This window comes from Scyliorhinus torazame, chromosome 29 (genome assembly GCF_047496885.1).
Source record: "Scyliorhinus torazame isolate Kashiwa2021f chromosome 29, sScyTor2.1, whole genome shotgun sequence".
In the NCBI taxonomy this organism is placed as follows: Eukaryota; Metazoa; Chordata; class Chondrichthyes; order Carcharhiniformes; family Scyliorhinidae; genus Scyliorhinus; species Scyliorhinus torazame.
Window position 1 is genome coordinate 35,084,316 of NC_092735.1, and position 144,179 is coordinate 35,228,494.

The 144,179-nt window shown below is 50.4% G+C and overlaps 1 protein-coding gene across 1 annotated transcript; it reads right to left on the reverse strand.

Annotated features, from left to right (window-relative positions):
* Nucleotides 1-18,067: 18,067 nt before the first annotated feature.
* On the reverse strand, nucleotides 18,068-90,807 carry LOC140404055 (arf-GAP with dual PH domain-containing protein 1). The gene is made up of 11 exons (XM_072492411.1): nucleotides 90,574-90,807; nucleotides 77,605-77,735; nucleotides 59,202-59,293; nucleotides 56,262-56,344; nucleotides 43,292-43,404; nucleotides 41,592-41,738; nucleotides 33,729-33,812; nucleotides 31,048-31,110; nucleotides 26,644-26,715; nucleotides 24,186-24,417; nucleotides 18,068-21,441 (listed from the first exon to the last, which is right to left on the reverse strand). The coding sequence occupies exons 1-11, from the start codon at nucleotides 90,662-90,664 to the stop codon at nucleotides 21,413-21,415; spliced, it is 1,137 nt and encodes a 378-aa protein (XP_072348512.1). The 5' UTR covers nucleotides 90,665-90,807; the 3' UTR covers nucleotides 18,068-21,412.
* Nucleotides 90,808-144,179: the final 53,372 nt, after the last annotated feature.

Below are 144,179 nucleotides of genomic sequence, written 5' to 3' on the forward strand. Positions count from 1 at the left end.
CCTCTCACAGTTCTTGGGTGTCTCAAAGTCTTCACATCCAGTGCCGTCACCGTTTGTGAAGTGTGCTTACGGTGGTAATGCCGGGGAACGTGACCAGTGATGTGTCATGTACTCGGGGATAACACGGGCTGCAACTGGATGCAGCTTTGACCAAAAGATACTCCAGACCTTGAAGTTAGTTCAATCTGATTTATTGAACCAGTAGCACAGTTAGCACAGTTCTCTATGAGTTCGACTCTCTGCTAACCTAAGTGTGGTTACTCTGTCTGACTGAACCAGACCAGCTCTTAGCCACATGCTGGAGGTGTGATACTGTACATACACCCTGACTCACTCTGTAGATGTTCATCAGTGGAAAGAGGCGGAGTGTGACTGCCTCGTGCCTTTTATAGTGAGATACCACCCCTGAGTGTTCTGCCTGCTCATTGGTCATGTCCTGTTCTCTGTGTTCATTAGCTGCCTGTCTGTATATCATCATCTGCATGTTTGCATGTCATGACAACCAGCACCTCCCACAATCAAATAAATCACCAGGACACCTGCTTGGGTGATGTTGGTTGAGGTGCTGGGACTCTAGGCAGAATACCAGTCTCGTCCTCATGTTCAAATCCCTCCATGGCCTTCCTCTGTCCCTATCTTCGACATTCCACCATTTCTGCATTCCTCCAGTTCTGGCCTCTTGTTCATCCATGATTTTCAAGGCCCCACCTGTGGTGATATGCATCACTGTAAATACACACGGGGTTAATGCAAATACACTACGACTAAGTAAACACTAGAGGGAGCACCAGAGACGTCATGACATGCAGACATACAGCTAATGAACACATAGAATAGGACGTGACCAATGGGCAGTCAAGGCACCCAGAGGTGACACTACCACAAGGGGGCATTACACAACCCATATCTAAGGACAGGGCACACATGCTCTGTCTCTTTCCACAGGCGACACTTAGAGAGTAGGACAGGGGCAGATCGGATGCATCACACCCACCACGTGGCTTAGAGCAGACTGGTTAGTTAGACTGAGTTACTATAGCAAGATTAGCAGGAGAGTCGAACTCATAGAGAACTGTGCTAATGGTTCAATAAATCACACTGAACTTACTTCAAAGTCTGGAGTATCTTTTGGTCAAAGCTGCATCGAGTTGCAGCCCGTGTTATCCCAGAGTACAATACACATCACCCACCCATTGTCAAGCCAGCCTTCAGCTGCCAGGGCCCAAGCTCTGGGATTGCCCTCGCTCCTTGGGATCTCTCTCCTCCTTGAAGACGCTCCTTCAAACCTGAATCTTTCAGTCGTCTGTTCCAACATTCCCTTGCATGGCTCAGAGTCAGATTTTGTCTGATAACATTCCGGTGAAGCACCTCGGGATGTTTAAGAGCTGTACAGGAACATAGGAACGGGGGTATGCCATTCAGCCCCTCGAACCTGTCCCGCCATTCAATGAGATCATGACTTCTGTGACCTAACTCCACAGACCTGCCTTGGCCCACATCCCTCAATATCTTTGCTTAACAAAAATCTATCTCAGATTTAAAATTAACAACTGATCTCACACCAATTGCCGAAGAGAAGTTCCACATTTTGCCAGCCATTGTGTGTAGAAGTTCTTTCTAACATCTCTCCTGAACGGTCGAGGCCTAGTTTTTAGTTCCAGAATCTCCACCCAGTTCCAATTGAAACTGGGCGGCACAGTGGTTAGCACTGCTGCCTCACAGCACCAGGGACCCGGTTCAAATCAGGCTTTGGCTGACTGTCTGTGTGGAGTTTGCACGTTCTCCCCGTGTCTGCGTGGGTTTCCTCCGGGTGCTCCGGTTTCCTTCCAAGGATGTGCAGGTTAGGTGGATTGGCCGTGCTAAACTGTCCCTAGGTGGGATAATAGGGATAGGGTAGGTGATTGGGCCTAGTTAGGGTGCTCTTTTGGAAGGCCGGTGCATACTCAATGGGCCGAATGGCCTCCTTCTGCACTGTAGGGATTCTGTGATTCTTCTACTCTACCCTGTCTTTTCCTGTTAATATTTTGAAGACTTTGATCAGATCGCCCCTTAACCTTATAAATTCCAGAGAAAACAGGCTGATTGAACGAACATCACGGCCGACTTGGACGTGACGAGGGCGACGAATCTCACGAGATGTTATGATCTGGATCTCGCCCCCACTGGGCCCGATCTGCGCCAGATCCTCCCAACGCCCGATCAAACCGATTGAAGGGATCGAACGCCCGTGTCTGGGAGACATCGCCTTGACGCCATTTCGCACTGGTCCACAAACGGCACTTGGGGGGGGGGTCTCCCAGGCCATCGGAGGTGCCGCGAATGCCTATGGATGTTGTTTGCATGCACTTCCAGAAGGCATTTGATAAAGTTCCACATAAGAGACTTTAACTAAGGTAGAAGCCCACCGAATTGTGGGTTAATTACTGACATGACTGGGAAATTGGTTGAGTGGCTCTGGCACTTCTGCTGCCACCAGGGCACCTTGGCACTGCCTGTCTGGCATCTTGGCACTGCCCTGGTGTCTGGCTGGCACTTCCAGCTGGCAGGGGCACCAGCAAGGTGCCAGGCTAGCAGTGGCAAAGGATTGGGCCCAGGGGTGCCCTGCCCTTATGAGGTAGGATGAGGGGTGGGCTCGAGAACCCCTAACAGATATGTTGAGACATTGGGAGGATCTGGAGGATGCGGTGTGGGGTCCAGAGATCAGGGAGATTGGGGCGGCAATTATAAAGCTCAACTCGTCAGGAACTGAAGGTACGTGCCACCTCGGTGGGCATTCCTCGTCGTGGTTAAAAACACAGAGTCCCATTTGATAGCAGGGTTGTCTCGGTGCTACAGGTGCTGGGAAACACCCTGCTAAATGCGCCCAAAGAGGACTCTTTTATTCCCCCGTTAAATTTTGTCCATGATCTCTCCTCATAACTTAACCCCTGTAGTCCAGCCATCATTCTTGTAAACCTATGTTACTGCCTGCTATGATAGCGGAGTCAGACACTTTAGGAACTTTCAAGCGGTTATTGGATAGGCACATGGAGCGCACCAGAACGACAGGGAGTGGGATAGCTTGATCTTGGTTTCGGACAATGTTCGGCACAACATCGAGGGCCGAAGGGCCTGTTCTGTGCTGTACTGAATGGACTATGCTGCACTTTCTCCAAGGCCAAAGTATTCTTCCTAAGGTGCGGTGCCCAGAACTGTTCCCAGTGACTTCAAGTGGGGCCTAACCAGGGTTTTGTAAAGCTGCAGCATAACCCCTGTGTCTTTATATTCCAATACTCTAGGTATAAAGGCTAGCATTCCATTAGACATCTTGATTCTTTCTGCACTTGTTCGTGGCATTGTAAAGATCTATACACCTGAACCCCCAGGTCGCTTTGGACACCCCCTGAATTTAGTTTCATACCATCTAGAAAGTACCCTGCTCTATCCATTTTTGTTCCACATTGGACACTTGCTTACATTGAAATCCATCAGCCACAGTTTTCCCTATCCACCTCGTCTATCAATATCCCTTTGTAATTTTATGCTGTCGCCTGCACTATTTAGCTCAGTTGGTCCGTGATGCAGAGCGCGGCCAGCAGCGCAGGTTCAATTCCTGTACCGGCTGAGGTTATTCATGAAGGCCCCGCCATCTCAACCTCGCTCCTTGCCTGAGGTGTGGTGACCCTCAGGTTGAATCACCACCAGCCAGCTCTCCCCCCTCAATGGGGAAAGCAGCCTAAGGTCAGCTGGGGCTATGGTGACTTTACTTTACACTGTCTACAATGCCACCAACTTTGTGCCACCAGCAAACTTGGATGTATGACTTTCCATTCCATTATCCAAGTAATTGATGGATAACGTGAACAATTGAGGCCCTAACACAGATCCCTAGTCACATCCAGCCAATTTGACCCATTGTCCTACTTTCTATCGCCTGCCACTCAACCAATTTCCCAGTCATGTCAGTAATTAACCCCCAATTTGGTGGACTTCTACCTTAGTTAAAGTCTCTTATGTGGAACTTTATCAAATGCCTTCTGGAAGTCCATGCAAACAACATCCATAGACATTCCCCTGTCCACTACCAGAGACACAAGTTGACGTCGTTATGGTGTGAGACACAAACTCTCCAGGAAGGAAGCTGGATAGATACGGTTGCCAACCCTTCAGGATTGTCTGTGATTCTCCAGGAATTGTTGGTTAATCTCCGGCACACCTCCGTAAGTGACACCCAGAAGAAGCAAAAACCGTAGATCCATCGTAAAAGATTGGCTTTGAGAAAAAATGTCTTTCTCTTTATTGTAAGAAAAACTTTTGGAGATGGAGATTTATTTGGAAATGGAATATCCAGGGATATGGCCAAGAGTTGGCCATGGGCAGCACGGTAGCGCAGTGGTTAGCACTATTGCTTCACAGCGCCAGGGTCCCGGGTTCGATTCCCAGTTTGGGTCATTGTCTGTGCGGAGTCTGCACTTCTCCCTGTGTCTGTTAGGTAAATTGGACATTCTGAATTCTCCCTCTTTGTGCCATCAGCAAATTTGGATATATGGCTTTCTATACCATTATCCAAGCTGTTGATGGATAATTTGAACAATTGAGGCCCTAACGTGCTATTAGATAATTTGAACATTCTGAATTCTCCCCCTGTGTACCCGAACAGGCGCGGGAGTGTGGCGACCAGGGGCTTTTCACAGTAACTTCATTGCAGTGCTAATGTAAGCCTACCGTTGAAAATAAAGGTTATTATTCTTCAGGTCTGCAGTTGCAACAGGGCTAGCGGCGTGTTTGAGAGGAGCTAATCAAGTTGACAGTGACATGAGTTAGAGGATACATCAAAACGGTTTTAGAAATAGCATTTCCCCTGTGTATCTATTTGTGTTCTGGACTGACTTTGCTTCCTTGTGGTTTGCCTGAGCTGAACAACAGAAGCTGGTGAGTTAAATAGGAAACCAACACGACAGACACCTCACAACCTCTTGTGTTTGCTTGTACAGTGGCCTTTACTGTTCAGGCCACATTTTTCTTTTAACAATGAAGACAGAGAAAAGAAAGAACTTGCATTTCTGTGGCACCTTCCACCACCTCAGGATGTCTCACAGTGATACACAGCCAATGAGATACTTTGTGAAGTGTGCGTGCAAAATGATTCATTTTGAAACGAAGAAATAGGAAAGACAATATAAATTGAAGGATGCGATTCGAAAGAGGTTTTAATAATAATAATAATAATAATAATAATAATAATAATCTTTATTAGTGCCACAAGTAGACTTACATTAACACTGCAATGACGTTACTGTGAAAAGTCTCTAATCGGCACATTCCGGCGCCTGTTCGGGTACACGGAGGGTTTTGTGAGGGCCACGAAGAATCCAGCAGCTCCTAATCACCCCAAACGTATGCAGGCTGCAGGCGGTGAGCAATATGACCACTTGGCGCTCGTTTTCGGTGATGTTGTTTGCCCGGAAATAGTAACGCATCCGTTGCGTGTACTGGTTCCAGCTTTCCAGCGCAGCATCAAAAACATCCAAACGTCCGTACATAGGCATGGTGTAATAGAAAACAACTTCCAACAAAAATCCAGGGAGGTGGCTTCAGCAGTGTAGACAGCTATTCAATTTAACCCTCGTCGCCAGTTTTGTGAGGGCCACGAAGAATCCAGCACGAGTTTTAAGGATACAAAGTAATAACATTTATTTACAATAACATATATATACACAACAGCAGTAGCAACTTTGCTTGCTGCTCACTCCTTCCTGGCTGGTTCCAAACTGGCCAGCTTTATTTATGCAGGGAATCTGCTAATGATTTCTCCGCCCCCCTCATTGGGGAAGCTCATACTCTCACAGGATTATGGGATTGTCATTAGTCTCCAGCCAATCGTAAGCAGGCAAGTTATAACAGAGGGAGAATTCAGAATGTCGCTGTGAAGCAACAGTGTTAAGCAGTGTGCTACTGTGCCGTCCTGGGTGCAGCTGTTCACAAATCATTGAAGATGAGAGGGAAGGCTGAGAAAGCGACTAATGAAACATTCAGGATCCTGGATGGAATGAATCAGGATCTAGTACTGAACTCCAAATGTAAGGTGAGAGTGACTGTCCTCGACATCAAGGCAATGTTTGATGGAATGTTGCCTCCAGGAGCCCTAGCTAAACTGGAGTAAATAGGAATCGGGGAAAACTTTACACTGGTTGGAGTCATACCCGGCACAAAGGAAGATTGTTGTGGTGGTTGGAGGTCAATCATCTCAACTCCAGGACATCACTGCAAGAGTGCCATCTTCTCCATCACTCCTAGGCCCAACCATCTTCAGCTGCTTCATCAATGACCTTCCGTCCATCATAAGGTCAGAGGTTTTCAACACCATTCATGACTCCTCAGATAATGAAGCAGTCCATGTCCAAATGCAGCAAGACCTGGATGATATCCAAGCTTAGACTGTCAAGTGGCAAGTTACATTCGTGCCACACAAGTGCCAGACAATTGCCATTCCCAACAAGAGAGGCACTAACCATCACCCCTTGACATTCAATGGCATCAACATCGCTGAATCCCCCACTATCAACGTTCTGGGCAATACCATTGACCAGAAACTGAACTGGACCCAGCCATATAAATATTCCTGCTACGAGGACAGAGGCTAGGAACCCTGTGGCAAGTAACTCACCTCCTGACCCCTCCAAATCCTGTTCCCTATCTACAAGGCACAAGCCAGGAGTGTAATGGAATACTCTCCACTTGCCTGGATGAGTGCAGCTCCAATACTCAAGAAACCCAACACCATCCAGGAGAAAGCAGCCCTGCTTGCTTGGCTCCCCTTCCACATTCACTTCCTCCACCACCGACACACAGTGGCAGCCGTGTGTACCATCTACACGATGCACTGCAGTAACTCACCAAGATTCCTTAGCACCTTCCAAACACACGGCCTCTACCACCTAGGACAAGAGCAGCAGATACCTGGGAACCCCACCACCTGGAGGGCCTGTGTTTGGAAGGTGCTAAGGAACCTTGGTGAGTTACTGACTTGGAAATATCACCATCCCGACTTGGAAATATATCGGCCGTTCCTTCACTGTCGCTAGGTCAAAATCCTGGAACTCCCTCCCTATCAGCACGGTGGGTGTACCTACACCTCAAGGACTGCAGCAGTTCAAGAAGGCGGCTCACCACCACCTTCTGAAGGGCAACTAGGGATGTGTGACCCCCACATGCCGTAAATGAATTAAAAAAGACTATTGAAGCAGGAAGTTTTGTTGAGCATGTTTGAAGCATTGGCTGGTCCTCAACTGGAACCTCAAAGTCCAGTTGTGGGCACCGCATTTCATAGAACATAGAACATAGAAAATACAGCACAGAACAGGCCCTTCGGCCCACGATGTTGTGCCGAACCTTTGTCTTAGATTAATCATAGATTATCATTGAATTTACAGTGCAGAAGGAGGCCATTCGGCCCTTTGAGTCTGCACCAGCTCTTGGAAAGAGCACCCTACCCAAACTCAACACCTCCACCCAACACCAAGGGCAATTTGGACATTAAGGGCAATTTATCATTGGCCAATTCACCTAACCCGCACATCTTTGGACTGTGGGAGGAAACCGGAGCACCCGGAGGAAACCCACGCAGACACCGGGAGGACGTGCAGACTCCGCACAGACAATGACCCAAGCCGGAATTGAACCTGGGACCATGGATCTGTGAAGCAATTGTGCTATCCACAATGCTACCGTGCTGCCCTTAAGAACAAATAAATCTACACTATATCATTTTCCCGTAATACATGTACCTATCCAACAGCTGCTTGAAGGTCCCTAATGTTTCCGACTCAACTACTTCCACAGGCAGTGCATTCCATGCCCCCACTACTCTCTGGGTAAAGAACCTACCTCTGATATCCCTCCTATATCTTCCACCTTTCAGCTTAAATTTATGTCCCCTTGTAATGGTGTGTTCCACCTGGGGAAAAAGTCTCTGACTGTCTACTCTATCTATTCCCCTGATCATCTTATAAACCTCTATCAAGTCGCCCCTCATCCTTCTCCGCTCTAATGAGAAAAGGCCTAGCACCCTCAACCTTTCCTCGTAAGACTTACTCTCCATTCCAGGCAACATCCTGGTAAATCTTCTTTGCACCTTTTCCAGAGCTTCCACATCCTTCCTAAAATGAGGCGACCAGAACTGTACACAGTACTCCAAATGTGGCCTTACCAAAGTTTTGTACAGCTGCATCATCACCTCACGGCTCTTAAATTCAATCCCTCTGTTAATGAACGCGAGCACACCATAGGCCTTCTTCACAGCTCTATCCACTTGAGTGGCAACTTTCAAAGATGTATGAACATAGACCCCAAGGTCTCTCTGCTCCTCCACAATGCCAAGAACTCTACCGTTAACCCTGTATTCCGCATTCATATTTGTCCTTCCAAAATGGACAACCTCACACTTTTCAGGGTTAAACTCCATCTGCCACTTCTCAGCCCAGCTCTGCATCCTATCTATGTCTCTTTGCAGCCGACAACAGCCCTCCTTACTATCCACAACTCCACCAATCTTCGTATCGTCTGCAAATTTACTGACCCACCCTTCAACTCCCTCATCCAAGTCATTAATGAAAATCACAAACAGCAGAGGACCCAGAACTGATCCCTGCGGTACACCACTGGTAACTGGGATCCAGGCTGAATATTTGCCATCCACCACCACTCTCTGACTTCTATCGGTTAGCCAGTTCGTTATCCAACTGGCCAAATTTCCCACTATCCCATGCCTCCTTACTTTGTGCAGAAGCCTACCATGGGGAACTTTATCAAATGCCTTACTAAAATCCATATACACTACATCCACTGCTTTACCTTCATCCACATGCTTGGTCACCTCCTCAAAGAATTCAATAAGATTTGTAAGGCAAGACCTACCCCTCACAAATCCGTGCTGACTATCCCTAATCAAGCAGTGTCTTTCCAGATGCTCAGAAATCCTATCCTTCAGTACCCTTTCCATTACTTTGCCTACCACCGAAGTAAGACTAACTGGCCTGTAATTCCCAGGGTTATCCCTAGTTCCTTTTTTGAACAGGGGCACGACATTCGCCACTCTCCAATCCCCTGGTACCACCCCTGTTGACAGTGAGGACGAAAAGATAATTGCCAACGGCTCTGCAATTTCATCTCTTGCTTCCCATAGAATCCTTGGATATATCCCGTCAGGCCCGGGGGACTTGGCTATCCTCAAGTTTTTCAAAATGCCCAACACATCTTCCTTCCTAACAAGTATTTCCTCGAGCTTACCAATCTGTTTCATACTGTCCTCTCCAACAATATCGCCCCTCTCATTTGTAAATACAGAAGAAAAGTACTCATTCAAGACCTCTCCTATCTCTTCAGACTCAATACACAATCTCCCGCTACTGTCCTTGATCGGACCTACCTTCGCTCTAGTCATTCTCATATTTCTCACATATGTGTAAAAGGCCTTGGGGTTTTCCTTGATCCTACCCGCCAAAGATTGTTCATGCCCTCTCTTAGCTCTCCTAATCCCTTTCTTCAGTTCCCTCCTGGCTATCTTGTATCCCTCCAATGCCCTGTCTGAACCTTGTTTCCTCAGCCTTACATAAGTCACCTTTTTCCTCTTAACAAGACATTCAACCTCTCTTGTCAACCATGGTTCCCTCACTCGACCATCTCTTCCCTGCCTGACAGGGACATACATATCAAGGACACGTAGCACCTGTTCCTTGAACAAGTTCCACATTTCACTTGTGTCCTTCCCTGCCAGCCTATGTTCCCAACTTATGCACTTCAATTCTTGTCTGACAACATCATATTTACCCTTCCCCCAATTGTAAACCTTGCCCTGTTGCACGTACCTATCCCTCTCCATTACTAAAGTGAAAGTCACAGAATTGTGGTCACTATCTCCAAAATGCTCCCCCACTAACAAATCTATCACTTGCCCTGGTTCATTACCCAGTACTAAATCCAATATTGCCCCTCCTCTGGTTGGACAATCTACATACTGTGTTAGAAAAGCTTCCTGGACACACTGCACAAACACCACCCCATCCAAACTATTTGATCTAAAGAGTTTCCACTCAATATTTGGGAAGTTAAAGTCGCCCATGACTACTACCCTATGACTTCTGCACCTTTCCAAAATCTGTTTCCCAATCTGTTCCTCCACATCTCTGCTACTATTGGGAGGCCTATAGAAAACTCCTAACAAGGTGACTGCTCCTTTCCTATTTCTGACTTCAACCCATACTACCTCAATAGGGTGATACTCCTCGAACTGCCTTTCTGCAGCTGTTATACTATCTCTAATTAATAATGCCACCCCCCCACCTCTTTTACCACCCTCCCTAATCTTATTGAAACATCTATAACCAGGGACCTCCAACAACCATTTCTGCCCCTCTTCTATCCAAGTTTCCGTGATGGCCACCACATCGTAGTCCCAAGTACCGATCCATGCCTTAAGTTCACCCACCTTATTCCTGATGCTTCTTACGTTGAAGTATACACACTTCAACCCATCTCCGTGCCTGCAAATACTCTCCTTTGTCAGTGTTCCCTTCCCCACTGCCTCATTACATGCTTTGGCGTCCTGAATATCGGCTACCTTAGTTGCTGGACTACAAATCCGGTTCCCATTCCCCTGCCAAATTAGTTTAAACCCTCCCGAAGAGTACTAGCAAACCTCCCTCCCAGGATATTGGTGCCCCTCTGGTTCAGATGCAACCCATCCTGCTTGTACAGGTCCCACCTTCCCCAGAATGCGCTCCAATTATCCAAATACCTGAAGCCCTCCCTCCTACACCATTCCTGCAGCCACGTGTTCAACTGCACTCTCTCCCTATTCCTAGCCTCGCTATCACTTGGCACCGGCAACAAACCAGAGATGACAACTCTGTCTGTCCTGGCTTTCAACTTCCAGCCTAACTCCCTAAACTTGTTTATTACCTCCACACCCCTTTTCCTACCTATGTCGTTGGTACCAATGTGCACCACGACTTCTGGCTGCTCCCCCTCCCCCTTAAGGATCCTGAAGACACGATCCGAGACATCCCTGGCCCTGGCACCCGGGAGGCAACATACCTTCCGGGAGTCTCGCTCGCGACCACAGAATCTCCTATCTATTCCCCTAACCATTGAATCTCCTACAACTATTGCTTTTCTATTCTCCCCCCTTCCCTTCTGAGCTCCAGAGCCAGACTCAGTGCCAGAGACCTGGCCACTAGGGCCTTCCCCCGGTAGGTCATCCCCCCCAACAGCATCCAAAACGGTATACGTACACCTGACCCCCGATTCACCCCTAAATCAGCAGCACTGAGGCAAACGACTTGGCCACTGTCAAGTGCCTGTTTGTGGGATCATACTCTGTGCGACTTGGGTGTCCTATTTCATGTGACGGTATTGGAGAGAGTGTGGAAAAGATTTGGAGGGATGGTGCCAGGGATGAGGAACTTCAGTGGATGGATCGGAGGAGCTGGGAACGGTCTCCTTGGAGAAGAGAGAGAGGTTGAGAGTTGTAATGAAGGGGGTGAACAGAGTAATGGGTAAACCTGTCCCAATTGGTGGAAGGATTCAGACCCAGAGGACATTAATTGACAAAAGAAGCAAGGGACACCAGGAAAAAGCATATTGCGTCGCGAGGGGTTAGGATTTGAACAGAAACAAGGTGCAGGGGTTTGGGGGAACAGCACCAAGTGCTTGTTTGGAGAGACGGTGCGGGGACGATGGGCTGAATGGTGTCCTTCAGCACCGGTATCAATTCTGTGGTCTCATCAGACCTCATCAAAGTTCAGAGGCTGCGTTCCCATCATCCCTCCCACATGGAAACCAGTCGAGGGCGGAGGAGGCCTCGCCTGATGGCTCATCTGTAAGGGAGCACTTGCGATAGGGCAGCACTCCTTCAGCACTGCGCTGAGAGTGTCAGCCTTGGCCACGTGTTCATGCCTCGGGAGTGGCCCAACATTCACAAGCACATGGAGACACAGAATAGGGGCAGAGGCAGGCCATTTGGCCCCTCGAGCCTGCTGTGCCGTTCGACAAAGTCACGTTTGTGTTTGTGTTTCGAGTCCTTCTTTCCCACCTGACCCCCGATTCACACCTAAATCAGCAGCACTGAGGCAAACGACTTGGCCACTGTCAAGTTGCTGTTTGTGGGATCATACTCTGCGCGACTTGGGTGTCCTATTTCCTACGCTCAAAAAAGTTAAGTCATTGGTGTAAGGTGCTTTGAAACCTCCTGCAGTCATGAGAGATGTTTTGTATGTGGGCTGGTTTAGCTCAGTGGGCTAGGCAGTTGGTTTGTAATGCAGATAAGGCCAGCAGCACGGGTTCAATTCCCGTATCAGCTTACCTAAAACAGGCGCCGGAATGTGGCGACTAGGGGCTTTTCACAGTAACTTCATTGAAGCCTACTTGTGACAATAAGCGATTTTCATTTCATTTTCAAGTGTAAGTTCTTTCAATCCGAAATTTTTTCCCCATCTCTTGCATGTGAGAAATTTCAGTAATAGTATTCAGATCTTTGATTTGTTTTGGCTAACGCTGACTGATCTGGAACATGTCATGTGGTGTCATCACCCCCCCCCCCCCCCCCCCCCCCCCCCGCAACACCGCCACCACATTTTTCTCTGCTTGAGCTTAATCGATTAACCTGAATCTCGTCACTTTGCGATTTCTGATTCATTCCTTCTCGGTTTGACTCCCCCCTGTCAATAACCACACTCCCTCCGACCTCAAGCCCCCGCGTCATGTTCCACAGCGAGGGCAGCTATCGAACGCATTAGATTGCTGCTGAGCCTCTTCGAAATGATTTTTTTCCCCCCTTTATCGCTTATAATTTTTTTTTTTGTGCTCAGCGGGGAAGGGGAAACCGAAAGGTTTCCACCTCCGGACAATCAGGTTCTGGTATTGATCACACCCCCGGTCACCATTTGGAGTATTGTGAGCAGTTTTGGGCCCCGTATCTAAGGAAGGATGTGCCGGCCTTGGAAAGGGTCCAGAGGAGGTTCACAAGAATGATCCCTGGAATGAAGAGCTTGTCGGATGAGGAGCGGTGGACTCTGGGTCTGTACTCGTTGGAGTTGAGAAGGATGAGGGGGGATCTTATTGAAACTTCCAGGATACTGCGAGGCCTGGATAGAGTGGGCGTGGAGAGGATGTTTCCACTTGTAGGAAAAACTAGAACCAGAGGACACCATCTCAGACTAAAGGGACGAGCCTTTAAAACAGAAATGAGGAGAAATGTCTTCAGCCAGAGGGTGGTGAATCTGTGGAACTCTTTGCCGCAGAAGACTGTGGAGGCCAAATCACTGAGTGTCTTTAAGACAGAGATAGATAGGTTCTTGATTAATAAGGGGGTCAGGGGTTATGGGGAGAAGGTAGGAGAATGGGGATGAGAAAAAATATCAGCCATGATTGAATGGCGGAGCAGACTCGATGGGCCGAGTGGCCTAATTCTGCTCCTATCTCTTATGGTCTTATGGCCACGTACAACATGCGCGCCTCCAATTCTGGCTTTCAATTGCTCAGCTATTGGCGACTGTGCCACCTGCTGCCTGGGGCCTGAGCTCTGAAATTCTTTCCCGAAACCTCCTCGCCTCTCTCTCTCCTCATCTGTGTGACTCCCTGAATCCTACCTCTTTGACCGAGGATTTGGTCATCTGCCCCTCGTGTCTCTCCTTCAGTGCTCCCATATGAAAGTTTATTTGATAAAGCTCCTGTTAAGAGCCTTGAGACGTTCTACTAAATGAGTGCTGCACAAATGCGAGTTGAGCGACAGACCGGACCGTTTTTAAGCCCGCCTGAGCTCGGGAAGGTTATTTGATCACGGGAAATTGATCCAGGCTTCCTGCACTTGACGTCCAGCCGGAAAGAACAAAGAACAAAGAAAGGTACAGCACAGGAACAGGCCCTTCGGCCCTCCAAGCCTGTGCCGACCATGCTGCCTGACTAAACTACAATCTTCTACACTTCCTGGGTCCGTATCCCTCTATTCCCATCCTATTCATGTATTTGTCAAGATGCCCCTTAAATGTCACTATCGTCCCTGCTTCCACCACCACCTCCGGTAGCGAGTTCCAGGCACCCACTACCCTCTGTGTAAAAAACTTGACTCGTACATCTCCTCTAAACCTTGCCCCTCGCACCCTAAACCTATGCCCCCTAGTAATTGACCCCTCTACCCTGGGAAAACGTCCCTGACTATTCACTCTGTCTATGTCCCTCATAAAGATGGCAGAGTTTGGTACAGGAATGCCTGGGTTGCATTAATTTAAGGTAACCAAATTATCGATTGACTTATTCAGGAAGATCATCTCAGACCCGTTTCTTCTCTGATCTCAATCGTTCCTCAATCATGGCCCCTGAGCCATTCAGCTATTAGGTACTGGAGGCGATGGGGAAAAGGCAGACAAACCGAGGCCTACTTTACAGGTCCTGATCCCACAGAGAAAAAGTTAGGAACAACCTACGTTTATATAGCGCCTTCATGACCTCAGGATGTCCCAAAGCACCTCATATCAATGCACTTATTGTGTAGTCCACTTGGCGCAGGGGGTTCCCAGGAACAGCAATGTGACAGCACAAACACAGGAACCAGGAGCAGGAGGAAGCCACTTGGCCCCTCGAGCCTCCTCCGCCATTCAATAAGGTCACGACCCATGATCCTGCCAACCCTTGATCTTTCGTGCCCGGGTTAATCAAGAATCTATCTGGGCAGCACGGCGGTGCAGTGGTTAGCACTGCTGCCTCAGGGCGGCGAGGCCTCGGGTTCGATCCTGGCCCCGGGTCACTGTCCACGTGGAGTTTGCACATTGTCCTGGAGTCTGTGTGGGTCTCACCCCCACAACCCAAAGAAGTGCAGTGTAGGATTGGCCACGCTAAATTGCCCCTTAATTGGAGAAATTTAAAAAATAAGATTTCCTACTTACCCGCTGCACCTGCATTCTAGCCTTTTGTGATTCATGCAATGGTACACCCAGATCCCTCTGCACCACAGAGTTCTGCCATCTCCCACCATTTAGATATTCGTACTCCAAAATTGGACAATTCACATTTTCCCACATTATCCTCCATTTGCCAGATCTTTGTCCATTCACGTAACCTAACTATGTCCCCTTGGAGCCTTCTTGCATCCACTTCACAACTTACTTTCCTACTGATATTTGTGTCCTCAGCAAATTTAGCTGCCATACCTTCGGCGCGTAATCCCTGAGGCACACCAGTCGTTGCAAGCCGCCAACCCGAAAAAGACGCATTTGTGGCTACTCTCTATTTCCTGATAGCGTGTCAACCTTCCACCTGTGCCAATATATTAGCTGCTACACCATGAGCTTTTATTTTCTGCAATAACCTTTAACGGGGCACCTTATCCAACCCCTTCTGGAAATCTAAGTACAGAACATCCACCGGTTCCCCTTTATCCGCAGCACATGTGACTCCTTCAAAGAACCCCAATAAATTGGTTAAACATGATTTCCCCTTTCACAAAACCATGTTCACTCTGCCTGATTGCCTTAAAGTTTTCTAAGTGCCCTCCGCAACTTCTTTGATAATAGCTTCCAACATTTCCCTTTAACAGATGTCAGGTTAACTGGCCTGTAGCTGTCTCTCTGTCTCCCTCTCTTTTTGAATAAACGAGATGCAGTTGCTGTTTTCCAATCTAATGGCATCCTCCCCAAGGTCATCAGTGTTCTTGTCATGGGGGTCAAGTAAGCAAGGCAGCACGGTGGTGCAATGGTGAGCACTGGGACTGCGGCGCTGAGGACCCGGGTTCGAATCCGGGCCCTGGGTTGCTGTCCGTGTGGAGTTTGCACGTTCTCCCCGTGTCTGTGTGAGTCTCACCCCCAGAACCCAAACATGTGCAGGGTAGGTGGATGGGCCATGCCCCTTAATTGGAAAAAAAATAATTGGATACTCTAAATTTGTTTTAAAAAAGTGGGTCGAATAATAAATATTGGCTCGAGATCACCTGCGAGGACATCCCTGCTTGAGATATCTGAGGGTTTCAAACCTGATAATACGTCAGTCATTGATGCACAGTTTAGAACCACAGGCATTTGTGCTCCTGCGCAGGAAATGCAAGAGAAACAGAGTTGTGCACGATACAATGGGAGGTTACATGTGCAATGGGCCTAGCAAACAGCAGAGAGTGTGGGAAAATTCAAGGGAAAATTATAAGATCATAAGGTTTAGAAGCGGAAGTAGGCCATTCGGCCCATCGAGTCTGCTCCACCATTCAATGAGATCATGACTGCTCTGATATGATGTCATGAATCATAGAATGGAGATAGCAGGGAAGGAGGCTATTCAGCCTGCTCTGTCCATGCTGGCCCAGTGCAAGAGCAATTCACTTAGTGCCCCTCCGCTGCCTTAACCCCACCCTTCAGGTGGCCCAATATTCTTTTTGAAAGCTGCGATCATCGTTGCCTCCAGCGCACTCTAGGGCAGTGCATCCCAGATCCTCACCACTCCATGGAAACCCTACAAAATAGATGGAGGCCATTCAGCCCATCGCGCTGGCACCGGCCCTCCGAGAGAGCGCCCTCACCTCGGCCCACTCCCCCGTCCTATCCCCAGTTAACCAGCACACCATTGGGCTGACTGCGTAAGGGCTCTTTTTTAACCAATCACCTTAAAACCAGGAGAGATGTTTAGTGAGTGGGTGATTGAGAGAGCTTTCGTTCTTGCTTTGTGACTGGACAGCCTTACCCAGCTTTGCTTGTTGTTAACAACTTGAATCTGTGATGTGCTTCACTATTGTAAAGGCTCCCAACACAGGAACAATATCAAACATAAAACCCATTTTACTATGTTAACCACGCTATGGTGTTGGTTCAGGTTGCTGACCTCAGTGACACTTCACATTGGATGGTTTTGTTTTGTTGCATTGACGACCTCCCTGAATCACACAGTTGTTACGATGCAGAAGGAGGCCATTCGGCCCATCGTGTCTGCACCGTCTCTCCAAACGAGCATCGTGACTCAGTGCCATTCCCTGCCTCTTCTCCGTACCCCAATGCCCCCTCGAACGCTTCGATTGAACCTGCCTCCACCACATGTCCAGGCAGCTCACTCCAGACCCCAACCACTCGCTGTGTGAACAAGCTTTTTCCTCGCATCAACATTTGCTTCTTTTGCAAATCGCTTGCTACCTGTGCCTTGTTGGTCTCTCACGGGCGGAAACAGTTTCTCTCTGTCTACTCTGTCCAGTCCCCTCATGATTTTGAACAGCTCTATCAAATCCCCTCGCAGCCTTCTTCTCTCCAAGAACAGTCACATCCTGTCCAATATATCCTCACCACTGAAGATTCTCATCTCCGGAACCATTCTTCTAAACCTCTTCTGCGATCTCTCCAATGTGTTCGCATCTTTCCGAAGGTGTGGTGCCCAGAACTGTGCAGAATACTCCAGCTGAGGTCTAACTAGTGTCTTGTCTAAGTTCAGCACAACCTCCTTGCTCTCGTACTCCATGCCCCTATTAATAAAGCCCAGAATATTGTCTGCATTATTAACTGCTGTCTCCCCTGCCATCTTCAATGATCTATTGGTGGCACGGTGGCACAGTGGTTAGCACTGCTGCCCCATAGCTCCAGGGTCCCAGGTTCAATTCCGGTCTCGGATCACTGTCTGTGCGGAGTTTGCACTTTCTCCCCGTGTGTGCGTGGCTTTCCTCCGGGCGCTCCGGTTTCCTCCCACTGTCCAAAGAAGTGCAGGTTAGGTGGACTGGCCATGATAAATTGCCCCTTAGTGCCCAAATGATTGGGTGGAGTTGGGGTTGCGGGGATAAGGTGGAGGTGTAGGCTTGAGTAGGGTGCTCTTTCCAAGGGCCAGTGCAGACTCGGTGGGCTGAATGGCCTCCTTCTGCACTGTAAATTCTATGACCTATAAGTTCTTTTACCCCTTACTGTATATTGTTTCTTCATATTCCTCCTACCAAAATGTATCACCTCACACTCCGCAATGAACTTCATTTGCCCCCTCCACCAACTTGTCCCTGTCTTTTAAAGTTCTATTCTGTCCTCCTCACAGTTTAAAAATACTTCCATTTGTTGTGCCGATCATATTGAAACAAACAGTCTTTCCACTTTTTTTGGCCTTTATTTTCAGTTGAACATATTCTGATCAAGCGGTTAACATTTTAACGAAGAGTGTTGAGCAATTCACAGAGCAGCATTTCCCCTGAGAGTGGACTACGGACCATGGCAGGGTCAACTGTGAGCTGCCAATATATCTGCCTGAAGGACCTAAGAGATACAATAAGCAAGGTAGATCAGGAATCAGGAATGATCAAATACAGGGTTTTACTTTTGTCAGGATGTTGTTGTTGATAAACGTGAGGAATGTCATTACCGGGGAATCGAACACAGTCCTGGTTCAGTCCAGTCAGATCACACAAAGCTGGATTGACCAGTTCCAGATGGAATAAAGCACCCTTTCCACTGTCCCCATCAAACACTCCCAGGACAGGTACAGCACGGGATTAGATACAGAGTAAAGCTCCCTCTACACTGTCCCCATCAAACACTCCCAGGACAGGTACAGCACGGGGTTAGATACAGGGTAAAGCTCCCTCTACACTGTCCCCATCAAACACTCCCAGGACAGGTACAGCACGTATTAGATATATGGTAAAGCTCCCTCTACACTGTCCCCATCAAACACTCCCAGGACAGGTACAGCATGGGATTAGATTCAGAGTAAAGCTCCCTCTACACTGTCCCCATCAAACACTCCCAGGACAGGAACAGCATGGGGTTAGATACAGAGTAAAGCTCCCTCTACACTGTCCCCATCAAACACTCCCAGGACAGGTACAGCATGGGATTAGATACAGAGTAAAGCTCCCTCTACACTGTCCCCATCAAACACTCCCAGGACAGGTACAGCACGGGGTTAGATACAGAGTAAAGCCCCCTCTGCACTGCTCCCATCAAACACTCCCAGGACAGGTACAGCACGCGGTTAGGTACAGAGTAAAGCTCCCTCTACACTGTCCTCATCAAACACTCCCAGGACAGGTACAGCACGGGGTTGGGTACAGAGTAAAGCTCCCTCTACACTGTCCCCATCAAACACTCCCAGGACAGGTACAGCACGGGGTTAGGTACAGAGTAAAGCTCCCTCTACACTGTCCCCATCAAACACTCCCAGGACAGGTCCAGCACGGGGTTAGATACAGAGTAAAGCTCCCTCTACACTGTCCCCATCAAACACTCCCAGGACAGGTACAGCACTGGGTTAGATACAGAGTAAAGCTCCCTCTACACTGTCCTCATCAAACACTCCCAGGACAGGTACAGCACGGGGTTAGGTACAGAGTAAAGCTCCCTCTACACTGTCCCCATCAAACACTCCCAGGACAGGTACAGCACGGGGTTAGGTACAGAGTAAAGCTCCCTCTACACTGTCCCCATCAAACACTCCCAGACCAAGTACAGCACGGGGTTAGATACAGAGTAAAGCTCCCTCTACACTGTTCCATCAATCTTTGAAGATGTGACTAGTAGAGTTCACCAGGGAAAACTCATGGCTGTCGTATATTTAGATTTTCGACAAGGTCCCACATAATGGATTAATATGTAAATTTAAAGTGCATCGGGTCACGGGTAGTGTCTTGAGATGGACAGAAAGCTGGTTAGCAAACAGGAAGTAAAGAGTTGGAAGAAGTGGGTCGTTTTCCGATAGGCAGACAGTGACTAGTGGGTACCGCAGCGGTCTGTGCAAGGACCCCAACTGTTCAAATTATATATTAATGATTCGGACGAGGGAACTAAATGTATTGGATGGCACGGTGGTTAGCACTGGTGCTTCACAGCGCCATGGATCCGGGTTCGATTCCCGGCTTTGGTCACTGTCTACGGGCAATCTGCACGTTCTCCCCGTGTCTGCGTGGGCTTCCTCCGGGTGCTCCAGTTTCTTCCCACAAGTCCCGAAAAACATGTGCTTGTTAGGTGAATTGGACATTCTGTATTCTCCCTCAGTGTATCCGAACAGGCGCCGGAATGTGGCGACTAGGAGATTTTCACAGTAACTTCATTACAGTGTTAATGTAAGCCTATTTGTGACATTAATAAAGATTATTATAAGATTATTAGTATAATCTCTAAATTTGCAAATGATACAAAGTTGGATGGGTGAGCTGTGAGGAGGATGCAGAGATGCTTCAGCGGGATTTGTTCAGGTTGAGTGAGTGGGCACATGCATGGCAGATGCAGTATAATGTGATAAATGTGAGGTTATCCGCTTCAGTAGCAAAATTTGGAAGGCAGATTATTATTTGAATGGGTGTAAATTGAGAGAGGTGGATACTCAGCGAGACCTTGGTGTCCTCGTGCATCAGTCGCTGTAAGTAAGCGCACAGGTACTGCGGGCAAAGAAGGCAACTGGTGCGTTGACCTTCATAGGGAGAGGATTTGAGTATAGGAATAGGGATATTTTTCTGCTATTGTACAGGGCATTGGTGAGGCCACACCTGGAGTATTGTGGGCAGTTTTGGTGTCCTTATCTGAGGAAGGATGTTCTTGCTCTCGAGGGAGCGCAGCGAAGGTTTACCAGGCTGATTCAGTTAGGATTATATTCAATGGAGTTTAGAAGAGTGAGAGGGGCTCTCATAGAAACTCATAGAATTCTAACAGGATTAGACAGGGTAGATTCAGAAAGAATGTTCCCGATGGTGGGGGAGTCCAGCACTAGGGGGGGCGTAGTTTGAGGATGAGGGGGTAAACCTTTTAGGACTGAGGTGAGGAGAAATTTCTTCACCCAGAGAGCAGTGAATCTGTGGAATTCACTCCCACAGAAAGTAGTTGAGGCCAAAATGTTGTGTAATTTCAAGAAGTTAGATATAGCTCTTGGGGCTAAAGGGATCCAGGGATACGGGGGGGAGGCGGGATCAGGGTATTGAACTTGATGATCAGCCATGATCATAATGAATGGTGGAGCAGGCTCGAGGGGCCGAATGGCCTCCTCCTGCTTCGATTTTCTATGTTTCGATGTATGTAAAATATTCTGCGGAGTATTTTGGACTCTGCACTGGGGTTTGAACAGTGCGTTCCCAGCTGCTCAGCAGGAAGGTGGAGCTGTCGATTCTCAGGACAATCTACACCCTCATGTCTGTATTTGCAACAAGCTGATTCCTGAATTGTTGCTTCCAATTCTGACGGTGAAGGTCAGCTTCGATTAGTCGGAGCTCCGAAAAACTCTCGCCGCCCGCCTGGTTTATGTCCCGGGACATTCTCAGAGCTGAGCCAGCAGTTTCTGAAGCCATGGCCACACGGGAAATGCCTCTCTCGCCTCCATCGGTTATGGTCGGTGCCGATGGTAACCGCGGGGTTGATCTGCCAGCAGCATCGTCACCAAATTGTGTTGTGTTTATCTGTAAAGCTGAGGTCAGAGGTAACAGGTTGGAGGTCAGCTTGTTGGTCATTTATCGTTTGTGCTTGAAATAGGCTTCCACTGAAAGAGAAAAAGAAACCGATTAACTAGATTGAGGAACAAACACACTCAGGGCAGCCAGGAGCTCAGCAATCACGGGCAAAATTCTCCGGAAACGGCGTGATGTCCGCCGACTGGCGCCCAAAACAACGCCAATCAGACGGGCATCGCGCCGCCCCAAAGGTGCGGAATGCTCCGCATCTTTGGGGGCCGAGCCCCAACATTGAGGGGCTAGGTCGACGCCGGAGGGATTTCCGCCCCGCCAGCTGGCGGAAACGGCTTTTGGTGCCCCGCCAGCTGGCGCGGAAATGACATCTCCGAGCGGCGCATGCGCGGGAGCGTCAGCGGCCGCCGACGGCATTCCCGTGCATGCGCAGTGGAGGGAGTCTCTTCCGTCTCCGCCATGGTGGAGACCGTGGCAAAGGCGGAAGGAAAAGTGTGCCCCCACGGCACAGGCCCGCCCGCGGATCGGTGGGCCCCGATTGCTGGCCAGGCCTCCGTGGGGGCACCCCCCCGGGGCCAGATCGCCCCGCGCACCCCCCCCAGGACCCCGGAGCCCGCCCACGCCGCCTTGTCCCGCCGGTAAGGTAGGTGGTTTAATCTACGCCGGCGGGACAGGCATTTTAGCGGTGGGACTTCGGCCCATCCGGGCCGGAGAATCACGTGGGGGGGCCCGCCAACCGGCGCGGCGCGATTCCCGCCCCCGCCGAATATCCGGTGGTGGAGAATTCGGCAACCGGCGGGGGCGGGATTCACGCCAGCCCCCGGCGATTCTCCGACCCGCGGGGGGTTGGAGAATCTCACCCATGGGGCGAAATTCTCCCCCAACGGCGGGATGTCCGCCGACTGGCGCCAAAGACGGCGCCAATCAGACGGGCATCGCGCCGGCCCAAAGGTGCGGAATGCTCCGCATCTTTGGCGGCCTAGCCCCAACATTGAGGGGCTAGGCCGACGCCGGAGGGATTTCCGCCCCGCCAGCTGGCGGAAATGGCGTTTGTTGCCCCGCCAGCTGGCACGGAAATGCGGCGCATGCGCGGGAGCGTCAGCGGCCGCTGTCAGTTTCCCGGCGCATGCGCGGGAGCATCAGCGGCCGCTGTCATTTCCCGCGCATGCGCAATGGGGAGAGTCTCTTCCGCCTCCGCCATGGTGGAGGCCGTGGCGGAGGCGGAAGGGAAAGAGTGCCCCCACGGCACAGGCCCGCCCGCGGCTCGGTGGGCCCCGATCACGGGCCAGGCCACCGTGGGGGCACCCCCCGGGGTCAGATCGCCCCGCGCCCCCCCCCAGGACCCCGGAGCCCGCCCACGCCGCCTGGTCCCGCCGGTAAATACCAGGTTTGATTTACGCCGGCCGGACAGGCAATTTCTGGGCGGGACTTCGGCCCATCCGGGCCGGAGAATTGAGCGGGGGGTCCCGCCAACCGGCGCGGCCCGATTACCGCCCCCGCCCAATCTCCGGTATCGGAGAATTCGGCGGGGGCGGGATTCACGGCGGCCAACGGCCATTCTCCGACCCGGCAGGGGGTCAGAGAATGACGCCCCTGGTCTTTGCACCTAAACATCTTCTCTCCCCTCCATCATCTCCAACCTCCTTGAGGAAGTGACAACCCAAGTGGACCAGTGTTCGTGTGAGACAAAGACGTGGGTTAGCAACTCCCCAGTGTGGCTCCTCCCCCAGCATGGCCCCTCCCCCAGCGTGGCCCCTTCCCAGCAGGGCTCCTCCCCCAGCACAACCCCTCCCCCAGCGCAAACCCTCCCCAGCGCAACCCCTCCCCCAGCGCAACCCCTCCCCAGTGCAACTCCTCCCCCAGCGCAACTCCTACCCCAGCGCAACTCCTACCCCAGCGCAAACCCTCCCCAGTGCAACTCCTCCCCCAGCGCAACTCCTACCCCAGCGCAACTCCTACCCCAGCGCAAACCCTCCCCAGCGCAACCCCTCCCCCAGCGCAACTCCTCCCCCAGCGCATCTCCTACCCCAGCGCAACTCCTACCCCAGCGCAACTCCTACCCCAGCGCAACTCCTACCCCAGCGCAACTCCTACCCCAGCGCAACTCCTACCCCAGCGCAAACCCTCCCCAGCGCAACCCCTCCCCCAGCGCAACTCCTTCCCCAGCGCATCTCCTACCCCAGCGCAACTCCTACCCCAGCGCAACTCCTACCCCAGCGCAACTCCTACCCCAGCGCATCTCTTCCCCCAGCGCAACTCCTCCCCCAGCGCAACTCCTCCCGCAGCGCAACTCCTCCCCCAGCTTAGACCCTGCCCCAGCTTAGACCCTCCCCCAGCTTAGACCCTCCCCCAGTTTAGACCCTCCCCCAGCTTAGACCCTCCCCCAGCTTAGACCCTGCCCCAGCTTAGACCCTCCCCCAGTTTAGGCCCTCCCCCATCTTAGACCCTGCCCCAGCTTAGACCCTCCCTCAGCGTAGACCCTATCCCAGCACAGCCCTTTCCAATACCCAGGGGTCAGACATTGATTACAAACAAGAACCCTGGCTGATTTCTGACGGCCACCCCACACCCTCTCCTTGTCCATGATTGTGAGGCTGCGGCTAATGCCCCAATAACAGGCCTGGATCTGAGATGTGTAAATTGATCACACTTGGTTGTAAGGTTCTTGGGATCTTCCTGTTCTTCTGCCATTGACAGAACACCACCAGTGTTGCGAAGATACAGTGTGGATCTTCAAAGGCACCGAAAACTTTCATGGCCAACCCAAGCTGGATGGAGTGCGGGGAAAGGGAATGCGGGGGAAAGTGTGTGAGGAACCTACTTGTAAATTCCTGGGGTGACATCTGTTGATTCATCACCCCGTTGAACACGCTCATCCATTCCTTCCGATCGCTTTCAGTTTCGCATGTGAACAGGAACTCCCTGTCCGGTGTTACTATGGTGATGCCATATTGCCAGTTTGCGTTGCCTTGGACACCAGGAGGAAGCCCCTCCCTGACCAGGTATTTGTTGTCACTGCTGCCAATGAAAACTTCGCCTTTGGCAAAAGCATCCTGCGAAAATATCGCACACAGCGGGCATTAAACGCTTTGCCAAGAAGGTGGGCAGGGTATTTCACCATCCCCTGTTTCCATGTACACTCACCCCCTATCCCCATCACTCTTTTCCCTTCAAGTATTTATCCAATTCTCTTTTTGAAGTTACCACTGATCCTTCCTTTCAGGCATCGCATTCCAGATCTTAACAAAGTGTCATTTTTCTCAGCTCCCCAATCTTTTGTCAATAATCTTAAATTTCTGCCCAACCGTCCAGTCACGGCGAACCATTTCTCCTTCTCCCCCAACTCAAAACTCCCCGTAGCTGCCTCTGCTTCCCAGGGGAACGCCCTCAGCTTCCCCAAATCTCCGCAGAACTGAAGACCCGCCCTCCCTGACACCGTTCCTGATAAATCGCCTGTGCGCCCTCTCCAAGGCCTTGACATCCTTCCCGAGTCAACCGGGTGCTCAGTGCGATTGCTGGGCTATGTGAAGGCTTCGGCAGCCCGATGTGACACTAAACTGAACCCAAACAGACAACCCAGGAAATCAGACATCATCCTCTTTCATACAGGAAACCAGGTTAAAGTCCAACAGGTTTGTTTGGAATCACTGGCTTTCGGAGCACTGCTCCTTCCTCAGGTGAGTGAAGAGGTGGGTATCACAAACACAGCATATACAGACAAAGTCAATGATGCCAGATGATACTTTGAATGGGAGTCTTTGCTGATGTTTCGAAGTATTAGCAAAGTATCAGCAAAGTGTGAGAGTGATACAGTGTGCAAGGGCAAGTGAGAGAAAGTGTGAGAATGATACAGTGGGGCAAGCGAAAGCGTGAGTGTGAGAATGATTACATTGTGCGAGAGCGAGTGAGAAAGTGTGGAGAATAATAAAATGTACAAAACCTTCGTTAGGCCGCATTTGCAGTATTGCGTGCATTTCTCATAGATTATCATAGAATTTACAGTGCAGAAGGAGGCCATTCGGCCCATCGAGTCTGCACCGGCTCTTGGAAAGAGCACCCTACCCAAGGTCAACACCTCCACCCTATCCCCATAACCCAGTAACCCCACCCAACACTAAGGGCAATTTTGGACACCAAGGGCAATTTATCATGGCCAATCCACCTAACCTGCACATCTTTGGACTGTGGGAGGAAACCGGAGCCCCCGGAGGAAACCCACGCAGACACGGGGAGGATGTGCAGACTCCGCACAGACAGTGACCCAAGCCGGAATCGAACCTGGGACCCTGGAGCGGTGAAGGAATTGTGCTAACCACTATGCTACCGTGCTGGTTACCACATTATCAGAAGGACGTGGAAGCTTTGGAGAGAGTGCAAAGAAGGTTCACCAGGATGTTGCCTGGTCTCGAGAGTGTTGGCTATGAGGAGAGGTTGAATAAACTAGGATTGTTTTCACTGGAAAGATGGAGGCTGAGGGGAGACCTGATGGAGGTCTACAAAATTATGAGAGGCATAAACAGGGCAGATAGTCAAAGGCTTTTTCCAAGGGTGGAAGTGTCAATTACAAGGGGGCACAGGTTCAAGGCGAGAGGGGGAAAGTTTAAGGGAGATGTGCAGGGTAAGTTTTTCACGCAGAGAGTGGTGGCTGCCAGAGGGTGTGGTGGAAACAGGCACATTAGCAACATTTAAGAGGCATCTGGATGGGCCATGAATAGGAAGGAAATAGAGGGATACAGACAAAGTAAGGGCAGAGGTTTTGTTTATAGTTCGGGCATCATGGTCGGCACAGGCTTGGAGGCCGAAGGGCCTTTTCCTGTGCTGTACTTTTCTTTGTTCTTTGTTATGCGAGAGTAGGTGAGAGAATGATACTGTGCGAGAGCGAATGGGAGAATGAAACAGAGTGTGAGAGTGAGTGAGAGAAAGTGTGAGAATGTGATAATGATACAGTGTGGGAGAATGATACAGTGCACTAGAGCGAGTGAGAGAAAGTGCGAGTGTGTGGGAGAATGATACAGTGTGTGATAGCGAGTGAAAGTACGTGAGAGTGAGTGAGAGACAATGTGAGAAAGATACAGTGTGCGAGACAGTGAGAGAAAGTAAGTATGTGAGAGCGAGTGAGAGAAAGTGTGAGAACGAGAGTGATAGAATGAGAATGTGAGAGCAAGAGTGTGAGAGGGTGATCCAGAGAGACTGAGTGAGAAAGTGAGTATGAGAGCGAGAGTGTGAGAGAGGGCACTCTCGCCCTGGACTGCACAAAGCCTAGTTTTGAATGTACGCACCAAAGGATCCTTGTAGTACATCAGGCGCCGGTGATCCAGTGTAAACCATCGTTTCTTGAAACCTTCCGTTTGCTGTGAGCAAGAAAATTTGAGTGCTTCAGTTCAGCAGGTACTTTATAGAATCAATGTTTGCCATATGCTGGTGGAGCTGTGGGTGACTCACATAACACAATCCCAGAGACTGATGGGAGGAACTCTGCTGGGCTTTCGGTCAGTGGTTTGAGTCCCACCCCAAAGACTTGAGACTGTAACCTCGGCTGGCATTCCCAATGCAGTAATGAGGGAATGCAGCACTATTCAAGGAGCTGTTAAACTAAACTGTCTGCTTCTCAGCTAGACACAGGGCCACTATTTCAAAGAAGAGCGTGGGAGTTTTCCCTGGTGTCATGGACCAATATTTATACCTAAATCAACATTAACCTCCTGCTGATTACCAACTAGCGCATTGCTCAGCTGGCTAATCAGCGCTCCTCCATGTTGAACACCAAATGGAAGAATCATTTAGAGTGCCAGGTATGATGTGTGTAGGAAATTGTTACATCTTATATTTTATATTTGTTGCAGTAATGTTATAAGAAAACCCTGGTTTAAGATACAAATAGGCAGTATATCAGCTAAAGCTGTGATTAAGGGGTCGTAAAAGTGATGGACTCATTGATTCTAACCACTTACTTCCTAGATAGATGGCTACTGGAACATTGTTTTGATTTTGGAGGATCCCTGGGGTGTAGGCAATTTATGAGGGGTGCTTAGTCCTGCATGAACAGGTCATGGGGCATCTTAGTGAGAGGAGGCCGAAGATAGTCTTATGATGTAAATAAGGATGGAGCCAGGTCTATCTGTAGTTTGCAGTTTTCCATTGGAATTTAGTCTGACAAAACAGGACTTCAACTGACTCCTGGAAGGTTCTCTCCGCGGACTTTGCACAGAGAAAATCAAGTAAACCTGATTGTTAACTTTATTTATAAGTGGTCTTTGAACTATATTGGTTTGCTTAATTGGAATATATATAGTTGCAGATGTATACAGTAAGTTAAAGTTTTTCTTTTTATTTAAGAAATGTCGAACTTTTAAGTGTAAAGCAGTTACTTTGTTGCTAATGTGACTGATTCTGTGTTTAAATTAAAGTTTGATTTTCCATAAAAGATACCTATTGGTCAGAGTCATCATTGCAAACTTCTCATTGGGATCCTAACACAAGGGCACAGAATGTAGTCTAGGTGGGAGACGTCAATGTCCATCACCAAGAGTTGCTTCGTAGCATCACGTCTGACAGAGCTGGCTGACTCCTAAAGGATATAGCTGCTATTGGTTTGCGGCAGGGGGTGAGGTAACCAACAAGAGGGAAGAACCTACCCGACCTCGTCCTCACGAATCTAACTGTCGCGGATGTATCTGTCCATAACGGTATTGGTCAGAGTGACCACCGCACAGTCCTTGTGGAGACAAAGCCCCATCTTCACACTGAGGATATCCTCCATCGCTGTGACATTGCCACCCTGCTAAACGGGATAGACTTCGAACGGATCTAGCAACTCGAGACTGGGCATCCATGAGGCGCTGTGGGCCATCAGCAACAGTAGAATTGTACTCGACCGTAATCTGCAACCTCCTGGCCTGCCATATCCCCCACTCTACCATTACCACCCAGCCAGGGGGTCAACCCTGGTTCAGTGAAGAGTGCAGGAGAGCATGCCGGGAGCAGTACCAGGCAGACCGAAAAATGACGTGTCAACCTGGTGAAGCTACTACATTGGACTAATTGTGCGTCTAACAGCAGAAGTTGAATACTGTAGCTACGAGATTCCACAGCCAAGTCCTGCCACACTTCTGAACGTTGTTAGACACTTGGGATGGTCCGGAAACACAAATGGAGCAATATATCCAACATAATATATACAATAATGTTTAACCCGGAATTCTCCGGAAGTTGGGATTCTCTCTCCCCGCCAGGACCGCACGGCCACCCTCGAGTTTCCCGGCAGCTTGGTAAATCCCATTGACAAGCGGCGGGAGTAGAGGGTCCCGCCATCAGCGAACGCTCGCCTCCGCGGCTGGGAGACTGGAGAATCCAGCCCATAATCTTCTTTCCATCTCTTACTCGTGACATTTTTGTAACTTGTCTAAAATCCATGGCAGCTGCAAGTTAAGTAATTGCCTATATGCGTTTCTAAAAATGTTATTCTTCCCTGGCTGTGGTCCCTTGAAGGAAGGGAGGAGTCACCCACATGGCTGTGTGGACCTGGAGTCACGTGTAGGCCAGGCCAGGGTGAGGGAGGCAGATTTTCCTCCCGAACGGACATGAGTCAACCAGATGGGTTTTTACGACAATCGAAGATAGTTTTATAGTTGCTATTACCGGCCAAATTCCAGACTTTAATCCTTTGGATTCATTAACTGGATTTGTTAATTGAATCTGAGTTCCCCCGGCTGCCTTGGTGGGATTGGGGCATCCCCGTGTCCTCAGAGCGTTTGCCTGGCCTCTGGGTTACCAGGCGAGCCACATTGTCTCTATTCTAACATCATCCTGATAGAGGGAGCTATTCACTGGAGTGATACCAATATTCATCGATTAAGGTGCCGGTGAGTAAGTCAAAAATACATTGAAGATAAAGGAATTGAAAAGGAATTTCCTTCAGAACGTAGTTCCTCATTGCACACTCTGTGTTTGTTTGTGCGTGTTTGTGCTGTGTATGTGTGTGCTGTTGTGTGTGCGTGTTTGTGCTGTGTGCGTGCATGTGTATTTGCTTGCATTCGTGTGTATTTGTGCTGTGTGTGTTTGTTTGCATGTGTGAGTGTGCATATGTCCTGTGCGTGTGTGAGAGAGAGAGAGAGAGAGAGGGGGGGGATCTCCTAATTTCATCAGACAACACTGAGGCCCTGAAAATCTACTGCGTGCCCGAGTCCAGCTCATTGGCTGTAGAACTCCAGCGACAACATAACACTCCAGCCTCTGACCTGGAGCCCGCCTAACCCTGGTCTCGGAGACAGGGCTATTGTTTGAAATATTAACTCTAAAGAAAAGAGTTGAAAATTTACAACTCCTCGGCACGTCTCTTAATCACCTTGGAACATAAGAACTAGGAGCAGGAGTAGGCCATCTGGCCCCTCGAGCCTGCTCCGCCATTCAATGAGATCATGGCTGATCTTTGTGGACTCAGCTCCACTCTCCGGCCCGTACACCATATCCCCAAATTCCTTTATTCTTTAGAAAGGTATCTATCTTTTTCTTAAAAACGTTTAAAGAAGGAGCCTCAACTACTTCACTGGGCAAGGAATTCCAGAGATTCACAACCCTTTGGGTGAAGAAGTTCCTCCTACACTCCGTCCTAAATCTACCTCCCCTTATTTTGAGGCTATGCCCCCTAGTTCTGCTTTCACCCGCCAGTGGAAACAACCTGCCCGCATCTATGCTATCTATTCCCTTCATAATCTTATATGTTTCAATAAGATCCCCCGCATCCTTCTAAACTCCAATGAGTACAGTCCCAGTCTACTCAACCTCTTGTCATAATCTAATCCCCTCAACTCTGGGATCAACCTACTGAATCTCCTCTGCACTCCCTCCAGTGCCAATATGTCCTTTCTCAGGTAAGGTTGTTGTTGTAGAAAGTGGCCGCCATTTTGCCCACCGCTAGATCTCAGAAAGAGCCAAGTGGCCAATGGGTGGTTGACCGGTTCTTTTTGTGGTGGTGTTGACAGTGGAAGGAAGGGTCGTCAGAGTTGTGACATTATGTGTGATGTCTGGCACATTAAGAGGTAATGTAATACTATATTCGACCACCAGATGGAGCTGGGGAGCAGACCTCTAAAAGGAATGCCTCTCAGACTTCTGGGAGAAGGTGTAAGAATGAGTATGTAGAAGCATGGAGTAGGTATGAGTTAAGATAGATCAGTAGTATAGAGTTCTGTAGCATAGAGAGAGTACACTCTTATTTATCAGCTAATACCTTGTAACGTGTTTGAATCATAGTTTGTGTAGTGTAAATAAACTGGCTTTGTTTAATAACATAGCTTGATGTTCTTTGGCTACACTACAACTTTAATCCATCCTGAGAAACTCAACAAAGAACATCACAAGAGTCCTCGGCCAACGCCTCGCTCTTTCAAATCGTGCCATTGGAGCCGTAGGTCTTATTCAATGGGCAGAAAGGGATTGTGAGTGGTGACAGGATGTGTTCCCAGTTTTCCAGAAGAACTGTGAATTTCCTAAGGAAAAGTGCTGCTCCCCAGCGAAACGGTAAACGTGAGTTAAAGCCGATTAGGATAATTATTGTGCCTGTTGCTTACATTAATATCTTACACTCCTGTTGCTAGGCGGTGTGTGTGTGTGTGTGTGGGTGATAGCTTGGAGCCATGTTGCAGCTTTGACTTTGAAATGACGATGAGATGTTAGACTCTTACCTTGGGACCTGTTTTCTCCATATAACCCTCCTTCAGGAAATTCCTTGTCAGTTTGTGCTTTAGCTGTGAATGGAATTAAGAGCCGCTCAGTAAATTAATCAAACGTTAAGAGGCACTCGACACGCAGAGACAGCAAACGTTCCGAAAAATACATACGGAAAAGTACACGGCAACGTGTGTGACGTGTTCCGTTCCCTGGCCCAGAGCCTTGCGGTGAATCAGGAACTCAGCTCAACGCAACACACAAGCTTGCCATCCTCCCATTGATTCTGTATATACCTCCCGCTGCCTCAGGGAGGCAGACAGCATTGTCAGAGACCCCTCCCACCCAGGCTTTGCCTTCTTCCAGACCCTTCCATCAGGCAGAAGATACAGAAGTCTGAAGACTCGCACATCCAGACACAGGAACAGCTTCTTCCCCACAGCTACAGGACTCCTCAACGACTCCCCCTCGGACTGATCTGTTCCCTGTAAGAACACTATTCACAACGCCTTATGCTGCTCCTGTTTGGCCTTGTTCTGCACTGTAACCAATCACTATTTGTTGATGTACCATTTGTCAATGTACTCTGTCGATTATTCTTTTGTCTACTATGCACGTACTGTGTTCGTACCCTTGGCCGCAGAAAAATACTTTTCACTGTACTTCGATAAATGTGACAATAAATATCAATCAATCAATCAATCAATCGACTCTACAACACAGTGACAGACCATTCAACCCCACCGGTCTATACTATTCCCTGCAATTAATCCACATGATCCTCCTCCCACTCTAGATACCTGTCCCCGTCCTGCCCACAATCCCTCGATTATGTCTTCATTATTCATGGTGGGTCCATGAATTGCCTAGCCCCCCCCCCCCCCCCCACTTCCCCTTCTCACACCAGCTCCATTTTAACTCAGCACCTTTCTCTCATGCTTATGTGTCTGTCCTTGGCCTTCTGCAATGCTCCAGATGAAAGAGCAACTTCTCACCTTCTGATCAGGCACATCGGGACTCAATGTTGAGTTCAGCAACTTTATATTGTGACCTTTCTCCTCCATCTTAAACCCCCCTTTTAAAAATATTGCATTCATGTATTTGGCAACCAGACTGGAAACGTTAGCTCCGTTTCTCTCTCCATAGACGCTGTCAGACCTGCTGAGACTGACGAGCATTTTCTGTTTTGTTTCAGATTCCAGCATCCGCAGTAATTTGCTTTCATGACCAACATTGAATCATCTGTGACGGACGGAGGATTTTAGGAAAATTGGACTAGAAATGTATCAGGCAATTTAAGGGTTAAAAGTTTCGGGGGTTAGAGTGTGACTGACTGCAGTGGTCCTGTTTGGCAGGTCCTGGGAGCTTTTAGCAGCCAGAAAGTGAAATTGATCAGAGGAATGTGGTTTTCAGTCTGGGCTAACGCACTATGGTTTGACTGGGGACAGTCCCTGGGGAGTTAATGTGCTTTCAATCCCTGGAAAGGTAATCTGTTTTTCAGCTCAGAGAGATGATGTCAGCGCTAGGTGGAGCTAAGCAAGAGAGAAGCATTGTTGAAAAAAGCTTTTGGAGAGAAGGGTTGAAGTGTGATCTGGTAACCCTTTTTTTTTTAAAGACAAGTAAAGATAGTTTGCCTTTCCAGTAGGATAATTTTTTTAAAAGAGTAATATTTTAAAGAAGAGTGGTCTTGTCTGGAGACAAGGGCGAGGCTGTAACAACCCGGTTGAAGCAGCTATTTGAAGACATTCAGCCAGAGTCTGAAGGGGTTCTAACCGGGGCCCAAATCTGTTCTGCAAAGCAAGTATTACTCTATGCCCCGCTGATTTTTAAGCTGGATTGGGAGCTGTATGTTCCATTTCTTGTTGTTTAATGGGGAATTGAATGTTAGGTGTTAAGGGGTATTGGTAAGTTGATATTTTTGCTGTGAAGTTAAAGAGTTTAATATTGTATTCATAATAACATTTTATTTTAAAATAGCAAAAGCCCTATTTCTTCATGCAATCACTCCTGGGGTGAATCATACTTTCTGTACAGTCTTAAAATAAACTAAGATACAGGGATTTTGGTCAGTATGCTAGCCACAGCTGGGAATCGTAATACAATCCAGACTTTCCCTCCCTGTCTCACTCCCATCTTTTGCTCTTCATGTTGCTACGTTTTGTTGCAATCGCCCACAGCTCTAGCACATTCTCCCACCCTTCAGTTCTGATGAAGGGTTCAAAGGACTCTGTTTTTCTCCAAACGGATGGTGGCAGATCAACTGAGTTCTTCTGGCATTGCTACGTGATTGGAAAACTATTCTTCAAAGCCCATCTGGTTCACTAATGTCCTTTAGGGAAGGAAATCTGCCGTCCTTACCCGGTCTGGCCTACATGTGACTCCAGACCCATGGCCATGTGGTGGACGCTCGACTAGCCCTCTGGCAACACTGTCAGTTCTATCCAACTGCCACAGAAAAGGTGGCAGCCCACCACCTTCACAGCGGGCAATTAGGGATGGTTAACAAATGCTGGCCTAACCAGCGACGCCTACACCCCCCCCATCAATGCAGCAAAAATAAAAGGAGCTGGCCTCCAGAGACGCCGAGAGAGGAGAGTGAGTGAATGTTTCTCGGTGATGAGATCATCAAATCCAGAGCTGTCTTGTGGAGGTGTGCGTCCATATTGCAGTCCACGGACGCTATACCAGCGGAGCTTACCTCATCGTCACTCGCTCCTGGGAAAGCCACTTGTAAATAATGGAACTGGACCGCACGAATGGCATTGAACCAATCCACAATTTCCTGTGGAGAGAGACAAAAAAGTATTAGACTGGTCTTCGGCCTGTGAACAACGAACGCTCTGAATGACTGACCCTCCAGGGTTGCCGAGGAGAGCTCAGGAAATGAAGACAAACACTCCACTTCGCAGATGTGGAGAAAAGTCACGGGCATGGTGTTCCTCCTCTTTCCTTCGAAGACTTTTGAGTACTCGCTATAAAGGGATGGAGGATAGAACAGCTACTTGCAACATTCCTTCATTGGGATGTGGGCGTGTTGTTGCCCATCCCCAATTCCTCAATTCTCTTTGAGCTGAGTGTCTCGCTCGGTCATTTCAGAGTCAACCACATGGCTGTGGGTCTGGAGTCACATGTAGGCCAGGCCGGGTAAAGACGGCAGATTTCCTTCCCTAAAGGATATGAGTGAACCAGATGGGTTTTTACAACAACCGATGATAGTTGAGTTATGATGAGATTTATTAATTGAAGGATTGATCCCTGTCACGAGAGAATTAGCCTGAGCCACTGGATTACCAGTGCCAGTGACATCACCACTACACCACCATCTCAGGAAAGACAACTCCTTTAGGAGGAGCAGGATAAAAGGTGACACGGTGGCACAGTGGTTAGCACCGCTGCCTCACACTGCCAGCGACCCGGGTTCAATTCCGGCCTGGGATGCCTGTCTGTGTGGAGGTTCCACGTTCTCCCCGTGTCTGCGTGGGTTTCCTCCGGGTGCTCTGGTTTCCTCCCACAATCCAACATGGATTGGCCACGATAAATTTCCCTTGGCGTCCAGAGATCACGTGGGGTTACGGGGATAGGGTGGGGGCATGGGCCTAGATAGGGTGCTCTTTTGGAGAGCCGGTGCAGACCCGATGGGCCCAATGGCCCCCTTTTCCACTGCAGGGATTCTATTGTATTCAGAAGCAACATTAGATGAGGAAAGTAAAGAGTTGTTTCGTTAACAGTCGAGATTAACCCAATTTGGTAAAATAAGTTCCTGTTCCTTTTCCTATTGGCTGTGGGATGACAGTCAGTCAAAAGGGTGAACCGATGGCAAGAGAACCTCCGGCAGTTCAGAAAGCCCTCAGTACTGAACCTCTCACAGTGCAGCATTCCCTCAGTATTGACCCTCCGACAGTGCGGCACTCCCTCGGTACTGACCCTCTGACAGTGCAGCACTCCCTCAGTACTGACCCTCTGACAGTGCGGCACTCCCTCAGTACTGACCCTCTGACAGTGCAGCACTCCCTCAGTATTGACCCTCCGACAGTGCGGCACTCCCTCGGTACTGACCCTCTGACAGTGCAGCACTCCCTCAGTACTGACACTCTGACAGTGCGGTACTCCCTCAATACTGACCCTCTGACAGTGCAGCACTCCCTCAATACTGACCCTCTGACACTGCAGCATTCCCTCAATACTGACCCTCTGATGGTGCAGCACTCCCTCAGTACTGACCCTCTGACAGCGCAGCACTCCCTCAGTACTGACCCTCTGAAAATGCAGCAATCCCTCAACACTGACCCTCTGACAGTGCAACACTCCCTCAGTACTGACCCTCTGACAGTGAGGCACTCCCTCAGTACCAACTCTCTGACAGTACAACACTCCCTCACTACTGACCCTCTGACAGTGCAGCACTCCCTCAGTACTGACCCTCTAACTGTGCGGCGCTCCCTTAGTACTGATCCTCTGACAATTCAGCACACCCTCAGTACTGGCCCTCTGACAGCGCAGCACTCCCTCAGTACTGACCCTCTGACAATGCAGCACTCCCTCAATACTGACCCTCTGACAGTGCAGCACTCTCTCAGTACTGACCCTCCGACAGTGCGGCACTCCCTCGGTACTGACCCTCTGACAGTGCAGCACTCCCTCAGTACTGACACTCTGACAGTGCGGTACTCCCTCAATACTGACCCTCTGACAGTGCAGCACTCCCTCAATACTGACCCTCTGACACTGCAGCATTCCCTCAATACTGACCCTCTGACAGTGCGGCACTCCCTCAGTACTGACCCTCTGACAGCGCAGCACTCCCTCAGTACTGACCCTCTGACAGTGCAGCACTCACTCAGTACTGACCCTCTGACAGTGCAGCGCTCCCTCAGTTCTAGAATTCTCCGACAAGGGAAACAATTTTATCCTGTCCACTCTATCACTTCCCTTCACAATTTTGTACACCTGAATTAAGTCACCCCCCAGCCTTCTTTGGTCCAAAGAAGATTGGACAGATTAGATTCATTTGTCCTGATTCAGCGACCAAGCAGAGGTTTCCGTTGGTTCACATCAGAAGCTGTTGGACAATATCGGTGAGGATAGCGGTATCGAATTGAAGTGTGCAGCCTGGAGCAGCCTCTCTGTTTTCAGAGAATTTGTTGTCTGTGCTGTTTATCTGCGGTTAAGCTTTGTTCCGCTGTCGGGAGTTTGATGGAGTACAGTGTTGAACTGGGATGAGCTTATTAGAAAGAAATTGGGATGCATCACTTAACAGGGAAATGTACTCATTAAAAGTGGTTTAGTCTGGCACTGGTATTAAATGACTTGACATGAATTCTGTGCAGCTAAAGGTTACTGCAAGTACAAAACCTATCACGCCCTTCAATCACTTCCCCTCATCATCGGGAAGCTGATCCAGTGCGCTTCAAGTCATCTCTGGGTGAGCGCAGGCTATTCAACCAGGGACCCCATCACAATCTCTTCACCTGACCCAATGCCTCACATACAAACTATTCCCTGAACAGGTAACCCTGCCGAGCCCTGTACCCATTCCCTCGCCTTCCCCGCTCAGCTGGAGGGGGGTAAGGTGGCGGGGGGGGGGGGGGGGGGGGGGGGGGGGGGGTCAAGGGAGGGGGGGCGTGGTGCGGGCTGAGAGGGAACATGGTCACTGAATCCAAAAACGTGAAAGCCCAATTTGTCAGGAACTTGAGGTCATGGAATCCCTGCGGTGCAGAAGCCATTCAGCCCATCGAGTCTGCACCGACCCTTGGAAAGACCCCCCTATACATGCCTTGTCATGATATGTATTTGGGTGTACCAGTGAAGGGTTAATTATTACATCTCAGTGTAATTCAAACACTAGAGGGGCACCCCCAGTATAAATATCAGGGGCTGGATTCTCTGTTTTTGGGACTATGTCCCCATGCCGTCGTAAAATCGGTGGAGTTTCACGCCCAAAGAAATCATGTGACAAGGCCCCATATTCCTAGCCCTGCAGGGGGCTAGCAGGGAACCGGTGTGTTTCTAGCGGATTTTGCCGCAGATACGGGCCCCCGTACTTGCGGGTCTGAACCGCGCATGCGCACGGCGACGGCCTCCAGCGGACGCGCCGTGCTCCATGGCTGACTCGGACCGCGGAGCTGAACCCTAAAAATAGACCCCCCCCCCGATCGGCTGCGCGGCCGTCCCCGCCTGCCTGCCCAAACATCGCCCGACCGCGTATAAGGACCCCCCCCCCGCCCTCTGGTCGGCACACCCCTGACCAGGGCGGCCGCGGACTGAGTCCGCAGTCGCCATGCTAGTTTCCTGACCCGCAGGACCATGAGTGGTCCACGATGTTGGGACTTCGGGGGCGCAGAATGGCGGGGCGGGCCATCGGCAATGGCCGCAGATAGGGGATACGTGGCGCGGCGTACTCCTCGGGTACACCGCTTTTCGGGGCCCAGAGACTTGGGGAACTGATGCCGGTCCCGATTCCTTGCGGGGAAATGGATTCTCCGCCCTGGCTCCGGTCGCGATATTGGCGTCGGACTGCAGAGAATCCAGCCCCAGATCTCAGGGAATCTTCGGTAGTTCAGTGTTAGCAGAGGAGAGGAATTGATCACAGTTCGAGGAATAGTTTAGGTTCGAGAATGCTGACCACTGGGCCACCGTACCGCCCATATGAAATGGAGGTGTTGTTGGAACGGGGAACCAGTGGAGGTTAGCGAACACAGGGGTTGATGGGCCAACGGGACTTGATGGGAGTTGGGATCAAGGCAAGTTTGGTGGAGGTGGAAGATGGGAGGCTGACGAGGAGAGGATTGGAACAGCGAATTTGGAACTCGCTGTGATGTTGATGAGGAATTGGGGACCTAACCCCGAGTTTACTGAATTCTCCAGATCAGTTTTTTCACACACAATACCCAATTAGTGCAATTTCCTGAGAGGGTGTTAAGCTACTTTTCCATTCTATCTACATGGGAGTGCTTTGTACCGACTCGAATGAAGAAACCTGTAATTACCCCTCTAACAAACAAGTTGAATCCTGCTCCGAGCCTCTGCAGACTGCCAAAGGAATTCTATCTCTACTTCAGACTGACTAATTTAAACAGTGTGTGAGATCTACATTTCTTTTGAGGAGTAATTATGCAAATTGGGCACGTTCTGACTGGAAAAGGGGAGGTTGGGAGAGGATATGATTGCCTGCTGAAAAAACGGATTATGTCGACAATGACGGGCTGCCCCATTTTATCTGGAATCGCACATCCAGAGGACTAGGCCTGTGCTTAAAGGGGCCAAATACCCCTGGAAATAACACACTGTGATTAAATGTCTGAATAATTTGGGGCCTTGTGCCACGGTAATACTGTCCCTATTTCTGGACTGGCAGCTTCACGTTCAAGTCGCACGTTGGAACTTGCTGCCATAGAGGGAGTGTTGTGATTCATTCTGGTCTTAATTCCTCCGCTATCCCCCAAAGGGGAAAAACGTGAAGACACGCTGAAACAAATCACCACCCTGCCACTGGAAACAGTTTGGGATGGCATGGTGTCACAGTGGTTAGCACTGCTGCCTCACAGCTCCGGGTTCAATTCAGGCCTCGGGTGACTGTCTGTGTGATCATTGTATCATGTGACTACCCGGGTGGGAGTAGATTGACCAGATGGACTGTGGGTTTTCCTTTACCTCGGATTATCTTTGCTCTGAGGTTGTGGGTTCAAGTCTGGAGATTTGAGCATCAAATCCAGGCTGACACTCCAGTGGAGTATTGTACTTGACAGAGTGCTGCAACATTACAGGTCCCGTTTTTCAGATATCATCTCAAACCGAGGCTCTACCCGTCCTCTCAGGTGGAAGCATGCAGTCCCCTGCCCACTATTTTGAAGAGGAGGGGTGTTTTCTCTGGCCACCTCTCCTGTAGGCATGGCTCCAATGGGTGATCAAAGATCCCTTTGGCATTTTCCGAGAAAGAGTAGAGTCCCAGTCTCCTGGCCAACGCTCCTCCTTCAGTCAACCAACATTAAGAACAAATCATTCATCCATCTCACTGCTGTAAGGGAGGAGATTAATTGGGTTGATCCAGTCTTTTGCCACAGCATCTTTACTGGACGTTTTCCTCGCCAGTTCCCCTCCACACACCTTCAGCTATCAAACATGAGCGCGGGGAGAAAATCTGGAGAATTCCTGAGGAGTCACAGTCGTTGGAAATGTCTGGCAAGAAGTGGTGCCCAGTTTTCCTCCATGATCGTCACTGCATCCAAAACGTTACTCCTGTGTTGAGACCTTTCCAATGCGAAAGGTCCCATTTTGGTCAGTCTCCCCAGTGTTGTACTTCAGGGGTAATCTGCGGTCTATGACGGAGCTCTGTTTCACCTGACCACCATTGAGAGCAGACACATGGGGAACCCCACCGCCTGGAGGTCCCCCCCGCGGAGTCACCCACCAACCTGGCTTGGAAATCTATCGGCCGTTCTTTCACTGTCGCTGGGTCGAAATCCTGGAACTCCCTCCCTAACAGCACAGGGGGTGTACCTACACCTCAGGGACTGCAGCGGGTTCAAGGCAGCGGCTCACCCACCACCTTCCCAAGGGGCAATGAGGGATGGGCAACCAATGCTGGCCCCAGCCAGCGGCGTCCACGTCCTGTAACTGGTTAGGTGGATTGGCCATGTTAAATTGCTCCTTAGTGTCCAAAAGGTGAGGTGAGGTTACGGGGATAGGATGGAGGCATAGGGTGCTCTTTTCAAGAGCCGGTGCAGACTTGATGGGCTGAATGGCCTCCTTCTGCTCTGTAAATTCAATTATATGACTCTATGAACTGAATGAAAGAGATCTCCTGGAATCAATTTGCAAAGGATATTTCTTTGGATTGATAAAATTCCAGCCCCTGCCCTTGGGGGTGAGGTTAGACATCCCCATTTGGAATTTTTGTAATACCGTTGAAACTTGACAAATACGTATTAGATTTGTACATAGAACATAAAATATAGAGAATAGTCAGACCAACAAATCTCTGCTGCTCTTTAAGCTCTGCCACGTGTCTCATATGTGTATGAGGATGTATTTATATATATAAAAAATATATACATGCAGAGAGAGAGAGAGAAATGTGATTATGTTTAATTGGAGATTCATTAAGTGAGGGCTATGTGAGATGAATTAGTTAGTCTCTTTAGCATGATCTTATTCTCTCGAAGGACTGCCTTTAACTTGATTTTTAATGGACTTAATTTGTTGTTGATGTAAATTTGAATCCAATTAGCACAAATTCTCAAGAAATATTTCAAGTCTCGCAGCGTCTCCTTTCTTAACATTCACCAAGGTAAGCATGGACATATATCGGCTGAACTCACCTCGACCCACTCCCTCCTGTCTGAATTCTGTCTCACTCACTTCCCTGCCCACCCCCCCCTTCATTCTCGGCCTCTTGTGCTCACTCCACCCTCTCTGCCTGGTCATATGGTCGTGTCTTGAGCCATCCCAGTCCTAGGTTCTGGGGGAGGTGGGGGTGTCGTGGTATTGTCGCTGGACTAGAAATCCAGAGATCCAGAGTAATGCTCTGGGGAACCCGGTTCGAATCCCACCACTGCAGGTGGTGAAATTTGAATTCAATAGAAATCTGGAATTAAAAGCCTAATGATGACCGTGAAACCATTGTCGATTGTCGTGAAAAACTCATCTGGTTCACTAATGTCCTTTAGGGAAGGAAATCTGCCGCCGTTACCTGGTCTGGCCTACAAGTGACTCCAGACCCACAGCAATGTGGTTGATTCTTAACTGCCCCTCAAGGATAATTAGGGATGGGTAATAAATGCTGGCACAGCCTGCGATTATGGGCGGCACGGTAGCACAGTGGTTAGCACTGTCGCTTCACAGCTCCAGGGTCCCAGGTTCGATTCCCGGCTTGGGTCACTGTCTGTGCGGAGTCTGCACGTTCTCCCCGCCGTGTGTGCGTGGGTTTCCTCCGGGCGCTCCGGTTTCCTCCCACAGTCCAAAGACCTGCAGGTTAGGTGGATTGACCATGATAAATTGCCCTTAGTGTCCCAAAAAAAGGGGTAGGTGGGGTTACTGGGTTACGGGGATAGGGTGCAAGTGCGGCCTTAGGTAGTGTAAGAATCTGTAATTTATGGGATCTTAACCTGTCCTGGCTTCTACAGGTAGGATGATCTTTCTAAGAGCCAGTGCAGACTTGATGGGCTGAATGGCCTCCTTCTGCACTGTAAATTCTATGACACGCCATGAATGAAAAAAAAAATTCCCTTCCTAACCCCTCGGCCTCTCTCTCTGCCTTTCAGACGAAGATTAAAACTCATCTCTTTGACCAAACCTTTGCCATCCCTCTGTCCAGCCCGCTTTTGACTGGTTACGTCTCTGTGAAACACATTTTGATTGTTAACTGCATTAAAGGCACTATTATAAATACAATTTGTTGCTTTGTTCGCTTTGACTCATCAATGTTCATCTCCCACTACCCCACACCAGAACACCACGTACACTGGGACGCCAGCTGTAAGCATCTGAATTGAGACTCAGAACCACACATTGAACCCCCACACAATGTTGAGCTACATCTTTTCATCCATCTGCCCTGCCTCACCTTTCCCTCTTCATGGTAAACAAAAATATTCCGTGTGCTGTTGTCCTTCAGGTAAGTGATCTGCAGGCCATTGGGATTCCCGATCTTGGTTGGCTGGAAAGTCGCATTAATGTTGTCCACTTTGATCACAGCCTTGGGCTCTTTAGCCTGTGAAGAGAAACAGGAGAATATAATTCTCCAATCTGTGGGCAGATTAATGTTAATGAAAGGTATAGGGGACACATTTACCAGCAAGCATGATTCATGACTTGCGAATAGTCCTCCCCCGTCTCCATAACGGCCTCCGGCCGAACAACCTTCTCTGCGTTCCTCCAATTCCGGCTTCTTCATCACATTGCGCCTGCCCCCTTCGCTGCCTGGTGTCCTGGACTCTGGAATTTCCCCATAAACTCCTCCACCTCCCTCTCCTCCTCCTGAAAAACTCCCTCTTTGACTGAGCTTCTGGTCAACTGCCCTTGTGCCCCTGTATTTAGTATCAATTTGTTTTGTCTCTGGGATGCTTGACTAAAGTCCGTTAAATATTGTTATTGTGACAAAGTAAGAGTGAATCAGGGCATTAAGCAGATGTGACAGAGACATTTGCAATTTGGAGGCAATGTCGGTAACAGTTGCTATATTTGGACCATAGCGTTGTCAGTTCCTGTATACTGTTCTCTTTCGCTCATCACTTTAAGGAATCATGACTCATCCTTTTCCCTTGTAAGCGATGAAGGAAGTAAAGACTAACGCATCTTTGAAATGGTTCGAGGAGAAAGGAAGGACTTTCATTTCCATAGCGCTTGCAACACCCCCGGGGCATCGCTTTACAGCCAATAAAGCGTTTTGGAAGTGTGGTCACTATTGTAGGAAATGCGGCCGCCAATCGGGCATAGCAAGATCCCACAAACAGCGAAGGGACAGCGACCGGATCATATGTTTATTTTGTTGATTGGGTGGTAAATAACACCCAGAACTCCAGGGGGAATGGACAGCTCTTCATTGACATGGTGGTCGCGGGTTATTTTGTACCCATCTACGTTTCCCACGGGGGACGGTTTAGCTCAGTGGACTGGACGGCTGGTTCGTGATGCAGGGCGAGGCCAGCAGCGTGGGTTCAATCCCCGCACCGGCTGAGGTTATCCATGAAGACCCCGCCTTCTCAACCTCGCCCCTCGCCTGAGGTGTGGTGACCCTCCGGTTACATCACCACCAGTCAGCTCTCCCCCCTCAAAGGGGAAAGCAGCCTCTGGTCATTTGGGGCTATGGCGACCTTACCTACTTCACATTTTGCAAGGGGTCTAAAGGATGGCGCCTCCTACAGTGCGCCACTCCTTGAACTGCACTGAGAGCGTCGGCCGGCATTATGTGCTCATGTTTCGGGAGTGGAAGCTCAATCTGTAACTACCTAACTCAGAGGGGAAAATCTGAGGCTGTGAAAGGCGCTATACAAATGCAAGTTCTTCCTCACAACCTTTGGGTTGAAATAATTTGGCGTGTTGTGTGCAATACAGACCTTGCCCCACCCATACAATAATGTCCTTCGATAACAAAACTTGCATGAAACATCATGCGTTTGAAATCAGTGGAACGCGAGGCGTGTTCCCTAGTGTCCCTCCTCATTTTGACAGTCGCTGAAGCCTGCTGACCCCCCCCCCAACCCGCCCCCCCCCCGTGGGTTGGGCAATCGACTCAAAATAAATTTAGAACAGGGGTAAACCTACGTCATTCTTCGCAAAGTACTTCAGGATTCCATCCGACTCCGACAGGACAAACTTCCTATTGAGGAACTGCCCGTTGTCCCGGCCACGTTTCCATAGAAACCCTTCTCTGTAGCCTGAGGGAGAAAACAACATGGAGACAGGTTCAGGATTTAAATGGCAGCAGAGCGAGGCGGGCTTGAGGCGTGCACGGCTCCTTATGACTTTGAACAGGACAAATCATCCTGGGATCAAGATCTACGTTGGATCTGTACAGAGCGCTGCCTCTCATTGATGGCTCAAACGGCCAGCTGAAGCTCGGGGGGAACTCAAACCAACTTTCCTTCTTTTCGGGGACCGGACCTTGAAATGGCTTTGCCGCACCCTGGCCCTCACAGAAACTCTTGAGCGGGTTGAGTTGTGGGTGTTGTCAGATGCCTGAAGAATAATCTGATTTGCCAAGAAATGAATGGCCCTGTTATAACCTTCCCTGGATCCTATTGGCTGGGGACAATTGGTGCTTGAGGAATATGGGGCGGGATTCTCCGAAATGGAGGCAGAGTGTTCGCGTCGTCACGAACGCCGTCGAGGTTCACGATGGCGCGAAACGGCCCCTATCCCGACCGATTCAGGGCCCGATAATGGGCTAGGAGCGGTGCTGCGTCATTTACGTGCGCCAGGCCTTGGTGCCGTGTAAAGGCGGCGCCGCATACATGACGTGGCCGGCGGCAACCCGCGCATGCGTGGTTGCCGTCCTCTCCGAGTCCGCCCCACAAGAAGATGTCTGACGGATCTTGCGGGGCTGCGGAAGAAAGGAGGTCAGCCTTCAGAGAGGCCGGCCCGACGAACGGTGGGCACCGATCACGGGCGACACCCCATTTGAGACCCCCCCCCCTCCCGGTGCACGATCCCCCCCCCCCCCCCCCGGCAAGCCGCCCCCCCCCAGTGTTCCCGCGCTGTTCCCGCCGGCAGCGACCAGGTGTGGACGGGGCCAGGGGGAACCCGCCGTTTTGGGCAGGCCGCTCGGCCCATCCGGGCCGGAGAATCGCGGGGTACCGGCGAATCGCCATTTTGGCTGTCTCGGGCGATTCACTGTACCGCGCCGCGCAAAACGCGATTGTGCCGATCTGGCCGCTTCCGTGAATCGCGGCAGGGCGTCGGACCGCCGTCGCGGGAAAATTTGGCGACCCAGGCGATTCTCCCAACCGCCGCGGGAGCGGAGAATCGCGCCCATGAGCTCCCCCGATGAGAGTGGGAGGCCATCCTTAGCAGTGCAGCTGTATAAATAGAGCTGGCCAGTGTGGTGCCGGCGAGAGAGGGAGCAGATTGGACAGCATGCCCTGTGTACAGATTGCTGTAAATAAAATTACTTTCTGCTTGGCGCTACAAAGTTATGCTGGATTCTTCATGGCCCTCACAAAAGGCTCCTAGGTGTAAATTGAAATGAATTCAGACCCATTGCTACCACTTTCCAGTTTTCTCAAAGGTGAAGGGAATCGCTAAAAATAATCCCCAAAAGGATTGGTAAAATTGACAAACCCCACGTCAGAATTGCTGCACATGTTGCTCGGTCACTGAAAGGCTGGTTAGTCACCTGGACAGGGGTCCTGTAGAAAATATCTCCTCAACAATAATTTACAACTTTTCAATTATCAGGCCCCCCACACCACCCACTCCTCCCCAACAGTGTCCTCTATGTCTCCCAGTCAAATCATGAATCATTGAAGGTTGAGGGAGTGTGAATTCTGACAGGTAGAAAGACTGAGAGACACCAGTCTGTGTACAGATATCTCCCTGAGAGAGAGGGGACTGAGAGACACCAGTCAGTGTACAGATATCTCCCTGAGAGAGAGAGGGGACTGAGAGACACCAGTCAGTGTACAGATATCTCCCTGAGAGAGAGGGGACTGAGAGACACCAGTCAGTGTACAGATATCTCCCTGAGAGAGAGGGGACTGAGAGACACCAGACAGTGTACAGATATCTCCCTGAGAGAGAGGGGACTGAGAGACACCAGTCAGTGTACAGATATCTCCCTGAGAGAGAGAGGGGACTGAGAGACACCAGTCAGTGTACAGTTATCTCCCTGAGAGAGAGGGGACTGAGAGACACCAGTCAGTGTACAGATATCTCCCTGAGAGAGAGGGGACTGAGAGACACCAGTCAGTGTACAGATATCTCCCTGAGAGAGAGAGAGGGGACTGAGAGACACCAGTCAGTGTACAGATATCTCCCTGAGAGTGGAGGGACTGAGAGACACCAGTCAGTGTACAGATATCTCCCTGAGAGAGAGGGGACTGAGAGACACCAGTCAGTGTACAGATATCTCCCTGAGAGAGAGGGGACTGAGAGACACCAGTCAGTGTACAGATATCTCCCTGAGAGAGAGGGGACTGAGAGACACCAGTCAGTGTACAGATATCTCCCTGAGAGAGAGGGGACTGAGAGACACCAGTCAGTGTACAGATATCTCCCTGAGAGAGAGAGGACTGAGAGACACCAGTCAGTGTACAGATATCTCCCTGAGAGAGAGAGAGGGGACTGAGAGACACCAGTCAGCGTACAGATATCTCCCTGAGAGAGAGGGGACTGAGAGACACCAGTCTGTGTACAGATATCTCCCTGAGAGAGAGAGGACTGAGAGACACCAGTCAGTGTACAGATATCTCCCTGAGAGAGAGGGGACTGAGAGACACCAGTCAGTGTACAGATATCTCCCTGAGAGAGAGGGGACTGAGAGACACCAGTCAGTGTACAGATATCTCCCTGAGAGAGAGGGGACTGAGAGGCACCAGTCAGTGTACAGATATCTCCCTGAGAGAGAGGGGACTGAGAGACACCAGTCAGTGTACAGATATCTCCCTGAGAGAGAGAGAGGGGACTGAGAGACACCAGTCAGTGTACAGATATCTCCCTGAGAGAGAAAGAGCACTGAGAGACACAGACTGTGTACAGATATCTCCCTGAGAGAGAGGGACTGAGAGACACCAGTCAGTGTACAGATATCTCCCTGAGAGAGAGGGGACTGAGAGACACCAGTCAGTGTACAGATATCTCCCTGAGAGAGAGGGGACTGAGAGACACCAGTCTGTGTACAGATATCTCCCTGAGAGAGAGAGGACTGAGAGACACCAGTCAGTGTACAGCTATCTCCCTGAGAGAGAGAGAGGACTGAGAGACACCAGTCAGTGCACAGATATCTCCCTGAGAGAGAGAGAGGACTGAGAGACACGAGTCAGTGTACAGATATCTCCCTGAGAGAGAGAGGGGGGGGGGGGGACGGGACTGAGAGACACCAGTCAGTGTACAGATATCTCCCTGAGAGAGAGCGAGGACTGAGAGACACCAGTCAGTGTACAGATATCTCATCCAGAGAGCGAGGACTGAGAGACACCAGACAGTGTACAGATATCTCCCTGAGAGAGAGAGGGGACTGAGAGACACCAGTCAGTGTACCGATATCTCCCCCAGAGAGCGAGGACTGAGAGACACCAGTATGTGTACAGATATCTCCCTGAGAGAGAGAGGAGACTGAGAGACACCAGTCATGTTGTGTTCTGCTTCTTCATGTAGCATAAGCTGCGTCCTTGATGTATGCTCTGACAAAGGAAGGTTTGGACTTGGAGATAGGCTTAGCACATTTATTGAACAGTTAACTTGGGTTCGACTGTCCTGCTAATCCTCCTATAGTAACTCGATCTAACTAACCAGTCTGCTCTAATCCATGCGGAGCGTGTGATGCTTCCCTGATCTGCCCCTGTCTCTCTGAGTGTCGCGTATGGAAAGAGAAAGAGCATGTGTGCCCTGTACTTTTAAGTCCCCATGCCAGCGGGAAAACCGCCGCCAACCACTCCGGCGTCAACAGCCCCCGAAAGAGCGGAATTCTCCGCACTTCCGGGGGCTAGGTGGATGCCGGAGGGGTTGGCGCCGCTCCAACCGGCGCCGAAGGGACTGCGCGAGTTCAGGCATGTGCCAAAGGGCAAGCATGAATTTGTGAATGCGCGGAACCGCCGGCGTGTTTTGGCGCAAGCGCGGGAGGTTCTCTTCTCCACGTCTGCCATGGCGGAGCCCGATAGGGGCTGGCGCGGAAGGATGGAGTGCCCCCACGGCAGAGGCCCACCCGCAGATCAGTGGGCCACGTTCGCGGGCCAGGCCACCGTTGGGGCCCCCCCCCCGGGGTTGGATCCCCCCGCGCCTCCCCGAGGACCGCCCCAGCCGACTTACCTGCCGGGCCCCGCCGTGTGGAACCGTACGTAACCCACGGCAACAGGACTGAGCAAAAACGGACGCCCGCCAACGGCCCCCGATCGGCGTGGCGGGAATCCCGCCCCCGCCCGAAAAACACGCCGAAGAATACGGCAACCGACGCCGGGGCGGCGGGCAGGATTCGTGCCCCCCCCCCCGGGGATTCTCCGACCCGGCGAGGGGGTTGGGGAATCCTGCCTCACATCTGGAGTATTGTGAACAGTTTTGGTCACCTTATTTAAGGAAGGGTGAAAATGCGTTGGGAGCAGTTCAGAGAAGGTTTACCGGATGAGTACCAGGAATGGGCGGGTTGTCTTGTGAGGAACGTTTGGACAGACTGGGTCTGTTCCCACTGGAGTTTAGAAAAATGAGAGGAAAGATGATTGAAACATATCCGATCCTGCTGGGGATATCGACAGGGCGGATGTGGGGAGGATGTGTCCTCTGGTGGCAGAATCTCGAATGAGGGGTCACTGTTCAATTATAAGGGGTCACCCATTTAAAAGAGAGATGAGGAGAAATGTTTTCTCTCAGAGGACGGTGCGTCTTCGGAACTCTCTTCCTCAAAAGGCGGTGGAAGCGGAGTCTTAGAATGTTTTTATTCAGAGCTGGATAGATTCTTGATTAACAAGGGGGGGGGGGTTGAAAGGTTATCAGGGGTCGGCAGGGATGTGGCATTGAGGTGACACGGCACGGTGGCACAGTGGTTAGCCCTGCTGTCTCACAGCTCCTGGGACCTGGGTTCAATTCCAGCCCCGGGTGATTATCTGTGTGGAGTTCTCCCCCTGTCTGCGTGGGGTTTCCTCCGGGTGCTCCGGTTTCCTCCCACTGTCCAAAGATGTGCAGGCTAGGATTGGCCAAGCTAAATTGCCCCTTAGTGTCCAAAAAAGGCTAGGTGGGATTACTGAGATAGGGTGGAGGCGGGGGCTTAAGTCGGGTGCTCTTTGAAGGGGCGGTGTGGACTAGATGGGCCGAATGGCCTCCTTCTCCACTGTTAATTCGATGATTCTATGAATGCGAGCAGGTTCGGAGGGCCTCCTCCTGCTCCTAATTTGTATTTTTGTATGTTCCTGGGACCAATATTAATTTGTAAACCGGTGTCATTATTTGACCATTTGTGGGATCTTACTGTGCAATCGGTTGTCTTGTTTCTACATTATAGCAGTGACTACACTTCCATAAAGGTACCTCATTAGCTGTCAAACACTGAGACATTGAGATTCGAAAGCTTCTATTTAAATGCGAGTTCTTTCCGTTTGAAATCTACATCGTGCTGGGCGAGTGCTCCCCACCGATGTGGAAGGTTTGCCAGTGCTTCGGTCTGGGAAACTATATGGTTTCAGTTGTTTTTTTAATACAGAGGGACAAGATGAGCATTTGAAATGCCAAAGCGCACAAGGCCACGGGCCAAGTGCTGGAAACCGAGATTAGAAGAGATAGGTGCTCGACATCCGCCGGAGACAGTATGGGCCGAAGGGCCTTTTTCTGTGCTGTAGGCGACTCTACGATAAGCCTGTGGCTCAGTTGGTGGGTGTGGTAGTATGTATTGGGGGTCATGTGGGACTGGAAGCCCTAATGTCATTGGCTGACAGATCCCGGGTCCTGGTTGGCCGTTGACCTCTAGCTCCGCCATGAAGGCGGAGTATAAGAAGCTGGAGTCTTCCCCCGCAGGCCAGTTTACTATCGAGCTGCGGGGGAACAGACACGCTTAATAAAGCCTCATCGACTTCACTCTATTCGTCTCACGGAGTCTTTGTGCGCTACAATTTATTAAGCGTGCCTAAAAAGGACTATGGAGCTCAGGATCATTCCGGAATGCCTGAGGATCAGCCCCCACGCAGTGAACGCGGCAGCAGCCTTCAAGCACTGGCAGACTTGTTTCGAGGCCTACCTCAGAACGACCACCGGCCGGGTCTCAGAAGACCAAAAACTGCAGGTCCTGCACTCGAGGGTGAGCACGGAGATTTTCTCCCTCATCGAAGACTCGGAGGATTTCCAGACGGCGTTCGCAGCACTGAAAAGTCTCTATGTCCGCCCAGTTAACCAAATCTACGCTCGCTACCAGCTCGCGACGAGACGGCAAGCTCCCGGAGAATCGATGGACGAATTCTACGCCGCGCTGCTGATTTTGGGACGAGCCTGCAGCTGCCCGTCGGTGAACGCAAACGAACACACGGACATGTTAATGCGCGATGCTTTTGTGGCAGGTATGCAATCCTCCCAAATCCGCCAAAGACTTCTAGAAAAAGAGTCGCTAGGACTCTCAGAGGCACGGGCCCTAGCAGCCTCCCTAGACGTGGCCGCGCGTAATACCCACGCCTACGGCCCCGACCGCGCGGCAACCCATTTGCCCCCGTACGTACCCGTCGCGGCAAACCCACCCCCCCCCCCCGGACACCCCACAGGCTTGCGCGGTCCAAACGCCGAGTCGCACCGGGGGCGCCCGCTGTTATTTCTGCGGCCAGGCGAAACACCCCCGACAGCGCTGCCCGGCCCGCGCAGCTATCTGCAAAAGCTGCGAGAAAAAGGGCCTTTACGCGCCCCAAACCCCCCAGCACGCCATGTACGACCCGCAGGCGCAGCCACTCTGGGTCCCGACCACCGCGGTCCCGGGAGAACTGGGAGCTCTGCACGCCGCTTACGCTCCCCGACCCCCCTCCCCGCAGCCCATGTATGACCCGCCGCCGGCGCTACCGCTCTGGGTCCCGGCCAACACTCTCCACGGAGAAGAGGGAGTTTTGCGCGTCCCTAACGCCACCCTAACCCCCACCCCTCGCCCCACGCCTGACCTGCCGGCGCCACCTACTTGGTCCCCGACCACCGCTGTCCCCGGTGAGGGAGCTCCGCGCGGTCCTAGCGCTCGCGGTCCTAGCGCTCGCGGTCCTAGCACTCCCCAGCCCCCCCAGCACACCATGTGCGACCCGCAGACGCCGCCATTTTGGGTCCCGGCCACCACGAGGGGAGGAGGGGCGCCGATGTGTGACCCGCAGACGCCGCCATTTTGGGTCCCGGCCACCACGAGGGGAGGAGGGGCGCCGCCATCTTGGACCGCCCCAGACCTGTACGACGCGTGGGGGCGGCCATTTTGTCCACCCCCGCCGCCATCTTGTGACCCCCCAGTCACATGCGATGTATGGGGGCGGCCATTTTGTCCATCCCCGACGCCATCTTGGACGGCAACAACGGACCCCACTCCACTACTACAACCACGGCTCGCTTCGATTACGCTCGATCAAGCTCGGCCCCGGACACTCCAGACGACGACGACAACGGTGCTAATAAACGGCCACGAGACGCCATGCCTAGTCGACTCCGGGAGCACGGAGAGCTTTATACACCCCGACACGGTAAGACGCTGTTCCTTGACCACCTATCCCAGCGCACAAAAGATTTCCCTAGCTGCAGGATCCCACTCCGTACAGATCCAGGGATTCTGCATAGTTACCCTAACGGTGCAGGGGAGGGAGTTCAAAAACTACAAACTAAACGTCCTTCCCCAACTCTGTGCCCCCACCTTGCTGGGATTAGATTTCCAATGCAATCTACAGAGCCTTACGTTCAAATTCGGCGGCCCCATACCCCCACTCACTATCTGCGGCCTCGCAACCCTCAAGGTGCAACCCCCGCCCTTGTTTGCGAACCTCACCCCGGATTGCAAACCCGTCGCCACTAGGAGCAGACGGTACAGCGCCCAGGACCGGACCTTCATTCGGTCCGAAGTCCAGCGGCTACTAAAGGAGGGCATAATCCAGGCCAGCAATAGTACCTGGAGAGCGCAGGTGGTAGTAGTGAAGACAGGGGAGAAACAAAGGATGGTCATTGACTATAGCCAGACCATCAACAGGTACACACAACTAGATGCGTACCCTCTCCCCCGCATATCCGACATGGTCAACCGGATTGCCCAATATAAAGTCTTCTCCACCGTGGACCTCAAGTCCGCCTACCATCAGCTCCCCATCCGCCCAAGTGACCGCAAGTACACAGCCTTCGAGGCAGACGGGCGATTATACCATTTCCTACGGGTCCCTTTTGGCGTCACAAACGTGGTCTCGGTCTTCCAACGGGAGATGGACCGAATGGTTGATCAACATGGGTTGCGGGCCACGTTCCCGTATCTCGACAATGTAACCATCTGCGGCCACGATCAGCAGGACCACGATGCCAACCTCCAAAAATTCCTCCAGACCACCAAAGCCTTGAACATCACGTACAACGAGGACAAGTGCGTTTTTAGCACCGATCGGCTAGCCATTCTGGGCTACGTAGTGCGCAATGGGATAATAGGCCCCGACCCCGAACGTATGCGCGCACTCATGGAATTTCCCCTCCCGCACTGCCCAAAAGCCCTGAAACGCTGCTTGGGGTTCTTTTCATACTATGCCCAGTGGGTCCCCCAGTACGCAGACAAGGCCCGCCCCCTAATACAGACCACGACCTCCCCTCTGTCGACAGAGGCTTGCCAGGCCTTCAGCCGCATCAAAGCGGATATCGCAAAGGCCACGATGCGCGCCATCGACGAGTCCCTCCCCTTCCAGGTCGAGAGCGACGCCTCCGACGTAGCTCTAGCGGCCACCCTTAACCAAGCGGGCAGACCCGTGGCCTTTTTCTCCCGGACCCTCCACGCCTCAGAAATCCGCCACTCTTCAGTAGAAAAGGAAGCCCAAGCCATAGTGGAGGCTGTGCGACATTGGAGGCATTACCTGGCCGGCAGGAGATTCACTCTCCTCACGGACCAACGGTCGGTAGCCTTCATGTTCGATAATGCACAACGGGGCAAAATCAAAAACGACAAGATCTTAAGGTGGAGGATCGAGCTCTCCACCTTCAACTATGAGATTTTGTATCGTCCCGGAAAGCTGAACGAGCCGTCCGATGCCCTATCCCGCGGCACATGTGCCAATGCACAAATTAACCGCCTCCAAACCCTCCACGAGGACCTCTGCCACCCGGGGGTCACTCGGTTTTACCACTTCATCAAGTCCCGCAATCTCCCATACTCTTTAGAGGAGGTCCGTACAGTCACAAGGGACTGCCACATCTGCGCGGAATGCAAGCCGCATTTTTTCAGGCCAGATGGAGCGCACCTAATTAAGGCTTCCCGCCCCTTTGAACGCCTCAGTCTCGATTTCAAAGGGCCCCTCCCCTCCACCGACCGCAACGCATATTTTCTTAATGTGGTGGACGAATACTCCCGCTTCCCTTTTGCCATTCCCTGTTCTGACATGACCGCGGCCACAGTCATTAAAGCCCTGAACAGCATCTTCACACTGTTCGGTTACCCCGCTTACGTCCACAGCGACAGGGGGTCCTCTTTCATGAGTGACGAGCTGCGCCAGTTCCTGCTCAGCAAGGGCATAGCCTCAAGCAGGACGACCAGCTACAACCCCCGGGGGAACGGGCAAGTAGAGAGGGAGAACGGCACGGTCTGGAAGGCCGTCCTACTGGCCCTACGGTCCAGGGACCTCCCAGTTTCACGGTGGCAGGAGGTCCTCCCGGACGCTCTCCACTCCATCCGGTCGTTATTATGTACGAGCACTAATCAAACGCCTCATGAGCGTCTCCTTGTTTTCCCTAGGACGTCCTCCTCTGGAACGTCGCTGCCGACCTGGCTGGCGGCCGCAGGACCCATCCTGCTCCGAAAGCATGTGCGGGCACAAAAGGCGGACCCGTTGGTCGAAAGGGTTCACCTCCTCCACGCGAACCCCCAGTACGCCTACGTGGAGTACCCCGACGGCCGACAGGACACGGTCTCCCTGCGGGATCTGGCACCCGCCGGCAACACGCACACCCCCCCGACACCATCAACTCAACCCCCCCCCTTCCTGCCACCACCGCACCCCGCGACCGCCCCCTTCCCAGGAGGATCGGTTCCCCTCCCCTCAGCACCGACCAAGAATAAAGCCCAAGCTGAAACCGTAAGGCTCCTGGAGGCGACAACACCGGTACAAGCACCACCACCACCGGGGCCGAGGCGATCGACACGGACGACCAAACCACCCGACCGACTCGTGGCGTCGATCTAAAACTAAATATGGACTTTTCACAAGAACATTTTGCTTTCTTCCCACACCCTCTGTAAATAGTTGCAACAGGACAAAATTGTACAATACTGTATTGCCTTGTGAATGTTTTTTTTCCTCCCAGGACCAGCCCTGTAAACCCTTACCACCATACGAAGCATCACCCCGCCGGGTTCATTTTTGACAAGGGGTGAATGTGGTAGTATGTATTGGGGGTCATGTGGGACTGGAAGCCCTAATGTCATTGGCTGACAGATCCCGGGTCCTGGTTGGCCGTTGACCTCAAGCTCCGCCCTGAAGGCGGAGTATAAGAAGCCGGAGTCTTCCCCCGCAGGCCAGTTTACTATCGAGCTGCGGGGGAACAGACACGCTGAATAAAGCCTCATCGACTTCACTCTATTCGTCTCACGGAGTCTTTGTGCGCTACAGTGGGGATGGGTATCCCTGAACTTTAGCTGTGCCAAGTTGGGTGAGTGACCTGTGGTCTTGGGTAAGTGGGGATGATTGCTCCAGAGAGAGAGAGAGGGAGGGAGAGTGTGCGCTGACCGGTGTGGAAAATTGGTGAGAGAAGCAAACCGAAAACAAACACCTCTTCAAGGGACAGGCGCTGAGAGGCGGCCGTCGGTGCGCACATGGCTTGTCTTCTAAATTCGATGTTGGTAATTCTGAGGAATGGAGTTCCTCTTCATAGAAACTGCACTAAATTCAGTCATATTGGTCAGCAGATTGATCCGCTGATAAGGCTGTGGCTTCGAAAAAACTGTAACTAAAAATGGACAGGCTTTTGAAACGCTGAAACACACTCTGCTCTGTGTTAGTCAGTCACTCATTCAGCCGTGGAGACTGACTCGAAATGCAAATCAGCACAGAATTGCAACTGCTGACAATGCTCTGGTCTGAGGCCCCTCCTCTGCCCCCTTAGGTCTGTAGCTTGCTGAAGCCATTGTTCGGTCGGACCAGCCACTGACGCCAGTTCTAGGTTGGATCGATCGATGCTCTGTGCTGGGTGAGCGGACCTTTTCAAGCCCATTTTGGAACGGGGCCACTGGCCGGGCCAGCATTTACGAATGCCCACCCGTAATCGCCATGACAAGGTGGTGGTCAGATGCCTTCTTGAACCGCCAACGTAGGAGCTTGCTACAAGCGACTGTCTTTCTAAACCTTTTCAGAAGGCAACTAATCAAAAGTCGACCACATTGGGCTGGAGTCACATGTAGGCCCAGACCGGATAAAGGCAGTCGATTTCCTTCCTGAAGGATGGTCCCGATTGCGGGGGGGGGGGTCCGGAACAGGAGTCACAGTCTGAGAACAGTGGTTAGCACTGCTGCCTCACAGCTCCGGGGACCCAGGTTCAAATCCAGACTCGGGTGACTCTCTGTGCAGAGTCTGCACGTTCTCCCCGTGTCTGCGTGGGTTTCCTCCGGGTGCTCCGGTTTCCTCCTACAGTCCAAAGATGTGCGGGTTAGGTGGATTGGCCGTGATCAGTTGCCCCTTAGTGGCCAAAAAGGTTTGGTGGGGTTACTGGGTTACAGGGATAGGGTGGAGGAGTGGGCTTAAGTAGGGTGCACTTTCCAAGAGCCGGCGCAGACTCGACGGGCCGAATGGCCTCCTTCTGCACTGTAAATTCTATGATTCTACGACCCCTGCCATAAGCAGAACCAAAAATGTTGGAAATACCCAGCGAGTCTGGCAGCGTCTGTGGAGAGAGAGAGCGAGAGGGACAGAGTTAATGTTTCGAGCCCGTGTGACCCCTGCCATGTGGATTTTGAGTGAGGATGGGATTAGAGTTTGTTCTGGTGCCTTTCGCCGCCAAATAGCCCACCAGATGTCCTGTCGAGTATTGCTGAAAAGAGAGACGTGCTGCTGAAGCTTTTTGTCTTTAACTCAACAGGACAAGTGCAAGAATGCCAAATTTCAAACAATCACAGCAATTTACGCTGCTCGAGAAACGGGCACTGATTGGTAGGCATGCGAAGCTGGGGAACCTATAGTTAAATGTAAAGGCGCATAAGCCATAACAAAAGCAGTCACTAGAGTTTTTCCTGGATGGTTCGAATTCCCAGTCCCAGAACCCGAAATTCCCACCCGTGGTCAACGGACCTTCTGGTTCTCCGTCAGATTCTCCGTCCCGCCCGTGCCGATTAACGCAGCTGCGGGGGGGGGGGGGGGGGGGGAACGGGAAGTTTAGGCTACCTTTCCACTCGTGCGGGAAGGGCAAAGGTCAAAGCCTTCCAAACAAAATAGCCACCGGGAAATCCGATCAGAATTCAGGAGAATCTTCAGGTGATCCAGGGAAAAGAGGAAGGGGTGTGGGACTAGAGTGAGCAGCTCCTGCAGAGGGCTGGCATGGACGAGAATGGGCTGAATAGCCTCACTCTGCGCTGGAACCATTTGATGATTCTTCACCCAAAGGGGGCTGAGAATGAGGGACGCCCGCAGGGAGGTGACGAGGGGAATGGATAAACATGAGCGAGAGAGGAGTAGAGTGTGATGTGCAGAATTGGGTGAGGAAGGTGAGAGGAGAGTCCAGGTGGAACAGCGGGTCGAATGGCCTCTTTCTATGCGGTAAAATCAATGTGATTTGATGTAATTTTATTCTCGAGCAAGTCTCTGGTGCATAAATACCAGCTGCACATTGTAGAGGCAGCGGACGCCTAGAAGCAGAACAGGGAATGAATCAATGAGGGATGGGAACATTGAGAAATGAGCCAAGTTGTCCCACTCACCCGTAGCGTACGCCAGTGGTTTATTTGCCTCAGAGAAGTCCTTCCGCTCATACTTAGATCGAATCCATTGCTCTTGCAGCACCCTGTGAACCCAAGGGTGACTTACGTCAGCAATTCTCACAGTAACTCAGAGTGTAACCCAGTGTGTGACACAGGTAGCCCAGTGTGTGACACAGGTAGCCCAGTGTGTGCCACAGGTAGCCCAGTGTGTGCCACAGGTAGCCCAGTGTATGACACATGTAGCCCAGTGTGTATGTTCTATGTTCTATGTCACGCAGGTAGCCCAGTGTGTGACACAGGTAGCCCAGTGTGTGACACATGTAGCCCAGTGTGTATGTTCTATGTTCTTTGTCACGCAGGTAGCCCAGTGTGTGACACAGGTAGCCCAGTGTGTGACACAGGTAGCCCAGTGTGTGACACAGGTATGCCAGTGTGTGACACAGGTAGCCCAGTGTGTGACACAGGTAGCCCAGTGTGTGACACAGGTATGCCAGTGTGTGACACAGGTAGCCCAGTGTGTGACGCAGGTAGCCCAGTGTGTGACACAGGTATGCCAGTGTGTGCCACAGGTAGCCCAGTGTGTGACACGGGTAGCCCAGTGTGAGACGCAGGTAGCCCAGTGTGTGACACAGGTAGCCCAGTGTGTGACACAGGTAGCCCAGTGTGTGACACAGGTAGCCCAGTGTGTGACACGGGTAGCCCAGTGTGTGCCACAGGTAGCCCAGTGTGTGACACAGGTAGCCCAGTGTGTGACACGGGTAGCCCAGTGGGTGACGCAGGTAGACCAGTGTGTGACGCAGGTAGCCCAGTGTGTGACGCAGGTAGCCCAGTGTGTGACGCAGGTAGCCCAGTGTGTGACACAGGTAGCCCAGTGTGTGACACAGGTAGCCCAGTGTGTATGTTCTATATTCTATGTTCTATGCCACGCAGGTAGCCCAGTGTGTGACGTAGGTAGCCCAGTGTGAGACGCAGGTAGCCCAGTGTGTGACGCAGGTAGCCCAGTGTGTGACACAGGTAGCCCAGTGTGTGACACAGGTAGCCCAGTGTGTGACACAGGTAGCCCAGTGTGTGACGCAGGTAGCCCAGTGTGTGTCACAGGTAGCCCAGTGTGTGACACAGGTAGCCCAGTGTGTGACGTAGGTAGCCCAGTGTGAGACGCAGGTAGCCCAGTGTGTGACGCAGGTAGCCCAGTGTGTGACACAGGTAGCCCAGTGTGTGACACAGTTAGCCCAGTGTGTGACGTAGGTAGCCCAGTGTGAGACGCAGGTAGCCCAGTGTGTGACACAGGTAGCCCAGTGTGTGACGCAGGTAGCCCAGTGTGTGACGCAGGTAGCCCAGTGTGTGACACAGGTAGCCCAGTGTGTGACACAGGTAGCCCAGTGTGTGACACAGGTAGCCCAGTGTGTATGTTCTATATTCTATGTTCTATGCCACGCAGGTAGCCCAGTGTGTGACACAGGTAGCCCAGTGGGTGACACAGGTAGCCCAGTGTGTGACACAGGTAGCCCAGTGTGAGACGCAGGTAGCCCAGTGTGTATGTTCTATATTCTATGCTCTATGTCACGCAGGTAGCCCAGTGTGTGACACAGGTAGCCCAGTGGGTGACACAGGTAGCCCAGTGTGTGACGCAGGTAGCCCAGTGTGTAACACAGGTAGCCCAGTGTGTGACGTAGGTAGCCCAGTGTGAGACGCAGGTTGCCCAGTGTGTGACACAGGTAGCCCAGTGTGTGACACAGGTAGCCCAGTGTGTGACACAGTTAGCCCAGTGTGTATGTTCTATGTTCTATGTTCTATGTCACGCAGGTAGCCCAGTGTGTGACACAGGTAGCCCAGTGTGTGACACAGGTAGCCCAGTGTGTGACACAGGTAGCCCAGTGTGTGACACGGGTCGCCCAGTGTGTGACACAGGTAGCCCAGTGTGTGACACATGTAGCCCAGTGTGTGACACAGGTAGCCCAGTGTGTGACACAGGTAGCCCAGTGCGTATGTTCTATGTTCTATGTCACGCAGGTAGCCCAGTGTGTGACACAGGTAGCCCAGTGTGTATGTTCTATGTTCTATGTTCTATGTCACGCAGGTAGCCCAGTGTGTGAAGTAGGTAGCCCAGTGCTTGACAAAGGTAGCCCAGTGTGTGACACAGGTAGCCCAGTGTGTATGTTCTATGTTCTATGTCACGCAGGTAGCCCAGTGTGTGATGTAGGTAGCCCAGTGTGTGACACGGGTAGCCCAGTGTGTGACAGAGGTAGCCCAGTGTGTATGTTCTATGTTCTATGTCACGCAGGTAGCCCAGTGTGTGACGTAGGTAGCCCAGTGTGTGACACGGGTAGCCCAGTGTGTGACACAGGTAGCCCAGTGTGTGACACAGGTAGCCCAGTATGTGACGCAGGTAGCCCAGTGTGTGACACAGGTAGCCCAGTATGTGACACAGGTAGCCCAGTGTGTGACACAGGTAGCCCAGTGTGTGACAGGTAACTCAGTGTGTGACACGGATCGCCCAGTGTGTAACACAGGTAGCCCAGTGTGTGACACAGGTAGCCCAGTGTGTGATGCAGGTAGCCCAGTGTGTGACACAGGTAGCCCAGTGTGTAACACAGGTGGCCCAGTGTGTGACACAGGTAGCCCAGTGTGTGACACAGATAACCCAGTGTGTGACATGGGTCGCCGAGTGTGTGACACAGGTAGCCCAGTGTGTGACACAGGTAGCCCAGTGTGTGACACAGGTAGCCCAGTGTGTGACACAGGTAGCCCAGTGTTCGGTGCGACTGATGCCTTGCATTACACAGCTAAACCGAAATTAGTGAAAAAGTTTAGCACTGCCAACAAATATCCAGATAAACTGGATGGCACCTCAGGCATTTTGTCAATGAGCCTACTCCACTATTCCTAACTCTATTGGAAAGACAGGACAGAAGCTGTGTTGAGTGTGTGTATTGTACTCACTGACAGTCCGTGTAGGTTGGTATGTAATAGTATGCTGGAACATAGGCTTCATATTTCTCCTTGGCAGCTTCATTTCCATGTTGGGACATATACTGGAAGAGAGAGAGTTATTTAAACCTCAAGACCGGGGGAGGATGCATGTGCACACTCAAACTCCTTTATCATTGTGTTCTGCTGTCAGATATCTGACAGTGTCAACCATCGGCCGGGTATGAGGGGCGCACGGGACGGCCTGGGGTTCAAAGCTCCTCATGGGGACCTTCAAGCCCCATGCCTCACTCCCACTCTCTGTGCTGCCTGTAGGTCAACTCTCCTTGTTCCAGGGTTTCAGATGAAGAACGGCCCTTGGGTGAGATACTGGAGGGAAGGTGATAGTTTCGGAAGTGCGACTTGCGTTCAAGTCTCTTCATGGCCTCTCCCCTCTTGATCTGTCAATTCTTCCAGGCCTACAACTCCTCCTCCCCCCCCAATCCTGTCGTTCTGCTCACCCTACCTCTTCCCTCAATCACTGGCGGCATACCTTCAGCTCTGAAATTTCCTCCCTAAACCTCTCTCCCTCCCCCTCTGCCTTTAAGAGCCTCCTTAAAACTTACCCCCCTGACCAAGCTCCAAGTCTGCCTTCCAGGTTCATTGTCCTCATTTCTTTCCTATGTTTCCGTGAAAGCAACTTTGGACATTTTATTGTAAGTTGAAGGTGATGTTCAAATGCATTTGAAGGAGAGGGCGTGGGGAGAATTGGACAGCTCTGTGTCACTAGCCTTTTGAAATCACAAATCACATTTTATCCAGAAACTCTCAGTCACAAAAGAACCTGAACAGGGAAAACTCTTCTGTGGAATTTCACATTTCCCACCCCAGACATTCGCTGTCTGACAAGGTAACCGATTCAAAATTTTATCTGCTTGCAGTAGCTGGCCCCTTTAAAGGGGCCATCTTTTGAAAGGTCACGTGACCCCACTCGTCCAGTCAACAGCCAGCGTGCGCGGTGGGCAGCACGGTAGCACAACGGTTAGCACAATGGCTTCACAGCTCCAGGGTCCCGGGTTCGATTCCCGGCTTGGGTCACTGTCTGTGCGGAGACTGCACGTTCTCCCCACGTCTGCGAAGTGTCAGAGTGCTGCAGAGATACCTGTATTCGGTAGAGTGGATTCCGTCTACTCCTCTGCTGAGGCTTGGGTGCGGTATGTTGAGCAATTAGGATTTTTCTTCAGAGCAAATGGAGTTGAGGAGGAGGGAAAGAAGAAGGCGATATTGTTATGAGCGTGCGGGGCCTAAACCTATGATCTAATCCATAGCCTTACATCCCTAAACGCGCCCTATGCAAGCTCGTTTATAGAGATTGTGTACTACCACACAAAGCCCTCTGTGATTTTGCAATAATTTAAATTTAATTCCACAGGGAGATCCTCAGGGGACACCAGTGCAACATGCATAGCAAGTCTGAGGAAAATTGCGGAATACTGTGACTTCAGCACAACACTAAATGAGATGCTGAGGGATCGCTTGGTTTGCGGAGTCAATGACGAGGCCATACAGAGGAAGGTGCTGACAGAACGGAGGTTAATTTAACAAAGGCATTGGAAATAGCGTTAGCAATGGAGAGCGTTGTGAAGGGCACCCTGGAATCTCAGACGCGCAGGATGGTGCAGTCCACCTGTTAGCACGGGAAGCTGCAGACAGCAGCGGCACCAATAGCAAAGAGACCAGTTTAAACTGCGGAAAAAAAATACAGAAGTGGTAGATTTATAGAAGGCAGCCTGGTGGCGCAGTGGTTAACATTGCTGTCTCACGGCGCCGCGTTCCCAAGTTCGATCCCGAGTGCGTGGGTCTCATCCCCACAACCCAAAGATGTGCAGGGTAGGTGGACTGGCCATGCTAAATTGGATTTGTTTATTGTCACGTGTACCGAGGTACAGTGAAAAGTATTTTTCTGCGAGCAGCTCAACAGATCATTAAGTACATGAGAAGAAAAGGAAATAAAAGAAAATACATAATAGGGCAACACAACATTCGTGTACCTCTTCATGTACAGGACCACCCTGATTCCTCTTCACATACAGGACCACTCCGCACTTGACCTCACGTATACCTCCAGCATTGATGGGTCGATGTTTAAGGACCAGGCTAAGCTTGGTATTCCCAAATTTAGCGGGGACGGTAGAGGCAAGACAGTGCAACCAAAAGAGGAACCACGATTCGACTAAAGATGCAATGATCTTTGGAAATAGATGACCCAATTTATGTGAGGGTCTTGGAGAGTGGCTAAAGCTGGGTTCCAGGGATTGTCTTGGTCAAGGCACAATGGTTACCTAATGCAATGAGAGACAGGGCAGGACTTTGAAGGAACATGTGGACCATCTGGGTGGGCGAGTAGCGCCCCAGCGGCCCAATTCGTTGTTGCCAGCTGGGGGTGTTGTTGGCTGCCCGGGAAATTGGGAAATTAAGTATCCAATCAGCCTGTGACAGGCAAGAGTATTATTCTGACTGAGGCAGAGTAGGTTGAAACATCAGTACCAGAAGACAGACCACGTGTGACGTTTTCCACAGGAAGTACCCGAGCAGAAGCCCCCCGATCAGTGGGGTTGCCGCCTTATGAAGAAGCGGAAAGAACCGGAAGGACTGAGTTTTTGATGGACTGATTGCAATTATTCATTGATGTAAACGATGGGGGGCTATGTAAGTTTAACTATCATTCTGTACAATGAGGAAACTAGAGGAGGAGGGATGGCCCCCTTTAAGGGGTGATCTCCTGATAGGCCATGTGACCCGCTCTTTCACTCGGTAGCTAGCGTACGGGGTTGCACGAACAGAGCGCGGGCTTTTGCTCAGATCGATTCAGGAGGCAGATTGGCAGTATCGAAGCTACACTACTCTGTGAATAACGTGTCGCGTTAGCTGATTTAGACTGTAGCTGATTTAGACTGTAGCTGAGTTCCAAAGATCATTGCCTCTTTAGACTGTAGCTGATTTACACTGTAGCTGATTTAGACTGTAGCTGAGTTCCAAAGATCATTGCCTCTTTAGACTGTAGCTGATTTACACTGTAGCTGATTTAGACTGTAGCTGAGTTCCAAAGATCATTGCCTCTTTAGACTGTAGCTGATTTACACTGTAGCTGATTTAGACTGTAACTGATTTAGACTGTAGCTGAGTTCCAAAGATCTTTGCATCTTTAGACTGTAGCTGATTTAGACTGTAGCTGATTAAGGCTGTAGCTGATTAAGGCTGTAGCTGATTCAGGCTGTAGCTGATTCAGGCTGGAGCTGATTCAGGCTGTAGCTGATTTAGGCTGGAGCTGATTCACCCCGTATCTGATTTAGGCTGGAGCTGATTCAGGCTGTAGCTGATTTAGACTGTAGCTGAGTTCCAAAGATCATTGCATCTTTAGACTGTAGCTGATTTAGACTGTAGCTGAGTTCCAAAGATCATTGCATCTTTAGACTGTAGCTGATTTACATTGTAGCTGATTTAGACTGTAGCTGATTCAGGCTGTAGCTGATTCAGGCTGTAGCTGATTTAGGCTGGAGCTGATTCACCCCGTATCTGATTTAGGCTGGAGCTGATTCAGGCTGTAGCTGATTTAGACTGTAGCTGATTTACACTGTAGCTGATTTAGGCTGGAGCTGATTCAGGCTGTAGTTGATTTAGATTGAAGCTGATTTAGACTGTAGCTGATTTAGACTGTTCCTGATTCAGGCTGTAGCTGATTCAACGGCAGCTGATTTAGACTGTTCCTGATTCAGGCTGTAGCTGATTCAACTGTCGCTGATTTAGACTGTAGCTGATTTAGACTGTTCCTGATTAAGCCTGTAGCTGATTCACCCCATAGCTGATTTAGGCTGGAGCTGATTCAGGCTGTAGTTGATTCATGCTGCAGCTGATTTAGACTGTAGCTGATTCAGGCTTTAATGGATTCAGATTGTAGTTGATTCAGGCTGTAGCTAATAAAGGCTGTAGCTGTTGCTGATTTAGACTGTTGCTGATTTAGACTGTAGCAGACTCAGACAGTCACTAATAAAGGTTGTCGCTGATTCAGACTGTAGCAAATGACGGCTGTAGCTAATGATGGCTCTGACAGTATCTTATGCAGGCTTTCAACTGCTGATGATTGTAGTTGATTCGGACTGTAGCCAATACAGGCTGTTCCTGATTCAGGCTGTAGCTGATTCACCCTGTAGCTGATTTAGTCAGGTGCTGATTCAGGCTGTAGCTGATTTAGATTGTAGCTGATTTACACTGTAGCTGATTTAGACTGTTCCTGATTCAACTGTAGCTGATTTAAACTGTAGCTGATTTAGACTGTTCTTGATTCAGGCTGTAGCTGATTCACCCTGTAGCTGATTTAGTCAGGAGCTGATTCAGGCTGTAGCTGATTTAGATTGTAGCTGATTTAGACTGTTCCTGATTCAACTGTAGCTGATTCAACTGTAGCTGATTTAAACTGTAGCTGATTTAGACTGCTCCTGATTCAGGCTCTATCTGATTCACCCCGTAGCTGATTTAGGCTGGAGCTGATTCAGGCTGTAGCTGATTCAGACTGTAGTTGATTCAGGCTGTAGCTAATGAAGGCTGTAGCTGATGCAGGCTGTTGCTGATTTAGACTGTTGCTGATTTAGACTGTAGCAGACCCAGACAGTCACTAATAAAGGTTGTCGCTGATTCAGACTGTAGCAAATGACGGCTGTAGCTAATGGTAGCTCTGGCAGTATTTAATGCAGGCTTTCAACTGCTGATGATTGTAGTTGATTCGGACTGTAGCCAATACAGGCTGTTCCTGATTCAGGCTGTAGCTAATGAAGGCTGTAGCTGATACAGGCTGTTCCTGATTCAGGCTGTAGCTGATTCACCCTGTAGCTGATTCAGACTGTAGCCGATACAGGCTGCAGCTGTTTCAGGCTGTGGGGTGCCTTAGACTGTGAGCTGCTTGATTCATCCAGTTGTCTGCTGAGCAAAGGTATGTAAAACAGGAGACAGACAGTAACATGTCCAGTCAACCTGTGGTTTCACCTGCTCTGCCCATGGCTGCCGGATCTACTGACCAACCATCCACAAGATGTTTTCAGATACTGGGGGGTTTTCAAGGTACAAAGGGTGAAAAAAACAGTCCACGTGAGGAAAAAAAGAGTGAAGGAGTGAGTGCGAGACTGAAAGAGAGAGAGAGTGTGAGTGTGTGTGTGTGTGTGTGTGCAGGGCAATTAGGGATGGGCAATCAACACCCTGCGAACATATTTAAGACAACGATTGATGGGAGCGGGGGGGGGGGGGGCGGGAGACACCTCGGCTCTCCGCCCCCTTGCCCCTGCTGTCTGTGGTGGAAAGGGTTTGGTTCCCTGGGAAACTTCATTGATAAAATGGAGATTGCTGGGGAGGTTTTAATCCGCTCCCAAGCCTGGTCAGCTGATCAGGTAGAGCAAGAGGACTCTCGCTGATGGAAATTGAAAGCACCTTTCGCGGGGGGGCCGAAACCCGGAGGCAAACTCTTCAGCACTCTGCAGATTTGATTGTGCTCCTGGCCGACTTCTCCTGGTGCTGGAATTTTGGGGGGGCGGGGGGGGAGATAGGAGACTGCACATCAATTCATCTCTTCCTGTTAAAATCCATTCACCTGCATCCATGTTACCCCCCCCCCCCCCCCCCCCCCCCCCCCCCCCAGGTTGGCTGAACTCTGCCAGGGGTGAAATCAGCCTCTGTGAGTGAGAGACTGCCAACTCGGGCCTCCCAATGTTTCCACTCCAGACCCCGGCCTATCACTTTGAGATTGATTCCCTCTTGTTGGAGCTGCACGTCCAATCTTTGTCCCAGTGAAACACGGTGGGTCACTTCAAGGTGCTACCTGAATACAAGATGTGTTGTGATAGACAACAGCAGAGAGGTGTCATGATATTCAGATAAACATCATGGTGCAAACACACATACACACTGATGGACAGATCAACAGACCAATCAACACACAGGCAACATCACAGCCAATCACAAGCAAGAGCAGACACACTATAAAAGGGGGAACACGACACTTCTGATTGATTCCAGCAGGAGACAGCTCAGGGCACAGATCTCACAGCAAGCCACTCAGACATCCACCATGTGCTGAGTGCCTCTCCAAGATAGTGTTAGGGCTGGGCCCACAGGTTAGAGGGTAATGAACGAACCACAGCAACCAGTTTACAAATGTTAATATTGTTAGCAATAAAACTGAGTTGTACCTTCCGCAACCGTGTTGGTTCGTCTGAGTAGCAGAGCACCCAACACGACATAGTACCAGAGTGGAACCCAGCAACTGTGAGACCTACCTTCGCATCCTCAGGAATCCGCTATCCTGCGCCATGGACACCGTCAGCCCGCCGCAGCCGCTCCAAATCGCTGGAAACCTCGGCGTCAACTGGAAGCTGTTTAAACAGCACTTCCAGTTCTTCCTAGAAGCCACAGAAAGGGAGAATGCTTCGGACACCAGGAAGATCGCCCTCCTCCCCTCCACGGCAGGGCAACACGCCATCCACATCTACAACTCCCTGGTATTCGCGGAAGGTGAGGACAAGACGAAGTACAAGACGGTCCTTCTAAAACTTGAGCAACACTTCAGCGTCGAGGTGAATGAGAGTTTCGAGAGGTGCCTCTTCCAGCAGCGCCTGCAGGGTAAGGATGAGCCTTTTCAATCTTTTCTGACACACCTCCGTATCCTCGCGCAGTCCTGCGGCTATGAGGCCACCTCCGATTCCATGATTCGGGACCAGATAGTTTTTGGGGTCACCTCGGGCACCCTACGCCAGCAGCTCCTCAAAATCAAGAGCCTCACCCTAGCCACCGCCATCGAAACCTGCGTCCTCCACGAAAACGCGACCAGCCGGTACTCCCAATTCCAGGCGGCCGATTCGGCACGGCAGGGGTCCTACGCGGCCGAATCGGCAGGGCAGGGGTCCTACGAGGCCGAGCGGGTCCAGTCCATCGAGTTCCTCCCGGCCCGCGGCCCGGACGGGGGCGGCCATTTCGCGCGCTTTTCGCAGCCTCCCGCGCTTGTACGACGCAGAGGGACGTGACTCGCAGGCGCGCTCTACGCAGGACCGAACTGCGCATGCGCGATGGCGCAATGAACGCCATGACGTCACGACGTGCGGCAACTGTGGATCCGCACATTTAAAGCGGCAATGTCCAGCAAAGAACCGACAATGCCTCCGCTGTGGCAAGATGGGCCACTACGCTGCCTGCTGTCGAGCAGCTCAACCTGCCAACGCTCCCCAATTCCGACAGCCTCGCAGGGACGTGCGGGCCATTCAGCCTCCATACTCCAAATCATACCCGCACGATATACAGACCGGCGATACAGACGACTGGGAAGCCTTGCGGTCATCGACAGGATCCGGATGTCTCCAAGCAGGACCCACCAGCCGATGCCAGTGAACAGTGTCAATCCGGGTGACGAATGGTGTGCCATCCTAACGGTCAACCGATCACCAATCACATTCCGACTGGACACTGGTGCCTCCGCCAACCTAATAGCATGGTCAGCCTTCTACGCCTTGAAGGTCAGACCACCAATTCGGCCATCCCGTTGTGAGATGGTCGACTATAACAGAAACGTTATCCCGGCCATGGGATCCTGCCAGCTCCAGGTGACGCACAATGCGTATAAGGCCACATTGTCCTTAGAGATTGTTGGTTCATCAAAGGACTCCCTGCTAGGCGCACAGGCGTGCAAGGTTCTCCACCTCGTTCAGCGGGTACACGCTCTGTCTCCAGAAGGCACGTCAGACTTCCCGGATGCTGAATTTAGGACACAGCTCCACTCACACAACCAGGAGGCATTCGAGGGCATGGGCACACTGCCCTATACCTACAGAATACGGCTCAAACCGGATGCCACCCCGGTCATTCACGTACCTCGTAGAGTCCCAGCACCACTCAAAGACCGCCTCAAGCAGCAGCTGCAGGATTTCCAGGACCAAGGAGTGCTATCCCGGGTCACGGAGCCCACGCCATGGGTCAGCTCCATGGTGTGCGTTAAAAAGCCCTCTGGCGAACTCCGGATCTTCATCGACCCGAAAGACCTGAACAACAACATCATGAGGGAACACTACCCCATACCCAAACGGGAAGAGATCACGAGCGAAATGGCCCGGGCTAAAATTTTCACAAAGCTTGATTCCTCGAAGGGTTTTTGGCAGATCCAACTGGATCAGTCCAGCCGAAAGCTGTGCACCTTCAACATTCCTTTCGGCAGGTTCTGCTATAACAGAATGCCGTTTGGCATCATCTCGGCATCCGAGGTATTCCACAGAATCGTGGAACAGATGATGGAAGGCATCGAAGAGGTGCGCGTCTATGTTGACGACGTCATCATCTGGTCCACCAAACCACAGGAGCACATCAGTCGTCTCCAGCGTGTCTTTGCGCGGATACGGGAACACGGCCTGCGCCTCAACCGAGCAAAGTGCTCCTTTGGCCAAACTGAGCTAAAGTTTCTGGGGGACCACATATCCCGGTCGGGAGTGCATCCGGATGCAGACAAGGTGAGCGCCATTACAGCCATGCCGCAGCCGGCAGACAAGAAAGCAGTGCTACGCTTCCTAGGCATGGTCAACTTCCTGGGGAAGTTCATTCCCAACCTTGCCTCCCACACAACAGCTCTTTGCCACCTAGTTAAGAAGTCCACGGAGTTCCAGTGGCTGCCCGCACACCAGAAGGAATGGGAAGAGCTCAAAATTAAGCTCACCACAGCCCCGGTTTTGGCGTTCTTCGACACCTCTCGGGATACGAAGATCTCGACTGATGCCAGCCAGTCCGGCATTGGGGCGGTACTCCTGCAGCAGGACGACACTGCATCATGGGCCCCGGTCACCTATGCCTCGTGTGCCATGACCCCCACAGAACAGCGCTATGCGCAGATCGAGAAGGAGTGCCTGGGCTTGTTGACCGGAATAGATAAGTTCCACGATTACGTGGATAGTCTCCCCCAGTTTACCGTGGAAACCGACCATCGTCCCCTGGTCAGCATCATACATAAAGACCTGAACAAGATGACCCCTCGCCTCCAGCGCATCCTGCTCAAGCTCCGGAGGTATGACTTCCAACTGGTCTACCCCCCGGGTAAGGACCTCATCATTGCGGATGCCCTATCCAGAGCAGTAAGCACACCGCCCGATTCGGAGGGGTTCGTCTGTCAAGTCGAAGCGCAGGTGGCCTTCACATCGGCAAATCTGCCAGCTGACGATTCGAGTCTGGCCCATATTCGTCGGGAGACTGCGGCTGACCCCCTTCTACAACGTGTCATGCGCCACATGACGGAAGGGTGGCTCAAAGGACAGTGCCCACAATTCTACAATGTCCGGGACGACTTGGCTGTCATTGACGGTGTCCTCCTAAAGTTGGACCGGATTGTGATTCCACACAGCATGCACAAGCTGGTCCTCGACCAACTGCACAAAGGCCATCTCGGGGTTGAGAAGTGCAGACGGAGGGCCCGAGAAGCTGTATACTGGCCGGGCATCAGCGATGACATTGCCAACATGGTGCTCAACTGCCCCACCTGCCAAAGGTTTCAGCCGGCGCAACCCCCCGAGATGCTTCAGCCCCATGAGTTGGTGCCGTCCCCCTGGGCGAAGGTGGGTGTCGACCTCTTTCATGCGCTTGGCAGGGACTACGTAATAATCATAGATTACTTTTCAAATTATCCAGAGGTCATACGCCTGCACGATTTAACATTGTCCGCTGTCATAAGGGCATGCAAAGACACCTTCGCTCGACATGGCATTCCGATTACTGTCATGTTGGACAATGGGCCCTGTTTTGCAAGTCAAGAATGTTAAGTAATGGGTTAAGAAACATTGCAATTAGTTGTCTCATTTATGGTAAGTATCCATTAATTGACACTGATATGTAAAGGGGCTTCAGGTGGCTTCTGTCAGGTGATGTATAGTTAGAGTTTTGTGCAGAGGATGTTGGAAGTGAAATAAATGGTATTTGGTGAAAAGGAACAAGAACTTTAGACGCTTCATTTCACAGCAACTAAAACGTCTAACAATGGTAGCAGAGGATGGTTGCTGTGCAAATGTGAAGGTTTGAAAGATACAACTTTTCCTGATTGGAGTGAGTGAGAAGGGGAAAAAAAACGATACATGGCTGAACCCAGGATAAAGATGGCTGGATATGACTATCCTCCCTTATTTTTTGAAAGGGAATCGTACGACCAATGGAGAAGTGCAGTAGCTATGTGGACTAAAGTAACTGCTTTGGGAAAGAGAAAACAAGGTATGGCATTGGCTCTTTCTCTACCATATGGCAGTAAAATCCGAAACAAAGTGCTTTCTGAGCTGGAATTGGAAGAGTTAGACTCAGAAGAAGGTCTGGAGACTTTATTACATTATATGGATAAGATTGATAAGAAAGATGACTTGTTAAGTGCGTATGAAGCATGGTTGGATTTTGATAAGTTCCGGAAAATGGAGGATATCTCCATGGAAGACTATGTAATGGAATTTGGCAGACTATATAAAAGGCTGCAGAAACACAACCTGGAATTTCCACAGTCTGTGTTGGCCTTTGAATTATTTGACTGTGCGAGAGTGAGCAACATGGATAGGCTCCTGGTTTTGGATAGGATTGGATTGGATTTGTTTATTGTCACGTGTACCGAGGTACAGTGAAAAGTATTTTTCTGCGAGCAGCTCAACAGATCATTAAGTACATGAGAAGAAAAGGGAATAAAAGAAAATACATAATAGGGCAACACAACATATACAATGTAACTACATAAGCACTGGCATCGGATGAAGCATACAGGGTGTAGTGTTAATGAAATCAGTCCATAAGAGGGTCATTTAGGAGTCTGGTGACAGTGGGGAAGAAGCTGTTTTTGAGTCTGTTCGTGCGTGTTCTCAGACTTCTGTATCTCCTGCCCGATGGAAGAAGTTGGAAGAGTGAGTAAGCCGGGTGGGAGGGGTCTTTGATTATACTGCCCGCTTTCCCCAGGCAGCGGGAGGTGTAGATGGAGTCAATGGATGGGAGGCATGTTCGTGTGATGGACTGGGCGGTGTTCACGACTCCCTGAAGTTTCTTGCGGTCCTGGGCTGAGCAGTTGCCATACCAGGCTGTGATGCAGCCTGGTAGGATGTTTTCTGTGGTGCATCTGTAAAAGTTGGTAAGAGTCAATGTGGACATGCCGAATTTCCTTAGTTTCCTGAGGAAGTATAGGCGCTGTTGTGCTTTCTTGGTGGTAGCGTCGATGTGGGTGGACCAGGGCAGATTTTTGGAGATGTGCACCCCTAGGAATTTGAAACTGCTAACCATCTCCACCTCGGCCCCGTTGATGCTGACAGGGGTGTGTACAGTACTTTGCTTCCTGAAGTCAATTACCAGCTCTTTAGTTTTGCTGGCATTGAGGGTTTTGACAGGAGTTCAGTTTACTGACAAGGATACCTTATTCGAACAGATGACAAAAGCTTTACAAAAGTTTCTGGGGAAACATTCGATTCCGATGGCTCTGATGACCCAAATAGGTCAGCCTGCAATAAGGCAGAATATGGAAGATACACTAGTAACAGGATGGCAAAATCGTATGGCTACGAACAGGGCTCAAGACTATAGACAGAGACCGAGACAAGGAAATTATGAAGACAGAAATCCAGTTAGAACTCCAAAAATGCACGAGGCATGATAAATCGATGTTTTCGATGTGACTCTCAATACCATTATGCTTTCAACTGTCCAACTCGTTATGATAGAGTGTTTGAAGCAACACATGACATGGAAGAGTCAGAAGAGGAAAAAGATAGTGACCAGAAAGAAGGCATTGTCCTATTGAGAAGAAGTTTTACGCCGGCAATGAGGGTGTTGGTTGCAGAATCCTTCAACTGTGCTGTATTGGACAGTGGCTGCACATCTACTGTGTGTGGAATTGACTGGTTAAAATGGTACCTGGACTCTTTGAATGCTGAAAATCGTAACAAGGTTAAGGAATTTGAAAGTTCCACAAGTTTCAGGTTTGGGGATGATAATACTCTGAAGTCGCTGAAAAGAGTGGTGATCCCTTGCAATATTGCCGGAGTGAATCATTTCATTAGCACGGATGTTGTATCAAGTGAAATACCTTTGCTTCTGAGCAGACCATCGATGAAGAAAGCACACATGAAACTGGATATGGAACAGGATAAGGCAACAGTTTTTGGAAAGATGGTGGACTTACAATTTACACAGTCGGGACACTATTGTATTCCATTACTGACAAATAATTTTTCAAGTAGAGTGGTTAAGGATGTGTTAATGGCAGTTGAAAATGGGACTTTAGCTGATAAAAAGCTTGTGGTATTAAAACTGCATAGGCAATTTGCACATCCGTCTCCTCGGAGGCTGAAAAATTTATTAAAGGATGCAGGGGTAAGGGATGACGACTATACTAAATTGATAGAACAGGTTAGTGACCGCTGTGAAGTTTGTAGGAAGTACAGAAGGACACCAGCACGACCGATAGTAACCCTACCTTTGGCCAGGGATTTTAACAACATTGTGGCCATGGACCTTAAGATCTGGGATAAAGCAAATAATATATTTATTTTGCATTTTGTAGATTTAGCAACCAGATTTAGTCAATCAACGACTGTACGAAGTAAAGAAAAGAGAGTAATTCTGGATCAAATCGTGGAAAAATGGATAGGGACAGGAATGGGTCCACCGGCAAAATTCCTTACGGACAATGGGGGAGAATTTGCTAATGATGAGTTTAGGGATATGTGTGAAAACATGAATATCAGAGTTATGAATACAGCTGCAGAAAGCCCATTTAGTAATGGTGTCTGTGAAAGAAATCATGCTGTCATCGATGACATGCTTCGGAAAATTTTGGCAGATCGACGAAATTGCAGGCTAAATTCAGCTTTAGCATGGGCAGTACATGCAAAGAATTCATTGCAGATGGTTGGGGGCTATAGTCCTTATCAATTAGTGTTTGGTAGAAATCCTAAAATTCCGTCCATTTTGGATGACCAGCCTCCAGCTTGGGAGGGGACTACAATTAGCTCTGGTTTTGCTGAACATTTAAATGCATTACATAGCAGTAGAAAAGCTTTTTTGGAAGCAGAAGTCTCTGAAAGAATTCGCAGAGCTTTAAGACATAACATAGGGCCATCAGATGCCGTTTTTCAGCAAGGAGGCATGGTATACTATAAGAGAGACAATTCTAATGAATGGAATGGCCCAGGGAAGATCATAGGCATAGATGGCAAAACAATTATTTTGCAACATGGTAATCAAACTGTTAGGGTCCATTCATCAAGGATAATGGGTACAGATTACAAATTTTCTAATTTAGACAGAGCAGACAGACATAACGAGAAACCAGAGTCATCTGGTACGTATGTGTTACAGAACTATGAGGACCAACGAACTGATATAGACAGGGTTTCTGTGGAGGAACACAACACTTCTGGTGAATTAAAACAGGCCATTTTTCCGAAAGGGCAACTACCAAAAGTTGGTACAAAAGTGACATACTTGCCTGAAGGGTCTAGTCAATGGAAGGATGCAACTGTTATTAGTAGAGCAGGGAAGGCCACTGGAAAGTATAAACAGTGGTTGAATGTACAGCATTCAGGGGAAGGAGTCAAGATTGGGAAAACGAAGTTCAAAAATGGAGGGCACAGAAACGCAGTGCCAGTTCAGATAGTACATTGGATAGTGAACAGGTCCACAGGAAAAGGTCGAGAACTATTGAAAGGACATCCCACAGCAGAAGGGAAAGATCAAGCAGTAGCAGTACAGAACGAGATACCAGGTGGGAGAGGGGACGTAGTTTGTCAAGATCTTGGAGCATGAGTAAGACTACGAATACTAATAGGAGTAGAAGCCCACATGCACGTGAGATTTTGGTGGCTTCAAATAAATTAGATGAAAAAGTTATTAAAGAAGCTAAACAGTAAGAATTGCATAGTTGGAATGAATTTGGGGTATACACGGAAGTACCGGATAGGGGACAAAGAGCTATATCCCACAGATGGATTTGCACGGAAAAGGTTCTTCCGGATGGAACTTATAAGGCAAAGGCCAGGCTCGTGGCAAGGGGATTTGAAGAAAACTTAGAAGATCAGGATTCACCTACAGCAAGAAAGGTTATTTTAAAGATCTTCTTGGCTCTATTAGCCACAAAGGCATGGGAATGCAAATCTATACCTATAAAAGCTGCCTTTTTGCAGGGGCATCAGCTCCAGAGAGCCATTTTTCTCCGTCCTCCTAAAAAAGCAGCTAACACAGAAGGGGTACTGTGGAAGTTGAACAAATGTGTATATGGATTAAATGATGCATCTAGAGTCTGGTATTTTTCGGTAAGGTCAGTTTTGTTAAAGTTAGGCTGTTGCCAGTTGAAAGCAGATCCTGCAATGTTTTACTGGCACTATAAAGGAAATCTTTCTGGCATTTTTATGATGCATGTCGATGATTTTTTGTGGGGTGGGACTAGTTATTTTGAAGCTACTGTAATCTCTGGTTTGAGGAAAGAATTCAGGGTTGGAAGTCAGGCTTCCGGTGCATTTAAATATATTGGACTGGAAATTGGACAGACTAAGTTAGGGGCAACTTTACGTCAGCAATCTTATTTGGAAAGCATCACGCCAATAGCAATTAGTCGTGGCCGAGTTTCACAAACAGACGCAATGGTTTCAAAGATAGAAAAAGAGCAACTGCGAAGTTTAATTGGGCAACTGAACTGGTTCGGTAGACAGACTAGACCGGACGTGAGTTTTGATGTCTTAGAGTTGAGTACAAAAATGAATGATCCCAAAGTGGAAGACATAATAAGAGCAAATAAAGCATTGGCCAAACTAAAAATGCAGGAGTGTGTTTTGAAGTTCCCGGTTTTAGGTGACTGTAAGCACTTGAAACTCATAGTTTATAGTGATGCGTCCTACGCAGATTTATGTGATGGGGTTTCAAGCGCAGGAGGTTTTATAATTTTCCTTTTGGGGAACAATGGTAAATGTTGCCCACTTGTGTGGGAAACAAAGAAAATAAGGAGAGTGGTAAAAAGCACTTTGGCTGCTGAGACATTAAGCCTTGTAGAGGCAGTGGATATGGCTTTTTATATAAGCATGATATTGACAGAAATTTTGGGATTTGGGGATTTGGGTAATATACCTATTGACTGTCACATTGACAATAAATCCCTGTGGGAAAATGTGCACTCTACAAAAAGTGTCAATGAAAAGAGGTTACGGATAGACATCGCAAGTTTGAAGCAGATGTTGGACAGAGGGGAAATAACAAAAATTAAATGGGTCGACAGGAGCTATCAACTGTCAAACTGTTTTACGAAAAGAGGGGCGAGTTCACAGAAACTTTTGGATATTGTTAATCAAGGGCGCTTGTTTCTGTGACTGTTTCTTTTCTTTCTCGTCCAAACAAAAAAAAAGGGAGGGGACATCATGTGTGTGTTTTTGAGTTTCTTGAAATTTTGTTTTCACCTAATTTTTTTTTTTCTCCAAGGAAGGGGAGACTGTTAAGTAATGGGTTAAGAGACATTGAAATTAGTTGTCTCATTTATGTTAAGTATCCATTAATTGACACTGATATGTAAAGGGGCTTCAGGTGGCCTCTGGCAGGTGGTGTGTTGTTAAGAGTTTTGTGCAGAGGCTATGGAAGTGAAATAAATGGTGTTTGGTGAAAAGGAACAAGAACTTTAGACTCTTCATTTCACAGCAACTAAAACGTATAACAAAGAATGGTCTTCTTTTGCTGCTTCGTATGGCTTCACACACGTGACGTCCAGCCCTCTGCATCCCCAGTCAAATGGCAAGGCGGAAAAGGGCGTTCATATCGTCAAGCGGCTCCTCTGCAAGGCTGCTAACGCCGGATCGGATTTCTGCTTAGCCCTGCTGGCCTATTGCTCGGCCCCACTAGCCACTGGCCTCTCACCAGCCCAGCTGTTGATGGGTCGCGCCCTCAGGACCACTGTGCCATCCATTCTTATCCCTACACTCGACCACATTCCAGTACTGCAAAGGATGCGACAGCAGCGTGTTCAGCAGAAGGTGGCACACGACACTCGGGCAACTGATCTTCCTGCCTTGGCGCCTGGAGACAACGTCTGCATCCACCTACCGGAGGGTGGCTGGTCGGCAACTGCCGAAGTTCTCCGACGCGTGGCTCCCCGCTCGTTCCTGGTTCGCATGCCTGATGGCTCGATTCGCCGGCGCAATCGCCGGGCTCTTCGCCTGCTTCCACGCTCGCTACGTGATCATACGCCAGTGCCACGCCCTCCTGTTGTTCCAGATGTCAAATTCGTGGAGCTTCCTGCCACCATGCCCATTCCTCTGCTGCCTGTGGCCAGGCCCATTCCTCAGCCGATGGTTCCTGGCCCACCCTTGAGGTGGTCAACATGAATTCGTCGCCCACCTACTAGGCTGGACTTGTGAGCCTGTTTGAACATTGGACTCACTAAAAGTTTCATGCCACTATGTTAATACGTTTCTCTTTTGTTGTTACAGGAGTTTGTTTTGATGCTTGATGTTTACACTTGTTTTGTTGATGGTATAACCTCGTTGTTATGTTGCACCTGACACCTTCCTATGTATATAGTTTAGCCTCATGTACATGTTGTAGATATTGCACACACACATTCAGCTGCACTCAGTACACATCTATATTTATTACCACATAGGCACATATTCTTGTAAAAAAGGGGGGGATGTCATGATATTCAGATAAACATCATGGTGCAAACATACATACATAGTGCTGGACAGATCAACGGACCAATCAACAGACACGCAACATTATAGCCAATCACAAGCAAGAGCAGACACACTATAAAAGGGGGAACACGACACTTCCGATTGATTCCAGCAGGAGACAGCTCAGGGCACTGATCTCACAGCAAGCCACTCAGACATTCACCATGTGCTGAGTGCCTCTCCAAGATAGTGTTAGGGCTGGGTCCACAGGTTAGAGGGTAATGAACGAACCGCAGTAACCAGTTTACAAATGTTAATATTGTTAGTAATAAAACTGAGTTGTACCTTCCGCAACCGTGTTGGTTTGTCTGTGTAGCAGAGCACCCAACACGACAACAAGGAGAGAGAGAGAGAGGGAGGGGGATGGGAATGAGTGATAATCGTTGGTGTGAACACAGAAAAATAGACAGAAACTGGGAGAGAAAGTGAGATGTATGGACACAGGGCGAGAGAAGGAATAGATAAAGAAAAAAAGACTGAGAAATAAAGAATGGTTCTGGGGATAAGTGAGAGTGAGACTGACAGTAATAGAGAGAAACAGTTACAGAGAGAGACGGTTACAGAGAGAGAGAGATGGTTACAGAGAGAGAGAGACAGTTACAGAGAGAAAGAGAGAGACAGTTACAGAGAGAGACAGTTACACGGAGAAAGAGAGAGAGAGATAGTTACAGAGAGAGAGAGAGAGAGGGATGGTTACAGAGGGAAAGAGAGAGAGAGGGACAGTTACAGAGAGAGAGAGCTGGTTACATAGAGAGAGAGAGAGAGAGAGAGAGATGGTTACAGAGAGAAAGAGAGAGAGAGAGAGTTACAAGAGAGAGAGAGAGTTACAGAGAGAGCGAGGCAGTTACAGAGAGAGAGAGAGAGACAGTTACAGAGCGAGACAGTTACAGGGAGAAAGAGAGAGAGAGAGACAGTTACAGAGAGAGAGAGAGAGACAGTTACAGAGCGAGACAGTTACAGGGAGAAAGAGAGAGAGAGAGAGAGAGAGACAGTTACAGAGAGAGAGAGACAGTTACAGAGAGAGAAAGACAGTTACAGAGAGAGAAAGACAGTTACAGAGAGAGAGAGACAGTTACAGAGAGAGAGACGGATACAGAGAGAAAGAGACGGTTACAGAGAGAAAGAGACGGTTACAGAGAGAAAGAGACAGTTACAGAGAGAGAGAGACAGTTACAGAGAGAGAAAGACAGTTACAGAGAGAGAGAGACAGTTACAGAGAGAGAAAGACAGTTACAGAGAGAGAGAGACAGTTACAGAGAGAGAGAGACAGTTACAGAGAGAGAGAGACAGTTACAGAGAGAGAGAGACAGTTACAGAGAGAGACAGTTACAGAGAGAGAGAGACAGTTACAGAGAGAGAGATGGTTACAGAGAGAGAGAGAGACAGTTACAGAGAGATGGATACAGAGAGAGACAGTTACAGAGAGAGAGACAGTTACAGAGAGAGACAGTTACAGAGAGAGAGAGACAGTTACAGAGAGAGAGATGGTTACAGAGAGAGAGAGAGACAGTTACAGAGAGAGAGAGACAGTTACAGAGAGAGAGAGACAGTTACAGAGAGAGAGATGGTTACACAGAGAGAGAGAGACAGTTACAGAGAGAGAGAGACAGTTACAGAGAGAGAGAGACAGTTACAGAGAGAGAGAGACAGTTACAGAGAGAGAGAGAGACAGTTACAGAGCTTTCGGCTTCTACCTGAATTTGGGAATCTTCCCAAGGGTCCAGCAGGAGAGATTTGATTTTGCTCACGTCGGGGATGTTCCGATGGATCCCCGAGCATTTTAGGCAAATGAAGATTCCGAGTGTGGTCGAAGCCCATTCAGGTTCTGAGAGAGAGAATCCAAAATTAAACACAGCAGAATTTAATGATTCTACAAGTGGATTGGTGCAAGAGACGCAATCGCGAATGTCCCAAACTAAGTAAATCTCCAAGGGGGGACAGTAAGTTACAGTAGCTATCTGTGTGTGTGTGTGTGTGTGTGCGTGTGTGTGTGTGTGTGTGTGGGGGGGGGGGGGGGGGGGGGGGGGGGGAGAGAATCTCCTCTTTTACGTGCAAATGTCCCACAAGAGATCAGTCCAACTAGCCTCAGCCCACTGACTTGGTGGCACCAAGTCACAATCCAAACTAATTACAGACTGTACAAATTGACAGAGGGAATATGGAGCAGTACGCAGCGATATTCTGGACTATAGAGAGGGAGCTTTACTCTGTATCTAACCCCGTGCTGTACCTGTCCTGGGAGTGTTTGATGGGGACAGTGTAGAGGGAGCTTTACTCTGTATCTAACCCCGTGCTGTACCTGTCCTGGGAGTGTTTGATGGGGACAGTGTAGAGGGAGCTTTACTCTGTATCTAACCCCGTGCTGTACCTGTCCTGGGAGTGTTTGATGGGGACAGTGTAGACAGAGCTTTACTCTGTATCTAACCCCGTGCTGTACCTGTCCTGGGAGTGTTTGATGGGGACAGTGGAGAGGGAGCTTTACACTGTATCTAACCCCGTGCTGTACCCGTCCTGGGAGTGTTTGATGGGGACAGTGGAGAGGGAGCTTTACCCTGTATCTAACCCCGTGCTGTACCCGTCCTGGGAGTGTTTGATGGGGACAGTGTAGAGGGAGCTTTACTCTGTATCTAACCCCGTGCTGTACCTGTCCTGGGAGTGTTTGATGGGGACAGCGTAGAGGGAGTTTTACTCTGTATCTAACACCGTGCTGTACCTGTCCTGGGAGTGTTTGATGGGGACAGCGTAGAGGGAGTTTTACTCTGTATCTAACCCTGTGCTGTACCTGTCCTGGGAGTGTTTGATGGGGACAGCGTAGAGGGAGTTTTACTCTGTATCTAACCCTGTGCTGTACCTGTCCTGGGAGTGTTTGATGGGGACAGTATAGAGGGAGCTTAACTCTGTATCTAACCCGTGCTGTACCTGTCCTGGGAGTGTTTGATGGGGACAGTGTAGAGGGAGCTTAACTCTGTATCTAACCCCGTGCTGTATCTGTCCAGGGAGTGATTTATGCTGTCTGGGGGGTTTGAAAACAGGCTTCAAATTTCCCAGTTTTACCCTCTGTCTCTTTTAGGAGCAGCATAATGCGTTGTTTCAAAAAAAGAAAAACTTGCATAACTCACACGACATGCCCAACCCATTAATGGCAAAGCCCCTCCAGCAACAGAACACAACATGGAGGAATGTTGGAGAGAGGCAGGCTGGTGAGAAGGGCCCTCCTCCCCCTCCCCCTCTCCCCCCCCCCCCTCCCCCCCGCGGGAGATGGTTCACCAGCAGCTTTTTCATAGATGATTCAACATGAACAGTTGAGAGTGCAGACACGTGGGCTCTACTTTGCCTCACCTGTTTGCCAAGGGTGCCGCCCTGGCATGTCGCAGCAAGTGGCTGAGCCTGGATCCAGACAAGCCCAATCCGCCTCGCTGCAGGAATGATAAGAATGACTGACACCCTCGCAAGGTAACCACTCTCCTGATAAGCAGCTTAAGCGGATGATGTACCCCTGGCCCTGAGACCTGAGTGAGGGGCCTGGAAGAAGACACTTTAAGTTGTAGAGAGAGATCAGTTTCCAACTCTACAACAGCAAGTACACTCACTTCATTAGCTGAAGTGCTGGAGGACGCGCTAAAGGTGAAAATCTATTTGTCTTTCACAGTGTCATTGATAGGCACTGTCAGAATCACACTACTTCATTCAATGGATAGTGGAAATCCCCAGAACTCTTTTCTTATGGTGGCACAGTGGTTAGCACCGCTGCCTCACAGCTCCAGGGACCCGGGTTCAATCCCTGCCTCGGGTAACTGTCTGTGCGGAGTCTGCACGTCCTCCCCGTGTGTGCGTGGGTTTCCTCCGGGTGCTCCGGTTTCCTCCCACAGGCCAAAGATGTGCAGGTTAGGTGGATTGGCCACGCTAAATTGCCCCTTAAAGTCCAAAAAGGTTACGGGGATAGGGTGGAGGTGCGGGCTTAAGTAGAAGTGCTCTTTCCAAGGGCCGGTGCAGACTCAATGGGTCAAATGGCCTCCTTCTGATCTGTAAATTGTATGATTCCACCCCCCCCCCCCCACCCCCCACTCCGCCAAACCAGCTTTTGAATGCAGGGGTCAATTGAAAAAATGTCAAACAGAAGTTGATTAAAGGTTATGGAAACAGGTGATTGGGGTTCAGATGCAGATAAGCTGTGACCTTTCTGATGGCAGAGCAGGCTTGGGTGGGGGGTGGGAGTTGTGTACAGCCTCCTCCAGTTCCCACGTAGTTCAGGCATTGCACTTTCTGTTATACTGTTGGCATTGGTCCACCAACTGGTGTCTGCTCCCTGGTGTCTCTACATGTATGCACTCAGTCAGGGTGGAGCTCACTCCTCCCAGGCAGTTATTAGGTTTGGAATTCTGACAACAATTGTACGTTATCTTCGCCTCACCCAAGGTATTTTTTTTACACACCTACATTAAGGCAAAGGGTTGATTGGATTTAAATGACCCCCTTGTTGCAGCCAGGGGCTGCGAATGATCCCATTGTGAGAAGAACATTGACTCAGGACACAGACGCTCTACTCGGTGATCGGAAGAATGGCCGTTATATTAATCAACCTTTTGACTTAACGTATGAGTGTAAAAAACGTTGGGTGAGGCTCGGTTAAGGTGCAACTGTTGCCAAAATTCCAAATATAATGAATGAAATGAAATGAAAATCGCTTATTGTCACAAGTAGGCTTCAAATGAAGTTACTAATGGACGGGATTCTCCCTTTCTGAGACTAAGTGTTGACTCCAACGCAGAAGCTGTGGATTTTTACGACAGCAAAGCCGGTGTCGCACCTGAACCGATTCCGTTACAGTGGAGGGGCTAGTACCGGCATCGCCTGGAACACAATCCATTCCAATGCAAAACGGTGCGGGATTCGCCGGGTCCGGGATCGACACTCGGCAGGCTGACAAGCTGCAGCCGCAGATACACATTACACTCCCTGCACACACTCATCCCAGCCAGCAAGGTGGCACTGGTTGTGCTGGAGCGCGCACAGACAGCTGATGGGCCGGCTGGTGCCAGAGGGCCCTGGGGAGGAGGGGGGGGGGAGGGGCGGGGGGGGGGGGGGGGGGGGGGGGGGGACCTATACGACCCATGGCCCTACGTTCACAGTGGGCTGTTAGCAGTGTGCGCAGCTGCATGGCTGCCTTGCCAGCTGCGGTAATGGTGTTGCGTGCCCGTCCACCCCTACCCCCCAGGTGGCCCACCTCCTGGCCACCCCCCGCTACTCCCCCCGGCCCTGGCAGAAGCCCCCCCGCCCGGCCAGCGGCACGACTGTCAGCACACTCTGGCGATGTTGGGCACTTTCCGTCCCCCCTCCCTCTCCCTCAGCAGCCACCGCGCCGGTTTCACGATTGCTAAAAGCACAAGTGAACCGTGCCTTCGGGAACTCTGCCCATCGGAGGCGGAGCATCGCAGAGGCCCCGCAGAATACCGGGTCAGGCCCGTTAATGACAGGCAAACGGTGGTTACTGTACGTGCAGAGTGGAATGCATTGACGCCACTGTCGAGTTGCTGGAGCTTTGCAATTTGGCGTCAAATCGATGCCTGCCATGATTTTGCCGTTGGAACTGATTCTCCATCCAATCGCCTTTCCCGAATTCGGCGTCGGCTAACGGAGAATCCCGCCCAACAACACCCATGAGGATAGACATTTTGCTTCAACATTTCATCTGAAAAACAGCACCCCTGACAGTGCAGCACTCTCCCGGCGTGGCACCGGGAGTGTCGGCCTGCATTTTGTGCTCAGGCCTCTGGAGGGAGACATTCCAAGCTCAAGAGAGCGCTACACACCCCACGGTGTGTCTGACACCAGCGCAGCAGAAGGTAATGCAGTCAGGAAGAGGAGTTGGGTTGGCAATGCTGGAATGCACCAACCTGCTCCGAAGATTGTGCAGTCCGCACCCAGACATCCCATGGCCTCACCCACCCCTGGGTCAACTGTGTGACATCCTCCCGTCCCCTCCGACATCTCACATCCTGGCCCCCCCCCCCCCCGAACAGCCACAATTTTAACCGCTCCAGCATTCGCAACCATGCACCCTGCCCTCGGAAATTCCCTCCCTACATCTGTCCCCCATCTCTCTCCTTCTTTGAAGACACCCCTTAAAATCTACCTCTTTCTTCACCTGTCCTGACATCTCCTCATGTGGTTTGTTGTCAAGGTTTGTCCCTTAACCCTCTTGCGAAATGCCTTGGGCCTGCGGCAAAGGCGTTATATAAACGCAAGCTGTTGTTGTAGGAATAGGAAACCCCAATGAAGATGGTACTTGGATGGAATGGTTTAGGTTGAACTTTGCCCCAGATATGAAACATCTGAAAACGGATGGCGTCGGACTAAACCCCCACTGAAATGCTGGTTAATATTGGATGTCGAAGGGAGTTGGATTTCTCTGCACCACTTAATATAGAAGTTTAAACATGGTTCGTTGACCCATTGAGAATAATCCGCTCGTTTTCGAAGGATCTTTGTGCCCAATTTAATTATACATCTCAGTGTGGGTATGATGTGGTTTGGACAGTGCAGTCTGTCAAGCTGTGCAGCATCACAGGTCAGAGGCGGTCGGCAGTTATTTTTGGACCCTTGTTCTCGATCACAATGAGTGCACCGTCTTAAAAAAGAATGTGTGTTGACAAAAGATCATTTTAGGTTTTCCAGATGTTCAGAAGAGTTTCTCAGCTCGTGGGCTTCTGATTCAAGCTGCCTGCTGTTCTCGACTGCCCCTCCCAAAGCCCCATGCCCACTACCACCCAGAAGGACCAAGGGCAGCGGGGTGCTGGGCTCACCGCCCTGACTGGGAAATGTATCGGCTGTTCCTTCACCGTCGGCGGGGCAAAGTCTTAGAACCCCTGCCCTAACTGCACTATACCTACACCACATGGAGTGCAGCGGTACAGGGGTACAGCAAACTAAAACATTTAAAAGTGAAGGTAGGGGAGGGGGGTGGGGGGGCTTACCTGAAGATGCAGCAGGAAAAGAACATTCCTCGAATTTTGGAACAGACAAAGCGGTGCTGGTCGCAAGTCAGATTCCGCACAGAATGAGTGGGTCCGGTCACACATGGGGCGTCATCACATCGCTCGGCAGTTTTAAAAGGGGGAATGCTGCACTTTAAGCGGAACCCAGGTGCGAAAAAACATGGTGCCCTTTTAAACGAAAACGTTTTAAAAGGAGACGCTTAAAATGGGGGGTTGCTGTAATTGGCTAAGGAACCTGCCTCCCGCCCACCAGCGAAATGAATTAATGGCTCGTCGTAGTTTCCTCACAGTCACTTGCAATAATTCAACATCGGGCACCTCACCAGTGCCGGATGTGACACTCAATAAAATCCTGAATGTCAGTAATAACCTCAATTTCGGTCGTGTCAATAAATCTATCTCAGGTTACCACACACCAAGGGATACACTGCCATGCAAGAAGTGAAGCCAGCTAACTTCTGGAATGTTCTCTGGTTGCATCGGAAGCTTTTACATGCAGCAATTTGCAAACGGATTGGATTGGATTTGTTTATTGTCACGTGTACCGAGGTACAGTGAAAAGTATTTTTCTGCGAGCAGCTCAACAGATCATTAAGTACATGGGAAGAAAAGGGAAGAAAAGAAAATACATAATAGGGCAACACAAGGTGTACAATGGAACTATATAAGCACCGGCATCGGGTAAAGCATACAGGGTGTAGTGTTAATCAGGTCAGTCCATAAGAGGTTAGTAATAATGTTAGTCTTAGAATTAAATTTAAAAAGATTTGAATGGGTATAAGTTAAGTGAAAAGTGGATCTGTTGGAGAGAGCTCGCAGAGAGTCACCTCTTGGTACGCCCTTGGTATGGGCTGGAGAAGAAACTAAAAATAAAAACAATGAACCCTGGAAAACTAAAGCATTTTGTGTCCCTGGAATCCCAGCGTGGCCAGATTGCAAACTCTACCCTGACGTGTTTTTTGTGTTGGCATCGAGTCGATCCTTGGTTTCCCGTTACGCACCCCAAGTTTTTTATCGCTTCACCTTTGGTGACCACCGTATCTCTGGACGTCTGGAGCCTAAACTCTGGAATGTCTTCCCTAACCCTCTCCCGCCTCTCCTCTTAAACAAGGCCACGCTCCGATCTTGGACACAACTCTGTTTTGTCACCTGCCCCCCAAAACGCTTGTCTCCCTACCATTTAAAACCTGTCCAACCGACTTTGAAGATATCCGGAGATACATTCCACAGCTCCAGGAGGTAGAGAATTCCAAAGGTTAACTAACGATCCTCTGAGAGAAGAAATTCCTCCTCATCTCTGTCTTAATCGGGTGACCCTTTATTCTGAAACCCCCAATTCTGATCCCCCCCATGAGGGGAAATATCCTTTCAACATCCACCCTAGTAGGGTAGCACGGTGGCTTCACAGCGCCAGGGTCCCAGGTTCGATTCCCCGCTGGGTCACTGTCTGTGTGGAGTCTGCACGTTCTCCCCGTGTCTGCGTGGGTTTCCTCCGGGTGCTCCGGTTTCCTCCCACAGGCCAAAGACGTGCAGGTTAGGTGGATTGGCCATGATAAATTGCCCTTCGAGTCCAAAATGGTTAGGAGGGGTTATTGGGTTACGGGGATAGGGTGGAAGTGAGGGCTGGAGTGGGTCGGTGCAGACTCGATGGGCCGAATGGCCTCCTTCTGCACTGTATGTTCTATAAGGGATAATTGGACATTTAGAAACATAATGGTAGCTTTGGGCAGAGTCAATAATCTAATGAGAGGGAAATTATCTTTTAAAAAAAAATAAAAATTTAGAGTACCCAATTATTTTTTCTAATTAAGGGTTAATTTAGCGTGGCCAATTCACCTACCCTGCACATCTTTTGGGTTGTGGGGGCGAAACCCACGCAAACACGGGGAGAATGTGCAAACTCCACACGGACAGTGACCCAGGGCTGGGATTCGAACCCGGGTCCTCAGCGCCATAGGCAACAATGCTAACCACTGCGCCACCGTGCTGCTCTTAGAGGGAAATTATCTTTGACCCAGACATGGGTGTGGAATGTTTTGAGGACTTATCTAGCAGAACAGACAAGGAGTAACCAAGCAATGGGTGTAGATATCTAGATTTTCAGAAGGCTTTCGAGAAGGTTCCACATAAGAGGTCAGGAAACAAAATTGGAGCACATGTGATTGGGGGTAATATGTCGATGTGGATTGAGAATTGATTAACAGACAGAAAACAGAGAGTAAGAATAACGGATCATTCTCAGGTCGGCAGAGGGTGAGTAGTGGAGTACCGTTAGGGTCAGTGCTTGGACACAAGCTATTCACAATCGATAGCAATGATTTGGATATGGGATCGCAGAATCAGAATTGTTACAGTGCAGGAGGAGGCCATTTGGCCCATCCAGTCTACACCAGCTCTCCAATCAGAGCATCGTGACTTGGTGCCATTTCCCCTTGTGTAGAAGATTGTAGTTTAGTCGGGCAGTATGGTCGGCACGGGCTTGGAGGGCCGAAGGGCCTGTTCCTGTGCTGTACATTTCTTTGTTCTTTGTTCTTTGTTCTTTGTCTTCCCCAAACCCCTGAACATTGTTTCTATTCAAGTCATCATCCAATGCCCCCTCGAAAGTGTTGACCGAACCTGCCTCCAGGCAGAGCATTCCAAACCCCAACCACTCACTGTGTGAATCACATTAAATCGGTGCCTCTCGTTCTCGATTCTTTTACCAGCAGGACCCGATTCTCCCCCATCTACTCCTGCCCAGCCCCCTCAAGACTCTGAACATCTCTATCAAATCTCATCTTAACCTTCTTCTCTCTGAGAGGAACAGTCCCAACCTCTCCAACCTATCCTCATCACTGAAGTTATTACATCAAACATTTCCAAGTTTGCTCATGACACAGAACGTGGTAAGGCTTCTAGGGGATTGAGACAGGCGCCTTGAATGGGAATGAACACGGCAAATGCAATATAATGTGGCAAAATGTGAAGTTATCCGCGTTGGTAAGCAAAATAGAAATGCGGAATATTTCTTAACTGGGGAAGAGGTTGGGAAGTGCTGATTTGCAACGGGATCTGGGTGTCCTTGTTCATTAAGTAGGTGCAACCAGTCATTTGGAAGGCTAATTGTAGGTTCGCTATATTTGCAAGGTGATTTGAGTACAGGCGTCTTGCTGCAATTGTATAGAGCCTTGGCTGAGACCACACGTGGAGGATTGTGCATAATTTTGGCCTCCTTATCTGAGGAAGGATATACTTGCCGTAGAGGGTGTGCAGCGAAGGAACACCCGACTGATTCCTGGGATGGCGGAGTTGTCCTTTTGAGGAGGGACTGAGAAAACTGGACCTGTCCTCTCTAGAGTTTAGAAGAATGGGAGTTGATCTCATTGAAGTGTAAAAAAGTCTCACAGAGCTCGACAGGATAGATGCAGGAAGGATGTTTCTCCTGGCTGGACAGGAGGGGGTCTGGAACCAAGAGGAACAGTCTCAGAATAAGCGGTCGGCCATTTAGGATCAAGACGAGGGGGAATTCCTTCAGTCAGAGGGTTCTGAATCTTTGGAATTCTCTATCACAGAGGCCTGTGGAGACTAAATCATTGAGTATGATAAATAGTCATTGAGGTTGATAAATTTCTAGATACCAATGACAGTAAGGGACATGGGGCTAGGGGTTTGGGGGTGGGGGTGGTGTTGAGATATGATCTAGCCATGATCTAGTTGAATGGCAGAGCAGCCCGGAGGGGCCGAATGGCCACTCCTGCTCTTATTCTCTACGTTCCCATAAAGTTCCCTCAGAATCTCATATGTTTCAGTTAGATCATGTCTCATCATTCTAAACTTCAATGAGTGCAGGATCAACCCATTCAACCTTTCCCTTAAGACAAGCCCTGGTCAATCATGCCTGAACTGATATAACTCTTGTTAAATTAGGAGACCAAAACTGTACCCAGTACCCTAAGTTGTGGTCTCGCCAACACCCTGAACAGCAAGGCTTCCCTACATTAACATTTCCTCCTTGAATAAAGACAACACTCCATTTGCCTCCCTTTATTTATTATTTGTTCACGGGGCGTGGGAGTCGCAGGCTGTGCCAGCATTTATTGCCCATCCCTAATTGCTCTTGAGGGGGTGAGTTAAGATTCAACCACATCGCGGTGTGGGTTTGGAGTCGTATGTAGGCCAGACCAGGTAAGGACAGCAGATTTCCTTCCCTAAAGGACATTAGTGAACCAGATGTTTTTTTTTATGACAATCGATTCATGGTCACCATTGGACTTTTAATTCCATATTTTTATAGAATTCAAATTTCCCCATCTGCAGGGGCGGGATTCCAACCCGGGTTCCTAAGTCACTGGTTTTTTATGCCACCGCCTCCCCATAATTTCTAATTACTTGCTGTCCCTGCATGCTAACCTTTTTTAAAAAATCTTTATTATTGTCACAAGTAGGCTTACATTCACACTGCAATGAAGTTGCTGTGAAAATCCCCTAGTCGCCACACTCAGGTACACTAAGGGAGAATTCAGAATGTCCAATTCACCTAAAAAACACTGTTTCATTAATGAAGACACCCACATTCTGCTGTACCCCAACATTCTGACGTTTCTCTCCATTTAATTAATATTTTGATCTTCTATTTTTTAAAAATAAATTTAGAATACCCAATTCATTTTTTCCAATTAAGGGGAATTTAGCGTGGCCAATCCACCTGACCTGCACATCTTTGGGTTGTGGGGGCGAAACCCACGCAAACACGGGGAGAATGTGCAAACTCCACACGGACAGTGACCCAGAGCCGGGATCGAACCTGGGACCTCGGTGCCGTGAGGCAGCAGGGCTAAGTCACTGCGTCACCGTGCTGCCCTGACCTTCTATTTTTACTGCCAAAATGGACAATTTCATATTTTCTCACTTCTCGCCAAATGCTTGCTAACTTACTTGACCTATCTGTCTTCTTTTACAGGCAGTTTGTGAATTAGTCACAACTTGCTTTCCTACCTGTCTTTGAATCATCAGTCAATTTGGCTATGATACAGTCAGTTCCTCCATCCAAGTCTTTATTTAAATTTTTTCCATTTAAGGTGCAATTTAGTGTGGCCCACCCACCTACCCTGCACATCTTTGAGTTCTGGAGGTCAGACCCACGCAGACACGGGGAGAATGTGCAAACTCCACATGGATAGTGACCCGGGACCGGGATCGAACCCGGGGCCTCGCCTCCATGAATCAGCAGTGCTAACCACTGCACCACTGTTCCGCCCCCTCCACCAAGTCTTTAATACAGATTGTAAATAGTGCAGGTCCCAGCATTGATCCCATGGCACTCCACTAGTACACAGTTCGCCAACCTGAAAATGACCCGTTACCCAGACGTCCTGTTTTTCTTAGTTAATCAATCCCCTATCCATTCTAATATATTATCCCTGATGCCATGAGTGCTTCTTTGGCTCAGTAACGTGACACCTTATTGAATGCCTATTGGAAATCTAAATATACTACATCTACTGGCTCCCCTTTATCCACCCTGCTTGTTACATCCCCAGAGAACTCTAATAAATATGTCAAACACTGTTTCCCTTTCACTAAACCATGTTGACTTTGCCCAATTGTGTTATGATTGTTCTAAGTGTCCTGTTTCTCCTTTCTTAATAACTGCCCTTTAGCTTCCTGCTTTCCCTCTCCCTCCTTTCTTGAATAGAGGTTGTTTTCCAATCCACTGGGATGTTTCCAGAATCTAGGGAATTTTGGAAGATTACAACTCACTATCTCCTCAGCCGGTTCTATTCAGACAAAAGGCTGCAGGTTATAAACGGCTCGCCAGTTTGCGGAGTAATTTTTCTCCAGTGATTGCGATTGTTTTAAGTCTCTTCCCCCCCTCCCCCTTTTGCCCCTGATTTTCCACTATTCTTGGTGTAAGCCTCTTCCACTGTGAAAACAGACACAAAATACTTGCTCAAACTCTCTGCCGTTAGCTCGTTTCCCATTATGAACTCCCTAATCTGATCCTCTAAGGAACCACAGGGACACCTGACTCAGTGATGTGATGGAGAGGCACTCGGTGTTCTGTGCCGGTAAATAAGCCCCTCTATATCTTTAATGGTTCCTAACCCTTAACTCCTGCCAATTTGTACCTAAGCATCTGGAGACTCCTCAGGGAGAAGGAGGTTAAGAGGAGATTTAACAGGGGGATTTAAAATTATGAGGAGTTCCGATGGAGTAAATAAGGAGAAGGTGTTTCCTCTGTCACAAGCCTCAAAGGCAATTGGTGAAAGAGCCGGGCAGCAAGAGGAGGGTAACTTCTTTTGAATGCAGCGAGTCGTTGTGACCTGGAAGGTGCTGACCTGCAGATTCAATATGGGCTTGCAAAAAAAAAAGAGAGTTGGTTAAAGACTTGAAAAGGTGAAAGAAAAAGTGGAACTTATTGGAAATCAGAAGAGCTGCGATAAGCATAGAATCATGGAATTTACAGTGCAGAAGGAGGCCATTCGGCCCATCGAGTCAGCATCGGCACTTGGAAAGAGCACCCTACCTAAGCCCACGCCTCCACCCTATCCCCATAACCCAGTAACCCCAACTAACCTTTTTGGACACGAAGGGCAATTTAGCATGGCCAATCCACCTAACCGTCACGTCTTTGGACTGTGGGAGGAAACCGGAGCACGCGGAGGAAACCCACGCACACACGGGGAGAACGTGCAGACTCCGCACAGTGACCCAAGCCGGGAATTGAACCTGGGGTCCTGGAGCTGTTAAGCAACGGTGCTAACCACTGTGCTACAGTACTGCCCATACTGGTCTCAATGGCCTCCTCCTGCGTTATGCGATTCATAGAATCCTAGAATTTACAGTGCAGAAGGAGGCCTTTCGGCCCATCGAGTCTGCACCGACCCTTGGAAAGAGCACCCTACTTAAGCCCACGCCTCCACCCTATCCCCGTAACCCAGTAATCCCACCTAACCTTTTGGAAACTAAGGGGTAATTTAGCCACTGTGCCGACGTGCCACCCTAACTTCTCTGGGCGAGCCCCCCACCCTCCCAGAACCCATCGGTGTACGATGCAAATTCCACAGAGAATGTCCCTCAACGTCAGGAATGTCCCAACGTGCCCATTACAACCCATTGAACATTTAAAAAAATTTAAACTGTCCTTTTGTAAGGAAACACAACAGCCAATTTGTGCACAGCAAGATGCCATAAACAGCAACGGCCAGATGGTGTGAGTCTGGCTTTTGTTTTTGTTTACAAATGTTGGTCAAAGGACGACTATTGGCTATCGCAACAGGGAGATCCATCTTGACATAGGCCCCATCGTGCCTTTATTCCCACAGCTTCAGAAAGCTGCCACCTCCGGCAGTGTAGCACCCCCTCTGTGCTGCATTGGCGGGGTGAATGTGCTGCAGTCTCGGGAAGTGGGGGCTTTGGACCCAACCGCTGGTCTGATTTAGCCAGCATGGCATCTACACGTTCCTGGCACCCCTCCGCCCCAACACCCCCTTCATTGCAATCACCCAGCACCCACTCAGCCCAGAGTCTGGGTGAACCATGTGTTACAGAGAGAGAGAGAGACTTTCTTAATAAACTCTGCAATGAACTGCTGCTCACTTTGCGTCCGAGAGAGAGAGAGGGAGAGAGGGAGAACTGGGTCTTGTAACTCCTCCAGTCCAAGACAGGTAAAAATCATATGGCACTCACCTGGCATGTGGCAATCCGCGCAGAGCCCATTCCCAGGTTTCTGCACCACATCTTTGAGGGCTCTGAAAATCCTCTCCCGTTCGACCGACATTCTCAGCTTGTCAATTTCCAAATGGGTTGATCAAAGAGGAGTTCTTGTTGTTCCTCCAAGTGAAACTTACAGTGGAGACCTGGAGTAACGAGACAGGAGTGGGCAGCTCGCTGGGTTGCAGAGCCTCCCTGTATCCAGTGAGCCCCCCACCCACCCACACACCCACCCACACACCCACACACACTACTTCGTTCCACCTCTTCTGGGATCCAGGATCCTTCTTTCCACTCCTCTCTCCTGGGAATTAATGGTGTGCAGTTTAAAAGCTGGGAATGTAGGAAGTGCCAGGCGAGGTGAATAAACAAGCCTCCCCCCCCCCCCCCGTTCCGCATTCCTCGCTGTCACACGGCAAGTGGGCTCGGCACTGTGGCGAGAGAGAGCGAGAGAGAGAGAGAGAGAGTGGCCCGGCACCGCCTCCCCGCGGCCGCCGTGCGCACTGCAAGCCCCAAACGACAGCCAAAAAGGCACAGATATCGATGCTAGAGATATCCTGCAGGCAAGTAGCATGAGGGGGGAGAGAGAAACAATGACTTACTCTTCCAGGTGGGATAATCCTTCCAAGTTGGCTTTTGAAGCGTACATCATTGGCTAATTTCGTAAAACGCAACAACTCAGATGAATTCAAAAGTTGATCTGTGCCACTGGTGGGTGGGTGGGAGGGGGGGGGTGAGGGGTTGGCATTGGGCATCTGCTGTTTATGGGTGCTTGCTGTGCACAGCTTGGCTAGTGGCGCAGTGGTTAGCACTGTTACCTCACAGCGCCAGGGGCCTGGGTTCGATTCCAGCCACGGGTGACTGTGTGGAGTCTGCACGTTCTCCCCGTGTCTGCGTGGGTTTCTTCCGGGTGCTCCGGTTTCCTCCCACACTCCAAAGACGTGCAGGTTAGGGGGATTGGCCATGCTAAATGGCCCCTTAGTATCCAAAAGGATCGGTGGAGCTACGGGGGGTTAGGGAATTGAGCCTGGGTAGGTGCTATTTCGGAGGGTCGGTGCAGACTCGATGGGCCGAATGGCCTCCTACTGCACTGTAGGGATTCTGTGATTCACCAGTCACAAATTAATCTTCAAAGGGGCCACATCAGCACAGTGAAAGCTTAATGGTCACTTCTAACTGATGCTGGCTTTATAAAATCCAATTTTTCAAAAAATGGAATTAGATTCACCAAACTGCTGTGGTATCTCTGGGCTTTAAGAAATAACAATAATAATAATAATCTTTATTAGTGTCACAAGTAGGCTTATGTTAACACTGCAATGAGGTTACTGTGAAAATCCCCTCGTCGCCACATTCCGGCGCCTATTCGGGTACACTGAGGGAGAATTCAGAATGTCCAATTCACCTAACAGCACGTCTTTTTGGGGACTTGTGGGAGGAAACCGGAGCACCCGGAGGAAACCCACACAGCCACGGGGAGAACGTGCAGACTCCGCACAGACAGTGACCCAAGCCAGGAATCGAACCTGGGAACCTGGCGCTGTGAAGCAACAGTGCTAACCACTGTGCTACTATGCCGCCATAGTCACTTGCTAGTACAGGACTTGAGAATTGCTAAAAAAGAGACATGCTGTCGAAGCTTATCATCGAGCACTCATCAGGCCAGATGCGCAGGAATACCAAATCGCAAAGGGAACAGCAATTTATGCTGCATGAGAAGACGGCGTTGATTGGCTGGCAAGCAGACACTCATTGGTGGAGCTGTTGTCATGGAGAATACACCAGGGAACAGTTAACTGCCAAGCTTTTGTTTAAATTCAAATCAAGGCGGTCGACTCTGATTGGTCAAGGCATTGGGATGGGGAATGAACCATCCTGTCCCCCAAGCTTTTGCTTAAGTTGAACAAGGCTCAATGTGTGGACATGTTCTCCCTGTTTGCAAAGGACAGGGCCACATGTGTGAATACATGTAGCCTCAGCCACACTGCGAGCCCTACTGATAATCTCAAATTGGTTGTCAATGCAATTCCTAGCACAATCAGATTTGCTTAGTAAGTGCTGGCCAAACGTTGAATCGCATCTAATGTTGGATACTAGCGGTCTGCATTTTGCAATCATGGGGTGGTTGCGTATGATCAGGACTTTAACCATTGCGAGCAGGGACACACGGTTTGATATGATCCACGAGTCGTTCGGATGTACAGCCTTCATACCTGGCATCACATCAGCACTGAAATTCATATAGCACATTACTCATTTTGTATGATAGGCAGATTGTCTTGATGACGGCGCCCTGTTAGTGGCAAACACCACTCATGTTACTACTGCATAGTAACAGTGTGGAACAGTTACTCAAATTTCACTTGTTGCTCAAATGTTTGAGATACTTTACAATCTGAGGTGGCCAGGACACTTTTCAGAACCAAATGTGGCAGCTTTAAACTCATTCATGAGTTGCTGCAATATTCAGAACGCAATGATCTGCTCAGGGTAGCCATTATCCCGCAGGATAGCTTTGATGCGTCCTATTTCAGCATCGAGCTTGCACGGTGAGCAAATGGCTTGCGTCCTGTTTACGAGGTTGCCGATAAGGCCAGTTTTATCGTGCATGGAACTGTAGGAATCCCAATGTGTATATCAGCCAGGGAAGGTGGCTTGTGGTGGACAGCACTCGGTGACCCAGTGGCAGATTTCTCAATTGGAACATCGAGAAAAGGGAGCTCGTTTGAGAGGTCGAATTCAGAGGTGAATTTGAGCCCAGGATGGAGCCCAGTGAGATGTGAAAGGACCATATTGGTGCTAGGCAAGGAGCAGGAGGTTAAGGGTCATTCCTTCAAAATTGTGTTTCTTGTGGAAATCGTCGAAGGTTTTGGCGGGAACTGAACCTAAAGGGAACCCCATGGAACACCATCTAGTTGGGCGAAGACCGTGTAATTGAAACTGAACTCAAAGTGCTGCGTTCATGAATGCAGGTCCAGTGGCAGTGCCTCTAGATTGTCATGATATGGCGATGTGCTGCAATTGTGTATGGCTTCCTTGAGCGATGCACTTGTGAGCAATGGCTAACGTGCACAGGGGCAGGGCTTTGCTATCGATATGCAAATCCTATATGGTCTTTGCAAAGGTGGAGGGATCCTTTGCCTGTGCATGCGGAAAACTGACTCAGAACCTGTAGCAACCCGCCCAACCATTTGACCAATTCATGTTGTGCCGGACCGGTCATAGATAAATAGAACATCCAGGGATATCATTGGGAGGTCCTGTGGGGCAGAGGCCCTGCCTCTGAGCCGGAAGCTCCGGGTTCGAGTCCCGCCCCAGGACCTGATGGCCAAGGAAGGTGCGTTCGTAACCCGGCCAAACAGTTGGAGTGTGGGGTTACAGGGATAGAGCGGGGGAGTGGATCTAGGTAGGGGGCTCTTTCAGAGGGTCGGTGCAGACTCGATGGGCCGAATGGCCTCCATTTGCCAAATCGCTTCCCCTGACATTTATATAATGCCTTTCACAACCTTGGGATGGTCCAGAACATGTTACAGCCAATTGAAGTGCTTATGAAGAGTAATCATAGAAGCATGGAGTCGTAGAAAAGTTACAGCACAGAAGGAGGCCATTTGGCCCATCTCGACCATGTCAGCCCAAGGACAGCCAGGTGCCCTTTCTAATCCCACCTTCCTGCATAGTCTTAGAGCACTTACGGTGCAGATCCGGGTACCTTTTTAAAGTTTAGGGTCACTGCCTCCACCAACTCGGGCAGCGAATTCCAGACTCATAAAAAACGTTCCTCCTCATGCCTCTTATCTTGAATCTATATCCCCGATTCCAGAATTCTCCACCATGGGAAACAATTTTATCCTGCCCACCTTATCTCTTCCCCACTGTCGTGACCGGGGGCAGCTAATCTGTGCACAGCGTGATCCCACAAACCGCAATGCAATAATGACCTGAGCATTTTCTATTTTTTTTTTTGCAGACGTGTTGGCTGAGGAGAAATTCTGGAGCAGGAAGGGTTTCGTGCTGGAGTCTCTGGAGTGGGGATTAACCCCACAACCTCCTGGCAGAGATCAGGGAGACCACCGACAACGCAGGGAGCCAATCCCTCCAAACCCCAGCCACTCCACTGAGTGCGACCTCCACACTGATCTGTTTATTTTGTTGCCGGCGATTGATATTTCCTTCGAAGTCTCTGCACCCACTCCCTGACCCCCCCCATCTGTCCATCAAGAGCCAGCCGTTTGGAATATTGGCACCGATGTAATGACTTTATAATGAGATTTGTCTCTTTTGCATTGTCAGTCTGGAGATCTGATCTCAGAGAGGTGATTTAATGCAAGAAGTTGTCAGAGCTGTATTGGATATCTAAATGAAATTCAAAATGAGTTTCACTTTCTCTGTTAAAGGATACACAGCGCATTGGTCCTTGGCCACCTGAGCACCTCCAATTTATTTCCAAAGCCTATCTTGGAGTCAGTAGTCATTTTTTGTTAAATTTATGCTATAAAGTGTTTTTGTATCACCGGCAGTCAACAAGATATTCCATTTTGCATGGGTAAATTATCCTGCTTTTCCTGCCTGATAATTCAACTTTAAAAATAATAAGTCCTGTATTTTAGATAAATTGACTGCTTCCGACTCTTAAGAAACGTGTTATTGCTGGAGCAGATATTCATTGAAACGTGTTACTGCTGGAGCAGATATTCATTGGATTTTTGACGAGCTCATTGCACTCTTCAAAGAGCACCGAGTGAAGGAGCACTTGGAAGCCGCTGCGTAATGTTATTGTTTGAACACCCAACGCGTTTTGTATTAATCTCATCACTTCACTAATGTCATATTGGCCGCGATTGAGTGGGTCGCACTCTTGTTTCTGAGTCAGAGGTTTATGGGGTTCTAGTCCCGCCCCACCGCACAAAATCAAGGCTGTTATTTCCAGTACAGCATCGAGGGAGAGCTGTCTTATCAGACTGAATAGTGAATTACGGCGGCACAGTGGTTAGCACTGTTGCTTCACAGCTCCAGGGTCCCAGGTTCGATTCCCGGCTTGGGTCACTGCCTGTGTGGAGTCTGCACCTTCTCCCCGTGTCTGCGTGGGTTTCCTCCGGGTGCTCCGGTTTCCTCCCACAAGTCCCGAAGACCTGTTGTTAGGGGAATTGGACATTCTGAATTCTCCCTCCGTGTACCCGAACAGGTGCCGGAATGTGGCGACGAGGGGATTTTCACAGTAACCTCATTGCAGTGTTAATGTAAGCCTACTTGTGACAAGAAATATTATTATTATTAATAGATGGATAAAAGATCCCATGGTAATATTTTTGAAGGGTAGCAAGGGGGGGGGGGGGGGGAGTCCTGACAAATTAGCTCCAGAAAACAGGTTTGACTTAAAGTTGTATAGTCGATGTTCAATGGAATAAATATTCCGTAATAAATTCATTGATTCAAAGACGTTTACAGTGCAGAAGGAGGCCGTTCAGCCCGTGTCCATGCTAGTCGACAAAGATCTGACTATGCCAATCCCATTTTCCAGTGCTTGGCCCATAGCCCTGGAGGGTAATGCAGCATAAATGAATGTCTAAATGTTGAAAGTGTTGAAAGAGTTTCTGTCTCAACCACCCTTTCAGGTAGCGAGTTCCAGATTCCCATCACCCTCTGAGTGAGGAGATATCTCCTCAACTCCCCTCTTCAACTTCCAGCTCTTACCTTAAATCTATGCCCTGGTTATTGATCCCTCTACTAGTGGGAAAAGTGCCTTCCTGGCCACCCTATCTATGCTTCACCCCCAGCCCCCCCCCCCCATATCTATTGACGATATCTCATCTGAATCTTTTTATCACTGTAATATTTGCGAGATGTCAGTCAAAAAAACAAACCCAGTCAACATGGTCTGAATCCCCTTCCAGCCCAAAGACCTTCCGAGTGGTCAGCACTGCTGCCTCACAGCGCCAGGGACCTGGGGCAGCACGGTGACACAGTGGTTAGCACTTCCGCCTCACAGCGCCAGGGACCCAAGTTCAATTCTGGCCCCCGGGTGACTGTCTGTGTGGCGTTTGCACCTTCTCCCCGTGTGTGCGTGGGTTTCCTCCGGGTGCTCCGGTTTCTTCCCACTGTCCAAAGATGTGCAGGTGAAGTGGATTGACCATGCTAAAATTGCCCCTTAGCATCCAGGGATGTGTATTAGGTGGGGTTATGGGGATAGGGGTGGGGAAAGTGGGCCTAGGTATAGTGCTCTTTCAGGGAGTTGGTGCAGACCTGATGGGCCGAATGGCCTCCTTCTGCGCTTTGGGAATTCTCTGCTTCTACGGAGATATTGGGCTTGATTCTCCGCCCCACCATGCCACATTTCTGCCCTGACCAGCCAGCGGGATTCTCCGTTCTGCTGGCCGGTCAATGGGGTTTCACATTATGGGGCAGACCCACACCATCGGGAAACCCCTGGGCGCCGGCGGGGAATCCCGCCCATTGTGTTCCTCCGATTCATCCCCCTGTCAGTGAAAAGCAAGCAAACTGTTACCCAATTGCATTCACCTTGATCGTCAGTCAAGCAGCCTTTTTATTTCTCATTTCCAATATTTTTACAACTAATTAATTAAATTGCTCATGGCAAATGGAATAAAAAATGAGCCAATTTCTACGTTTCACACATCAACGTCTTGGCGATTAATCTCCAACTCTGAGAGACTCCAGGGTTGGTGATAGGTTGAAGGCTGGGAGGTGGGTGTGTGGGAGGCGGATGGGTGCGAATGCCCCTAGATTTGGAGCGTGGGCCAGTGTCTTAAGGACAGGGAGTAAAAGCAGATAGGAAGTTTCTTGAATCCTTTCGATAATGGGGGGGGGGGGGGGGGGGGGCGTGCGGGGGGGGGGGGGGGGGAGAGTGTCAGTGGTGAGGCGGTGTGATGGATAACCTGTAAATTGCAGTCTCTCCGCTCTGCTGGACCCAGTTCTCTCTCCGTTGACCTAGTTTACAGTGACTGCCACACTTCACACTTTTCAAATGACTGACATTGCTTCCATTTCGCCAAGATTATGAGGTTTGCTGAATCTACACTGATCTCATCACTGAGGAGGTTTGCTGAATAACTGTAACCCTAGAACTGGAGAATTCCGCTCGTTCCTTCCCCGCTCCTCTATCTATCATCACCTCCCCTCCCTCCATCCCCCAAACCCCTTTGATGAATCCTGGTTTCTGTAAAGTGTGTTAAAATTGTCCTAGTCTGTCTCATCTGCCTGGGAGCTGGCAGGTATAATCTCTGGGGTTGGGTTTGGTCCAACAACACCCGCCTCCACCTCAGCTCATCGTCTGCTGAAACCCTCATCCATACCTTTGTTACTCTGGTTTTTACTGCTCCAACACTCTCTTCGCCAGCCTCCACCATCCTCAATAATCTTCGGTTACTCCAAGACATTTATCATAGAATTTACAGTGCAGAAGGAGGCCATTCGGCCCATCGAGACTGCACTGGCTCTTGGAAAGAGCACCCTACCCAAGGTCCACACCTCCATCCTATCCCCATAACCCAGTAACCCCACCCAACACTAAGGGCAATTTTGGACACTTAAGGGCAATTTAGCATGGCCAATCCACCTAACCTGCACATCTTTGGACTGTGGGAGGAAACCGGAGCACCCGGAGGAAACCCATGCACACACGGGGAGGATGTGCAGACTCCGCACAGACAGTGACCCAAGCCGGAATCGAACCTGGGACCCTGGAGCTGTGAAGTAATTGTGCTAACCACTGTGCTACCGTGCTGCCCGTAAATTCCTGCCTTCCATCAAGTGCTCTTCAACCGCTCTGCTACGTTGCCTACTGTTTCTAAGGGTCTAAGTGGGCTGGGGTGGATTTCCTTGGAACAGAGGAGGTTGGCGGGGGGCGGGGGGTTTAATTGAGGTGTATAAGACTCTGAGGGGCCTGGATAGAATCGACAGGGGGGGCCTATTTCTCTTCCTAGCGGAGAAGTCAATAACTAGGGGCCATAGATTCAAAGTAATTTGGGGAAGGATTAAAGAGGAATCGAGGAGTAATTCTCTTTTTACCCAGCGGGTGGCTGGGGGCAGGAACTCACTGCCTGAAAGGGCAGTAGAGGCACAAACTCTCGTCACATTTGAAAAATACTTGGACGTGCGTTGGAAGTACCGTTAACCCACAGTGCTATAAACCAAGAACTGGAGTGAATAGGCTTGATAGCTCTCCTTTAGCTGACATAGACATGATGGGCCAAATGGACTCATTCTGTGTTGTAAATCTCTATGAGTCAATGAATTTCTCAAACCATCCTCTGCCCCCCCCCCCCCACCCCCCCAGTCTCCTTCCTCTCCCCCCCCCCCCCCCCCCACTACTTAATCTTCTCTGATCCACCAATATTTCTAACCCTACACAGGGGCAAATAATTAAAAGGTAAAGTGGCTATTGTCTCAGGTGACCAAGTTGGGTGGGAGGGTGATCTGTGAGGAGGATGCAGAGATCCTACAGCATGACCTGGACAGGTTGGGCGAGTGGGCAAATCAATGGCAGATGCAGTATAATTTGGATAAGTGTGAGATTATTCACTTTGGAAGCTAAAACAGGAAGGCAGATTACTACCTGAATGGTTGTAAATTGGGCGAGGGGAGTGTGCAGCGGGACCTGGATGTCCTTGTGCACCATTCGCTGAAGGTAAGTATGCAGGTGCAGCAGGCGGTAAAGAAGGCTAATGGTATGTTGGCCTTCATTGCGAGAGGTTTCGAGTCCAGGAGCTGTAATTGGGGACTGGATTAGCACAGTGGGCTAAACAGCTGGCTTGCAATGCAGAACAAGGCCAGCAGTGCGGGTTCAATTCCCGTACCAGCCTCCCCAAACAGGCGCCGGAATGTGGCGACTAGGGGCTTTTCACAGTAACTTCATTGAAGCCTACTTGTGACAATAAGCGATTATTATTATCTTATATTATATTGTACAGGGCCTTGGTGAGGCCACACTTGGAGTATTGTGTGCAGTTCTGGTCTCCTTCTCTGAGGAAGGATGTTCTTGCTCTCGAGGGAGTGCAGCGAAGGTTTACCAGACTGATTCCAGGGATGGCGGGAATGTCACATGAGGAGAGACTGACTAGGTTGGGATTATTTTCGCTGGAGTTCAGAAGAATGAGGGGGGAATTTCATAGAGACTTATAAAATTCTAACAGGACTGGACAGGGTAGATGCAGGGAAGATGTTACCAATGATGGGTGTGTCACAGTCTGAGGATTCAGGGTAAACCATTTCGGACGGAGATGAGGAGACATTTCTTCACCCAGAGAGTGGTGAGTCTGTGGAATTCATTATCACAGGAAGTAGTTGATGCTAAAACATTGAATATACACAAGAGGTGGTTGGATATAGCACTTGGGGAGAATGGGATCAAAGGTTATGGGGAGAAAGCAGGATTAGGCTATTGAGGTGGGTGATCAGCCATGATGGTGATGAATGGCGGAGCGGGCTTGAAGGGCCAACAGGCCTCCTCCTGCTCCTATGCATCTACGTATCGATGTAGGATGCTTTCACCTTTGAGGGGGAGAGCTGACTGGTGGTGATTTAACCTGAGGGTCACCACACCTCAGGGAGGGGCAAGGCTGAGAAGGCTTCATGAATAACCTCAGCCGGTATGGGAATTGAATCCACGCTGCTCTCATCGCTCTGCATCACGAACCAGCTGTCCAGCCCACTGAGCGAAACCCACCCCGGTTTCCGCAGGGGTACGCAGAGAATGGTATTAATTCCTCAGAGCCTATTGTATAAGATGTCGGTAAATGTTAACAAAAAAAACAACATTGATGAATATTATGCATTACTGCAGGCAAGAGGTTAATTTAATTTGAATTACAAAGGTCTGGTGAGCTTGCCGAGACTGATTTCCTCAGAGACAGCCCGAGATTAATCAAAAAATTATTTATCACATCTTTTTGCAGCAAATACATTCTTTGTTGCTGTAGCTTTCATTTAATTTTTCTTACCTTTTCCCACCTTTGGGAGCAAACCGCCTTCATGAATTGACAGGTTTGATGATAAACTAGACTCTGTAAGTCTTAACCTCAGCATGTAGCGAAATAACTTCATATTAAAAATCAAGATTTACAAAGACGATAGCAGAATTGAAAGGTTCTAACCATCAGCTCAGCACCAAAGGACTGGTGTTCCGATCCTACAGAACAGAAGGCCGAGGTGTGACCGACCTGAGGTCTTTAAGATTAGGAAAGGGGTCGGCCGAGTAGATACAGACGTTGGGCGGCACAAGTTGACAGCATTGTGGCTTCACAACGCCAGGGTCCCAGGTTCAATTCCCCGCTGGGTCACTGTCTGTACGGAGTCTGCACGTTCTCCCCGTGTCTGCGTGGGTTTCCTCCGGGTGCTCCGGTTTCCTCCCACAGTCCAAAGATGTGCAGGTTAGGTGGATTGGCCGTGATAAATTGCCCTTAGTGACCAAAAAGGTTAGGAGGGGTTATTGGGTTACGGGGATAGGGTGGAAGTGAGGGCTTAAGTGAGTTGGTGCAGACTCGATGGGCCGAATGGCATCCTTCTGCACTGTCAGTTCTATTGTGGGGAGAGCAACCCTTAGGGGCCATAAATATGAGATAATCACGAATAATTCCAAAAGGGGATTCAGGAGAAACTCCTTTACTCTGGGAGAATGTGGAATTCAATCCCATACAATAAATAGGGGATGGGAAAAAATATCACATTTAATGGGAACCTAGATACAAAAAAAAAAGAAGTTGCATTTATATAGTGCCTTTTATGATAACAGGCCATTTCGAGGCCCTTCACAAGACAATGATCATCAGGCACAGTTCTAAACAGGTTGGCCAATCTGCACACAGTCAGGTGCCACCAACAGCAAAGGGATAGTGATCAGATAACGTATGTTTTTTTGTATAATTTTGGTTGGTAATATTCAATCACTGCCCTTCCTTAAAATATTGGCTAAGGGCGAATGGGGGATCTCAGTTTAATGTTTTACCTGTAAGCCAGCATCTCCAGAAGTGCAGCAATCACATAACCTCCTTGTGGTGTTGATTAATTCAGGATGATTGGCGTAGTGTTCACAAAGACCACAAAATAGCTTGAACTTTAACAAAGCTACAAATTTATTAACACGATTAATTTGGATTCGACACGTACTCCTAAAGAACACACGGTTGATTAATAACATTTAATTACACTCATCTACAGCTTATCTTTAAATTGATATAAACTATGACCTGCTCTCACTTACACTACATGTACTTCTGACTCTCTAGCTAACTCCTGCACACAGTCTCCCACAAGGCTTAGCATCACTGCCTTATATAGTTGTAACTGTAGCTCCCTCCAGTGGCTACTTTAGATACTTCATTAACCCTTGCAGTTCTTACAGTTCTGATAATACCACACTCCTGACACAGGGGGTGGAGTGTCAGACCTAGCCAGCCAGGCTGGCAACGTACGAAAGCTCCAGATTGACCATCATGCCAACCCATTCCTTCCCCATAAAGGTTGAGACGGAGGAATTCAAGGATTCACCGATGGTGCGTCAACATTTTGTCGCTTGATTGGGTGAGGTCAAAGAACCGAAACAAAGATTTGGCCTTTGTTTTTAGTTTATTTTATGGTTAATGGAATGATTAGAGTCTTACTGCGAATCATTGCTGAACCATTCACAGCCAGGTTGCGAGCACAAGGTTGTAAGAAAGATCACTTTTAAACCGATTATCATAATCACCTGCTTCATTTCATTGTGTGAAGGAAATACTCTTACTGACCTGGGAAAATTATACCGCTGTCACCATTTAAAGACTTATTTGAAAGGTTCCTTTTCACTTTTTTATGGGGTTATATTCTTTTGATTTGGAAAGCCAGCCATTTCATTGCACCAGATGCTGTCACGGCAACTATTCAACAGCATTAGGTACAGAGTAAAGCTCCCTCTACACGGTCCCCATCAAACACTCCCAGGACAGGTACAGCACGGGGTTAGATACAGAGTAAAGCTCCCTCTACACTGTCCCCATCAAACACTCCCAGGACAGGTACCGCACAGGGTTAGGTACAGAGTAAAGCTCCCTCTACACGGTCCCCATCAAACACTCCCAGGACAGGTACAGCACGGGGTTAGATACAGAGTAAAGCTCCCTCGACACTGTCCCCATCAAACACTCCCAGGACAGGTACAGCACAGGGTTAGACACAGAGTAAAGCTCCCTCTACACTGTCCCCATCAAACACTCCCAGGACAGGTACAGCACGGGGTTAGATACAGAGTAAAGCTCCCTCTACACTGTCCCCATCATACACTCCCCGGGACAGGTACAGCACGGGGTTAGACACAGAGTAAAGCTCCCTCTGCACCGTCCCCATCAAACACTCCAAGGACAGGTACAGCACGGGGTTAGATACAGAGTAAAGCTCCCTCTACACTGTCCCCATCATACACTCCCCGGGACAGGTACAGCACGGGGTTAGACACAGAGTAAAGCTCCCTCTGCACCGTCCCCATCAAACACTCCCAGGACAGGTACAGCACGGGGTTAGATACAGAGTAAAGCTCCCTCTACACTGTCCCCATCAAACACTCCCAGGACAGGTACAGCACGGGGTTAGATACAGAGTAAAGCTCCCTCTACACTGTCCCCAACAAACACTCCCAGGACAGGTACAGCACGGGGTTAGTTACAGAGTAAAGCTCCCTCTACAACATCCCCATCACCCACTCCCAGGACAGGTACAGCACGGAGTTAGATACAGAGTAAAGCTCCCTCTACACTGTCCCCATCAAACCCTCCCAGGACAGGTACAGCACGGGGTTAGATACAGAGTAAAGCTCCCTCTACACTGTCTCCATCAAACACTCACAGGACAGGTACAGCGCGGGGTTAGATACAGAGTAAAGCTCCCTCTACACTGTCCCCATCAAACACTCCCAGGACAGGTACAGCATGGGGTTAGATACAGAGTAAAGCTCCCTCTACACTGTCTCCATCAAACACTCCCAGGACAGGTACAGCACAGGGTTAGGTACAGAGTAAAGCTCCCTCTACACTGTCCCCATCAAACAGGGCAGGGCAGGTATCCTAGGCCTTATCGTGGTGAGTTCCACATTATCATCCCTCTCTGGGTATTTCAACACCCCCCCCCCCCCCGCCCCAATCCTCCCCACCCACCCCTACCTCCCACCACCCCATACCCACCTGCAAGTCAGTTTGAATATCTTGGCCCCATTAATTGAACCCCCCCCTCCTCCCACATCCTCATTTACCACCAGCTGGTTGCTTTACTGTTCTGTCGGGATGGGAAGCAACCTCTTCTCGCCATCTTCTGGCCTCCTGTGACCCCAATGTCACAATAAGTGGTCGGCTTCAAAGCCTTCATAGAATTTACAGTGCAGAAGGTGGCCATTCGGCCCATCGAGTCTGCACCGTGTCTTCAAATTCCTAGGTGTGCACATCGCCAACAATCTGTCCTGGCCCACCCACGTCGACGCTACGACCAGGAAAGCACAACAGCGCCTATACTTCCTCAGGAAACTGAGGAAATTAGCTCGGGGGAGGGGGAGCCACTGCTCGGATCTCATCCACGTCTGAGCGAGTCTATCAGAGCAGGTCAGCCAGTGAGTTGCCTGTGCAATTACAGTGGGAGCAAGACTCTCGCAGTTACCCTAGGACAGGATGGAAAGCATTCGGATCCGTCACCTTTTGCCCTTTGAAATCCCGGAAAATTGGCTCGGGTTTTTCACCACAAACCTAATGGATACAAAATGGAGCTCACTGAGAAAAATAATGAGGCATCTATATATCATTGTCTAGGCATCACACAAACCCTGAACTCCTAAAACAGAGTTTTAAAAAGAAACGCAAGTTTGCATTTAATTATATTTCCACAGCTCTTTAGAAAAAAACTTCAGGAAAAAATTGATAATCTTTTATCTATGTTGGAAGGGAAATTAGAGAATCATAATTACACTTGTTATATTGAGCCGCCTGAGAACATTCTAGCTCGAGGATTGTAAAGATTAAAGTTTAAATAATTCAGCTGCTGATTGTGAGAGAGGTTTGTGGGGACAAACTGAAGTTAATAGCCTGGGCTGGAGATGTTAGTATTGAGTAATTGATGCAGTAAGAGATAAGTGCTTTATCCTTCCCAAACCTCCGTGCTTCTCAGAGTCACAGCAAGTTTTTAGATCATAGAACATACAGTTCAGAAGGAATCCATTCGGCCCATCGAGTCTGCTCCGACCCACTTGAGCCCTCACTTCCACCCTATCCCTGTAACCCAATAGCCCCTCCGAACTTTTTGGTCAATTTAGCATGGCCGATCCACCTAACCTGCACGTCTTTGGACTGTGGGAGGAAACCGGAGCACCCGGAGGAAACCCGCGCAGACATGGGGAGAACGTGCAGACTCCGCACAGACAGTGACCCAGCATGGAATCGAACCTGGGACCCTGGCGCTGTGAAGCCACAGTGCTATCCACTTGTGCTGCCCGTGCTACCCACAAGTTGACTGTTAACTTACCAGTTACGATGGGTTGTGCCAACCCAAATTTTAAAAACCGGGATGCGGGCTCGGCCAGCATTTATTGCCCATTTCTAGTTGTCCTTGAGAAGATGGTGGTGACCACTGCAGTCCATGTGGCGTAGGTACACCCACTGTGCTGTTAGGGAGGGAGTTCCAGGATTTTGACTTAGCGACAGTGAAGGAACGGCCGATATATTTCCAAGTCAGGGTAGTGAGTGACTTGGGGAATCTCCATAGTCATTGAGTCGTAGAGTTTTCCAGCGTGGAAACAGGCCCTTCGGCCCAACTTGCCCATGCCGTCCAGTTTTTAACCACAAAGCTAGTCCCAATTGCCCGCATTTCGCCCGTATCCCTCAATACCCATCTTACCCCGATAACAGTCTAAATGCTTTTTAAAAGACAAAATTGTACCCAGGTGGTGTTGTTCCCTGGTGTCTGCTGCCCTTGTTGTTCTAGATGGTAGCAGTCATGGGTTTGGAAGATGCTACCAAAGGAACTTGGGGAGTTACTGCAGTGCATCTTGTAGGTAGTACACACAGCTGCCACTGTGCTTAGGTGGTGGAGGGTTTGAATGTTAATGGAAGGAGGAGCAATCAAGCGGGGCTGCTTTGTCCTGGATGGTGTCGAGCTTCTTGAGTGTTGTTGGAGCTGCGCTCACCCAGGCAAGTGGAGAGTTGGAGAGTTGGCCAAACCCATTACCTTCGAGCCAGATGCCACCAGGTCCTAGTCATGCCCCACTCCAGGACCTGTTGGTCAAGGAAGGAAAGTTCATGTAAATCAAAGGAGCTGTTGATTGATCTGAAAAGGTTTCCGGCATGTTCCAAGCGAGAGAAAGCGTGTCAGGATACAAGTTACTCCTCTGTTAAGTAAAGTTTCCTGCTCACAGTGAGAGGACGTGTTGTGACAGAAGTAAATGAGATTTTCACTTGAATCGCACGCAATCTACAAGACTTTTCACAAACCGTTGGTGGATGGGAACCGTCGTTTTCATCATACACACTCCCACCCTCAGTAAACTGTAGCTCATCCAGGGCTTTTCTGTTTGTGTCCTAACTCGCAGTAATCCCAATCATCCATCACCACCTGTACACATCGACCTACTTCAGTGACCACAGAAGCCAGCGGTAGGAAGGATAAAGATTTAATTACTTTGAACATAAGATCTGCCCAGGGCAGTAACCATCGGCAATCGCAGTCCCCGTTGGGACAACCAACATGACGGTCCCTGCTCGGGCCGGCTTCTATGCTCGGCTTAACGGACCGCAGCTGGGAGGTCCTCCCCGCCCCTCACCCGGCCTACCTGGGAAGCTCGTACTCCATGGGCCCCACAGGGGATCGACAATGGGGGTTCTGGCCCCTACATTGACTCCGCCCCCCCCCTCCAGTGTTCCTCTACTTCTAGCCTCCTGCTGCACTCTGATTTCAATCACTCCTCGATAGGTGACCTTGGTTTCAGTGGCCTCGGTCCTAAACTCAGGAACCTCACCTCCTCGCTCGTCTCTTCTCAGCTGCTTTTGAAAACCTGCCTCTTTGATCAAGCTTTGTGTCACTTGCCCCCTGAAGGAAATATTTCCTTCTGTTCAATGTCAAAATTTCCACTGATAATCACTCCTGCAGGGGAGGGGGGGGTGGGGTGGCCTTGGGGCAGGATTCTCTGTTATAGGCACCAGATAAATGCGGCTTGTTGTTGTTTTTCAATGCTGTTTCATTAGAGACAACCTTAAATTGTAACTGGGAGCGTTTGACAAACTGGATTTCCCTTCTTCCTGTTCTGGTGCTCATCAAGTGCAATGCAAATCTTCTCCTCGTGATAGTTGAATCCTCTCTCACTTCTGTTCTCCAGGCTTCCTCCCTCTCACACGTTTATAACCCATGGATTTGCTGCAGTGCAGAAGGAAGCCATTTGGCCCATCGACCCTACCCAGGCCCACGCTCCCACCCTATCCCCGTTACCCCACCTGACCTGCACATCTTTGGGTTGTGGGATGAAACCGGAGCACCCGGAGGAAACCCACGCCGACACGGGGGAGAAAGTGCAAACGCCACACAGACAGTCGCCCGAGGCTGGAATCGAACCTGGGTCCCTGGCGCTGTGAGGCAGCCATGCTAACCACTGTGCCGCTGTTTACCCGATCTCTCATCCTTTCCTCAATTCTGGTGAAGTCAGTGCTTGTCTGATCTTTCTGTCTCTCCTGAATAAATACTCAAATCAGTGTGATAATAAATAGCTGCTTTTTGTTTATTTCCAGTCTTTCTGTAAAAGAATGAGGGGGCCTTAGCCTCGCCGTTGCTGTGGTCTGCTCCCCCCCATCAGGGGGCTACTTGGTGTCCAATAGACCGTTTGCAGGAGCCAGCACCATTACCTACCCCTCTCCCTTATCTCTTCCTGCTTTTCTCTGTTGAAGTCAAGATCAATTCCATCATCTAAATTATTCTTTCCCTCGAATCCTCCCTCAATCTTCCCATGGACTGTCCAATGAAAGTTTGGTGTCACTGAAACACTTCACCTTCTCCCTATTATTGTCAGCTGTAGACAGGAGAATCCCGGCCAGGGTTCCCGGAGAATAGACCCCCACTTTAGCCCGTCAGTAAGGAAGCGAGAGGTGGAAGCAGGATTAAGCCTGGCAGCACCTCGAGCTTGTTCCGCCAATTAATATGATGCAAGGCCGACCTCCCACCCTATCCCCATTTTCCCGCCTTTTCCCTATATCCCTTAATTCCCTTCCATCAACCTGTCTTGAATTAACTTGGCGCCTGCAATGCATCGCTCTAGCTGGAGATAATACGGGGGATGTCACGTGATGATCTGCCTTTATCTGCCCCCCCCCCCTGTGGTGGTCTTTGTGTTGCTGATTCAGGATGGTTGGCGTAGTGCTCACAAAGACCACAGTATAGCTTTCCCTTAAACAAAGCTATGATTTTATTTACACTACTTAACTGGGTTTCAACACTTAGTCCTTTTAGTATACATAATTGATCAATAACATCTAACTACACTCACCTACTGCTAATCTCACTAGCTGGTTTAACTATAATGTAACCTTCTCTCACTATCTGCTCTGATGACCTTCACTAGCTATCTCCTGCATACCCCTAATGTCTAGCATCACTGTTTATATAGTTATATCTGCAGCTCCCTTTAGTGGCTATTCACGGAACTACGTTAACCCTTGTAATGCTGATAGTTATGGTAATCCTTCCCCCACCCACCCCCACCCAGACTCCTGCCATTTCAGAGCAGTGGAGCCCAGGGCTGGCTGGGTAGTCACTATACTTCAGGCTGAACCCTGCTCCTGTCGCACACGCTGCCCGCGAATGGGCGGCCTTACGGCGAGAACTAACCCCCATGGCGGGGGGCTACATGGCGCGGCGCTGCCTGTTTACACTCCAATCGTCTCAGAAGCACTGGGGCCTGGCCAGGAGACCAAAAACAACCCCCAGAGATCCACAGAGAGAGAGAGAGAGAGAGAGCTCGCCTCAACCCAGCTCTGGGGGCTCTGCCGTCTTTACCCGAATGTCCAGCGGCCATCAATCCCTCCCCCCCCCACATTCCCGCTGCCGCCCCCGTCTCCCCTCGGGGAATGATCCGGCAACTGCCGATCCCTACCCACCCATTCTGCGTTCAGTAACACTTCACTAATCCTATCGCAATCCCCCAGGTTGCGTTTCCCCCGGGTGGGAGGGGCCGATGCCGGGGAGGGTGGGTCATTCCGGAAGGATTGACAGCCCGGCTCTCTGGGGTACAGGCTTCCGGAGTGACGGAATTCCCCACTTCACTCCCAACTGGCCGCCCCCTTCTACCGAGACTGCGACCGTGTGTCTTCAACATTCCAGACTGGGGGCGGGGAAATCAACCTCTCAATATCCCCTGCCCTGTCAAACCCTCTCAGAATCTTATATTTCCTTCTCCTATTTTACCCCCCCACCCCTTTAAGTTTGATTCTTTCACCCTTAACTTCCTAAATTGGGGTTTAAGTGCTTCTGGAGACCCTCAATTGGTCTCTGGTACGTTTTCTGTACATCATTGTATTGCTATTTTACTTCCAGTTTCTGTGACTAGGCGACCACAAGGTGGTGCCTATCCCTTCCAGAACATCCACAAATTTTATTTTTTTGCAGTCTAATTTGCCCATAAATAAGATGTGCGTGACTATCGGTCGCACATTGGACGAGAAGCCCCAGGCTTGCAGTCTGAATTGCCGGACCGCTGTTGAACCTCAGCAGGTATCCCAGCTCGGCGCTGAGGGAGTGCAGCACTGTCCGACGGCAGGATGAGGAAACCCGGGCTGTGAGAGGGCAGCGGGGACCAGAGAGCAAAGAGTCAGCTGCTTAACCGCGTCCTTGCAAACCTCCTATCGGTCAGATGTGACAGTGAAGTGATGGCCGCTGCCAATCAACCAGAACAGACCACTTCGCTCTGCTGTATGTGACCGGGCAGTCTAAGTAGACGCTGGAGACTGTCAAAGAATGAAAGCAGGACTTGCATTTCTGTAGCGCCTTTCGCAGCCTCGGGATGCCTCAAAGCGCCTCGCAGCCCACGAAGCGCTTTTTGAAGTGACGTGGGGAACACAGCGACCAATGCGCGCACAGCAAGATCCCACCAATGCAACAATGACCCACTAATCTGTCCTCTTGCGATGTCCGACCTGTGGTAAATATTGGCCAGGGCACTGCGGAGAGCTCCACTACCATCCTTGAGAATCGTGGCCACGGGATCTTTCCTGTCTGTTTCACGAGGCAGAAAGGGCCTCCGTTTAACATCTCATCCAGGAGCCAGCCCCTCTGGCAGGGCAGCACTCCCTCAGTGCTGTGACGCTCTTGAGTGTCAGCCTGGGTTTTCTACTGAAGACTCTGGAGTGCGACAGTGGGCCCGTCAGCTGCTGACGCAGAGGTGAGAGTGTGACCCACAAGAGCAGAGGAACCAAATCGACAGAGCCGAGCCTTGTAGCCATGTGAGCAAGGTAGGTAGCAATCGATGTGATTGGAAGAAGGAAGGATGTTGTGGGGGACGGCCGTGTTGGGGGGTTGGGGGTGTTGTGTATTTATAACGATATAAAAGCACCAGTTACTCAAAGAGGAATTGGGTGAACACGTTGTGGGTTCATTCATTGAGACTAGGTACATGAGAAGAGTCATCCACCCGGGTAGAACACTGAAAGACATCAGCAGCCGAGACATCTGTCCCATGCCCTGCTTGCTGGCTAAAGGGAAACTGAGACTGGATCACATGTCACACTTCCCTCCCAGTGAACGGCGGGCTGCCAACACTTAAAGGCACATTACCGCAGGGGAAGCTTGGGGTGAGGCAGGATTCGGAAGGGCAGTGCAGGGGGAGCGTGAAAATGGTGTGGGAGAGAGGGGGAGGAGGCGGTGTGATGGATGAGAGGGTGGCAGGGGAGGGTTCCGTGGAGGAGGGGAGGCTGGCACAGGGGGAGGGTGGTGCGTGGCAGGCGATGGTAGCGCGGGGGGAAGGGAGAAGAGGGCAGGTTTGGGAAGGGGACAAATAGTGTACAGAAAGCCTATGATGGGGGTTTGGGGGCCTGGGTGACTGCACTGGGATTTTTTACACCGTGCCCTGTCCAAGTGACAGTTCACAGAGACAGGGGCAGATGGGAAGCTTTTATACGGCGCTCAACTCTACTCAACTCTGCACTGAGGCGATCGGGTTTAATCAAGATCTCACGCTGTCTGGGCTGTTTAAGTGATATTACTTGTGACATTCCATTTTCTCGTTCCATCTCCAGTCTCTATTTTCTCTCCCCGGAAGGGACAGAATATAAACAAGCAACAGCCCTCCAAATACTAAAGAGTTTTGGAAGATCTGGTCCTGAACTCCCATTCCATTCTTACTTGGGATGGCCAAGAGCCATTTCTACATTCATTCACTTGGTAACTTTTCACCACCCAAGTTCCATTCCCTTCATCTGCTTAAAGGTACCAGCTTTTTTCGGGAGCCTTTGAACTGTAGAATTCCTACAGTGCAGAAGGACGCCATTCAGCCCATTGAGTCTGCATCGACCCTCTGAAAGAGCACCCTACCTAGGCCCACTCCCCCCCCCCCCCCCCCCCATCCTATCCCTGGGACACGGTAGCACAGTGGTTAGCACTGTTGCTTCAAAGCTCCAGGGTCCCAGGTTCGATTCCGGCTTGGGTCACTGTCTGTGCGGAGTCTGCACGTTCTCCCCGTGTCTGCGTGGGTTTCCTCCGGGTGCTCCGGTTTCCTCCCACAGTCCAAAGATGTGCAGGTTAGGTGGATCGGCCATGCTAAATTGCCCCTTAATGTCCAAAAAGGTTGGGTGGGGTTACCGGGTTACGGGGATAGGGTGGAGGTGAGGGCTTAGGTAGGGTGCTCTTTCCAAGGGCCGATGCTGACTCGATGGGCCGAACGGCCTCCTTCTGCACTGTAAATTCTATAATTTTATGACCCCACCTAACCTGCACATTATTGGACACTAAGGTGCAATTTAGCAATGACCAATCCACCTAACCTGCACATCTTTGGACTGTGGGAGGAACCCGGAGCACCCGGAGGAAACCTATGCAGACACGGGGAGAACGTGTAAACTCCCCACACCCGAGAGTCACCCGAGTCTGGAATTGAACCTGGGTCCCCGGAGCTGTGGTGCAGCAGTGCTAACCACTGTGCCATCGTGCCAGCCCGGGACCCTGGCGCTGTGAGGCAGCAGTGCTAACCACTGTGCCGCCTTGCTGCCCTGGGTCCCCGGAGCTGTGAGGCAGCAGTGCTAACCGCTGTGCCATCATGCCGGCCCGGGACCCTGGCGCTGTGAGGCAGCAGTGCTAACCACTGTGCCACCGTGCCGCCCTCGGTCCCTGGCGCTGTGAGGCAGCAGTGCTAACCACAGTGCCACCGTGCCGCCCTGGGTCCCTGGCGCTGTGAGGCTGCAGTGCTAACCACTGTGCCACCGTGCCACCCTGGGTCCCTGGCGCTGTGAGGCTGCAGTGCTAACCACTGTGCCACCGTGCCGCCCTGGGTCCCTGGCGCTGTGAGGCAGCAGTGCTAACCACTGTGCCACCGTGCCGCCCTGGGTCCCTGGCGCTGTGAGGCAGCAGTGCTAACCACTGTGCCATCGTGCCGACATGTGTGAACCTGTAGACTATTTGAATTTTTAAAAAATGTATTCTTTCATGAGATGTGTGTTCCACTGGCAAGTCCAGAGTTTGTTACCCACCCCTAATTGCCCTTGAAGTGAGTGGCCATTTCAGAGAGCATTTAGATCTCACGTCAGCTGTAAGATGTTGTATGTTTTTCGGTAAGTCTCATGAAGAGATTTTGATTTTTTTAATAGTTCAACAATAAGTGTTAATTAACTCCGATGTGGAGATGCCGGCGTTGGACTGGGGTGGGCACAGTGAGAAGTCTTACAACACCAGGTTAAAGTCCAACAGGTTTGTTTCAAACACTAGCTTTCGGAGCACTGCTCCTTCAGCTGAGGAAGAGCTGTGCTCCTTAAGCTCGTGATTCGAAACAATCCTGTTGGACTTTAACCTGGTGTTGCAACACTTCTTAATTAACTCCGAGTAACTAAACACACTAGAAGGCATAAGGCAGGGGACTGTCTCCATGCTTGCCTCTACACACGTCTCTGTGCAGTCCAAGGCTATCCTCTGGGCACGGGTCATGTGTTGCTTTACATGACAGTATGGGCGGTCCTGTACTCAGTCCCACGTTAACCCTTTCTATGTCAGAACCTCATACTACAATGTCCTGGCTTATGCGTTTCCAACACGGGTCATAGAGGTTTGCAGGACAGAAGGAGGCCATTCATCTCATCATGTCGATGCTGGCTCTTTGAACCCAATCAGTGCCCCTCCTCCCCCCCTTCCCATCCTTCCCAAAAGCTCAGCATATCTTTCCTTAACAAGTATTTATCCAGTCCCGTTTTGAATGTTATGATTCAATCTGATTCCAAACCCCTTCGGGCAGTGTTTAACAGAACCTTTGTTGAAAGAAAATCATTCAAATTCTTCCCTTTCGCAGTTATTTTAAATCCGCATCATTTGGTTCCTGACTCTTCTGTCCGAGGATGTTCTTTTCTGCTTATGATCGTTATTAGAGCCCTTCATCGTTTGAGAAGCCTCGATTCCATCTCTTAGCCATCTCTGGTCGAAAGCGAGCATCCTCAGCTTCACCATTCTCTCCACAGAACTCTCCGCACATGGACAGTTTTGGTAAACCTCCTCCGCAGCCTCTTGACAGCCTTTTTAAAGTGCATTGCTGAGAACTGATTGCTCCAGCAAAGGCCATTTGTGCAAGTTAAACATAGCTTCCTTTCTTCTGCATTCCATTGTATGCACCATAACAGTCACCACCCGTCAATTAATTGGGAGTAACAAGATTCGGGACATCTGGAAATCATAAATGGTAACAGGCGATAATGATGGGTGAATGTAATTTTCAGCTTTCTGCTCAATACTGTCAGTTATCCATAAGGCAAGAGAGGTTAAAATTGCCCCTCAATCTCAGAACAGGTATAGCACGGGGTGAGATACAGAGTAAAGCTCCCTCTACATTGTCCCCATCAAACACTCCCAGGACAGGTACAGCACGGGGTTAGATACAGAGTAAAGCTGCCTCTACACTGTCCCCATCAAACACTCCCAGGACAGGTACAGCACGGGGTTAGATACAGAGTAAAGCTCCCTCTACACTGTCCCCATCAAACACTCCCAGGACAGGTACAGCACGGGGTTAGATACAGAGTAAAGCTCCCTCGACACTGTCCCCATCAAACACTCCCAGGACAGGTACAGCACGGGGTTAGATACAGAGTAAAGCTTCCTCTACACTGTCCCCATTAAACACTCCCAGGACAGGTACAGCACGGGGTTAGATACAGAGTAAAGCTCCCTCTGCACTGTCCCCATCAAACACTCCCAGGACAGGTACAGCACGGGGTTAGATACAGATTAAAGCTCCCTCTACACTGTCCCCATCAAACACTCCCAGGACAGGTACAGCACGGGGTTAGATACAGAGTAAAGCTCCCTCTGCACTGTCCCCATTAAACACTGCCAGGACAGGTACAGCACGGGGTTAGATACAGAGTAGATCTCCCTCTACACTGTCCCCATCAAACACTCCCAGGACAGGTACAGCACGGGGCTTGATCCAGAGTAAAGATCCCTCTACACTGTCCCCATCAAACTCTCCCAGGACAGGTACAGCACGGGTTAGATACAGAGTGGATCTCCCTCTACACTGTCCCCATCAAACACTCCCAGGACAGGTACAGCACGGGGTTAGATACAGAGTAAAGCTCCCTCTACACTGTCCCCATCAAACACTCCCAGGACAGGTACAACACGGGTTAGATACAGAGTAAAGCTCCCTCTACATTGTCCCCATTAAACACTCCCAGGACAGGTACAGCACGGGGTTAGATACAGAGTAGATCTCCCTCTACACTGTCCCCATCAAACACTCCCAGGACAGGTACAGCACGGGGTTAGATACAGAGTAAAGCTCCCTCTACACTGTCCCCATCAAACACTCCCAGGACAGGTACAACACGGGTTAGATACAGAGTAAAGCTCCCTCTACACTGTCCCCATCAAACACTCCCAGGACAGGTACAGCACGGGATTAGATACAGAGTAAAGCTCCCTCTACACTGTCCCCATCAAACACTCCCAGGACAGGTACAGCACGGGGTTAGATACAGAGTAAAGCTCCCTCTACACTGTCCCCATCAAACACTCCCAGGACAGATACAGCACGGGGTTAGATACAGAGTAAAGCTCCCTCTACACTGTCCCCATCAAACACTCCCAGGACAGGTACAGCACGGGGTTAGATACAGAGTAAAGCTGCCTCTACACTGTCCCCATCAAACACTCCCAGGACAGGTACAACACGGGGTTAGATACTTGGTGTAGGATTGGGTACAGTTGAGGTTTTCTGATGGTTTTCTGTTATATCTTTTGTCACATTAATTCACCTTTATTGGGCAGTCAGGCATTATGCCTCAATACTGGCCATCCCTGATCCCAGAGAAAACCCCCAATTTTGTTAGGATTCCGCACGTGAACCCAACGATTACACATTTGTAAACCTGTGAAAAATATTACTGCACCAATATAACACTGACCAATAGGTATCTTTTATCTTAAAAATCCTTAATTTAAACACAGAATTAACCACATTACTAACAAAGAAATAGCTTTACAGTGAAAAGTTACAACCATTCTTAAGTGAAAGAGAAAAGCTTAACTTACTTCCTAAATCTGCCCCTATTTTCCAATTAAGGAAACCAATATATTTCAAATACCACTCATGAATAAAGTTAAAAAACTCTGTGCAGAATCTTTGGAGAGAGAACATTCAGGACGAAATAAAACACCCCTGCTCAGGTCAGAGTTCTTCTCAGACAGACCTCGCTCTTCCATTAGCTGCATCATTTGTACCCAAAGCATAAAGAAGTCTTTTGTCTCTTTTTTCAAGATATCCCTTGACTTGTTCGGCCAGGATCAATGCTGCTCAAACATTATCAATTATTATTGAGTGGTTCCTCAAACATAAATAATATTCCATTAGCTATCTATCTGTAAACAGGTAAATGGTTCTCAAGCTCTATTGGTGGAATACTTCGCCTGCAAAACAATGATTACTTCACCTTTATGACACCTTAATCACAGCACTGGCAGTCATACTGTCTGTATGCATCTGAACCAAGGTTTTAATAATGTTACTGCAAAAAACTATAAAATATGGCAATTTCTTACAATTATTCCACCCCAAACTCCGAACTTCCAATTGGTAGAACATTGGTTAACATCTGAGAGAAACTCCATTTCCTCTGCCTTAGTGGTGCTGCTCATTCCCAACTCCGTTTGAGTTCCTCTTACAGTTATTGTAGGCTCAGCCTTACAAGGGGCAGCACGGTAGCCTTGTGGATAGCACAATTGCTTCACAGCTCCAGGGTCCCAGGTTCGATTCCAGCTTGAGTCACTGTCTGTGCGGAGTCTGCACATCCTCCCCGTGTGTGCGTGGGTTTCCTCCGGGTGCTCCGGTTTCCTCCCACAGTCCAAAGATGTGCAGGTTAGGTGGATTGGCCATGATAAATTGCCCTTAGTGTCCAAAATTGCCCTTAGTGTTGGGTGGGGTTACTGGGTTATGGGGATAGGGTGCCAGTGTTGACCTTGGGTAGGGTGCTCTTTCCAAGAGCCGGTGCAGACTCGATGGGCCGAATGGCCTCCTTCTGCACTGTAAATTCTATAATAAAAAAAATGGCGTTATCAATCATAGAATCATAGAATTTACAGTGCAGAAGGAGGCCATTCGGCCCCTCGAGTCTGCACCGGCCCTTGGAAAGAGCACCCCACCTAAGCCCACACCTCCACCCTACCCCCGTAACCCAGTAACCCCACCTAACCTATATGGACAAAAAGGGCAATTTAGCATGGCCGACCCACCTAACCTGCACATCTTTGGACTGTGGGGGGAAACCGGAGCACCCGGAGGAAACCCACGCAGACACGGGGAGAACGTGCAGACTCCGCACAGACAGTGACCCGAGGCCGGAATTGAACCCAGGACCCTGGAGCTGTGAAGCAACAGTGCTAACCACCGTGCTACCAGGCCGCCCTTAATCCATTAATGTCCCTCACCATCTAGAGCTGTTCCCTGCCGGTAATGGGACTGAAAAGTAACCAATTACACACCAAGCTGTACAGTGTCAACCAGCGGTAAACATCAGCGTTGGAGCTTTTGTAAAAAAAGAGTTTAAAAGATTTCAGGAACTAAAAGTGAAGGAGAGCCAGTGGAGAGTCATGAAGCAGGCACAGATTTGGAATTGAACATGTCTTTAAAGGTCAGCCTGGTTTCCATTTAGTCTTTTAAAATTCAGTTAAAAGCACCTTCTTATTTTATAATGGTTTTTTGTTGTTGTTGCGGTAACTGAGTTCTGACTGCAATGCGTGACACACCAATCTGACGGTGACATTTATACAGGATTCAACTTGTGCCCACCACCAAAAATCACATTCCGGAACCTTTGGCCTGTTGCTTGCTCGCTGCGCCTCATTATTTGGCGTGGAACAGCTGGTCCTTCTCTCCGAGCCGTCCGATTGAGACGCCTGCCTCTGACAGGTTGTCAGCACTCTGCCGAGACCAGCAGATGAGTGGGAGCAGCTGGGGCCCGCTGGGTGGATCACGTTAATTGATGCCCTGGCTGAGTTCTGTGGCCAACCTGGATCTTCATTTACTTGAATGACTCACTGTCAGTATTTCACATTTTGATATCACGGCCTGGAAAGTTGCCAGGTTCGTGGCTGCAGCGGCCGCGCCATGCTTCATGGCGGATGCCGCTCATGGACTCGGCCCGCGAAATAGTGCCCCCCCCCCCTTTGGCCGGCTCACGCGCCCCGGACCGCCCCACCACAGTGCCCCCGGCCCCAAATATGTCCCCCTCTGCCTGCGGATCGGCCCTCCCCCGACTATGACGGCGCTGGATTGAGTCCGCGGCCGCCACGCTATGTTCCCGATGGGTGAGACCACACGTGTCCTGCGCCGTCGGGAACTCGGCCGGTGGGGCATCGCAGGGCAGGCCTCAGCCAACGTACGGAGGCCGTGGATACGGCGCGCGCCGTACCCGGAGGCTACACCACTTTTCCGGGGGCAGAGCATCGCAAAAACGGGGCTTCTCCGCCCTGTCGCCGTAAGCGATTTCGGCATCGGGGATCGGAGCACCCAGCCCCACGTTTTGCTTACTCCATGTTCACCGAGATGTACCTCAACAAACTAAATTGCCGGAGATGAGCGTGAGGAGGTGGGGAATGTTGGGGGCAGTGATAGGAGGAGGTATCCAGACAGGGTATAGCTTGTCTTGTCTGGAGTACAGTGGGTTGAGTGAACTGACGTTGTGTTGGGTGGGTTGTGTAGGGTGAGTGGAGCTGGAGTGTGCTGGGATTTGTGTGCTTGTATGAGGGAATCAGGTTGCGTTGGGAAATTCTGGGTAGGGTTGGGTCATGCTGGATGGGGTTGGATGATCCTGGATGAGGTTAAGTGATTCTGGATGGGGTTGGGTGTGATGAATGTAGAAATTTCAGATGTATTGTATTATAGGTATGTGGTGCAGTAAGGGTTAAAGACCTGGGTTAGTGTGTGTGTGACTGCTGCGGTCACGTTTTAAAATAAATCCTACTTTGAAAGACAACTAAGCTTTTGGGAGCAAGAGGTGCAATTAAAGCATCGTAAAAAGCTTGGACTCATGGAATGTTGTTTTGATTAAGGGGATTCCCTGTGGAGTCAATTAGATTTTTGCTTGGTAAGATGATGTCATTATTGGGTGGAGCCAAGGTACCAGGCATTTTGCAGAAAGCAGTTCAGTGGTCAGCTGAACAGACCCGTGACCACATGTTTGCTCTCTGCAGTTCAGTTGAAAGGTGTCTGCAGACAGAAGAGCAGTGTGGTTGGAAAGATGAACAAACTAGCTGAAACAACTTCTGAGGACATACAGCCAGAGTTTCTGCATGTTTCTGACAGGAGTCAGATCATTTCTTTAAAGTAGCATCAATATATCTCTCTTGTTCTCAAAGAACATCTTTGCAAAACAAGTATTCCTGAGTGCCAGTGGTATTTAATAGTGGATTGAGAGCTATGATGGTTCTTTTTTTCTTGGTGTTTAAGTGGGAATAATGAGAGCAGTTAAGGGTATTGTATTCACCGTATTGAGTAGTATTATTTAAGGGGTAACTGTAAGCTATTTCCCATGTGGTGTTAAAGATATTTTAATACTGTGTTAGTAATAAAGTTTGTTTTAATCTACCATATCCCTATTTTGTGTGAAATCACTCCTGGAAGGAGGTATCCTTTCCTCGCAGTGTTAAAACATTAAAATTAAATATTAGGGTTTCTGTCCAGTATCCTAGCCACTGTTAGGGTCTGGTCCGGGATTGGAATAAAGCTGTATGTGCGAATAAATTGGGAAGTACAAAAGTAATTAATAATGATGTAGATGGAGGAAATGCTATCCCAATTAAATAAAATCTATATATAGGCTCAATCCACTAAAGCTAGCACAGGTACAAAAGGAGATTGACAGCTTGCTTAGGAATGATACCATCAAAATGAGTTGCAGCGATTGGAGCTCATCCATTGTGATGGTACCAAAACCGGATGGAACACCACGATTGTGTGTGGATTACAGAAATGTGAACGTAGTTACAAAGTCAGATTCCTATCCTATCCCTCGTTTGGAAGACTGTGTTGAAAAGGTGGGACAAGCGAATTTTATTACCAAACTTGACTTACATAAAGGATATCGGCAAGTATCTTTATCAGATGGGGCCAAAGAAGTTTCGGCTTTTGTGAAGCCAAATGGTGTGTATCAGTTTAAAATTATGCCATTTGGAATGAAGAATACGTGAGCAACTTTCCTAGGATTAACCAGCAAGGTCATTTCTGGACTAAACAATTGTGCCGTGCACATTGACAATTTGGTCTGAACATGGAAGGGGCATTTGGAACATTTAACGGAATTATTTGATCGACTACAGAAGGCTGGATTGGTGGTAAACTTGGCTGAAGTGAATTTGCGATAGCTCAAGTCACAATCTCAGGCCATACAATTGGACAAGGTCAGGTGGCCCCACGGATTGTGAGAACAAAAGCTATTGGACAGTTTCCAATATCATGAATGAGGAGAGATGTTCTGAGATGTCTGGGCATGAGTGGTTTCTACCGAAAATTTGTGTCACATTTCAGTAGCGTGGCTACTCCACTGACTAAACGTCTGAAAAGGCACAGGAAACTTCAGTGGATGTCGGAATGTCAGGAGGCATTTGATAATCTGAAAATTGTGTTAACCACTGCACCAGCGTTTGCAACATTTAATTATGCCATGCAAGTAGTGTTGGTGTGGGTGCTGTACTGTTACAGGAAGATGACAAAAGAATTAAAAAGCCTGTTGGTTATTTTGCTCGGAAACTAAATATTCATCAAAAGAAATATTCAACAGGGCAGCATGGTGGCGCAGTGGGTTAGCACTGCTGCCTCAAGGCGCCGAGGTCCCAGGTTCGATCCCGGCTCTAGGTCACTGTCCATGTGGAGTTTGCACATTCTCCCTGAATCTGCGTGGGTTTCGCCCCACAACCCAAAGATGTGCAAGGTAGGTTGATTGGCCATGCTGAATTGCCCCTTAATTTGGATAAAATGAATTGGGTACTCTAAATTTATATTAAAACAAAGAAATATTCAACCATCGAGAAGGAGATATTGGGTTTGGTATTGCCATTACAACATTTTGACAATTACATTGCATGTTGCTATCAATTCATCGGAGACAATTGCGTATACAGACCATAATCCAATTAAGTTTTTGGAAAAGTTTAAGAATCGAAAGGACTGTTCAGGTGGTGTTTGTCGTTAGATTCATTTAACTTGAAAAATATCCATATGGCAGGAAGAGAAAACGTGATTGTAGATGCGTTATCACGACGTCTGAGAAGATTGGAATGTTCGAAGGTGGAAAGGAAAGACTGAAATGGGCTATACTCATGTTTAAAGTTGCACGTTTAAATGTAATATATTATATGTATAATATTCGGTGATCCTGGACGGGGTTGGGTGACACTGGGTGGGGTTCGGTGACACCGGGTGGGGTTGGGTGATCCTGGGTGGTGTTGGGTGATCCTGGGTGGGGTTGGGTGACACTGGGTGGGGTTGGGTGATCCTGGGTGGGGTTGGGTGACCCTGGGTGGATTTCGGTGACACTGGGTGGTTTTGGGTGATCCTGGGTGGGGTTGGGTGATCCTGGGTGGGGTTGGGTGACACTGGATGGGGTTGGGTGATCCTGGGTGGGAATGGGTGACACTGGGTGGTTTTGGGTGATCCTGGGTGGGGTTGGGTGACACTGGATGGGGTTGGGTGATCCTGGGTGGGATTGGGTGACACTGGGTGGGATTGGGTGATCCTGGGTGAGGTTGGGTGACACTGGGTGGGGTTGGGTAATCCTGGGTGGGGTTGGGTGACACTGGGTGGGGTTGGGTGATCCTGGGTGGGGTTGGGTGACACTGGATGGGGTTGGGTGATCCTGGGTGGGATTTCGGTGACACTGGGTGGTTTTGGGTGATCCTGGGTGGGGTTGGGTGACACTGGGTGGGGTTGGGTAATCCTGGGTGGGGTTGGGTGACACTGGGTGGGGTTGGGTGACACTGGGTGGAGTTGGGTGATCCTGGGTGGGGTTGGGTGACACTGGGTGGTTTTGGGTGATCCTGGTTGGGGTTGGGTGACCCTGTGTGGGGTTGGGTGACACTGGGTGGGGTTGGGTGATCCTGGGTGTGGTTGGGTGACACTGGGTGGTTTTGGGTGATCCTGGGTGGGGTTGGGTGATCCTGGGTGGGGTTGGGTGACACTGGGTGGGGTTGGGTGACACTGGGTGGTTTTGGGTGATCCTGGGTGGTGTTGGGTGACCCTGGGTGGATTTCGGTGACACTGGGTGGTTTTGGGTGATCCTGGGTGGGGTTGGGTGATCCTGGGTGGGGTTGGGTGACACTGGATGGGGTTGGGTGATCCTGGGTGGGAATGGGTGACACTGGGTGGTTTTGGGTAATCCTGGGTGGGGTTGGGTGACACTGGATGGGGTTGGGTGATCCTGGGTGGGGTTGGGTGATCCTGGATGGGGTTGGGTGATCCTGGGTGGGATTGGGTGACACTGGGTGGGATTGGGTGATCCTGGGTGAGGTTGGGTGACACTGGGTGGGGTTGGGTAATCCTGGGTGGGGTTGGGTGACACTGGGTGGGGTTGGGTGATCCTGGGTGGGGTTGGGTGATCCTGGGTGGGGTTGGGTGACACTGGGTGGGGTTGGGTAATCCTGGGTGGGGTTGGGTGACACTGGGTGGGGTTGGGTGACACTGGGTGGAGTTGGGTGATCCTGGGTGGGGTTGGGTGACACTGGGTGGTTTTGGGTGATCCTGGTTGGGGTTGGGTGACCCTGTGTGGGGTTGGGTGACACTGGGTGGGGTTGGGTGATCCTGGGTGTGGTTGGGTGACACTGGGTGGTTTTGGGTGATCCTGGGTGGGGTTGGGTGATCCTGGGTGGGGTTGGGTGACACTGGGTGGGGTTGGGTGACACTGGGTGGTTTTGGGTGATCCTGGGTGGTGTTGGGTGATCCTGGGTGGGGTTGGGTGACACTGGGGGGGTTGGGTGACACTGGGTGGGGTTGGGTGATCCTGGGTGGGGTTGGGTGACACTGGGTGGGGTTGGGTGATCCTGGGTGGGGTTGGGTGACACTGGGTGGTTTTGGGTGATCCTGGGTGGGGTTGGGTGACCTGGGTGGGGTTGGGTGACACTGGGTGGGGTTGGGTGATCCTGGGTGGGGTTGGGTGATCCTGGGTGGTTTTGGGTGATCCTGGGTGGGGTTGGGTGACCCTGGGTGCGGTTGGGTGACACTGGGTGGTTTTGGGTGATCCTGGGTGGGGTTGGGTGATCCTGGGTGGGGTTGGGTGACACTGGGTGGGGTTGGGTGATCCTGGGTGTGGTTGGGTGACACTGGGTGGTTTTGGGTGATCCTGGGTGGGGTTGGGTGATCCTGGGTGGGGTTGGGTGATACTGGGTGGGGTTGGGTGACACTGAGTGGTTTTGGGTGATCCTGGGTGGGGTTTGTGACACTGGGTGGGGTTGGGTGACACTGGGGGGGTTGGGTGACACTGGGTGGGGTTGGGTGATCATGGGTGGGGTTGGGTGACACTGGGTGGGGTTGGGTGATCCTGGGTGGGGTTGGGTGACCCTGGGTGGGGTTGGGTGACACTGGGTGGGGTTGGGTGACACTGGGTGGGGTTGGGTGATCCTGGGTGGGGTTGGGTGACACTGGGTGGGGTTGGGTGACACTGGGTGGTTTGGGGTGATCCTGGGTGGGCTTGGGTGATCCTGGGTGGGGTTGGGTGACACTGGGTGGGGTTGGCTGACACTGGGTGGGATTGGGTGACACTGGGTGGGGTTGGGTGATCCAAAACAGGTTCAGCGTCAACCTGCGAAATCCTTCCATACACGGGGTGAGAGCGGGAGAGACCCCTGGTCAACCATGGGATGGAAGGAACATTGGAGAATCTACCATCGCCATCCCTAACTCCAGACCACAACGTGCCTGGGGAAGTGCACGTTGCCACGGCAACTCAGACACCTTGAGTGACATGTGGCTCACCCACCACAGATACCGTAGCTGTCGCTCAGTGGACAGCACCCGTTTCCTCTGTTGCAGGGAGTCGTGGATTCTATTCCCCATTCCCGAGACGTGAGCACAAAGTCCGGGTGTAAGATTAGGGAAATACTGCATTAAAACACCCCCACCCCAAACACCCCCCACCCCCAACGCCCTCACCCCCACCCCAACAAAACCACCCCCACACTCACCCCCAACACAACATTGGGGAAGTACTACACTATGAAAGGTGCCATCATTCAGATGAGGCAGTAGAATTGAGAGCTCAGATGCCCTCCCAGGTGAGTGCCAAAGATCCCATGGCAACTATTTCAAAAAAGAGTTGGCCAATCTCCCTGGAACCATCGGCAATATTTCATTCTCAACCAACGCCATTAAAAAAGATTATCTGGTCCATTGTCGCACTGTGCCGTGGGAGCTTGCTGTGCACAAATTGACCTTTGTGTCTCTTCCATTCCAATGAATGCACTTCCAAACCTACACTCCTGAGCTTATGAAAGGTGCTATAGAAATGCAAACTCTTCCTGTCTTCACAAAGACGCGAGGAAAGAGAGAGGACATTGGCCAAGGCGAGGAAATTGGGGAATGGGAGGGGGTGGGGGCGATGCTTTGGCCAAATGTTTGGCCAATGATTGAGTCTTAAAGACGAGAGGGGAGAAGGAGGGGTTGACGATGAGAAGCCTAGAGGGTGGGGGCTAGGCAGCTGAAGCAGCCGTAACTGTCGGGCAGATTGGGAGGTGGGGGTGAGGGTGTGGTGATGTACCTAGTCTGGAATTGGAGAGGCCAGGGATAGGAGGGAAGGTTTTATCACATTGGAAGTGATAGACCGTGGGAGGAATTAAACACCGTGACCATTTTAGATTTGATCCACGTGGAGACAAAGGAGCTAACATAGGCCTTTGAGGACAGAGATGATGGATGTACAAGCTCTTTGCAGAATAATGTTCCTCTTGTCCCATTGTGTCTCTTTTTCTCTACACCTCCTCCAGCAGAGATTCATTGCGGCAATTTCCATTCATCAACATTCCGCTTCTTCCTCTCCATCAGCTCAAGGTCACAGCACCAAACAGACAAGCACAATTCTATCCTCACTCAAATCCTCGTCCATCCTTGTACACCTCAAAACGGCTGCAGGATGCCTATCAAGAGCAGGAGACTGCTTGATTTCTCTCTCCTTAACTCTGAGGAACTGAGGCCAATTGCAACATTTTCAGGATTGGCCAATCTAAGTACTCATTAGATGAACAATCTTTCCTCTCTGAATCTTTGCTCATTTCAATCAAGGACCAGTCAAGGATACCACACCTCTAACCCAGCCTGGAGTAAATTCCATTCCCCGCAGATGTCCCCTGTTGCTCGTCTTCAGCTGAAACAGACTTGAGAAATACAGACAGGGAACAGGCCAATGATCAGGACTTGTACTCACCCCAACACAGATGCACTCACTCCGACACAGATGCACTCACCCCCAACACATCCACACTCACCCCCCCAACACAGATGCACTCACCCCCAACACAACCACACTCACCCCCAACACAGCCACACTCACCCCCAACACAACCACACTCACCCCCAACACATCCACACTCACCCCCAACACATCCACACTCACCCCCAACACATCCACACTCACCCCCAACACATCCACACTCACCCCCAACACATCCACACTCACACCCAACACATCCACACTCACCCCAACAGATACACACTCACCCCCAACACATCCACACTCACCCCCAACACATCCACACTCACCCCCAACACATCCACACTCACCCCAACAGATACACACTCACCCCCAACACATCCACACTCACCCCCAACACATCCACACTCACCCCCCCAACACAGATGCACTCACCCCCAACACAGCCACACTCACCCCCAACACATCCACACTCACCCCCAACACATCCACACTCACCCCCCAACACAGATGCACTCACCCCCAACACAACCACACTCACCCACAACACATCCACACTCACCCCCAACACATCCACACTCACCCCCAACAGATCCACACTCACCCGCAACACATCCACACTCACCCCCAACACAGATGCATTCACCCCCAACACAACCACACTCACCCCCAACACAGATGCATTCACCCCCAACACAACCACACTCACCCCCAACACATCCACACTCACCCCCAACACATCCACACTCACCCCCAACACATCCACACTCACCCCCAACACATCCACACTCACCCCCAACACATCCACACTCACCCCCAACACAGCTTCACTCAGCCCCAACACATCCACACTCACCCCCAACACAGATGCACTCACCCCCAACACAGCCACACTCACCCCCAACACATCCACACTCACCCCCAACACATCCACACTCACCCCCAACACATCCACACTCACCCCAACACAACCGCACTCACCCCCAACACATCCACACTCACCCCCAACACAGATGCATTCACCCCCAACACATCCACACTCACCCCCAACACAACCGCACTCACCCCCAACACATCCACACTCACCCCCAACACATCCACACTCACCCCAACACAACCGCACTCACCCCCAACACATCCACACTCACCCCCAACACATCCACACTCACCCCCAACACATCCACACTCACCCCCAACACATCCACACTCACCCCCAACACAGATGCACTCACCCCCAACACAGCCACACTCACCCCCAACACATCCACACTCACCCCCAACACATCCACACTCACCCCCAACACAGATGCATTCACCCCCAACACAACCACACTCACCCCCAACACAGATGCATTCACCCCCAACACAACCACACTCACCCCCAACACATCCACACTCACCCCCAACACATCCACACTCACCCCCAACACATCCACACTCACCCCCAACACATCCACACTCACCCCCAACAGATCCACACTCACCCCCAACACATCCACACTCACCCCCAACACAGATGCACTCACCCCCAACACAGCCACACTCACCCCCAACACATCCACACTCACCCCCAACACAACCACACTCACCCCCAACACATCCACACTCACCCCCAACACATCCACACTCACCCCCAACACATCCACACTCACCCCCAACACATCCACACTCACCCCAACACATCCACACTCACCCCCAACACATCCACACTCACCCCCAACACATCCACACTCACCCCCAACACAGATGCATTCACCCCCAACACAACCACACTCACCCCCAACACATCCACACTCACCCCCAACACAGATGCACTCACCCCCAACACAACCACACTCACCCCCAACACATCCACACTCACCCCCAACACATCCACACTCACCCCCAACACAGCTTCACTCAGCCCCAACACATCCACACTCACCCCCAACACATCCACACTCACCCCCAACACAACCACACTCACCCCCAACACATCCACACTCACCCCCAACACATCCACACTCACCCCCCAACACATCCACACTCACCCCCAACACATCCACACTCACCCCCAACACAGATGCATTCACCCCCAACACAACCACACTCACCCCCAACACATCCACACTCACCCCCAACACATCCACACTCACCCCCAACACAGCTTCACTCACCCCCAACACATCCACACTCACCCCCAACAGATCCACACTCACCCCCAACACATCCACACTCACCCCCAACACAACCACACTCACCCCCAACACATCCACACTCACCCCCAACACATCCACACTCACCCCCAACACAGATGCACTCACCCCCAACACAGCCACACTCACCCCCAACACATCCACACTCACCCCCAACACAACCACACTCACCCCCAACACATCCACACTCACCCCCAACACATCCACACTCACCCCCAACACATCCACACTCACCCCCAACACATCCACACTCACCCCAACACATCCACACTCACCCCCAACACATCCACACTCACCCCCAACACATCCACACTCACCCCCAACACAGATGCATTCACCCCCAACACAACCACACTCACCCCCAACACATCCACACTCACCCCCAACACAGATGCACTCACCCCCAACACAACCACACTCACCCCCAACACATCCACACTCACCCCCAACACATCCACACTCACCCCCAACACAGCTTCACTCAGCCCCAACACATCCACACTCACCCCCAACACATCCACACTCACCCCCAACACAACCACACTCACCCCCAACACATCCACACTCACCCCCAACACATCCACACTCACCCCCCAACACATCCACACTCACCCCCAACACATCCACACTCACCCCCAACACAGATGCATTCACCCCCAACACAACCACACTCACCCCCAACACATCCACACTCACCCCCAACACATCCACACTCACCCCCAACACAGCTTCACTCACCCCCAACACATCCACACTCACCCCCAACAGATCCACACTCACCCCCAACACATCCACACTCACCCCCAACACAACCACACTCACCCCCAACACATCCACACTCACCCCCAACACAACCACACTCACCCCCAACACATCCACACTCACCCCCAACACATCCACACTCACCCCCAACACATCCACACTCACCCCCAACACATCCACACTCACCCCCAACACATACACACTCACCCCCATCACATCCACACTCACCCCCAACACATCCACACTCACCCCCAACACAGCTTCACTCAGCCCCAACACATCCACACTCACCCCCAACACATCCACACTCACCCCCAACACAACCACACTCACCCCCAACACATCCACACTCACCCCCAACAGATCCACACTCACCCCCAACACATCCACACTCACCCCCAACACATCCACACTCACCCCCAACACATCCACACTCACCCCCAACACATCCACACTCACCCCCAACACATCCACATTCACCCGCAACACATCCACACTCACCCCCAACACATCCACATTCACCCCCAACACATCCACACTCACCCCCAACACAGCTTCACTCAGCCCCAACACATCCACACTCACCCGCAACACAACCGCACTCACCCCCAACACATCCACACTCACCCCCAACACAGATTCACTCAGCCCCAACACATCCACACTCACCCCCCAACACATCCATACTCACCCCCAACACAGGTACACCATTGGGTCAGACACACTGTCCCCATCAGACATTCCCAGGACAGGTACAGCACGTGGTTAGAAACAGAGTAAAGCTCCCTCTACATTGTCCCCATCAAACACTACCAGGACAGGTACAGCACGAGATTAGATACAGAGTAAAGCTTCCTCTACACTGTCCCCATTAAACACTCCGAGGACAGGTACAGCACGGGGTTAGATACAGATTAATGCTCACTTTACACTGTCCCCATCAAACACTCCCAGGACAGGTACAGCACGGGGTTAGATACAGAGTAAAACTCCCTTTACACTGTCCTCATCAAACACTCCCAGGACAGGTACAGCACGGTGTTAGCTACAGAGTAAAGCTCCCTCTACACTGTCCCCATCAAACACTCCCAGGACAGGTACAGCACGGGGTTAGATACAGATTAATGCTCACTTTACACTGTCCCCATCAAACACTCCCAGGACAGGTACAGCACGAGGTTAGATACAGAGTAAAGCTCCCTCTACACTGTCCCCATCAAACACTCCCAGGACAGGCACAACACAGGGTTAGATACAGAGTAAAGCTCCCTCTACACTGTCCCCATCAAACACTCCCAGGACAGGCACAACACAGGGTTAGATACAGAGTAAAGCTCCCTCTACACTGTCCCCATCAATGCTCCCAGGACAGGTACAGCACGGGGTTAGATACAGAGTAAAGCTCCCTCTACACTGTCCCCATCAAACACTCCCAGGACAGGTACAGCACGGGGTTGGATACAGAGTAAAGCTCCCTCTACACTGTCCCCGTCAAACACTACCAGGACAGGTACAGCACGAGATTAGATACAGAGTAAAGCTTCCTCTACACTGTCCCCATCAAACACTCCGAGGACAGGTACAGCACGGGGTTAGATACAGAGTAAAGCTCCCTCTACACTGTCCTCATTAAACACTCCCAGGACAGGTACAGCACGGGGTTAGATACAGAGTAAAACTCCCTTTACACTGTCCTCATCAAACACTCCCAGGACAGGTACAGCACGGGGTTAGCTACAGAGTAAAGCTCCCTCTACACTGTCCCCATCAAACACTCCCAGGACAGGTAATGAGGTCAGAATTAGACAAGCGTATCTGAGAATTCAAGAGGTTTAGAAAGATGAGGGGCTAGGCGAGGAGATGGAAGGATTTGAAAACAGGTTTAGGGATATTAAAATTCAGATGTTGCTGGACTGGGAGCCCGTGTAGGTGAGCCAGCATAGGGATTCGATTGGCTAATGTGAATTAACGTGGGCTGTAGAATCTCTGAAAGTATTTTCTTGCACCCAATCACCTCCTCACGGCACCAAACATTCATTTGATTAATCGTGCTGTTGTTGGTGGTACAGGAAAATCTCATCGCTAGAATCAGACGGTATCTTTGTCTCTGTCGGACACGGCTGGGTCAGATTGGAAACTGCAATCAGCATCTCTTGTTGGACAACAAACCAACAGGAGCCACGAACAACTCCTGTTGGAGGCCTTGTTCTCTGGGCTAATTGTAGGGAGTAATTTGTGGTTCAGCAGTGAGGGACTCCAGGAATTAGGAGCTAACCGTTCGAACCAGGGAAATGGATTTTTCGATATTCTAAAAGAGAGAAGAAGGTTTTGGTGGCGGGGGGTGTGGGTGGGGGGAGGGGGGTGGGGTGGGGGGGGGGGGAGAAGGAGGGGGGGGGTCCCCCCTGCAGATCCTTGGGAACACCGGGAAGGAAGATCCCACAAGGTTGGGAGATCCAGAGAGCAGGATTTGTTTCTTTTTCTTTCCTTCGCTGCCGCCGCTCTGTCCCGTCATCGAGACTTCGTGACTCAAAGCGTGTCACAGCTTGATGGATAGAGAGAAAACATGGAATTATAGACCAGTCAGCCTGATGTCAATAGTGGGGCAAATTCAAGGATGCATTATCAAAGATTATAACAGAGGCAGAATCAGACAGACAGCATGGATTTACAAAAGGGAACTCATGCTTGACAAATTGACTGGAATTCTTCGAGGATGTAACTAGTAGAGTTGACGAGGGAGAACCAGTGGATGTGGTGTATTTGGACTTCCAGAAGGTTTTTGACAAAGTTCCATATAGGAGATTAGTGTGTAAAATTAAAGTTCATGCGATTGGGGGTAGTGTATTGAGATAGATAGAAAACTGGCTGGCAGACAGGAATCAAAGAGTAGGAATAAACAGGTCTTTTTTCGAATGACAGGCAGGCAGTAACTAGTGGGGTACCGCAGGGGTTGGTGCCGGGACCCCAGCTATTCACAATACATATTAATGATTTAGATGAGGGAACTAAATGGAATATCTCCAAATTTCCAGATGACACCAAGTTGTGTGGGAGGGTGAGCTGTGAGGAGGATGCAGAGATGCTTCAGTCTGATTTGGACAAGTTGAGTGAGTGGGTAAATGAATGGCAGATGCAGTATAATGTGGATCAATGCGAGGTTATCCACTCTGATGGCAAAATCAAGACGGCAGATTATTGTCTGAATGACTATAGATTGAGAGGGGGGAATGTGCAGCGGGACCTGGGTGTCCCCGTACACCAGTCACTGAAGGTGAGCACACAGGTGCAGCAGGTGGTAAAGAAGGAAATGGTATGTTGACCTTAGAGTACGGCAGCAGGGATGAAAGAGAAACTGCTGGAAAATCTCAGCAGGTCTGGCTGCACGTGAAGGGAGAGAAAAGAGCCGACGTTTCGAGTCCGATGACTCTTTGTCAAAGCGGTTTGACAAAGGAGCAGCGATGTGTTGCTCCAATTACACAGGGCCTTGGTGAGGCCACACCTGGGATATTGTGGGCAGTTTTGGTCTCCTTCTCTGAGGAAGGATGTTCTTGCTCTCGAGGGAGTGCAGCGAAGGCTTCCCAGACTGATTCCTGGGATGGGGAGAGTGATGTACGAGGAGAGATTGAGTCGATTGGGATTGTATTCGCTGGAGTTCAGAAGAATGAGGGGGAATCTCATAGGAACCTATAAAATTCTAACCGGATTGTACAGGGTAGATGCAGGAAGAATGTTCCCGATGGTGGGTGTCCAGAACCAGACGTCACAGTCTAAGGATATTTGATAATAAGCTGCATGTTAGGATTGAGATGAAGAGAAATGTCTTCACCCAGAGAGTGGTGAGCCTGTGGAATTTGCTACCACATGAAGCAGTTCAGACCAAAACATTGATGGCGAGATCTACTTTCTGCGGCCAACTCGATGATGTGGGGAGGCTGTTAAATCTCGTGAGAGGTATCTTGTAGGATGTTTGATGCATGGAACGACTCGCGAGATCTCATTAGATCCCACGAGATATCAAGGGCGCGATTCTCCGACCCCCCCCGCCGGGTCGCAGAACCGCCGGGGGCTGGCGTGAATCGCGCCCCCACCGTGTCCTGAATTCTCTGCTACCAGAGAATCGGCGGGGGCGGGAATCGCGCCGCGCCAGTCGGCGGGCTCCCCCCCCCCCGGCGATTCTCCGGCCCGCGATGGGCCGAAGTCCCGCCGCTGTCAACCCTCGCCAGCCGGCGTGGATTGAACCACCTGCCTTACCGGCGGGAGCAGACGGCGCGGTTGGGCTCCGGGGTCCTGGGGGGGTCGCGGGGCGATCTGGCCCCGGGGGGGTGCCCCCATGGTGGCCTGGCCCGCGATCGTGGCCCTCCGATCGGCGGGCGGGCCTGTGCCGTGCGGGCACTCTTTTTCTTCCGCCTTCGCCATGGTCTTCACTATGGCAGAGGCGGAAGAGACCCCCTCCACTGCGCTTGCGCGGGGATGCCGTGAGCGGCCGCTGACGCTCCCGCGCATGCGTCGCCCGCCAAAGGCCTTTCCCGCCAGCCGGCGGGGCGGAAATCACTCCAGTGCGGGCCTAGCCCCTCAAGGTAAGGGCTTGGCCCCCAAAGGTGCGGAGAATTCCGCACCTTTGGGGCGGCGCGACGCCGGAGTGGTTCCCGCCACTCCATCCCGCCAGGTAGGGGAGAATCCCGGCCCATGATCTGGATTCACCCACCTTGGCCGAGATCCAGATTAACTCATTTAAGTGAGTCATCAGGCTCATTTAAATATGTCTTCGTCGAATTCTCCCGAGGCCCGAGAACTAACGGCCTCGCCTGGGAGACCTTGCCATGGCGCTATTTAGCATTGGTCCACACAAATGAGGACCAGGCGTAACGGTCCTGGGGGGGGGGGGTCTGTCAGGTAATTGGAGACCCCTGGGTGATCAGGCTCTGGGCAAGGTGGAGCCCTGGCACTCCCGCTGGCACCTTGGCACTTCCAGCCTGGCACCTTGGCACAGCCACCCGAGCACCTAGGCAATGCCATGCTGGCACTGCTAGGGTGCCCGGGTTGCACTGCCAGGCTGATGGGGACACTACCTAGGTGCCAAACTGGTAGTGCCAAGCTGCCGGGTGTCAGGTTGTCCATGCCAGGGATCGGAATTGAGTTGCCCTGCCCTTAAGATGTGGGATGAGGAAGGCTTGAGGACCGCATTGGAGGTGCGGGGCGGGGGGGCGTCCAAAGGACTGGGTGGCATTTAAAAATGGCGCCCCGACCTGTGCATTGACAAGCTGAGCCCGTTAGTGCAGGAAATGAGGTAAGTGCGGCCTTGGCAGGGCGCGCCAAATGAAAACAGATTCCTGTTAGATAGCGACCCGTTCCTGGAGCTCCAGGCACAGAGAGGCATCCTGCTATAGGCGCCCAAAATGGGACTCTGTTTTTTGTGCGTTAAATTGCGCCCTATGTTTTCATGAAGCAGTTAGCCTTGGCGCGAAGGGGATCAAAGGCTATGGGGGGAAAGCGGGATCAGGCTATTCAGTTGGATGATCAGCCATGATCATAATGAATGGCGGAGCGGGCTCGAAGGGCCGAATGGCCTCCTCCTACTCCTATTTTCCACGTTTCTGTGATCAGAAAACAGGGGCTGGTGATGGAGACATTATTTCGTCATCAGAATACGGCACCCAGTCCATCAACGTTGATTGTTGCAAGACCCTTGACTAAATGCTTGTGGAGCAGTTTTCAAGAAGGACACTTGTCTTTGTTGGATAATTTGATCGGGTGGATTTGAGAAACTACCTCTTTTGGTGAAGGAATCAAGGACAAAAGGACAAACCCTTGTACATCAGGCTCCCGGGATGAAGTGTGAGGCCATGTGTATGCAAGCCGCTGGCCTAATACCCATTAGGAGATGGCAGGAACTGGGATTGGAAGGGAGATGAAAGGTGGAACAGAAATTGGGGATGAGAGAATGTCCAGCAACGGGGAAAAGGCTGACCTGGCGAGATTGCCCCACATCACTGCAAGACACATTCATCGTGCTCCTTCCTCCCCCCCTCCCCCCCCCCCCCTCACCCCACCCCCTCTCCCCAGCCCTGTAACCATGTACCCTCCTGGGAGATGTGAAAGGGCAGAGAAGGTACAATATGATCTGAAGGAATCTTAAGGAACAAAATATTCTGTTCAAGACAAACCTGATCTTTTCTCAACGGTGAAGAAACATTTCACAGCATGTTCTGTGTGGGAATGGCCCGGAAATATCTCTATTCTCAACATCTTCAGGATTCTAATGCTCTCTTCAGTCTCGCTGAAGTTTCAAAGGCGTTTGAGTCAGCGGAGAAACATTGATAGAATCCTATTTATCTCCCGCTCTGCTGAGTCTTTTCATCTGTGACACACTGGAAATAAAACTCAGCTCCCTTTTCTCTGCCTTTGAAGAGAGACAAACCTGGCTCCTGGTTATCCTGTGGTGTCCAACTCACCCAGTCTCTCCCGGCCACTGTTAAACTTGTCGGGCACAAAGCGCTGAGCATTTTGTTACTCCTCTCTGAGATACACGGGTGGATGGGTGGGAGGGAGGCATTTCAGGGAATTCTTGGAAGTGTAGTCATGAGGAAAGGGGACGGGACTCTTGGAGGGGTTGTCACAGGTCACCCCACGCTCGTGAATCTGGGGTACATCTGAATGGCGGAGGGCCCAGTAGCCAAGGGTGGTAGCACTGCTCACCTGATCGCGGAAACCTTCTCAGATCGCTGGTTGGACCCCAGCTGGCGTATTGCGTCCAATTCTGGGCGCCGTATGTTCGGGAGGAGGTCAAAATCTCCTGGGGGCTGTGGAAGAGTTTCCAAGAATGGTACCAAGAATGAGGGGCTTCAATTATGTGGTGAGACTGGGGAAGGTGGGGTTCCTTAGAGCAGAGACGATTTCGGGGAGAGTTAGTAGAGGTGTTCAACATCATGAAGAGTTTTGGGAGAGTAAATCTGGGCAAATATTTCCACTGGCAGGAGAGTCAGTCACCAAAGATCAGATTGAAGCTGCGTGCCTTACGAAACAGAGTGGAGGTGGGGAGAAATGTTGATACGCGGCGAGTTGCGATCTGAAAAGTGCTGCCTGAAAGGGCGGCGGAAGCAGATTCAACAGGAACTTTCAAAAGGAAATTGGATGAATATTTGAAGGGGAGAAAGTTGCAGGGCTCTGGTGGATGTGTAGGGACATAGGGGTGATTGGCAAGGCCTCCCAAAGAGCCAGCACAGGCACAGCACAGATGGGCCAAATGGCCTCTTTCCGTTCTATCATTCCATGATGCCATTAACCAGAAGGCTGTGAGTGATCTTGCGTTGGCCCAGTGATGTCAGAAAGAATCATCTCCAAATCAACAGGCATTGCACATCAGGAGTAATTTATTGAGTGAAACGTTTTTAGACATGTTTGTGTGTGTGGGTCACCATATGAAATGTAAGTTTAATATTATCTGACAGTCTCGTCCCCTTGAATCCTCCGCCAGGAAGGATTCCCGTCGACTAAGCTGGGGCTGAGTTAGCCGTAGAGGTTTTGTATTCCGTGTTTCAATGGGATTCCGGGACCCAGTTACATTTCAGGAAAAAGGCAACATTTTCAGATCAGCGTATTGAGGCCACCACAACAGCCAACGGTTCGGAGGCAGGGCTCACAGCAAACGGGCCACTTTGCGGCAAACAGAGCCTATGTACTCATCAAACAATAAACAGAGTCTATTTAAACAGCGTGCTATAGGAAACTGTCTCGCTGGGAAGACCATCTGCAAGCTACAGCAAACGGAACGTAAGTGGCGGATTGATACCAATGCGAACGATATTCACAAAGTCAATCCCAGTCAATTCTCACCGTGCAGTCTCCAGGCGTGACTGATGGGGGAATTATCCGGTCGTTCAGTGGGGACTGGCAGCATCGCTGTAAAATGTAACCGTTCAAAAATATGTGTGGTATTGCTCAGAGAGAGTTTGTTTTTATAAAAACTGACGCTGTGCATCCAGTGAGGCGAATGCATCATTTTGACACAGAAATGGGCTGTGCACACAGCCAATTGCTTTAAGTAAGCGCTCCTTGAGGTCAATTACTGTGAGGTTGTTTCACTGGAAATTGGCGCTGGCCCAGAATGACGGAATTCAATGCGTGTTATGCTGGCTGACTCCACATTAAGTGAGTTTGGATTCCGCATCTAGGAGTGGGTGGGAAAGAGTTTCTTTGTTCGAAATTGCTTTTTCTTTACGGAAGCCACTGAGGTGGCTGGAGTAAAGAAGGCGCAATATTTAGGTGCTACTGAGACACGTTGCTTGGGCTGGACAGAGTGATCTTGGCCTCACCTTGCCTGTGACAGCTTGGGTTTGAAATGCGAAGTGTTCCACTCCCAACACTAATAAGATTACGTTGGTGTGAATCAAACTCGGGCTCATTTCTAGATGAACGAAAGAGCAGGGAGTGCCCGACAAATGCGTTTGGATTCATAGTTAGATCAGGCTTGGAGTACTCTGCAGAGATCTGGGCCGGGATTCTCCCTTCTGCGGACTAAGTCCCCACGCCGGCGGGAAAACCGGCGCAAAGCACTCCGGCATCAACAGCCCCCGAAAGTGAAGAATTCTCCGAACTTTCGGGGGCTAGGTGGACGGCGGAGGGGTTGGCTCCCCCCCAGCCGGCATCGAAGGGCCATCGCGAGATCACGCATGTGCGGACCAGCCGGCGTGATCTCACGCATGCGCAGACCGGCCGGCGTAATTCCGCGCATGCGCGGGGGGTTCTTTTCTCTGCGCCGGCCCCCGGGCAATATGGCGGAGCCCTACAGGGGTCCGGCGCGGAGGAAAGAAGTCCCCCCACGGAACAAGCCCGCCCACAGATCGGTAGGCCCCGATCGCGGACCAGGCCACCGTGGGCCCCCCCCCCCCCCCCGGTCGGATCCCCCACCCCCCCCCGGTAGGACCGCTCCCGCACACTTACCTGCCAGGTCCCGCCGTGCGTGAGGTGAGAAATTCACGCCGCCAGGACTGGACAAAACCGCACGGCCCATCGGGGCCCGGAGAATCGCCGCGGGGGAGCCACTGTCCGACAGCCCACGACCGACATGGCGGGAATCCCACCGGCACCCATAAAACGGCGCCGGAGAATAGTGGAGCCGGCATCGGGGCGGGACTCGCGCCCCCCCCCCCCCGGAGACTCTCCGACCCGGCGGGTGGAGGGTCGGAGAATCCCGGCCCTGGTCTCCAATTTACAAAAAGGATGGAGAAGCACGGGCGAGGGTGCAAAGAAAATTTGCAAGGATGTTGCCAGGACTTACAGATTCGATCAGGGAAGACTGAACGGGCAGGGACTGCTTTCTCTCACCACCTCCAACATTCACTCCCTCCACCAGCAGCACACAATGGCAGCTGCGTGTGCCATCGACAAGATGCACAGGGTCAAAATCCTGGAACTCCTTCCCTAACAGCACTGTGGGTGTACCTACTTCACAGCGGTTCAAGAAGGCGGCTCACCACCACCTTCTCAAGGAGCAATTAGGCACGGGCAACAAATGCTGACCTAGCTGGCGACGCCCACGTCCCGTAAATGAATAAAAGAAAGACTTGGGGGGGGGGGGGGGGGGGTGGTGCTGATTAAGGTCTTTAAAATTATGAAAATATTTAGATTGAGGTAAATGATGTAGCCGCATTTAAGGGTAAGCTAGATGAGGGATAAAGGAAAAGGTGGACCATGACGATATACATATACATGCACACGCATGTACACACATGTACACACAAAATATAATAATAATCTTTTTATAATAATCTTTATTGTCACACGTAGGCTTACATTAACACTGCAATGAAAAGCCCCTAGTCGCCACATTCCGGCGCCTGTTCGGGTACACAGAGGGAGAATTACGAATGTCCAAATTACCTAACAAGCACGTCTGTTGGGATTTGAGGGAGGAAACCGGAGCACCCGGAGGAAACCCACGCAGACACGGGGAGAATGTGCAGACTCCGCACAGACAGTGACCCAAGCCGGGAATCGAACCCAGGACCCTGGCGCTGTGAAGCAACAGTGCTAACCACTGTGCTACCATGCTGCCCAATATACACATGCATGCACCTACACGCACATACGTGCAGACACAAGCACAAACCCCTGCGATCAGCCCCTTTAATAGAGATACACAAACTGCTTTGCACTTGAAAAAGACGCACAATGTTTATTAATCCCTATTTGAAATTCTAATTGCAACTATTTCTGAGCAGGGCTATTTTAATCAATTTTCAGTTGTGAATAGGAGAGCAAAGAATGAAAGGGATTGGGGAATAAATGAATATAGGATGAATGTGAGTTGGAGGCGTACCGGATACCATTTACTAACCTTCCGCACAATCCTCATAAAAAATGCAACCCTTTATATTTCAGGTCCCATCTCCATTTCTCAGTTCTGTTTTATTTTTCCTGTTCCAAAGATATTTAACGAGATTACTCAGTTCTGCGCTCCAAGACTTTGAAGATCCCAAGGATTATAGATTTTCAGAAGCACAGGTGTTCTGATTTCTGAAAAGAGATCAAAATGGGCTTTTCATCTTGCAATTCTTTGCTTTGTTAATTAAAGGTGCCCTGGTTATTGAGTAGATCTAATCCTCATGAAGGGGCCTCGGTAGGTTAAACAAGGTGGACTCTTACTTCAGTGCAAAGGGTTGAGTGGGACAATTGAGGCTCAGGTACTGCCTGTATATTATTTCTGCTTCATCTCCTCGTAAGGCCTGGTTTGCCCACTGGGACCATGGGGTCGCTTCGCTTCCGGGTGAACAGTTGTGGTTTGGAGCCCTGGGAATGTGATTTGAACTCATGTTCCAGGCTGACAATCAAGTTCACTATTGAGGGCAGTGTTGCAATGCGAGAGCTGTTTTCTTTCTGATTGGATGTTAAACTCTGGCCCCTCCCCCGCGCCTCTCTGTGTTCCTCGGTGTGTATCTGTCTGCATAACTGTGTATATGTCTGTGTGCGTAACTGTTTCTGTTTGTTTGTTTTTGTGTGCGTGTGTTTGTTTGTGAGTGAGTGTGCTTGTGTGCACATTTGAGTGACCGTGTGCTTGTTTGTGTGTGTTTTGTGTGGGTGTGTGTTTGCGAAGTAACTGAGGAAGCCAGCGGGAGGAAGGAAGTGAGGGCACTGTTACGGGAGGACAGGTAGAGTTGAGGAAACAGAGAGGCTGTAGAAGGACTTGAAAAGGCTAGGAGAGTGGGCAGAGAAGTGGCAGACGGAAGACAATGTGGAAAAGTGTGAGGTTATGCACTTTGGAAGGAAGAATGGAGGCATAGACTATTTTCTAAATGAGGAAAGGCTTAGGCTCTGGTCAGACCCCATTTGGAGTATTGTGAGCAGTTTTGGGCCCTGTATCTAAGGAAGGATGGGCTGCCCTTGGAAAGGGTCCAGAGGAGGTTCACAAGAATGATCACTGGAATGAAGAACTTGTCATATGAGGAACGGTTGAGGACTCTGGGTCTGTACAAGTTGGAGTTTAGAAGGATGAGGGGGGATCTTATTGAAACTTACAAGATACTGCGAGGCCTGGATAGAGTGGAAGTGGAGAGGATGTTTCCACTTGTAGGAAAAACTAGAACCAGAGGACACAATCTCAGACTAAAGGGACGATCCTTTAAAACAGAGATGAGGAGGAATTTCTTCAGCCAGAGGGTGGTGAATCTGTGGAACTCTTTGCCGCAGAAGGCTGTGGAGGCCAAGTCACTGAGTGTCTTTAAGGCAGAGATAGATAGGTTCTTGATTAATAAGGGGATCAGGGGTTATTGGGAGAAGGCAGGAGAATGGGGATGAGAAACAAAATTAGCCATGATTGAATGGCGGAGCAGACTCGATGGGCCGAGTGGCCTAATTCTGCTCCTATCTCTTATGGTCTCACAGTGGAACAAAGATTTATTTAAAACTCTATGCAATACTCTGCCCACGGCAGTAACGATCCACAGTCCCGTCCCTGCTGGGCTGACCCACAATTCCGGGCCCTGCTCGGGCCGGCTTTTATGTGTAAGTCTGACGAGCCCCAGCTGGGTGGCCTCCGCCACCCCTACTTGGGACGCCCGTACTCGATCAGCCCCGCGGGGTATCGATGATGGTTTCCCCGATTCCACGTGGGGGAGATTGCACTTTGTGTGTGTTTGTGTGTGTGTTTGAGTGTGTGTATTTGTTTGTGTGTATTTGTCTGTGTGTGTGCATGTTTGTCTGTGTGTTTTTGTTTTGTGTGTGCGTGTGTCTGTCTTTGTGTATGTCTGTATGTGTGTGTCTGTGTGTGTGTCAGTCTGCATGTGTGTTTGTGTGCGTCTGTGTGTCTCTGTATGTGTGTGTGTCTGTATGTGTGTGTGTTTGTGTTTCTGTGTGTCTGTATGTGTGTGTCTGTATGTGTGTGTGTGTGTGTGTCTGTATGTGTGTGGCTGTGTGTCTGTATGTGTGTCTGTGTGTGTCTGTATGTGTCTATGTGTGTGTGTGTGTGTGTGTGTATATTGAAAGTCCGCTCGGAGACCCCGTGTATATAACAGTGCAGGATTCTCCTGTGAAGCAGCAATTCACCCAGTTAATTGACACAGAAAAAACCCATCGCACACCATGCTGCAGCCACTGTGGGTTTTAAATGATAGTTTGAGCCAAATTCCTATGAATAATCACCTACAAAACGTGAATATTGCTGAAAAGGAAGTCACACTGCCAAAACTTTTCATTTCATGCTCATCAGGGCAAATGCAAGAATGCCAAATTTCAAACAATCACAACATGTTGTACGGGATTCTGGTGCAGCGCGCCGCCACTGCCAGCGGGAACCACTGACCCGCCAGCCGACCAATGGGGTTCACAATGTGGGTAGCCCCACGCCGTCGGGAAATCCCTGGGCGTGGGTGTGCTGCCACCGAAACGCAGAATCCCGCCAGAGGAGAATGCAGTCCACTGTGTTTTTTATAGCTCCACGCACCATAAGATCGGCCGTATCAGCAACGTTTGGATATCTGTGGACAATGGCCATTCTGTGGACAATGGCTACCCTGTGGACAATGGCCACCCTGTGGACAATGGCCACCCTGTGGACAATGGCTATCCATGGACAATGGTTGCCCTGTGGACATTGGCCATTCTGTGAACAATGGCCATCCTGTGGACAATGGCTATCCTGTGGACAATGGCTACCCTGTGGACAACAATGGCCACCCTGTGGACAATGGCTATCCATGGACAATGGTTGCCCTGTGGATAATGGCCATTCTGTGGACAATGGCCATCCTGTGGACAATGGCTATCCTGTGGACAATGGCTATCCTGTGGACAATGGTTACCCTGTGGACAATGGCTACCCAGTGGACAATGGCTACCCTGTGGACAATGACTACCCTGTGGGCAATGGTTACCCTGTGGACAATGGCCACCCTGGGGACAATGGCCATCCTGTGAACAATGGTTACCCCGTGGACAATGGCTATCCTGTGGACAATGACTACCCTGTGGACAATGGCCATCCTGTGGACAATGGCCATCCTGTGGACAATGGCTATCCTGTGGACAATGACTACCCTGTGGACAATGGCCACCCTGTGGACAATGGCCATCCTGTGGACAATGGCCATCCTGTGGACAATGGTTACCCTGTGGACAATGGCTACCCTGTGGACAATGACTACCCTGTGGACAATGGCCATCCCGTGGACAATGGCCATCCTGTGGACAATGGCCATCCTGTGGACAATGGCTATCCTGTGGACAATGACTACCCTGTGGACAATGGCCACCCTGTGGACAATGGCCATCCTGTGGACAATGGCCATCCTGTGGACAATGGCTGCCCTGTGGACAATGGCTACCCTGTGGACAATGACTACCCTGTGGACAATGGCCATCCCGTGGACAATGGCCACCCTGGGGACAATGGCCACCCTGTGGACAATGGCCACCCTGTGGACAATGACTATCCTGTGGACAATGGCCACCCTGTGGACAATGGCCATCCTGTGGACAATGGCCATCCTGTGGACAATGGTTACCCTGTGGACAATGGCTACCCTGTGGACAATGGCTACCCTGTGGACAATGGTAACCCTGTGGACAATGGCCACCCTGTGGACAATGGTTACCCTGTGGACAATGGCTACCCTGTGGACAATGGCCACCCTGTGGACAATGGCCATCCTGTGGACAATGGCTATCCCGTGGACAATGGCTACCCTGTGGACAATGGCCACCCTGTGGACAATGGCTACCCTGTGGACAATGGCCATCCCGTGGACAATGGCTATCCCGTGGACAATGGCTACCCTGTGGACAATGGCTACCCTGTGGACAATGGCTACCCTGTGGACAATGGTTACCCTGTGGACAATGGCTACCCTGTGGACAATGGCAACCCTGTGGACAATGGCCACCCTGTGGACAATGGCTATCCCGTGGACAATGGTAACCCTGTGGACAATGGCTACCCTGTGGACAATGGCTATCCCGTGGACAATGGTTACCCTGTGGACAATGGCCATCCTGTGGACAATGGCCACCCTGTGGACAATGGCCATCCTGTGGACAATGGCCACCCTGTGGACAATGGCTACCCTGTGGACAATGGCCACCCTGTGGACAATGGATATCCTGTGGACAATGGCCACCCTGTGGACAATGGCTACCCTGTGGACAATGGCTACCCTGTGGACAATGACTATCCTGTGGACAATGGCTACCCTGTGGACAATGGCTACCCTGTGGACAATGGCCACCCTGTGGACAATGGCTATCCCGTGGACAATGGTAACCCTGTGGACAATGGCTACCCTGTGGACAATGGCTATCCCGTGGACAATGGTTACCCTGTGGACAATGGCCATCCTGTGGACAATGGCCACCCTGTGGACAATGGCCATCCTGTGGACAATGGCCACCCTGTGGACAATGGCTACCCTGTGGACAATGGCCATCCTGTGGACAATGGCTACCCTGTGGACAATGGCCACCCTGTGGACAATGGCCATCCTGTGGACAATGGCCATCCTGTGGACAATGGATATCCTGTGGACAATGGCCACCCTGTGGACAATGGCTACCCTGTGGACAATGGCTACCCTGTGGACAATGGCTACCCTGTGGACAATGGTTACCCTGTGGACAATGGTCATCCTGTGGACAATGGTCATCCTGTGGACAATGGTCATCCTGTGGACAATGGATATCCTGTGGACAATGGATATCCTGTGGACAATGGCCACCCTGTGGACAATGGCCACCCTGTGGACAATGGCTACCCTGTGGACAATGGCTATCCCGTGGACAATGGTTACCCTGTGGACAATGGCCATTCTGTGGACAATGGCCATCCTGTGGACAATGGCTATCCTGTGGACAATGGCTACCCTGTGGACAATGGCCACCATGTGGACAATGGCTATCCATGGACAATGGTTGCCCTGTGGACAATGGCCATTCTGTGGACAATGGCCATCCTGTGGACAATGGCTACCCTGTGGACAATGGATATCCTGTGGACAATGGCCATCCTGTGGACAATGGCCACCCTGTGGACAATGGCTACCCTGTGGACAATGGCTATCCCGTGGACAATGGTTACCCTGTGGACAATGGCCATTCTGTGGACAATGGTCATCCTGTGGACAATGGCCATCCTGTGGACAATGGCTACCCTGTGGACAATGGCCACCCTGTGGACAATGGCTATCCACGGACAATGGTTGCCCTGTGGACAAAGGCCATTCTGTGGACAATGGCCATCCTGTGGACAATGGCCATCCTGTGGACAATGGCTATCGTGTGGACAATGGCTATCCTGTGGACAATGGTTACCCTGTGGACAATGGCTACCCATTGGACAATGGCTACCCTGTGGACAATGACTACCCTGTGGACAATGGTTACCCTGTGGACAATGGCCACCCTGGGGACAATGGCAATCCTGTGAACAATGGTTACCCCGTGGACAATGGCTATCCTGTGGACAATGACTACCCTGTGGACAATGGTAACCCTGTGGACAATGGCCACCCTGTGGACAATGGCCATCCTGTGAACAATGGTTACCCCGTGGACAATGGCTATCCTGTGGACAATGGCTATCCTGTGGACAATGGCTACCCTGTGGACAATGGTTACCCTGTGGACAATGGCTACCCTGTGGACAATGGCTACCCTGTGGACAATGGCCACCCTGTGGACAATGACTACCCTGTGGACAATGGTAACCCTGTGGACAATGGCTACCCTGTGGACAATGGTAACCCTGTGGACAATGGCCATCCTGTGGACAATGGCTACCCTGTGGACAATGGTTACCCTGTGGACAATGGCCACCCTGTGGACAATGGATATCCTGTGGACAATGGCCACCCTGTGGACAATGGCTACCCTGTGGACAATGGCTACCCTGTGGACAATGGCTATCCTGTGGACAATGGCTACCCTGTGGACAATGGTCATCCTGTGGACAATGGTCATCCTGTGGACAATGGTCATCCTGTGGACAATGGTCATCCTGTGGTCAATGGATATCCTGTGGACAATGGATATCCTG

What these genes read in the sequence shown, in the direction of transcription:
- LOC140404055 (XM_072492411.1), bottom strand. Translation starts at nt 90,664, where the DNA reads ATGTCGGTCGAACGGGAGAGGATTTTCAGAGCCCTCAAAGATGTGGTG. An exon ending in CGCGGATTGCCACATGCCAG is followed by an intron (nt 77,736 to 90,573) that starts GTGAGTGCCATA and finishes TCTCTCTCTCAG; the next exon opens with AACCTGAATGGGCTTCGACC. An exon ending in TGTACTACAAGGATCCTTTG is followed by an intron (nt 24,418 to 26,643) that starts GTGCGTACATTC and finishes ATATTTTCGCAG; the next exon opens with GATGCTTTTGCCAAAGGCGA.